This window comes from Lepeophtheirus salmonis, chromosome 3 (genome assembly GCF_016086655.4).
Source record: "Lepeophtheirus salmonis chromosome 3, UVic_Lsal_1.4, whole genome shotgun sequence".
In the NCBI taxonomy this organism is placed as follows: Eukaryota; Metazoa; Arthropoda; class Copepoda; order Siphonostomatoida; family Caligidae; genus Lepeophtheirus; species Lepeophtheirus salmonis.
Window position 1 is genome coordinate 4933095 of NC_052133.2, and position 121896 is coordinate 5054990.

A 121896-nucleotide genomic window follows, 5' to 3' on the forward strand; every position below is an offset into this window, starting at 1 on the left:
GAAGCACTTCCTTTACAAGACACTAAAGCAGAAAATATAGTGAGTGCCTTTTTCGAAGGATGGATAGCGAGATTCGGAGTCCCTCAGACAATACATCAGATCGAGGAGCTTAATTTATTGGTTACCTATGGAAACGCTTGGGGCAACTCCTCAGTTCGAGTAGTCTATTCACCACCTCGTATCACTCTGAGTCCAACGGCATTATTGAGAGGTTCCACAGAACTTTGAAGACTTATCTCGCTTCAAGAATGAAACCAAAAAGTTTAGTCTTGGGTTCTTCCATTCGTGATGTTGGCCTTTGTTTTGCCATCCCAGCAATTCCCGGAGCAACATTTTCTCAAATGCACTACGTCTTAGGTTCAGCTCTTAAGAAGTGGGATTATGTTTTGGTCAGAAATAAGCCGATTAAGCCATCCCTGGCTCCTACATATTTGGGCCCTTTTAAAGCCCTGTCTAAGTCAGATAGAACCTTTAGTCTGGATATGGGACATCGAACCGAATTCGTGTCAATCGACCGCTTGACACCGGCTTTTGGAGTAAGGGATATTCTTCCTACATACAAGGTATCAGTAATAAGAATCTGTATCTAAAATTATATACTTTTGTTTACTACATATTTCGTTTTGCCTTATTAATTTATTCGCATGTAACTCATTTAATTATTTTACACAGACATTAATGGGTCATAATTGACGCAGAATCTTGGGGGAGTATTATCGGACATTTAGGACAAGACAGGTTGAGATCCCTTTTCTATGTTATATGAGAACTTTGTTGAAATACATTCAGTTTAAGTTAGTAATTCTACGTGGTGTGTTCCTTCATTAGTGTGCTCCTTCATATATATGGACAGGGATGTAAGCTCTCTGCTATTTTGGCGTTCCGTTCCAAAAAAAAAATTGTTCAGCATTTAACCATTATTTTGTTCCGTTCCGTTCTGCGTTACAATTATAAGATAGTACCAGGCATGTACAATATACATAATACATTCACCAGAGCGCTCTTTAAATGAGCTTTACAGTTTTTGAGGTATAAAAAAGTCGGATACTCCAAATAAGATTGCTAAATTAGATTGAGCTTAGAAAAATGAGGACACTTTCATGTATGTCTGGGACACCAAAGCTTTTTTTTTTGGCTAAAATGTCTATGAGAATCATAAAAAAATTAAACTAAAGTTCTAAACATGAATAGCCTACTAAAAATAACAATATTTTATTTTCACCGAAGTAGAATAGCTATGTCGGTTGTGATTAATATCGATCTCCTTTTAATCCTATATGTAAATATAGATAAATTAAGACATAATTAATTATCAAAATCTATTATATACAACCAACTCTTAATTTTACTGAGTCATATTTATAGCACGTAAACCCAAAAAGAAGCTAGAAACATTTTTCTTAAAATTGAACATGGAATACATTTTCCAACAAATTATAGTTCATTTCAATGAACAAATGATTCTGATTAATCCTTTGGATGCAATGTAAATTGTACTTAAATAACTGAAAACTCACCGCCACATTTATAAAATTAGGAAATTAATAAATTATATTTTCAAAACAATATTGGGCCAAATTAAGTTGATTAACTTCAGAGATAAGGACGTTTATAGTTTTTATTGTTAGAAAAATTAAATATACAAATCTTCCTCAAATAATTGCAAATCTAATACTCTAAATGATGTGTTGTCAATTTTTCTTTAAATTCTTTTTGTCCATTTCGATCATACATCCAAGATGACTTGTATTTCAAGTTATCTTTCATACATCTATAACATTATTGATAAAAGTGGCATGAAAATCCACTATACTTTTTAAGCGACCACAACTCACTTTGAGTGGTCTTAATGCAATGCAGGGTAGAACTGCGTTGCGATAAAAAGACATTTTAGAGTATGTCATTTCTTCCTTCATTAGCTCCAATTTAACTCAAGAATAAATAAGAAACCATTGTAATTTTCTGAATAATTTATATTTCTATGTCTAGCACGGCGTTGCCTCACAGTTTTTAACAGGATTTTGTGGATACTTGTCTTTATTTTTCTCTTATCATCTTTGATTGGTTTAACTCGAATTAGCTATTGTTACATTGTAAATAATTATCAAAAATTCATCTATAAAGATAGAAATCTGGGGCATTTTTTTAATTCGACCTCTTTTTGGAGTCGGTAAAGTAAATATTAAGTTTTCTTTACCTTAGTTATTGCCATTATAATTTAATTCCTGAGGTGTAATTTCCTTTTTTACAACATATCATTGTTATAAAATATACCAAACTAAACGGAAAAATTTGAGTGTGCTCATAAAAGATGGAGGGTAATATGTATCAATCTTTATCCACCGCCACTGTTTTCCTGAGCATCAAGGACCCCTTTTAATATCCTATAATACACTCTAGCCCATGGGTTGTGCTTGTAAGTCGCTGGTCGAAAAGGTGGGTAATATGCCATCGCCACTTCGCTATTCACGTTATAACTCAAGAGATTTAACTTTTTTTGGTATTATACTTAGTGGTCTCTGCATAGGTATGTATAACTTTGGTTGTGGTTTATGACTAGCATACAGCTCCTCTGCAGCCAGAGGTTCAGGTGTTTTTAATACTAAAATGTAAGCCAAAAAAGTGAGCAATTTGAATGAACGTTATAAAATTTGGGCATATCAGGATGATTATAGCAGCAAATAAAGATCTACTAAAAATTTACATTAGAATTGCTGATCCAATTTAATAATATTTGAACTACTCTGTTATATATTGCATCTAAATTTTATTACTTTCTTCAAAATAGACATAAACAAAAAAACTTATTTCAATATACTTTTCAACATCAATTGTAATATTTTAAAAAAATCATCTTTTTGAACATAGCTAATATTACCTAAATACGTATTTTTATATAATATATCATAATCTTATATAACATAAAAACAATAACCAAATAATATACTTTTGCAGCATATTGTGCTATTATGCCATTTACTATTACAGAGGATTCCCTTTTTTGTAGATGAACTTATTTATTTAGGGGCATTGCAGTTGCAGCACTTAAAGCCTTGTTCATTTCCATTTAACAAAACTGATGCAGTCAGTCGCATTGTAACTTCCTTTTCTCTGGTAACTTCATCGAAACTAAGGGAATGACTCCTTTGCAAGGCTCAAACTGCTTTCTTATATTGAGCTGTTTTAACATATAATTTTTTGTGCCTAATCTATATAATCAATTCTCTGCTACATGGATCAAAACAGCTGAGACGTAGTGGGGATCTGTTTTTCCACAACCGATACTTCGAACATGGACTTTGAAGGACTGTCCGACCTCAGAATCTTAAACTGCCTTGATGAGAGTTGCATCATCATGTTTGTGTGTTCTTCTTGTTTGTGATTAGCTCCTCTCTGTTACAATTGGTCGTGAATCATCTTCATTTTCCCCATGGCAACACTGGAAGGTTCTGAAGCATGGCATTGAAAGCCGTCGACGGAACAATTTTTTTCTCTAGATACAGATTATTGACATAATACCAATTCTTGTGATCAATCAGCATTCTCAACTTTGGGCCTTCCCTGATCTATATTTCCACACATCTCTAATAGATGCTACTCCTTGGTTATATCACATTCTTTCGATACATGTTTATCGGATGGCCATACATTACTTGGTACGAAGTATGGCCAATGCCAGAGTGAAAGTGGTTATTCTTGGCATATTGTACAAGCCACTGTCCATCAGCAAACTTACTTGTCATGTTGCCAAATCATAAAAATGTCTTCAATGTCTCCATTTGCTCTGTCATATGATAACTAAGATTGTGAGTGATGGGGATTCTCATGCACAAGTTCACTTGCATAACCCGTGGGCTGATGTCCATTATAGACTGTTAGAAGGGTCCTTAATGTTCAATAAAGCAGGTGCAGTGACTAATTACCCACTTAAACTACCAGCGGTTCACTTGCACAACCCATGGTATTATAAACCATGTATTATAGGATATTGAAAGGGGTCCTTGATGCTCTGGGAAGCTGTGACATCGATAATGATCCCATTCTTGAACCTGCGGTTCTTTTGTACACCCCATGGGTGGGATCCGCCTTTTGGACTAGTGCTTCACTTGTACAACCGTAGGCTGGGGGGTATCATAGGATATTAAAAAAAAGTCCTTGATGCTCAGAATAGTGGCAGTGATAGATTTTGATCCCCTTTGTGGACACGTGGTTCACCACCGTAACTCGTGGGCCGGGGTGTATTATAAAATATTAGAAAGGTTCCTTGATATTACGGATAGTGGTGGAGATATGTTTTAATCCCCCTTAGGAACCAGCTGTTCACTTGCACAACCTGTTGATTGATATATATTTTCCTAAATAAAATGGACTGTTTTGTGAAAATTTCTTATCATACTATAGTTTGATTGTCTGAATACAATATAAATTTCCATGAAAATTCACTAGATCAGATAATTATAATCTTTTAATATAATGAGACTCATTGCCACTTGAAATATTTAAATGGGGCGCATAACCTATTAAGTTTAATTTCTTGAAAAATGACCTTATAAAACAAAACTATTAGATACAAATTTATTTCGATTTTAGAACAAACAAATATTTAAAAAAGAACGGTGAAATCTAATTTTCAAGGCCAAACTGCTTAAAAAATCTATTCTGACAACTCTTTTAGAGTCTCAGAAACTACGAGATACTGTCAAATATTTTTCACTGTTTTTGCCATTTAATGAGTTGTGTGTCATAGTTCTTGACATTTTAAGCTAAAATAGAATCATATTTTGTGGTTAGATTTTAAAAAAAAAATAATACTTACTGTTAGATGGTACAAAATTCAGAGTTCCCTTTCAAAAAAAGTAAATATTTTATACTTTTTACTGACAACTTTTATCGTAATTTGGTGTGGATGACTCAAAACATTCTAAAAATTATCTCAACTTTACAATTAAGAATGGCGGTATTTCTATAAATGACATCATTACCAACATCCTCCATTAATTTAACGATGGTTCCTCGGGAAGGGACGAGTTTACCCGTGTATTTCTCCATAAATTTTTTTGAACGTAGATGATTAGCAATGGATAAGGGTATGTAAGGTTCATCATTAACTTGATTTTATAGATGAATATCCAGGGTCTTGATATGAGATGAGGATAAAGATTGGTGTTTAATTCTAGACGGAGGATCAAATGCACATTTATATCGACAAATCCGACAAGCGATCTGTTTCTCGTCCTATTACCTAAAGGCGGTAATTGATAACGTTCTTGATAGAGAAAGATGTTTACTATTTTAGTCACTGGACAATGATACCATAAGTCTTTCTCCCTCCCCCTTCTCCTTGAACGCGTTTTTCTCTACAGGATTGTTAACTTTGCTTAATAGGATCCCCTTCTGTAATAGTTATAGTACTACTCAAAAGACAACGACAATCATAATATGATAACGAAGTAGATCTGCCTCGGATCCTAGAAAACGATGATTAACACCCCACACAACATGAAGAACTGACAACACAGAATTCTAAATGACCTGCTTATGAATTGTCCTTGATCAACCCAATTATTGATCCATTGAGAGCTAAAGAGAGAAATATAACTCATGTTCTCATGACAGTATCTCAAAAAACAAGTGCTCCTTCGAGGAAGGGCTCAAGTTATGAACATAAGTCAAATAAAAAAAGATAAAATAAAAGAAATTACATCTAGAGCGCTCTAGAGACTAAAGTACTCCGTGGCTCATCACATCATATTAAAAAAAAATATCAAACTGTTATTATTATTATTTCATTCTTGAAGAGAAAACATCTTAGTATTGAGTAACTTAGTGTGACTGTGCTCATGAAAAACAGGAGTAAGACTTATTTTTTGTGGGATAGTTATCCTCTATTTAAATAAAGAAAATCTACATTTTAAAGTAAAGTTTGTCTGTTCGTCGACACCTAATAATTCCGAGCAATGCCTCGATAATCTGCTAGTTAACAAATTAAAATACAAATTAATTTAAAAATATACAAAAAATTGACTAAACAGTTGTACCACTGAATATGCGTCAATATTATCTGGTTGATATAATTGAAGGTTTGTTAGATCCAAGATACTTAGAGTTTCTAAGCATTTTGGTTAGATCAAGATTGAATGTACTTCGTATTTTCTCATAGTCATATTTTATCCTAGGCTCGCCTATTACTCTCAGTCTCAAATACGAACATACAAAAATATTTATAATTTTGTTAAAAATGACATTTTTTGATATTGAGATATATCTTTATCCTTAATGTATAAAAAAGTATCTCGGTAGAGCCGTGTAAAGGGAAATTCATCAATAAACTATAAAATAGATTTTATAATTGAAATAAAACCAACATTTAAAAAAATACCCATTCAGTCATGGGTTTAGAACATTAGGTTCACGGTCCCATAATAGCCCGCTACTATCTATGTATTGAATTGAAGAAAAGTAAGAATATTCATCCTCTCTTTCACGGCCCCAAACGTATTTGATCAGGGATAGCACCAATAAACAAGGATTTATTGGGGTGAAGTTATAGTTTAAATAACTGTAGTTAGACAATTAATATTTTTCTATAACTAAGACTATTATAATTTATTTTTTTAATGGCAGTTTTGTCTCGTCTTCGTCAGCCAATAGCCGTCGCCCGTCATTAATCTTCGTCATCATTTCGTCAGTTTTGTCTTCGTTAGAGTTCCGACTGCGTCATAATATTGTCTACGTCAGACATCGTCATTGTTTCGTCATAGTTATCTTTTATTTCGTTTCGTCTTGTCAGAATTTTGTCTTCGTCAGAGTTTTCATCTAGAATGGAGGGGGGCGACTCAGGCCTAGAAACATTTAAGGGCCAAATAGCATTTGTTGAAGTTAAAAAGTAAAATATTCAAAATCCATTTAATTTTAGTCCAGGTTGTGAATCATTATTTAAAATTGAGTACACTATCTTTTAAGACGTAAGACGTAAAGAAATATATTTTTACTCACAGGTTCATGGAATGATTCACATGGTACTAAAATTTAACAGATTTAGAATATTTTACTTTTTAAATTCAACAAATGCTATTTTGCAATTTATAGTTATGGATCTTAAACGTTTCTATGCCTGAGCCCCACACACCCATTCTTTATGCTGACCCCCTTTGGAAACCCAGTAGGATTCAAATGGATCATATAAGTAAAAAATGTAGTTAAACTCTAGAGATTATATCAAAAAACAGTGAATTAACGTTGGGTTATTGGCCCAGTAGGTGCTCCGCTAGAAAAAGTAAATAGAGTCTCGCAAAAGGGATTAACTCGCCAATTACAACGATCTGGTAGAGGCTTATGAACCTACTCCGGGCCATATCATTATATTGCACAACTTGTGGGCTGATGAAGTACATATGCTACAGGTAATGTGGAAAATCGGGTATTTTGCAAAATACCCGTACAATCTATAAAATTTCGAATAGTGCGGTCATTTTACGTTCATCACCATTGTCAGATAAAATGATTATGGGTAATTTGATTATTAAACAATTCATTGAAAGCAATTTCATCATTAAGGATTTTATTTAGGTACAATGTCATTGCAACCAATTTGATAATCCAGCGCAGGGATGTCCAACATCTGGATTGCGGCCCGCCTAATGTTTAGTTGTGCCCCACTACTCATTCTTACTTCAAGTAGTATTTTTTTAGCAAAATTGTAACAATATCATCAAAAAGCGTAGAACTCTCTGAATACGTAAAAACATTGAAAAATATTTGACGGTATATTATATTTTCTGAAACAGGGTTGCAGATTAGCTTTTATAAGCAGTTTTGCCTTGAAGAATTAGATTTGGCCTTTTGTTACATTTGGTCTAAAATTGAAATAAATTTTATTAAAGACATTTTTCAAGAAATTTAACATAATAGGTTCTGAGGCCCATTAAAATATTTTTAATGGCAATTCAGCCCATTATATTAAAATGTTAGATATTTCTGATCTAGTGCATTTTCATTGAAATTTATATTGTATTCAGACAATGAAACTATATTATGATAAGAAATTATCACAAGAGACCCAATTTTATTTATAAAATATACCTCAACCAACAGGTATTGCAAATGGACAGCTGGTCTCTAAGGTGGATCAAAACCTATCCCCACTACTATCCTGAGTATCAATGCCCCCTTTCGGATATATTATGAATAATATACTATTAGAAGGGATTCTTAATGCTCAATGAAGCGGTGGCTAATTACCTTTTCGACCAGCGGTTCACTCGCACAACTCATGGGATGGGGTGTATAATAGGATATTGAAAGGGTTCATTGATACTCAGGGAAGCGGTGGTCGTGAGTAATGATCCACCTTTCGGACCAGTGGTTCACTTGTACAATCCAGGATGTATTATAATATATTAGAAGGGGTCCTTGATACTCAGCATAGTGGTGGTGATAGATTTTTATCCCCCTTGTGGAAAAACGGTTCCCTATCGGAACTTGTGGCCTGTGTGTATTATTATTTATGAGGATTTTTTTTACATACGTAACGAAGAAAAATGATTAAGTAGAATCATCAATCACGGCCTTACATCGCCAACACAGAAATATACAGAGCTTTTTTATTTTCAACTTTCAATATTTCTGCTTCTTTTCTCCTAATCAGTTGATTGGTTGAATTAGAACTAGCTCTTGTTAAATTGTGAACAATTCATAACAACTATTGAATAATTGAAGAATTGGTTAACTATCAACTAATTATGGATTTTTTTAAATAAAGGTTGCGTGATACAATACAGATAACGACGGCTGTCGGAAAGAAGTTTTTCGAAATTTGGGTAAAAATTCATTACGCGGACGTTGTTTCATTATTTATAAAAATGAACGCATGAACGGAATTTTTTCAGAAATTAACGGATAAAATGAAGAAGTGTGAACGGGTAGAAGACTAATTATGAGAAATTCGTAATATAACTTCTATTACTAAGAAATTCGCATCTACATACACTCCTTAATAAATAACTGGTAACTTGGAATAGGTCATAACTCATAGGAGCTTGTTGCTCGGCTTTCTTTATTATATGTTATGAAATTCCTCTGTAACTCAGACAATTTTGAAAGATTCACCTTTGATCTTTGTTTTTATTTAATTAAGTATATTCAGTAGTATTCTTATTAGAAACATTAATAATGATTATTCAATAGATTTATAGTAAAGATTTACATTTTTAATTTTAATTCAAAATATAGATTGAACAACAGGAATGAATTGAATACATTACATTTTATTTTTCCACAGCTTGAGTAGAGATATAAAACAATGATAACGAAGGAATTTGCACATAAAAAGTGAAGGATGTTCAAAGAATGTTTCACCACGAACTAAAATTACTAAAAGAATAGTTTGCATTTTTTGATTTTTTACTAGGTGGGCCTCCTGAATTGGCCTTTTAGCCTCCTTCTGTAAAGAGGGATTGATAAATTTCCCAACCCCACTCGAGTAAGCTTTTAGGGGAGCCTTTAATTTCTTCAATTTTTCTTCCTTCTTCGAGTTCTTCATTGATTCTTCAGCACGTTCAGCAGCTAGAGCTTCATCAATTTCAGTATAAGGATCGACAAACACAGTTGCTCTTTGAATTATAATATCTTCAATGGGCTTGTCCTTATTATCAGTCTCAATTTTCTCAAAAGCAGAAAGTGTATCCATTCCACCCACGACTTTTCCAAATATGGTATGTTTTTTGTCCAAATGCTTACATGATCTAAAAGTAATGAAGCTGAAAGAAGGAAGAAGGGTTCTAACTTGGCTGAATATGACCTAGATAAATTAAATGCCTTACAATTGAGATTTATTGGTATTTTCCCCAGAATTAGCCATACTTAAAACACCACGTCCAGTATGCGATAAAAAAGGTTTGAACTCATCTTTGAAAGTATCGCCCCAGTATGACTCTCCACCAGTGCCAGTTCCAGTAGGATCCCCTCCTTGAATCTGTTAAAGAAATATTGAATAAATATTAAGAATGAGTTAAAGTGTCCTTCAATTTACCATAAAATGTTTGATGGAGCGGTGAAATTTAGTCTGATTGTAATATCCTTTTTGACACAACTTGATAAAGTTTTCACAAGCTTTAGGAATATGTGTACAATTGAGCTCTAAATTAATATTCCCTAAATTTGTTATAAGTCGAACATAACCATTTTTTTTTATTCGAGAATATCGAACGATATCATCTTCGAGAATAGCAGGTTCTGACACGGTTTCCCTCTCCATGGCTGTAGAGGTAAATGAAGCAGCCACTTTTCCAGTGGAATAGTAGGCAGAGTTGACCTTATCCGCCTTTGGTTCTTTTTTAATATCCCTAATAGGTTCAACGTAGGTCTCTTCAAGTTCTTGTAGGGCATCTCTCGTCTCAGCATTGATATTTTTAATACGAGCCTTTGGATCCTTTTTTGCCCTAACAAGGTCGTCATCATCGACTTTTACTTTGTGTTTGATGTGATAGTAGTTGGCTAAATTGAATTTTTCAAAGTTTTTAGGGTCTTGAATGATGATGACGTCCGAGCGACTGAACGGTTCGTCAGAAATGAGATCCTTCCAGTTCTTAGTTTTGATGTTGAGCTCTTCGATGGCCTTAAAATAGAAATAACATAATTAATAATTCAGTCTGAGATATTAAGACGAAAATAAAATCAGGAATGATATTTTTGTCTACCTCACCTCATAAGAGAAAACATTTCCCGTGGTTTTAATCGCTGCAACGTAGGAATGATTGTTAAAGACTTTGTAGAGAACAGGGCAATGGTAGTGTCCATCCGAATTCTTTGTAAAATGTAATTTCAATAGATCCTTGGCCTCCAGTCTCTTCCCCGTTATAGGATTAAGTTTATACTTTTTGAGAAAGGGCACAATAGACGCTAAATCAAAAATATGCCCATCCATATCAGAATAAGGATTCGTGAATGGCTGAAGACTCAAGGAGCAATGGTCCAGGGGCAATCGACGATAATCCTTTTCATCCGCAGTCAATTCCCGTTTGACCTTCTTCCCTCCAAAAAAGTTGGCCCATTCTGTAGCCGTTAAGTAGAGCTTATCACTCTGATGCTGCTTCTTCCCCATTAGGACGTATCCAAGACCCTAAATCCAGAATTTCGATCAAAATAAAGTTTAGAAATATTCTTTTTAAAAAATACAATATTATCAATTGACAAATGACGTCATTACTCCTTGAATGACGCAAGAGGACACATTATTATTAGAGATATATGCTTTTTTATTGGGACAACGCTCAAACTTGCAATCCCATATGATCACACCAGCTTCCTTCTATAAAGAGAAATTGCATCATCATCTCTACATATATTTAATAAATGCCAAATATCCATGTAATTTTTTTGTGGTTTCAATCCTATGTATTTTAAAAATATCGCATGGGTTGATAATAATGTACGAAAATATATTGATTCTAATTAGTAGAGTATCTTTATTTTTTACATAATATAAAGAGATTCTCTTTATAGAAAAAGAGGGAGAGAGCGAGAAAAGGGGAAAAAAGAAGATGGAATTGGTATTTGAAGTCGACTAGAGGAGCAGCTCAAGGAACACTGAAATTAGTATGAAACGCTTTCTTTTTTTTGTGCTTGACGGTAGTGCAAAATAATGTTCTTAAAATAATTTTATGTAATAAATTAATACAATCAATTTACATCATTTACTTTATTATTACTAATAATAAAGTAATTGAAGTAAATTAAAGTTTAATAGAACATAGCAAGAGGTTTGAAGACCCCCCAAAAAAAAAAAAAAAAAAATAATAATAATAATTAAGGAATTTTTGGCTTTTAATAGAAAATATAACAAAAACTGAAATAAAACTCAATTATTCAACTTTTCTTTCAAAAAAATAAAATTTTCTGCGAATACCTATGGATTTTTGAAAATTTTCTACAAAAAAATTAATATTTTGTGAATGACTGTAGATTTTTGAAAAAAAAATTCCATAAAATTAATTTGTTTGAGAATAAGTGTATCTAGATTTTTAAAAAAAATCAAACAAATTTAAATTTCTAATTTTTTATAGCAAAAATAATAATTTTTTCTAGAAACTTTAACCATTGACAATAAGCATTTCAATAATATATATATTTAATTTAATACATTTTTATAATATATTAAGCACAATATACACTATTGCTCAATATGTATCCAAGTCGATTTTTCCAAATGAGGGGGAGCAAATCTATTTCTTATCAAAGTATCATGGGTTCAAAAATCGTCATTATCCTCAATAACCACCTATTTAGGACTTTTTTCAGTAAAATTGCATCAAAATTCTTCCATGCTAAAAAAGTTGTTGTTTCTGAATAAACGAACATCCAACTTCATACAAATAAAGAAGAAAAAAGGATTCAAAAAATTATTTAACTGCATATATTTTTTTTTTTCAAAAGTAAGTTGAATTGAATTTTGAATTAGCTCTATTTTATCTTGAGTGTTAAAGTGTATATTGTATATAATAATACGTGTTATATTATAAAATTGTGTTAAATCAAAGGTACATAATCAATAGCATTGAAATGATAATCGTTTAATGATTAAGTTTTCCATAAAAAAAATATTTATTTATTTAATGGATAAGATATAAGCTGTTTAAAGTTCAAATTACAGCATTTACTTTATAAATATAAGAAAATTATTTTGCACTCCAGTCAACATAAGCGCACGCCAAAAAAAGATATCGTTTCAAATAAATTTGAGTGTTCCCTGAGCAGATAGCTGCTAGACTAAAAAAAGACGTTCGTACATAGCTGTCGGAGTTAGTTGGTTGGTTGTTTGTTTGTTCCTTCTCCGTTCCTTAATAGAAAAAGTATAGAAATATTATATTAAGGAAGAAAGAAAGAAAGAACTTAAAGTATTATTTTATATTTATTATTAACTATTATTTTAAGAAGAGTGGGACCTAGAGCTAGAACTGATTGTCGTTGAGTAGTTCATCAGTCATTTTAGCAAGAAGTAACAAGGGATCGATTTTGAGCAACGAAAGCCTGTGCAGGACCCTTTAACGAAATTCATTATTTTTAGTAGAGATTTTCTCCAGACTTTTCCTCTTCAAAAATCAATTTAATCACTCAGGAAAAGAAAGGGGAAGTCAATTTAAAAAGCTGGACAAATTACCCGAGTACCTCCGTGAGACCGTCGACTGGTTTATTGGGTAAAGAAGCAGGCCTCAGGCCTTGTTATTCATTACATTATAAGATTAAGCGTATTTACAGTATATAATATTTTGTTCCATTCCAGAAAAACACGTCGACGGGATCGAGAATCATCTCAGGATGGAGAACAAAAGCTATATTTACAAGAACCTCTCTTGGAACGGCGAGTCCCTGAACCCGACCTCATTTTTGTTACAGATATCCCCAAGGGCTTGGACTTTAACGAATGGCTTGCCTCTCATAGTAAATACCCAATATCAATAGATTATTTTTTTAAACAACTCCTTTCTAAAGCTAAACGACGTGATTTTGACGACCTTTTTGTCCACATAATCTCACTCTAATTATACAGTTGGATTCGTCTATGTCTTTGTGTATAAAAACCTCCTTATCAAAATTTTATATAATATTTAACTTCATAATAATAATAATGAAGGCAATGTTTTCCCTTTGTAATTTCATATATTTTCCTATTATTTATCTAGCAATTGGTTTCTTTGAACACATAAACCTCATCTATGGCACCATCTCCGAATTTTGTACACACTCCTCTTGTCCAGATATGGTTGGACCTGGACCAAGGTATACTATGGATTATGTTTTTCCGTACATTTCTTCTTAATTTCGGTTTTATATATCTCCCCCCCTGTTAGAGTTTACATGTGGTGTGATGAAAAAAGTAAAAAGAGTCGTCTGTCAGCTCCTCAATATATCGACTACGTATTTACATTTGTCCAAAATACCATAGGTGATGAGTCTATATTTCCAACCAAGCATGGTAAACTATCTCTACTTTGTTTTTAGCATTTTATATTTTTCCTTTTCATAATTGTAGGTATAGACTTTCCTTCTGGCTTTGAGAATTTTATCAAGAAAATTCAACGTCTATTATTTCATGTCATGGCTCATATATACTATTCACACTTTAAAGAGATCGTTCTTCTTCGTCTTCATGCTCATTTAAATTCAGTTTTTGCACACATAATTGAATTCAATATACGGTTTCATACAGTTGAAGACAAGGAATTAGAGGTAATTTAACTCCCTTTGATCAGACAAGTTGAAAAGATAATGATTTGGTATGTAATATATTTTTTAAATAAATTAATTAACATTATTTAGGTTCTGGAAGATCTTATCCGGGCTCTAAAAATTGCTGCCCCTCCTTTGAAAACCTCAGAAGCAGTAGATGAGGAAAATAAGGAAAACATTGAAAGCAATTCTTCTACGGGTCAGGAACAACGGAGTGAGGATCGAATGGAAGAGGCTGAAAATCCTGAATCCGCCACTGTTGAAAAGTCAAACATGAATGAAACCAACTCAGTAGTGTCTTAAGTTCAACTTTCCTCTTATCAATGTTAATTTCTTGATTCAAGAAGAAATTCCCCATTTCCCCAAATTCATTCTCACACAACTGTTAATTCTATAAAACGCTACACAGTAAAGAAAAATACATATATTATTATTAGAATTATTTGCACGAGTAGAAAGTTTAATGCCAAAAATATTAAATCAATCAAAACGTTCACAACAAGTTCATCCCTCATGTACTTTTTTGTGAATCGTTCTATAAATATATTTATATATATTTCTAAAAATAAAAGCTTTAGTCAGAAATGTAGTATTAATTTAACAAAAACTTTTTTTAGTAAAAAAAAAAGGACAACTTAAATAATGACTGCTTTTTACATTTATCAAATTTTGAATAATTATGTTTATACCATTCAAAACGACTTCTTCCCCCCCTTAAAAAAAACTAAAAACGACTCAAGCAGCATGTATCATATTTTAGGTTATTTTTTTTAGTTTTCTTTAAGTGATTATTTTAACATAGAAATATATTTTTTTTTCTCCAGTGATCAGAAAAAATATTTTAGCATTTATGTGCACGCACTATTACGATTTATAAATAAAGTATAAATACAAAATATATTGAATTATTGCTTTTATTTAATATCTTATATTAAGTTCGTGAGAACTAATTAGATTATTATGACTCTGTTAGAAGGATACTCTTGAAGTTGCTAGAGTTTGCTTACACAAAACAATTGAACAAAAAGAAAAGAAAAAAAACGCTTTGTCCTCTAAAATTTAAAAGGCCAACAGTAAAATATAATGTATTTATTAGCCCCAAAGGCCATACTTAGGTAAGACTGAAAGAATAATAATAGACTGTTTATTAATTTGGTTTTTTAAAAATCCTAAGAACTTCGTTTAGGAAACTAAGATTCCAAAGAAATGAGAATGCCCGTGATTGCAGTGTTTCCTCTCTCTTTCGTCAACCATTCTGTTTCATCAACTTTAAAATGCGAATCATAGGATATTGAGGTACCAGCAGTTGGAGGGCCAACTTTATAGGATCCAGGATGAACATCGAGCTGTAAAGCCATTTTAGCTTCATAAGAGCGTTTAGTCTTTTTATCAACGTATATTGTTGACGAACATATATGAATTATATATTGCAGGGTCGGAGAAAAAAGGAATTGGGACGAACCGCCGTCATCTTCCTTTGATTTAGGTGTTTTTTTCCTTTGTTCCAAACCGAGATCATCTATTAACAAAAAGAATATACTAAGTTATACTGCCCACTGTTTATAATATATGATCATCTTACCGTATGGAATTAAATTTCCACGATCAAGTATTTTACGAATATGAGCTGCTTTAGTGGGATGATATCCTACATGCCAATCCCTAGTTGATAATAATTCTTCACTTTCTTTTCTGACTCCTCGTTTTACAGGAAATCTAACCCAGCCGGTCGGAACTCCATACTCTCTTGGGGGATTACCTTTTTTCAAGTAAAGGTCATAAACATGGATTTTACAGCATGTTTGACAAAAGCATGTTGGATGAAGTGAGCCTCCTTCTTCATCTGAGTCATTTGAAGGGAAAAAATACTTTGGAAGTCCAAGGGAGGTCTTAAATCTTTTACACATACTAAGGTACTCGCAATATTTTGTGCAGTATTCAGAAAAAGCAATGTTCTTTTCTGTGGTATGAGACTCAGAGCTCGGGTTGTCTTTGGCTATTTCATGATTCGTAGCTTCGTCATCCTCAGAGGATTCTTTAACCTTTGAACCTAAAATTCTTACCTCTTCACATTTGCCATAAAGATCCAATAAACCATAATAAAAGTTATAAGTTGGAAGACGCTTGACTACTGGGCCCTGGTCAATACCATTAATCCAAAGATGTAACGAATAATCAGAAGATATTGAAATCCCAACTGAATTATGAACTTTCAAATCGTCCAAGTTATTGGAAATTTTAGCCACTTTAACACCATCTTGAAAAACTCCATCCCCACTTATAATCCAAGCATTCTTTTTTAAGCCCAGAGCACTAACGGGAAAGTGAATTTTGTCTGGTGAAGATGAGAGAACACCGATCATAATGGACGAGCTCCATCTGGAAGCATTAACCCTTTTCAAATACACTCCAAAAATATCATCAAGGGTTAAGATTCGATTGGATACAACGATTCCTTGATTATAACTATCTGTTCGAGTTGCAATATCTCCATGACTCAATTGAATATTGCGACCATGATTATCATGATGAAATGATAAAGGGGCAGAAGGAACCTTTTCAACGTCGAGAGTAGCGATTTCTAAAGAATCTTGCAAAACATTAGAAGCATAGGGAAGTAAGGGGTGGCTTCCAAAAGGTGGAGAAGAGGCTATTTTCCCATTGGGATTTGAAATCCCACTTAAAATTCTCACACTCATTGTTGACCCAGATAATTCTAAGACAGGCCAAACCTTGCTTGGTAAATTTGAAGCAGCTACAAAGGTATGAGATTCTTCAGAATTTATAACAAATTTAAGTAGTCCATCGGAAGTCCTTCGCATAGCTATTTTATCTTTCAATAACAATCTATCAATAGATGGACAATAGTTGGTTTTAATAATCTTCCCATTTCTTATTATCTGACTTCCATCAAGATAAATTGTGTCTCCTTTTAATAAGGATAAATCTTTAACTGAGGAAATTAATCCTTCAATATCAGACGTTACTCCTAATTTTAGAGAACCAGCCCAAAATAGATCAACTTCTTCAATTCCTATTTCAAAAATTTCATCACCTTCCAGGCATTGGAATCCTGTCGCAAAAACATTCTCACATGTTCCTTTTATCCGAATCAAAGAAGTATCGTTGTTTTTTAATATCAACGACTTTCCAATACGACATGGATCAAATTTGTGTTTAGACAATACATCATCACTAATTACTAAAGGTAAACTGATATGAGATAATTCCATCTGAATACTGCTTGTAGTTGAGTTTTCTTTAGGTTGTGAGGTTTGAGGCTGTAATTGAGCTAAAGAACTGGAAGCGTTGTGTAATAGGGATACTTGAGCACATTGTCCATAGAGATCAATAACTGCATATACATTAGGAGGAACACTTTCACAGGCAATACCCTGATCTTCTCCATTAATAGTATACCTCAAACTTCCATCCAATGCTCTCATCATTCCTAGTCGTGACCCAACACTAAGAGAATCAAGATCACAGCAATAACCATTGCGTACTGTTTGACCATCTTGCATTATGGCAGATCCACTGAGCATCCATGAATCATAATTAATATCAGTCATAGTATTGGGGAAATCTAAGTCTTCAGGTCGAATTAGAGTAACCCCAACCTCAATACTTCCAGACCAACGTTCAACAACACGCTCAATAACTATTTCAAAATGTTCTCCTGTTTTTAGGGGTCGATTAGACACAACAATAGCATCATTAAACTCTCCAAGGGCATTGGGTCTAGAGGCAGTTAAACCATTATTTGATATTCGGGCATTTCTACCATGTAGGTGATGAAATCTTAAATTTTGATCCTGCTCAATATGGATAGAAGATAATTGATTTCCGTTTTCTAAGTTAATTGAATTGCTGATTCCAGTTTCATTTGATATTCCTAAATTTTTCATGTATTGATCAACAGTGAATCCATCACATGGAGAGCGATGATCTGATACATCTAAAATTGATACTTGTGCTGCTTGACCATACAGGTCAATGACTCCATATACATGCTCAGGAACATTGAGCGCTGCAGGACCTTGATCTTCACTGTTGACAAAAAAGTGAAGGGTGCCATTCTCTTTTCGTACGACAGCAACTCTATCACCGACCTTTAGCTTATCCAAGTTATGTCCATAATCGTCAATAATGGTTGTACCATTGTGCATCACTCCATTCCCTGTCATCATCCAAGTCCCACTTCGTATGTTAGTCATGGTTGAAGGAAAATCGAGTTCAGATGGTGAATGTGTAGTTACCCCTAAAAATATATGTAAGATTTTTTTTATCCTTCAATTATTTAAAATTAAAGAATCCTACCAATTTCTATGGATCCAGCCCATTTGGTCACCATTTTGTCAAGTCTAACTTCAAAGATTTCATTAACCAAGAGTGGTCTATTCGTCAGAACAACTCCAAAATTAAACTCTTCTGTTGAATTTGGACGATGCGCACTCGAACCTCCATTTATAACAGCAGCATGAGAACCACAGTTTTTATGGAACGACAATCTATTATTATTATCTTCAGTAAAATTTTCAACTCCCAAGGATAAACCTCTCTTCGTGATTAAATTTTTGTCATCTCGTTCATCTCTATCCACAATAGTTACCTTCACAGTTAAGCCATACAAATCTATTACACCCCATATTGGACTAGGAACTCTTCCAGCAGCCACTCCTTGATCCTGCCCATTAATATAAAAATGTAAATTTCCACCAATTTTTCTCATCATTCCAATCCGATCTCCTTCTTTCAACTCATCCAGATTAAAATGACCATAACCTTTTTTAGTTCCTTTCCCATTTGTCAGGATTCCACAACCACTCATCATTAATGTACCAGAACGTTGATTGGTCATTGTTGAAGGGAAATCCAAAGTATTTGGATTGTGAGCAGTCATGCCCACTTCAATACTGCCACTCCATTTATCTACGAGACGGTCTATACGAATTTCAAAAAGTTCATCATCCCTCAAAGGTCTATGAGTCATAACAACTCCATTGTTGAATTCTTCTAAAGGTCTTCGTCTTTCACATGTACGGTTATTGTTACTTAGTTTGATGAGCGATCCCTTTCTTTCATGAAATCGTATTTTATCATTATTCACACTTATGCGATGATTACTAGAATGTTTTTCATTTGCTAATATCCTGCTATTGGTTGTGTTATAGACTAAGCGATTTGTTAATAAGGAATTTAATGGATTAGAAGAAGAGGCTGTCGCTTCATTAGCTAAATCATTAAATAGCATCCGTTGATCTAAAAAAGAAGATAAAAAGATGAAGAGAGTCCGTTAAACGTTTAATATTTGCAATAAAGATACCTTGAGAGTTTTCAGATGTAAGACTGACAGAGGCACACTTTCCATAAATGTTGACAAACGCAAATAAATCTTGAGTTATTTTAACTGAAGGAACAGGTCCAAGGGATACACCTTTAGCAAAAAAAATAATCTCACCCGATAACGACTTTAAAACACCCAGTGTATCTCCTTCATCAAGTTTGTCCAAATTAGAACCATAGTTTTCCTTTAGAATGTGCCCATCTAAAATAAAACAAAGGAAATCATGAGATCCAAATCTCAAAAAGATCGCCTGAATTAAATTAACATACTTTGGATCAAGGAATTTTCCATTAATGTCCATGTCTGTGATGGTAGCTCCTTTGAACTAGGTGGAACAGAGTCCAACGAGGAAGGCTTGACAGTTGTCACACCGATTTCAAGAGAACCTGACCAAGATGGAACCTTGGAGAGGAATACAATCTCAAAAAGAGAGTTTTCAACTAGGGGTTTAGCACTAAAAACAAGACCCTGATCAAATTCCTCTGTTGGATTGCTGCGATATGCAGTCTGACCATCATCTGTGATAGAAATAAAGCGGCCTTTAATTTCCTTGTGAAACCCTTGAGAAAGGGTCCCTTCCTCAGAGTTCATAGTTGGAGTAGTCTATCAAAAGGATATCCTTGATTCGAACGATCCAGGAGGATCATTTTTTTTTATTCTTGCATTTTAGGCTTGAACAGCAGACATAAACAAACTTTCCTTTCTCTCCTGTCAGCTACTTCTTTTTTATGAGCACTTGAACTTAACTAAGAATAGTCGTCGGAAACCAACGGTTTGAGGAAAATTATCTACTGCATGCTTTACTAACAATATAATATTATGTAAAGTTCTCCGAATCACAGTTAATTATCAATATTCAATATTTATTTTAATATTCTCTAATTAACGGAGGAAATTTTTCCAATGTATCATAAGTACTGACTGCTGAACATCATAGCCCCATGAAATAAGACAAAGAATGTTTTAATTTATTATTTACACATGCTCAAAGTATAAATAAAGCCCTTGTTTTATCAGAAAAACAACATATTTTTCAAATACAATTAACACAAAATAGGTACATTGTATTGCACACAGTAATATGAATGTATTTATCAGAAGTCCAAGATTTTGATTGAGGATAACAAAATATAGTATAAATTGACTTATATACATATTCATAAAAATGTTATATACAGTAGAATCAATCGATTTTTCCGAGTTCCTCCACTACTCTCATTAAAACACTTTTCAGTGGAAGATTCAATTGATTAGGAACAATGTTTTCCTTGTTGAAATCCTTTAGTTCTTGAATTACTCGGTCTATTGTGAGTTCTTCGGGTGCAGATTTAATATTGTATGAAATGGGAACCGGATTTCTTCGAAAATTGGCGTCCGTAATAGGGTCTATTAAGTTTTTAGTATAAATTTGAACAATAAAATTGATGTGATCATCTTTAAAGTGTGATAGATCCGCATTTAAAGACTCGCTCCAACTTAAGAAAAGATTCACAATATCCATCTCATAAAGAGTCTCCAATTCTGTCTCGTCATCATGATGGCAGAGGAGTTGAGAGATAAGCTCATATCGGAGTATCAATTCTGGATCCATTCGTTGAGACTCAGCAAGATCATTGATGTATCGAACAAAGACACTTTGTACACGTCCTCGAGCAAAACATTCATGAATTATGTGATGGGCCATGGATATGTGCTCTGGGTTGATGAGTATTCCACATTCAGAGCACTCTTCCCTGGGAAATATAAAATATATTGTTGAGGAGAAAAATAAAGAGTGTGAAATGCAATGATACAAAAAATGAAATGACTAGAACTTGAATTCTTACATAGTGTCCCCAATATGGACCTCAGTGTTGCAATTATCTTCATCCACTGTGACATCCCTTTCATCTACCCCATGTAAAGCTTGAAAGTGTTCCACAATTTGTTTTTTAGATGAATATTTCATGCGTAGATCACAGCCAAGGGTACAGTGGTAGGCAAGAAAATTCTCATTACTGTTTTTTAGTTTCTCTGGAGAGCAAACATGGATGGGCGTTAAATTTTCCAAACAATTTTCGCATTTTTGAGTATAGATGATGACCATTTGATGCATGTAGCGAGTAAAAGAGTCATTGAATTTCATACTACAGAAACAACAAGAGGATGTCCCCTAAAAAAAATAGAAGGGGGAATAAGAGAACATGATTCAGCCATGATTACAATTAAATACTATCATAAATAGTCCTTCATATTTGATTTTCCTAAATAAAAGTAGTACTTACTTCATCATTATGAAATTTAATTCGGTGCAAAATAAAATCTGCAAGGTCCTTGGTTCTGAATCCACATATGTAGCAATATCGATTCGAGGATCCTCTCAAACAATAAGGAACATTAGTTTCTGATTGAGGCTTCAAGCTAGATAGAAGATTAAAAGCTTTTTCAGCTACTTCATCTACATATTCCATCATGGACTAAAGATCAAATATATTCATAACAAAGAACTGTAGTGAAATATAATAATTATGATTATTTTATGTTTTTAAATGACACCGGATCGAGAATCAATATTTATTTATTTAAGCAGCTGCACAACTACTGTGAGGAGTGAGCTCAGCTTCTGCAACTCTACGTACGTACGTCCACCAGTCACCAGCCTCAAAAAAGAAAGTGAAAGCGAAATGAAAAAAAGTAATTTCTAAGGATAAATGACGTCAAAGAATAATAATAACTTTATAACTGGCAGGGACAATGAGTTCTACTAATATTTTAGTATTAAAAATGTAATTAGTAGTAATTTAGCAGGAAACACTGAAATATCTTCTTTTGGCGTACTTTTTTTTTACTAGAGTGCAAATGGATTTATTATATTAATAAATTAAAAGCAGTAAACTGAAACTTTAACAGCTCATAAGTCTCAACTTTGAAATTTTTTTTATATTAGAAATTTTTTTCAAGCACTTGTCCCTTTATTATTTACATGAAGATGGATGTTTACTTCAGACCCAAATTTTTTGCAAACATATTTAAATTTTTGATGCAATTTGATTAAAGGAAGTGCTGCTGAGGAGATAATTATTACTGCATGAAGATTTTTCAAAACATGCTAAAATTTTATGATGTGATGAAAATCCGGCTGTAGTTTGATTAGAATTAAAAAATATTGATCCAAGTTACGTACTTAAGGCTCTGTTTAATTCTGATCAGACCAGATTCCTGGAGGTATGGGTTGTAGATTGTAAATTGCACCAAAAAATTAAAAATCCAAAAACGAATTACTGTACTAACAGGAAAAAGGGAGAACGTACATAATATATTAAGTACAAATTATAAAAGGGAATTAGGAAGAGAATAGGCGAGTTTGTCTTACTATATATTTTTGGAAAGGGATCCATAAATTTCCTGAATGATGGGGAAAATGTGTGGCTAGCGAAGGCGCATACTTTGAAAATTAAATTTAAAACCATTTTATATATATTATGGGTACATCCATTTATTTATAAAATTACAATATATAGATAATGCAGGTTAAATATATAACCTGCGTATATATAATTTATATATCCGGATTAGGGAAACTGCTATTTTTCAGATCAAAATTCGAGAATAAACGGATTTTTCTTATATCCGAAATCATTTAATTATAGACACATTGAATAATCATGCATGCAGCTTAGCTTGTTTTTCTTTATTTCCCCTCTTGAAGGAATTGAGTAAAAACTGACATTGACTCTCTTTTTAAAACCAATCCCTCCAATCATATTCCACTCATGTAGGAATAAAAATTATGCATGCTTATTCCAGGACTCCAGAATTACATGCCAAAATATATTAAAAACCACAATTTTTGAATACTTACCAGGTATGCGCCTATGAAATGAGACTTAAACAAAAAAAAATGAACGTTTATTGCGAAAAAATGGTTACAAATTTAATTTTCAAAGTATGCGCCTTCGCTAGCCACACATTTTCCCCATCATTCAGGAAATTTATGGATCCCTTTCCAAAAAAATTGTTCGTCTTTAGCTTCAAACCTGCCCTCGATCCATTTTTTGGATTGGAGACCAAAATATCGAGAAAAGAGAAGCACATTATCTTTACGAGTCTCGAATCATCTTCCACTTGTTTTCTTATGACAAAAAGAGACTCAGTAGTAATTAAGAAATCAGGTGTGATCTTGAAGTGTCCAACTTATATAATTATCCATTTAGACTGTATATGACAAAGTCCAACTTATAAATGGAATTGATATAAATGTGATTGATATGAGTGATTTAGGCTTTATATACATCAAGGAAACTGAAGGACTCTTATTAATGAAATAGTTTTCTTTGAGTAGGAAACGAGGCAGAGTTGACTTAATAACAAAAGAACTTCAGTCTGTTGCTCAATGCCCTTGAAATGCCAACAGACAAAACAGGAGTCAGAATAATCCCAAACACCACGTTATCCGAAATCTGCAGTGTTTGAAACCTCGTTATGCGAGGACACCCTATACTCCTATACAAGCAAAAAAAATGAGCTCTGCTCATATTTAGTTGAGTTGGAGTGGGAGCACACTGATTGCTTTAAAAAACGAGCGAGGGCGCACTCTTAAAATTAATAACGGAGCGGGAGCTCGCTCAAGATTTCTGGAGTGGACTAATGCTCTGGAAGTCACTATCACAGACCATAATTTGAAGAGGCAAATGTAAAATTAACGATGTTTCCATTAAAGGAGATGAGATCCACCGAGTGATGAAATTGTTCAAGGGATCTCACCTTAAGATTCTAGATCCCTTGAACAGATCAAGATATGATATTTCAAATATTAACCCAAAATTGAAGAGTTGCTTAAAATACCACGTGATGTAAATATAAAATTACAACTACGACAAATATAATAGTTTTATAAATGTACAAAGTTCATATGAGTTTACCAAGTCGAATTACTCACAAAACTGATGTTTTTTACGACAATAGGTTGCGTCATTGAAACTTGTACCCCTCCATATAGTATTAGATCTCATTGGTTCTTTGTATATTTTCTTTGCGACTGGGTTATGGAAATAAACAAAGATTCTGCTATTATCAAGGTGACTAAATTTATATAAGGAGTGTCTATAAGAAACTTGTAACGCCGTCTGGTTGACGTTAGCTGACAATTTTTTTGATGACGTCACAATGGACCCAAGTTCAGTATTACGGACTATTTTAGGGAGTGCTATTTGATACAGTGCTCCCTGACTAGTGTTAACTCATATTTTTCCCCAAGATACTTAGGGACAGTATCTTGATTATTCCAAGAATTATTGCAATTGTCTATGATTGGTTTGATTGCATGGATGCAAGTACTATTTACAACAATATAAAACATACACGTGGATTCGGTTTACATTTTGAAGAACAACTTCATGCTTTGAATGAAATGGAAAGATTATTTTTGGGAATGAATGTAATTGGTAAATCTTATCAGCTTCCATTTATATTTAAAATAACTTTTAATCTAATTTAAAAAAAATTAATTTTTGTACTGCAATCGTCGGATGTTAAAAATTTACAGTAATAGAATTGTCTGATAAGAAAATAAAATACTATTAAATGGTGTATTAATAAAATTAGTTATATAAATCTGGGATCTAATAAAGAGGGATGAAGCACGCCTCACACTCAATAATTGCTGTGGGGAAAGAAGAAATTATTTTGTTCTTTGATTTTTCCTTGTTTGAATATCCCTCTAAAGAGAAGAGGAGTTTTCAATTAAATACATTTACTATGTAGGATTTATTAATTGTTATTATAATAATACATGTATAATTTAATATACAATGGTCAATAGTTGCCGGATTTGGGAACTTGGACTTAGGACTCGAGTTGGACTTGAGTACATATTTTGAAGACGATCTCACAATCAAATACTCGAGACTTGACTAGGACTCCATAGCTAAGTCTTGCAACTCGTCTTGGATTCCAAAGCTATTGTATTGCGAACTCAGGAAAAGCGTTAACACTATGGACGCTATATTATAGTAATGGACTTGAAATGAGCTTGAATTACATCTGAGCAATCGATGAAAATATTCAAGGACATAGGCACGACATTCGAAGTGGACTTACAGTATAAGGACGTTTTCCCCTAGTAAGATTAATACTGCGTCGTAAGCAGCAGGAGTGGAACCGACACTCCTAAATCTTTGGAGGCTATGCATTAAAGATATGTGTATAAAGGATTAGACACCTACTATAATTCAATTGTGGACTAATTACATTTTAGAATAAGTACTTATATCGGATAACAAATCCTCCGTTCTACATGTCATTACGTATTAAAAAGAAGCAAACTAAAAAAGATTTAGTTCCATCAATCTTTGTACCCAAAACACACTCCGTAATCTTACGAAAGGTAAAATACAAATTTGTATATTCTGAAGAAAGATGCAGTAAATAATTGGAACTATTAAATGAAAAAATAGACGCGTTTCACGCCTCCAATCAACTCAACAGTTTCTCTGACATCCAATTAAGGTTGTTTTAAGAGCAAGAGCTTACTTTTTATCCTTATCAAAATCATAAGAAGCTTCCAATGTCAAAGTTTTTGTATTTTGTGTATTCAAATAAAGTTAAGATTGTTGATGGAATTCATAACGTTACAGCTTATTTGAAAGTTATTATTGTGTAGGAAAAAAAAAAAAAAAAGGAAACGCAAAAGACATAGTGATCTTGGAGCAAATAGAAGAGTGAATAAGCTGTCAAATGTATTTTGAATTAATTGTCCAATTTTTTTTGTATTTAATACTATAGTATTTTATAATATTGATATAAGTAAATGTGTATTTAATTTATGTATTCAGGTTGATATACTATTTTTACTGCACTTATTTTTTTTCTGTGAGTGCATTTATAAAAATTATATCCATGTTATTATTTCAACTGGAGTCTTGAATATATTATTATTGGTTTTCATTGGTTTATATAAAGCAAATAAAGTGTTTTCTACATTATAGATGTTGATTTATTGTAGTTTTATACTTGTTTTAAGAACATAACCTCCATGTTTATCAAGATATTTCACTTTGTTCTTTGGTTTGTCTCTAAATCATGCCAAATATCAAAGATTTATTTGATGAAGGTTACCCTCAGCAAAGATTTAAATATCCGTTATTTCTTCATTATATCCCAGAATAAATTTGAATTTTCTCCTCAACTTACTCCGCTGTGACGTCATTAAAATAGCCCGTACAATTGTAAACAAAAGCAAAGAAATATCTTATCGACACCCAGAATAAATATAGTCAGCTTGACTATTATTTTCCTTCCATCTGTTTTATTTAAAGTAGCTGACTCTACGTATCATGAAATCAAAACAATTCAAAAAAGATATGACATAGGATTTGAATTTTTTTATACATCTAGGACCTTCGTTTAGAATTCATGTTAGTTCGTACTCAGTCATCGATAAGATTATAAATTAAATACATACAATAGTTTACTAATTGTTATATAAATAATAAATAACAGTTAGCAATAAGATAAATACTGAAAGCCGTATGTTTTTTTTTCAAATTTTACCTTTCCTTTTTGACAGTTGAGGTTGAGCGTGGATAAAAAAGCTAGTTCTGATTGTCCGCTCTTTCTCTTGAGTCCTTTAGTAACTATTGTCTATTTGACTATTACTATTAGTTACTTCATAGTTACTTAGTCATCTCCTCCATTGACAACTTCATTCCATTGTTTTCTTCATCTTAAGTGCACGGGCTCTTCTACGAAAATGAGCAATTCGAGTCGTCGTGTAGCAAGTCACGCTGGAACTTGGTATTCAGGAGATGGAAAAGTTCTAGCTAAGGAAATGACAGGATGGTTGGATAAAGTTCAATTGGACAATGATACTTCTCCAGCTCGAGCCATAATCGGCCCTCATGCGGGATACCACTACTCTGGTTCTACGGCTGCCTATGCCTATAAGCAAATCAATCCTGAAGGAATTAAACGGGTTTTTATACTAGGTTTTGTTATTGTACTTCTACCATGTTTATTCTGAGTCTGATGTTTCCCGTTTGTATCTCATTGTTTAGGTCCAGCTCATCGAATGAAACTAAGTGGATGCCTTGTTTCAAGTTGTTCGGTATACGAAACTCCGCTTTATGATCTCACTGTTGATAAAGACGTCAACAAAGAGCTTTTGGGCTCTAAAGGATTTGATGTGGTATCACTCAAAGCTGAGGAAGATGAACATTCTATTGAGCTCCATCTACCTTACATAGCCAAAATGATGGAGCCAAAACAGGGGGAATTCACCATTGTCCCTATCCTTGTGGGATCTCTGTCACCGGACAAAGAATACAAATACGGGAAAATACTAGCCAAATATCTCATGGATCCATCCAACTTGTTTGTCATCTCAACTGACTTCTGCCATTGGGGGAATCGATTTAATTATACCTATTATGACCAAAAAGCTGGAGAAATACATGAGTCCATCAGTAATTTAGATCATAAGGTTTGTTGTTACCTTTTTCTTTCTTATGATTAGATATCGTCATATTTCTATGAGTATATGTACACACAGGGAATGAAAATAATTGAGTCCATGGACCACGATGCCTTTGCTGCCTATCTAAAGAAATATAGCAATACAATTTGTGGTAGACATCCTGTTGGCATATTCTTAGGTATGGTAAAAGCCATTCGTCAACACAGTGAAGCTTCGACCATGGAACTAAAGTTTCTCAAATATGCTCAGTCTGAAAACTGTCGTAAAACAACGGATTCCTCTGTTAGCTATGCCTCCGCCTCTTTCGTTATGTCATAAATTGTCCTTAGATTTTTTTTTTGAAAATGAAGTCAATTTTCGCATTTATGCGCTGTTTTTCCTCTTACAAAAGTTACTAATTATCTTCATCACTTGAGGAGCAATATTTTCTTCGATTTTTTATGTATATATTTGTACAATGTAAGACAATACACTTACATTCATAATAATTAACTTTAGTGTGAGAGAGGTACACGAAGCACGGAGTGTTTTAAATTCCAAAGTATTCCTGTATAGCTGATAAATCCAAACTAGTATTATATTATCCATCTAATATAATGTCTTCATTATGTATTACTTTTTGATATTAATATTATTTCCTCGTCATTTTTTCCTTTTGTAATATAGTATATACTCGCACAATCGTTTTGGATAATAAATATTTAAGATATTAAAGACATATCTAAATTCATAATAATTAATTAAATATGAAAAGATGCAAACAAGGATTTCGCTTAAACAGCATCTATATTCTAAATACTGTCTAATTTACGTAGATGTAAAAATGGACAGATAAAAAAATACAAATATTCATTGAATTCCTTTTTTCTTATCTCATTGGTCTATTCTATCATTATGTTGGTAGAAGATTCGACCTATATTCTCGTACTAGTACTTTCCAACATTGAGGAAATTAACAAATCAATAAATTTACTGGCATCAGATTTAAATTTTATTACAATTTGGGATTAATCTTAAATCAATCAGGGTTAAGCTGGGGTAAAAGGTTTCTAATACTTCGATTCATCTAGAAATTTATAATATCAAGGAAGTCTGCATTAAAAAAATATAGAGGAAAAAAAGGAACGATGCTCCAAGGTAGGAAAAAGAGGAGCGTATAACTACAATACAAAATATATACCTGTGATCCATGGAATTTGAAAGAAACATGGATGCGAAACATATTCTTCCTATTTTATTATTTATTTATCAATTTATCGGTTTTAATGTTGTACATTCATTAAGTGCCTTTGAGTTATTTCATTCAGAAAGAAACAATGAAGATCTTATGTGGTGTTGTTTGACTAATGAAGAGCTTCAGAAATGCTATGACTTTGCAAAAGTGGCGGCAGACTATCATGAAAAGGATGAAACCCTCTTTGGTTCTTATTATCGGAGTTTAAAATGTAAATTATACAATAATAAGAATGAATGCATGAGAGTCATCGATGAAAATCGCCCAACGCATCCTAATTTTATGAGGCTTGAGGCTGGCGATGTATTCAATGGAGGAAGATATCATTCTCTACTTCCAATTCTCAAAGAGGTCTATGAACAAGGAGATTTTGTCACGTCAGTGGCTGTGGTTAAATCTGACACACTTCTAAATGTCCAACATTTTGAAGACTTAAGAGGTAAAAAGGACCATAATTTAGTAAAGATGAATTAATGACTATGTCCACACAATTTTTCAGGAGTTCATGCTTGTTTTAGCGGAGTAGGAAACATGGCAGGATGGACCATTCCGATTCATAAACTAATGGAGGCAAATATCTTAAAGATAATTGATTGCAATAATCATATAAAAACTATCAGTGAATTTTTCGGGGAGAGTTGTGCTGTTGATTCTCTACAAGATAGATACAATCCACTCGGTGACAACTCACATAAGCTTTGCGAGCTATGTGGATCTAATGTTCGGGGAATAAGATGTACCGGCCGAGATCCATATGCTGGTTTTCTTGGTGCATATAAATGTTTGAAAGAAAAAGGGGAAATAGCATTTATGGACGGAAATATTTTGGAGCGATTGGACGATACTGAAGGTCTTGAACTTCTTTGCCCAGATGATAATGGACTTTTAATTCGTAGCCCCATCACTGAAGTAAAAAATTGTGCATGGGGCGTTGCACCTGGAAGTGCAATAGTTGTAAGCTCTGCTATGCCTGATCCCATGAGAGAAATTATTCAGATTTTCTTAACTAGAGCATTTGAAAAATTCGGAGAGGATCCCGATCCTGATTATTCTTTCTCTATGCTAGAATCTGCTCCTAAATATGGCAATTATAGAAATATTATGTTTGACGATAATCTAAAGGGATTGGATGTCATTCCACCAAAAGCACAATCATATAAAGCTTATTTGGATAAAATATATGGCGACTCTCTTATAACCCCAATGAACTCGGTTGAAGGAATTCGTAAATGCCCTATCAGTCAAATGACACTTTGTGTTACTTCTTTCTATGAAATGAAGAAATGCGCTCGCATGAGAGCAGCTTTAAATGCTCAGCTCTTGCAACCAAAAATGACTTGTAAAAGAGCAAGGAATTCTTATGAATGTACTCGAATGATTGCTGCCAATGAGGCTGATATCGCTGTTATGGAGGCCGGAGATATATATAGAGCAGGGTGGAGTTATGGACTAATTCCCATAATGGCGGAAATTTATAACCTTCCAGAACCTTATTACTATGCTGTGGCTGTGGTCAAACAAAGAGATAATTCTAGCGAACTAATTTATCTCAAAAATAGAAATACTTGTCATACTGGCGTTGGTCATGCTGCTGGATGGGTAATTCCACTCTCCTGGTTACTGGGCAATGAAAGAGTGAGGGACTATGATTGTGATTCTTCTCGAGCTGCAGCTGAATACTTTTCAAAGTCCTGTGCACCAGGAATTTTGTCCCCCGAGTTTCGGTATAACTATTATGGGCAAAAAGACTATTGGGAGTATTCGCATTTGTGTGACCTCTGTCATGGAACTGGACAGGACTATTGTGTAAGAAATCATATGGAAGATTATTTTGGTAATACTGGTGCATTCCGTTGTCTCGTTGAAGGTGGAGGACATGTTGCCTTCGTGAAGCACACAACAGTGTATGAAAACTGTGATGGAAAGCGAAAGGAATGGTGGGCCAGAAATCAATTAACATCTGATTATGAACTTCTATGCAGAGATGGAACAAGAGCTCCTATTAGACAGTATAAACATTGTCATCTGGGAAAAGTCAAATCCAATGCAGTCATAACAAACCCATCTTTCTCTGAAGAACGAATTAATTCCTATATTAATCTCCTTAAATATGCCCAGCAATATTATGGACAGAAAGTACTGGATGAATTTAGTTTCTCCATGTTTATATCTGACGCACCTCACGCAGATTTGATCTTTCAAGATGCAACTCAACAGTTGGTCGTTGTGCCTGAAGAAGAAAGAGACTATACTAAATATTTGGACAAGGAATTCCTCAAGGCTTATACAATGGTAGAGTGTCGATCAATATCAAATCAAGTGAAGCCTCTAGCAATAGTATATCCTTTTTCCATTATAGCAGCTTTACGTTTTTTACCTCTTTTCTAATTTATATGTTAATATTACTTGTTCCATAACGCATTGCCAGGCTGTGAATCCTAATTTCATAACACTTCAAACCTAATTTTTTTCCTTTTGTATTCACTCATAAATATGTGTATTAACGTTAGCAAAACATTATATATAGACTTTTCTATTCTACTGCATCATAATAAATAATATAATAGGATGGATATGGACAATGATTGTAGTGATAGTGATCACTACAATCTATATTGTTCAAACAAGCCCCTTATAACAGGGCTACTTTATAACCTTAAAATTGCATTTTCTCAAGGTTGGATGATCTCATATAAAATATAAGCACATATTTGATACCAATATCTTATAAAATGCAGCTGATATTAACGAAGGTCTTAATTCAGTAGTGCATTAAGTCTCGCCCAAGCCTTCTCATCACGCTCTTCTTTCCTTACAAAGATATCAACCCTACTAATTACATATTCATAATCATCGCGTCAAGTGCTACTAAAATTGAATTTGTAATTCAAAAAATTTGTCTATTGGTGACTTGTGTAGTCGGTTATTATTTATTGAAAAATATCTCAAATTTATTTTTGTTATTTTTTTGCCTTCATAAGCCTAATTAATAGCAACGGCTAGTAGTAGCGTCGCTAGGCTCTTTTTTAATCATATATACTCGTATATTTAAAAAATAAATGTATTTATAAAAATAATTAAGCACCCCTCCCTCCAGTGTTTGGATACTATTTAATGAATCAAACTTAAATGATAGTAGTTTTCATACTTTGTTGATGAAAACCACTTTTTTAAAATAATTATTTAAAAAAAGTGGTTTTCATTATAATAGATATTGCCAAACCTAAGTACATCAATGACTTTACACATCATCTGTTGCAAATATATTTGTACAACGTACACCACAGATGGTTCATATAAAATAAATCAGATAATTAATCGGTTATCAGTTTTTTCGTCGAAACAATCGGTATCAGTATTTTTACCGAAAATCCAAATCAGTTGGGCTCTAGTCCTTATACATTGTCACTTTTGAGGTGGTCGCTTGTTCTAGGTCAGGGTTATGGGAAATAGGAAGGGGCGTTTGCATATGTTATGTCCCACCGACCCCTACCAAAGTTCTAATAATTTTGTGAATAAAAAGACCCCACTCATAGAAAATCAACCATATGCTTATATCCAGGCTTGTAAGCACTCCGTTTATTATTTATTTTTTACCATTCAGCCGTTTTTTGCGTTCCGTTCAATTCCTAAATTAGAAAAAATAAAAAGTATAACAGGGCATATGTTAGACTAAATTGGTTGTTTGAGGTATACTCTCTCTCAAAACTTTTTATTTTAATAATTCTTTTCAAATCACTTAGCATTATTTATCCACGACAGAAAATTCTATACTTACTCCATACTTGTTAAATTAAATTATATTAAATAATGAGGTATCTGTGGAGCAGTGTTGACTTCGTCAAGCCACACAGGACGAAATCATTTCGTGAACGAAACTTTTTTTCATGACGAAGACACAAAATGTAACAAAAATCATGACGAAGACAAAATTAAAATAACTACAACGAAACAATGACGATGTTTGACAAAGATCATATTATGATACTGACGAAACTCTTACAAATAAGTCTTTAGTTTTTGACTCTTTGCAAAGCTTAGACTGCTTTCTTACATTGAGCTGTTTTAATACATCATTTTTTGTCCCTAATTTATAATACATGTTCCCCGCTACATGGATCACACCAGCCAAGACGTAGTGGGGATCTGTTTTTCCACGGTCAATACTTAGAAATTGGCATACTGAACGAACCACTACTCATAAGCCAACTTACTTGTCTTGTTGTCACCTTGCCACATCAAAAGAATGTCTCCATTTACTTTCTTATATGATTTCAGAGATTGTGAGAGATGGGGATTTCCATGCACAAGTTCACTTGCCCAACCCGTGGTCCTGGGGTTATAATAAACTATTAGAAGGGATTCTTAATACTCAATGAAGTGGTGGCGGTGGCTAATGACACACCTTTTCGACCAGTGGGTTACATGCACAGCCCATGGGCTGGGGTGTATTATTGGATATCGAAAGGGTTCCTTGATGCTCAGGGAAGCAGTGGTGGTGGGTAATGATCCAACTTTTGGACCAGTGGTTCACTAGTACAATCCAGGGTGTCCTTGATACTCAGCATAGTATTGGCGATAGATTTTTATCCCCGTTGTGGACAAGCGGTTCACTAGCGTAACATGTGGGCTGGCGTGTATTATAATATATTCGAAAGGGGGTCTTAATACTCCGAATAGTAGTGGCGACAGGTTTTGATGCACCTTAAGGACCAGCTGTCCATCTGCACAACCTGTTGGCTGAGGTATATTAGAAATTTTATGATTACTCGGCTATTTTGCATTAGCCCACTCTAACGGGTATTTTTCAAAATGCCGGATTTTTCACATTGGCCGTAACATATGTATTTAATCAGCCCAGAAGTTGTGCAATATATCAGTATGTCCTGGAGTAGGTTCATAACCCACCCCCCAAATAAATATGGACTTTAATTATGAGATCAATTCAAAAATGAGTTTTATCCTTGAAATATTGTTGCGGCCTTATCTCAAATTGAGCGTTTTTGGAGAGACTCTTTTTTTTTTTAAATCAAAGTTCATAGTTTCAGCTATCCAATGAAAGACTTTTTCCAAATAAACAATTTTCTCTTTCTCTTCCCGTTGGGAATTGGGGAAAAGTTTCTTATTAGAAGGGGCTGAAACTGCTCCTCCCTCTCCTGTCGGTTGTAGGCTTGTGACGCCATTTGCCTTCTTCTCCGCTGGAAAAAATGATTATTTCTTTGAACTGAGACTCTGGGGCACTAAATTTCTGATTGTGCTCTTGGATCACCTCTGATACCTCGTTCCGAAAAGGAACTACATTTCAGAGTTCCCAGTGACACCACTACTCAGGACTCGGGATTTCACTGAGTCCTTCACTCCAGCCAGTAAAATCACATATCATGAACGACCTTTTCGACTGTTCCTCCGCACTAACTTTCTTGTAGTTAACAGTCTTTAATATTTGGAGAAACTTGGAGGAGGATTTTCTCGTCGTCTCGTCCACTGACCATGCTAGTTCTTCCAGCGCTTCAATTTCATACATTACATCCTCATCAGGAACGGACAAGACATCTAAAGATTTAAACGACTCGAAGGCTGCTACCACGGGTATCATGGCCAACCTTTATGTCTTGTTGAGGTTTGACATAGCTGAACCAGTATTGAACTGCCCCAACTCCTGATTCACCTCGAGAATTTCCATTATTTTTTCCACCTCCTGAGAGATCCTATAAGACTCCTCCATAACAGACTTAAAAAATGAGCCCTGCAGTTTATTTTCATCGGAGAAAATTTCTTTTTTTATGAAAGAAAGAAGGAGATAGCTAGTTCCTTCGCTCCAATGGAATCAAACAATTCGTATACCGGATGTGAAGGTATTTTCTTCTTAGCTGGTGAAGAACGTTCCAAACTTCTTTTCGACTTTGAAAGAAAAGAGGTTACCGAGGCTTCTCAACTTCGTAGTCGTCATCTTCTCCAGGGACCTCGTTAGGATATGAATCAAACTCCTCTAAAACATGGAAACTAGAATGTTTGACAAGGTCTTTGACATTTACGCATAAAGCCTTACATTCTTGTCATGGGAAATGATCGGAAGAGATTGAGTTTGACGAAACTCTTTCATTCCCTTCAAAAGGAGTATTTCCATTATCAAAAAGATTGTCTGCTCCCTTGAAGAACATGTTGCTGACCATACAGATTAAAGCATTATCCAAAGACTCTGATACATTATCATCTGACATAACTTATATATAATTCAAAGTATGTAATTAACTCAATATAACTTTATAAAGACTAGAATATGAATATTGATATTGATAAACATAATACAAGTGTTATCATATTCAGTATTAATAAATGAATAACGTCGTAGGAAAAGCGACATCTTGCGAAAAAATATGAAAATGATTGACAATACTATTTCTTCAGGCTAACGGTCGCGTTTCGCTACTTGATTTAAAGCTTTAAGTGAACCCACCTTAAGTTTATGAATTTGTTAAGGAAAAACGGTTGTTGTATGTGCTCTTTCTTCCTTTGGTTGATTATTTAGTAGGTCGACGTGATGTTAACTTCTCTCTCTTGATTAAGGATTATCTCCTATCTTTGGTGTAAATTGTCTTAAAAATTGCATAATAAAATATAAATAGGTATATGAATTTAAATATATTAATAACATTTTCCCTGCACTAATGATATTTTATATGTAGAAGGCTCTTATTCTCATTATAGCAGTAACTAATTTGATCCCCCCTCAAATAAAAGAAAACACGTTACAGGCACTTGATATTAACAAGGGTCTTAATTCAGGTGTACCATATGTCTCGTTCTCGCGTTCTCCTTGTGCTTGTTTTTTCCTCACATAAATGTGAAATCTACCGATAAGTGATAACTAAAGATGTGAAAATTGTCGAAATTCTATTGAGCATACATTTTTATTAAAAAGCAAGCTACTCACTCAATGCTTAGACATTATCTCCTGAAGAATAAAAAATATTAATAACATAGTAATGAAAAAAATATAATAGTATTTTGATGAGTCAGGGACTACTTTAGGTCGTTGCCAAACCTCATTTAGAGTCACATTCATTTTTTAAAAGTATTTCCCCGTTTTCTTTTTTTAATATTTGTTGAACTAAATACCTGTGAGATTTCAATGATTTTATTCAGTGCTCCCTGTATATCATATTCGCTTTTTTTTCTTTATACTGTATTGGTATATGAATCTGGGAATCTGAGTTGTATCAACTCAATGAATATTCAAATTGTATCTCATGGTTGCATAATGAAGTACCCTAATTCCCTTAATGGAACATCCTTTTAGATTGAAGGAAGCAAGAGTTCATGCTATTATAGGAGTGAAACTTTGTTTTAACAATGGAGATTTAGGACTTTTAAACGAGGGAGACCATTCTGAAAATATTCGTATAAAAATAGTTGTTAAAAATATGACTTTACGATATGCAAAACGGAAAAAGACAGATTGTTGTTAATACGTTTACATAAATTAGCCCCGAGCATTAAAAAAATAGACACAAATCCCACTATGTTTCTAGCAAGGACATAGGCAGGAATTACAAAGATGTCGATCCTCATCAATTACCCTCTGAGTCCAACAAAGACTTACACATATAACTCCACAACAAACCCTGGTGTTAATCTTGGTCTTTCATGGACTAGTGATTACTTTATACTTAGATGTTCTCCCTTCAAGATTAAAGTAATAATCATAACAGCTAGTCATGTAGCAACTGCAACAGTTTCCCTGCTCGTCCAATCTCATATTTTTGTTACAGAAATTATTTGTAGAGCTATGTTTAGAAAAGTGGCTCTTTGAATATAATATTAGACATATATTGATCCACAAAAAGTCAAGAAATTGCCGACCCATGGTCTGGAAGCTAATCAAACATGGCATCTGACATTATACAAATATTTGTGAATATGTGGTTGGATCTGATGTGTCAGAAATACAGACCATCTTTACTTGGCCTTATTAAGAATGCTGTTGTGGCATGTATTTCACTTAGTTAATAATACAGCTCCTGGGTGTATGAAAGGAGTGAGTTATCATAATATTTTTTAATTAAAAAAAAGGATCCTCTTTTGATTTGAGAAGATTCATAATTAATTTCGTATATAAATTCAATTGTTTTCAAACTCCAAATATAGTTTTTTTTTATGTTGTGATATGTTATATCTAGTGATTGGCATTTTGGAGAGCAGGAGAAGAAAGCGGGAGGGATACATATAGCAACACTCAGGTTTAATAGAAATACTAAGTTAGACCATTGTGGTTTGTTGAGCTTCCTAGAACTTTCAATTTGATTGTGCGTACCGACTGGTGGGCAAGAAAGTCAGATTTTGACAAAACACGCAACCACACATTCACAATGGCGTCCCTATTAAAAGCGTGGAGGAAGTCAAACATCAGTCGTACACACGTTACGGTGTAACCTTGTATTTCTATTAACCTTGGTGACACTGAATTATGGCTAGAGTTGATATCTTTGTTTAAAAAAAAAAAAAAAAAAAAGAGCGCTAGAAGAAGATGAAAGCGATATAGGACTCCTGAATTATGACCATTGTTAATATAGTTCCCTGTTATATAACCCTGGATACCCTCAAATTCCTTGAAAATGTAACTTTTTTTGTCTAAAAATGAATATTTATTGCCAAAATTTGTTTTATGTCAAAAAGCCCAATACCCCAAGTGGTAGTATTTATTAGCCCTATTAATGGTGAATCCTCCATAATCCCTCCAACCCGCTTCCTCTCATAATAAGAAACCTTGATTACGGCACCATAGGAGGAGAACCTTCTACATTTGAAATAACATTAGTGCAGTTTGGAAAGGGGATGCGAATCTTTTATATCTCCTCAAGATTTACAACATTACGCAATGTCAGCCTTTAATGTTGAAGGTATTCAAGGGTATCCTATCTCCAGTTTAAAAATCCTAAGTGCGCCTATGATATAGGAAGAATACTATAACTATCAATATATGTAAGATGTAAGTTGCTATTTGTACAAATTATAATACAAGAAACTTAGAATTAACCATTTGAAGAATGTTTTAGAGGAGAGCAGCTTAGCTGCCATTCCGTTTTATTATATTAGCTGTGATTATCTTTGAGAGGAAGAAAAAATTCAACACAAATCCAACTCTGGATATAGCAAGGACATTGAGTAGAATTAAGGATGGAAAACGGAGTAATTTCTACCTGAGTTCCACAAGGACTTATACTTTACAACCTTAAATATGTACTCCCCTTTTCTTTTTACTGTATGTTCTTTTTTAATATAACGCGCTGAGCTTTAGCTACACTCGCTCATTGCTACATTGTTATTTCTTATATGAAGTGGGCATGTAGTTGTAAGATATTAAGTGTTAACTCACAATTAGTCATCGGCAGAAAAATAGACAAACAAGCTTTGTTTTATTTAATGAGATGATCTCATTTTATATTTCCTTAATGCCATTAAAAAAGGCATTTTTTAAAGACTTTATATTTTTTCATATCCCAGGTTCAGTCATCTAGGGTTGTAAATCTTAAAAAAAAAAAGTTGAAAAGTTGAAAAAGTCGTCCTGTTGAACAACTTTTTCTAAATGACGGGATCGAATTTATGGACCATATTAAGAAGTGATACTACTCTAACAGAATTACTCGATTCAACTTGACTTCAGTTGTTAACTTTTCGACTAAATTAAAACTATGATTAAATTAAAAAGTCTAGTATAACATTTTTGGTTAGTCGATTCGATTACGTGGTCTATCGTGGTCAAGTGGAAAGTAAAGGAACGTCATAAATATGTTAAGCCTCCACTATTGTACATCCAGTTTGGTTATCATAAAATAAATGGACATGTGACTCATTGTTTGGCGTGAATTGCAATAAATATTGCTTTTAATCCTCGAAACCACAGTATTATATATTCGAGGGCAAATATTTTGACGTCGTTGATCTTCGATGTCCTCTTTCCCATAGGACGTTGTTTTGTTTGATTTAGAGTCGACCAGGATACGTTTAATTCCTTACAAATTTTGCACAAAACTAACTTTGGAACAAATTGGTGCATTGGCACGCAGAATGTCTGAAATCAGATTGCAGATTTTGTTTGTCATTCAGAAATGTGTTGAGATATTTGGAAACTTTTTTTTTTTTTGTAAACTTAGCAATAAGAGCAAAATAATTATAATTTAGGAAACTTATGGATTGCAATTTATCATATATTTTAAAAAAATGTTTCCCAAATTAAACATAACATAAATCTACATTTATCTAAAGTGGCAGCTCAGTTGTTCACATTACATTTTTCGTGGGGTATCTAGTATCAATGTCAAGTTTACCTGTCCCATTTTTTAATTTGTTTTGATAGAGTCATTAGTTTAACAAACAATCACTTGAGGAGAAATAAAAATCATTTAAATCTTTAAATCATTTAAATTGCTAATTTAGTCCCATAAATATGTGTTGTTTTTTTTACCCTTTTACGGATTCTAATTTGTAATAAACAAAAAAGAAACAAAGTTATTACAATTCCTGAATATGATTAGTTATTTCAAATTATGCATATTTCTAATTAACTTTATTTTGTTTTTTGTATCCTAAAATTACATTTCAAAAAATATGTACTGTTTAATTATATTATGTTCGACTTATGTAATATTAACTAACATTACGATAGTATTTCTACGACAACAAGAAGGACTGTTTATTTTTTATCAGAAATTGTTATCCAACTGTAGAAATGACATTTCTGTAACGAAAAAAAAAAGAGCGCGAAAAGAAGGCGGGAGTGACAAAATATTGTACTCTTAAATTAAAATGCTTATCAGCCACCTGGAACATGATTTGGGTGTGTGTGTGGGGGGAGAGAGAAAATGAATTACTGGTATAAAGACATTTAACATAACATTAGTACAGAGAAAATATTATAATGATATTTAAACTTGTACATATTTATTATATTAAGCATTTTTAAATCAATTTACATCAAAAATAGGCGATAATTCTCCTTTTGGAGGGAGATGTTAACACACCCACGACTTATTAAAATATAACAAAAAAAAAAAGAGCAACCGTTTTTCCTTTTCTTTTTTATTATCTATTTTTTTTTCATTGCAAAAATAACGTTCTTACCTATGTTACAAGCAGGGTCGGTTTTATTGTGGGCGAGTCTGCTTATTTTTATAGCTATAAAGATCCTTTTCATGTTCCTCGAAGTAAAAGCATGACATCCATGAAGTTTTGGAGCTAAAAATTTGTCAAATTGCTCAAATCAATGATACCAAAACTAATGTATTAGATATGAAACATGAAGTGCTGTAGGGTTAATTATATTTCCTAGTAGGGTGAAAAACAGTGGTACAAGAAGAAAGTTGAAGTTTCTTCCGCTATTTCGTTAATATCTTTGATTTAGAATGGTCTTGAAATATAATCAAGAATTAAAAAGAATAGGCTCTAATCATGGTTTGACAGTCCTTGTTATTTATTATTTACATGTAGTTTGTCTGTGAATACAACAATACATAAATAAAAGGAAAATATTTGAAAAATATCGGACCAACTAATTATGAAGCGATGATCTGTCAAGAAAAATATAATTAATTAATAAAATTATTTTGTATCTTAATTTATGGTCTATGTTGTTAAAAGGGTTAAGCATTAACAAACAAACAAATCATCATTTGCAGATAACGAAATTTTCCTTTGATCTCTAATGGTTATGGAGTTTACTTGATTAACTTTGCAAAGAAAAACAATTTTCCAAGTTAATAACTCATGAAGGCGCCCTAAAAAGAATCACCTGTGTGAAGCGTTTTCACTGACATCATAAATTGTATCATAATGGAAGGAAGCGCCATTTTGGGGGCTCAAAGTTGATATATTTTTACTACATAAAATAAACAGATTTCTAATAAACATTAATATAACTACATTATATATAACATTTGCATTGAATACTTCTTGATGCCAATGATTAACAGTAATATATGAATTAAATCAAAGTACTATGTTCTGAAAATCCCTAAAAGTGTTTAGATTTGTACAATATATATATATATATTTTTTTTTTTTTGATCGTTCAGGGAGAAGAAAATTTGGATAGTTAGAGAAAAATATCTTATTCTAGCCATTAAAATAGTTAATTTATTTTAAGATTGTATAATGTTCTAATAACGGTACAAGGAAAACTGCCCTGGGGAAAATTGCCGGTGAGAAAATTGCATGTATTTTTTTCAAACTTCATGATTAATAATAACACATAGTAAATTTATAAAATATAGATATTTTTTAAACAAAATTATAATAATTATAATTTTATTCTATTTACCATTTACTAACAGGAATAGATCAATTATCAGACTCTAACCTTTCCCAAAAAAAGTATTAATTTCAAATTGAGTGTACCCATTACAAAATTAAAGAAAAAAACAATTATTGATGTGACTATAAATACAAAGAATGTTATTTACATGAACATTGTATCCATAAGGAAAAATAGTTAAATGGCGTAAAAACACAGAAAAAATGCTGTTTTTAATTTGAAAACCGAGGGTTTAAACTATTTTTTAGTATTAGAGGGGTTCTTTGGATGTATTGGATGAATTAGCGGCGGTTTTTATGGATTCGAGGGTAACCCCAAGTACCCCGTGCAACACGAGGGCTTGAAACTATTTTTTTTTTTTTTGTATTAGAGAGGTTCCTTGGATGTATTAGATGAATTGTTCCTGGTTTTTAACAATCCCACACTACCACGTGGCCAATCCGAGGGCTGAGGGTATTCAACCATATTTTAAGAGACTCCATGCTATTTATTCCCCCTCCTTACCAATCCTCTCTATCCATTTCTTAGAAAATTGAATTGAATTTTAAAAAGTACCAGGAAATTATAACGCAATGATATTACTCACACTTGAAGGTACTCCCATGGGAGATGGAACAAAAAATATTTTTAGATATTTGTCATAAATAATATTAAACGAATTTATAATGTGTTATTATTCATCATGAAGTTTGAATAAAATACAGGCAATTTTCTCCCTCGTAATTTTCTCCTGGGCAATCTTCTATGGGCAATTTTCCCCAGGGAAGTTTTTCGTGCACGGTAATTACATATTTTGAATACATTTTATGGTCTGATATATATATATTAAAGCAAGGCAACTGAGCATTACAATTTTTATAGACTGTATGGCTTAAGTCATTTTATTTGGTGGTCTTATTTTAAAATCCAATTGTATAGTATTTTCCTTAATACTAATGAAAAAGGGAGTTTTCATTGTTATACAACATGGTTGCGTAGGCCCCCAAAGTGGACAACAACAAAACTGCAACGTCATTTGAAAACGCTTTATACAAACTTAATAACAAAATGGTTATTTTGGACCAAGAGTCTTCTTTAAACCAATTCATAAAGTTTAAGATTCTGAAATTATAATCTTTGTAGTTACTAGTGTTGGGTTTCTATCTGAGCATCCTATACCGGTCTGAGACCGCAGGGGAGTGGAATGGAGGAGTTGTAGCCCCTCATCCCCTCCAAAAATATCAAAATTTCCAAAAAAATTAATATTTATAGTTAAATTTTTGAATTTTTTTGTGAACAACTTGGAATTTTTGAAATTTTTTCCAAAAAATTAATATTTTGTGAACACCTGTGGATTATTCGAATAATTTTCAAAAATTTAATATTTTTAAATTTTTTGTAAATATTTATGGATTTTTTAAATTTATTTCAAATTTCTTTTCTTCCAAAAAATTCCAAAACCTCACAGCTGTTCACAAAAACAAATTGCAAACGCCCCTGGACTTTCAGTGGAACGAACTAATTTGGTCCTAAGATGAAGTTTAGTCTGGGCTGGTCTTAAAGAAAAATTATTTATATATGGATCCCAAAGAAAAAATCAGTTTGAATAGATTTAATTTTAAATTCGGTTAAAGACAGTTCTATAAATGAATTTTTGATGACGTCAGTAGTGTTTCAAAGTTGTGAAAATCGATCTACAATAACGTCATATGTAGTTAAATGTGTTGCCCATATCATATTTGTACAACACATTAATCAGGAGATGGGAAAACATCTGTCCATGGATTGAGACCGAAAAAATCCGTTCACGATTTGAAAATGATTAAATTTAAGACCGAGGACTGCGGCCAGTCAAGTCCTGTGTCGGCCCCCACTGCTCTCCAGTCCTGTTCGTCAGTCCTGTAATAACTAATAAGGTAAAACTGATCTTTCGTGGCGTCATTGAGGGTGTTTTCCTTTTTTTAAATTATTCCATTATATAATAGGATAAATTATATTACTAAAGAAAAAATATATTATGATTGTTTTATATTGTATTAGATATAAGGGAAAAATATATATTTTTTGCAAGATATGCGCAAATTTTTAAAAAATATTTCATATGTTAAATATCTTATTTGGTTTAATAAACTATTGGCATTTTATGAAAAATGTAAATGACCAACAGTTAAGGGCCGGTCCGAAGTCCTAAGGACCTACATACCTAAGGAAAGATCGATCCTTAGACTGGACTGGACCGGATAAATAAGGTACGACACAACACTACTTACGACCAAACCGAAAATTGTAATAGAAAACGTTGAAGGTCAAATAGGATTTGTGTCATCTAATCATTGTTGGATGTAGGATATAAATACCTTTATGTTACACTTGGGTTATAACATTTTATAACTTTAATAATGTCACTAAAACTGCATATGCTGTAAATTTTAATCTCTTTTTTTAAAAACTGTTTCCTTTGTTTTATGTTATAATAGAGCGTTTTCACTGACGTAAGAGAGGGCATTATAAACCAAAAAGACGCCATCTTGGGATCTATACTTAATATATTTATTAAATAAACGTGAGACATTCCAGAGCAAAATCTTAAAAGAAACTCCATCAAATTGCTATAAAAATAAACAAACTTCATACTAATATTGAATACAGAATAAATAAGAATCTATAAATATATAATAACATACATAGTTATATTTGAATTAATACAAATTGTAGTACTCCGTACCTGATTGACCCACCGATATATAGCGTTTATTGACTTCATAAATTGCATCATAAGGGAAGGAGACACCATGTTGAGGGCTCATAGTTGGTAAGTTTACTACATCAAATGAACAAATTTCGAATAAATATTTTTGTAATTTCATCAAATGACATTAAGAATAAAAAAATACTGAACGTCTATATTGAATACAACTTTATCCCAATTATAAACCCTGATATTTAAATTAAAACAAAGTAATATGTACTAAAAATCCCTAAATATGGTTAGATTTCCAAAATTATTATTATTATTAATTTTGCATGGATTAGAGACGAGAAAAGAAAGATAATTAGAGGAAAATACCTTATTCAATTACATTGTATCTAATAGTTAATTTTGATTTAAATACAGTATGCAAATCAACAATGCTGACATAACATTAAAACGTCCTATGCATTTTAGGATTTAAAGTTTGTCTTTAGAGATATGTACATGGTATATTAGCTGTAAAGGTTTAAGTCATTTTAATTGTTTTTGTTTTTTCTATTTTGAAATCCAAATTCACAATTTTAGTGACAACTAAAGATTGGTTACTTCCATAGGTATATGAAATATGTGTACATTTTAATATTTTCTACGAATCCAATATTCCATTGGAAATCGACTTTTTACACCTAAAAAAAAACTCCAATTTTCACCGATTTTTTCCTCCATAACTTTTTTTGATTTTGAATAAATTTAGAAAACGTGTTTATTCGCATAGTTGTTTTTGAGACACACGTCACTTTTTAATTTATCCTCCTATCTAGTGTCCTTGAGCTAAAAAAAAACCAGTTTTTTTTGTGTTTTGGGTATAGAACAAGACCCAACCCTACCAAAATTGACAGCCTCTTTTTAGCCTCAGTATTCTAAAAAGAGGCACCCATGGAAATGTTCAGCCTCCTAGGCCCAACAGTGTGGGCACCCATAAGGGGCAAACATACAAACTGTATTATATATACAGATAATGTATTATAGAATACTCTAACGCTATGGGGTCTAAACATTAATAAAATTGCATTGACCATTGTCAATGTGATTTCTCACTCCCTCCTTGGCCTGAGTATAGACGGGAATCCTTTGCTAGTATCAAATAAATTTTACCTTTAAATCAATATTTATATAACTTTTCAAATTTGGTGGAGAAATTGAATTTTATATATTCAATATATTCAAAATTGGGTACAATCTACAATTGGCAATTTTAGGCCGGTCAGAAAGGATAAAAAATCATGACGTTTTGCATTATATAAATGCCTACTCTTTCCCAAGGTTATACCATAACGCATGTACGACTGATGCTTGACTTCCACAAAGTTTTATTATATTAACGTTATAGTGTATGAGCGGTTGCGTGTTTTGTCAAAATCTGTTTTTCTTGCCCAGTAGTAGGTACGATACATCAAATTCAAAAATCTAACAATAGTGACGTCATAAAATATGATTGGTTGCAGATTTTGTCAAAATCTGCCTGCTTAGCCAAGCAAACGTACGATACATCAAATTGAAAATTATAGCAAGCCCGATTACATGATGGTCTCAACCTTCTATTTCTATTAATCTTGCCCTTTCCTTAGTCTTTTATGGATGACCAAATAATCTCACAGTTTAATGTTATTTACCCCCATTGAAAACATATTATGAGCGATCATATTTTTTTAGGAAAAAGGAACACATAAGTAGGTTACATGAGCTTCAGGTTACACACTTCTGGTGTAGAGTGTTTGATAAATTATACAGTGTATATTTTTCAAAATAAATAAAATAATTTATTGTACTTTTGGGTGTAATTGCCATTGCTCCAAGTTATTAGAAATCAACAAATACTACAACTGAAAAAATTATTGGGGGCCTCTGTTGATTATGGTCCTGCATGCAATATGAGAGTAGAAAATTCCCTCCATTTTTTTAAAGTGAATTATGTATGTATATCATCAGATATCTGTATAAATAATATATCTTATAGAAATTGAATCTTTATAAGATGTACATTTATCAATTCAAAGGTTCGTCAAGAAAAGTACACAAAGGATTTATTTGTTTACTATCCACATTATGAAAAGAAATGAGAATCTTTTCCTTAATCTCATCAACACATTTTATCAGGAAAAAAAAAAACTGATATGGCAGGTTAAAAAAGTTATCTTGAGTAATCCGGGAATCTGGGTTATGAAGACACGATAATCAACAAATTATTGTTATCCTAATATTATTTGAGTGGATTAATCGAGGATTATTACATTTTCATTAATTTCAATATATTTGTTATTTGATAAAATTAATTTTTATAGAGCAGAAGTAAACAGCAATATAACATATAGAGACATGGTGGTACCTCGCTAATACAAAAATATACAGGGTGTTTTATTGTAAGCTGTCAATGTTTCTTTTCTTTTCTCTTATGAGTGTTTTGAACGTGGATTTGTTGAATTGGAGTTATCAGTTTTTTAAGCTCTGAAAGATTCCTAACAATGATTTAATCATTATTTCAAAGTTTGGAAAAATTGACTGATGAAAGGTTGAGTAACATGATAAAACCAATGATGTGGAGACTGTATTCTGTATACATACATATGGGCATAAACATAGAGGAGTAGATTTTTTTTGTGGTGGTGGTGAGAGGAGAGGATTTAACTTTTGCTCAAATATTTGTTGGAAACATTTTTTAAACAAAAGTCAAAAATTGCAAGAGTTTTTTTTAGAAAGGTAATAAATATATATATATTTTTTTCTTTTTTGGAAAAGGCTAAACTTTCTTATGACAATTTGTAATAAATTATCTCTATATTTCATTTAATGATGTTTTTTCTTGAAAAAGATATTTAGTTCTTTTGTTTTAATGTTCCTTTAATTGGTCAGATGGAGCTGCACTGATTAAGTATGAGTAAATATTATAGTATTACAATTACTCCATCTGACCTAAGAATTTTCTTTGAAGTCCATATGCATTAAATATAATTCATTCTCTTGGAACTGAGTTCAAGAGAATAATTTCTCACGAGCTAGGTGTCAATTGAGCTACGTTTTTTATATGGTATAAAAAAATTATTCATAGTTCTTATTTTTCAAAAATTATATCCAGTGCGGAGTCCCCGTCAAGAGTCCCCTGAAAATTGGCTTTGCTACTGGGGTCTAATATATCATGCCACTTGCACCAATAAACATATTATAATATTGTGATTGTAAGACCCAATTAGTTTTGTCTTAAAATCATTATAATGGGTTCAGTCTGATCTAGGACTTCTTGCCTGGAACCAATAAATTGATTACAAATAAAATCCCTATTATATATAAAATTTCTGATAATGTTAAAAAAGAAGAAACCAAAAAATCAACAGGGTCACCCTGACAATCTGAAGAATGTATAGAGGAGAACAGTTTAGCTGTCATGATGTTTCATTAGATCAGCTACAAGCAGTTGTGAGGAGGGGGAACTAGCAATGAGCAAGGAAATTGGTAGGAATTACTCTGATGTCGATTCTCAATTCTAATCTGAGTCCAACAAGGACTTACAATTATACCTCCGCAACAAAGTTTCAATGTTTCTCTCTGTCTTTTATGAGCACACACGAATGTTCAATCAGGTTTTTAATATAATTGAATGTTGTGGGAAAGGAAGTTCACTACTCAGGAGTAAAACAATATTGATAACAACTGAGAAAAAGAAAATTCATTCTTCAGATTACTAATTCCAAAAAGAGTATCAGTTAAAAAATACAGACGATTCAGCATTAGAGGTTTATTAGTATTTGAAGTTTAACTCTAATGGCCCCTATTTTTTTTGATGGACTTAATCTATTACCCTCCCCTTGAGATTTGATTGCAACATATGTGCAAATAATATTTCTCTGTTTTTTGGTTTTTACTATCGGATGACCTGTTTTACATTCTAGGGCGATACAATGATCTGGTATTCTCATCAAAATTATGACTTTAAATTTAAATAGTGAAGCAGATCTTAAAAATAATATATTAGCATATTAATTCATGGTACTTTCAAGCGATTCAGTATTGTCAGGCAAAGAAAATAAGAAGGGAATGTTATGACAACTAATGTATAATACACAGAAATATATTTTCTATTTTGTAATTCAAGCCAGGGAGGGACAACATTCTCTCACACAAATTTCACCTATGCAGAGGACCTAACAAATATTCTTTAATAACCCAGGTCAATCTCTAACTAGTATATAGTAACTACCTACATGATCAAGTAAATATTTTGTTGACTCTTAACACCGAAAATAAGGATTAGGGAAGAGAACATTTATTGACATAATTGTATTTCATATGTAGTCGTGATACCTTCTTTAACAAAATTTTTATTCATAAAGGAAGTTATCATTCAGGAGCCTCCTCAGGACTTTTGTTTGGGAAACATTATATCCCTATCATTGTTCCCTCCATTTCCCCATACTAAATTAAATATTAAAAATAATGGTATGTTATCCGCAGTCATTAATTAGTAATTTGGTAGCATGGGTAAAAAATAATTTTTGTACACGTAGTATACAGTCTGGGAGTTTTAAATCTGGAATACGTGTAGACCTCAATATATTGGCAACTCAGAGATCTATCTTTATGAAAGTCTGCATATCAGATTCAACTGACAAAACTGTATAATTAGAAATACAAAATCTTTAAGATTTTTCTGAATACGAACGTCATGCGGTCATTATTACCAAGTGCATGCCTAGAGAGATGATTGTGTTTACGAAGCTACCCAAATCAACTGTTTACGATGTTAACATATAGTTTCTAGGTGTCTGACGGGTCAGGAACGCCTGCAAGGAAGACTCATGATCATTATGAGAGCAAAATACGATCTACATACTTCCTGAAGGCAGTCACATTCCTGAATGTGGCCTCCTAGCTCGCCGGATCTGAACATCTTGGACTACTATGTGTGGTGTACTTTGGAGAGACAGTCCAATAAACTTGCCTATAACACTGTTGACTCTTTGTACGCTTCCATTATCGAGGCAATGACCAATATGGACAAGGAAATTATCATCGAGGCCTATGCTTGGTTCAGACTAGGTTGGAGACTGTCGTTGAAGCTGGAGGTGGAATGTTTGAGTGATTGACTTCACTAAGGACCAGGGTTGTACCCTTAGTCGTCTAGCAGTTCCGGTTCTTGAACCACTAGAACCGTAACCTAAAAAGTTGAACAGAGACTGCAATTATCTGTCTCGGTTCCTGTGCTTATTTTCGTTTGCTGTATTTTTTGATATATTTATAACCTTTTATTATTCCTTCTACGTAATTTTATGTAAACGAAACACGTCGTTACCTTTATTGTATCACACAACCTTTCCGCCAAAAAGGGAAAAAAAAACTCTTAGAGCACTTCTTGTTTATACCGTGAAAATATGTCTCATGGAAGGACTCTAACAAGGATTAGTTGAAGTAAGATAACTAGCTTGTGTAGACTTCTTCATTTGATAGGAGATGCTTGCAATCAAAGAGGCCCTAGCACATTTCTGCTGGGTCACTGGAGGGGTTGATTTTGCAATGTTTTCCGACCTCAAGCCCTTGAGTTCGGTATTGGAATCGAGGAACCACTCGTGGATGGCAAGACAGTTTAGATTTTCCTCCTTTATATATGAGTTCATCGTCAGATTAAACACAAGTCGGGGAAAGATAACGTCATGCCTGACACCTTGTCCAGACTGATAGCTCCAGTCAGATCTGAAATGTTTTCCCTCTTTGAAGAGGTGTCCTCATAGCCTGGATTTTAAAGTGATGTCTTTTGTTATTAGGAAATTTGGAATTGGTATTCTGGTCGGTTTTGGGACAGAAATAAATTGTAGAGCTATAGTGTAATCAAAAAAGTTACATAAACAATAATTTAATATTTTATTTAGCTCACTGTCTTTTCACACCCAGGCTTTAAAGCTACTTTACGTGTGGTCTCCAAGTCATTTGCATGGCTTAATTTGAGAGAACCCGTCAGAAAATGGACCCAGAAGAATAAAGTGGTAACTTACGTAAGGCCGTCTGGTCCTACTCCGTTTTATACACAAGATTTTGTACACTTCACAAAGATATTGTTGGGCCCTTCCCTCCGGCAAATGGTTACAGGTATCTTTTAACAGTTTTCGATGGACAGAAGTTATTACTAATATCATTTCATGGTCCCGAATTTTCTAGCGACTTTAAATGCCTGTTACCAAACTGAGTCTTAAAAAAAAAAAAGGACCGAGACCAACAATAAAACCGTTGAAATGAAAGAACCGAGACCAGGGCCCAAAGGACAGCTGAACCTGAGCCGGCTTCAACCTCACTATAGATCCCTGTAACTAAGTAAGCGCATAAAAATTGCTGAATTAATTTGGGGTAATTAATTGTAATATACCTTATCCTTAAATTTTCCAGATTTAAAATCACCACCCTGTATGTATGTACGAGCTCAATGATTTGCAGTTTTCATGTTTTATCAAAGATGATGTATCTCCTTTTTGTTCAATGGGTATTACTTCAACTAAGATTAAATTTTGCTACGTTATGTTTGATAAAACAAGGAACCTGAAAATGAATAAACACATTTTAGACCTCTTAAATGATTAAAAAACAAGATGCATTGGTTTATACTGATAAACTGAATATTAAAAAATAGAAAAATAAACATAGGTTTGGGAAGGTAAAAATGACAAACTTCGACCCAAATATCCCATTTAAAACAAAAATCCTGTGCCTTGCCAAAAATAATATGAAAAGCCTCAAACTAATCCCAAAATCAGTTTGTGATTACCACCAATAGAAAAGATATATATGTAATGAAAAAAAAAAATAGATGTTACTGGGAATATGTATAATTAGGCATCATTTAGAATACATAGGTAATACAGATAATGCCTGAAGGTGTCAGGCAAACTATATAATAAATAATGTTTTTTTTTATACTTTTCCTAGGTATTACATAGAATACCTTGTAACTGGTTAGGCAAAGTGTCGACAAAATGGGATTATAAAAATTTATACCGAATGGGGCATTTGAAATAATAAACCTTAAAAATAAAAATTATATTCAGAAAAAAATGACAGCAAAACTGAGACTGAAAATGGAACAGCTGGAATGGCACTAGTTATTATATTATTCTCGAAAAACTATTCTGAGACTCTGATGTTACACTCACATACATCTTTCGATTAAAAAATCTTGTTACATTCGGAGATACTGACTTAGGTATACATATTACTTATTGCAGCAAGAAAGACTAGAATGACATTCTCAATTGCAATTAACTTTTTTTTACAGAAAGGTACTTATTATTTTGGCATTTTGTGTTGTACATACATTTGCCAAATCCTTGCCAAAACCTTTGGCACCTTTTGTTTCTTTTGCCAGGCCTCAGATAGTCAAAGAAATAGTTCAACATCATAGCGTGTAATGTTCTTATATTTTTGAGACAGCAACTTCTTTCAACATTCTGTCTCTTACACAATGACCGATAGCCGAATGGATCGTTTACAGAATGACAAATAACTCAATGTCTGAGATATAAAACAGAATATTATTCGAATTTTCTGTCAAAGGATACATTAATTTGGTCTTATTCCCGACTATCATTACGTCTTAATGTTTAAGAAGCCTATATATGTACTTTTGTTGTCTTCTTAATGATTGCCTTCGCATTTTTCACTTCATCAATTAACATTTGGTATCTAGTTTCGGAAAGAGAAACACTATTTTTAGCAACGTTGGCTCTTACTTTAGACAATTTATTGTAGAAAAACGGGGCTGGGGGATTTGTGTTATCCGCACTCGTACCCCCAAATACTATTTCAATTATCTGGTGCATTTGTATTATTTTTAATACACCAAAACACAAGAAACCTTTACTTATACTTTATGCGTAATTTCTAGTGATGGAAAATGATACACTACTATCACAATGATACTCATCAAATATTACTTCATTTTTATGTCATCATCTAAAGTTATCCTTATAAGTAATAACTTATAAGGATATAAAGCAGATTCATGCCTGAATCACCTGGATTGCCCATATAAAAACTTCAATTTGTGAGGTAAACCTCCATTCTTGCATCTTCGAATATATTTAGATCTTAAGGTTTGGGGCAATTATTATTATATTTGAAAGTAATCCCCCTTTGCCCAATTCAAATGCTTTAGTTCATGCCAGCTCTATGACTATGTAATCAAAATATGCTGTTGATTAAAGGAAATAAGTTAAAGAGCACAATGCACAAGTACCTATGCACTATACTTGACATTGTATTTTTATTTACAGTCTGTAACGTATATGTTATATATACTTTGCCGACATGTGACCCCGGCATTATATATAATAGCTAGGTAATGTATAAAATGTCGTTTATTATATAGTTTGCCTGTGACCATCAGCCATTATATAAATTACCTAGGTATTATACATAATGCCGGATTTTCATACTTTGCCGCTAACATATATATATACACGGAAATGGGATCGTCCAATAGTATATTGTGAAATATGGATACAATTGGGAATAATACTCAGCCCATTAAGTGTTAATATCCCATTCCTATAAGTACAATTATAAAAATGAAAAATGGAACGAAGCTCATCGATCAATTTCTTTATAGATAGATACAAATTCCACCCTTGTGGTTTTTCAATTTTGAAAGAAAGAGAATGATAGTCACTAAAGTCATTTTTTGATCATTCAACTAAGGAAGGCAGGTTCTACCCCCATCAACAAATAAATAGATAAATAACAAATAAACATTCGTTTAAAAAAAAAAGATAACATCCGAGTCCACCACCCTTTTCGCAAGCCCTTTACCAGGACAATTCGAATGGAAATTAGAGAGAGAGAGAAAAAAACATTGATCTTAATTAATATCATCATTAGGGAGATTAAACCTCACTGGTCTCTCAGAGAGAAACACCCTTAAATGAAGTTCAATAACATTATTTTTCAATCGTTTTTGCCCTGAGGGAAGGAATTTTTTTTTTTCTACAAAACAATATTTAAGAATGTTTACTTGTCCCAGTCACAGATCTTATAGTTTGTATTGTACGTAGTCCTACTTCCAGAGAGGGAGTTAGAAAGAACTCCATTCACGCGCTAAAAAAAATACGATTAAAATGAGGTCATTAACATCCTCCTCTCCAGTCTCATTAATCCAATGTGATATCATTTTGAAACTATTTTCACATTTGATAACTTTGAAAATTTGGGTCGAGTAAATATTTATAACCAGGGACTTAATCACTGGTGGCTACGCCACATAATAATTTTTTCAAAAGTACGGAACTGGGACATGAGACTCGATATGGACTCGAAAGCTTGATCACACTGAATTCAAATTATCAGTAACATATGGGGGCGTCCGCAGGGGATGGACTGGAGGAGCTGTAGCCCCCCCCAAATTAAGGGTTATTTGCTTTTTATTATAATTTTTTTTTGTCAGGATAAAAAATTATGTGAAAATTGGGGAAATTTTTTTTTACCAAATTAAAAAAAAAAAAAAAAACGAAAGATTTAAAAAAAAGTTATTTGTGAAAAATTATGCGCAAAATGTAATACTTGAATTTTTTTGTAAAGCTGTGTATTTTTGAATTTTTTCTGAACAGCTCTGATTTTTGAATTTTCTTTGAATAGCTATGGATTTTGGAAATTTTTTCTGAACAATTGTGGATTTTTGAAATTTTTTCCAAGAAATTTAATAATTGAAGTTTTTGTCCGTAACATTTTTTTTAATGTTTATTGGTAGGATTTTTTGAATTTTTTTTTCCAACAAATTTAATTTTTTGTGAATACCTACGGATTTTAATTTTTTTTTCAAAAATTTTATTTTTTGTGATTTTTTTCCAAAAAAAATCAAAAAAACCACAGCTGTTCACAAAAAAAAAAATTTGGAAAAAAAATTCAAATATTAAAATTAAAAAATGTTATCCTATAACACTCCTGATAGATCTTATATTTTAATTATGGACTTGGAATGAGCTCAAATAAATTTGAAGGATAGAACTAGACTCGATGAACATATTGAAGGAGTTGACTTGACTACAAAATCAAGGTCCCGAGACTTTGAATATACATACTTTTCAAAGTATTTTATGGTTGAAAACTCATTTGCTTTCTTTTAATCAATTTAAATTGTAATGGAGAGAATCCTTTAAAACTTAAATCATAAATATATCATTATGGACTTGAGACTCGAAACCAAAGACTAGAAGTTTTCACTGTCACTTCTTACGAGTATGAATCAAGTCCAAATCTTTCTCGAGTGTCGTACCCTTAATACGAGTCAAACTTGAGTGTCTTAGCGATTGGATTCATGTAAAACCTTAAGGAAATTAGCCTATGCCATATCCTATGGTTTTTACGTGAAAAAAATACATATTTGTATCAACTCAAATTATATCCCCAAAACTAAAAAATTATTGAATCTGATAATTTACTCAGCAAGCAAAATCTTAAGCAGATTTCTTAGTTTTTTTATTATTACTATTTAAAAATGGGTTCAAAAGTATGAACAAAGGTTGTGCCTTTATCGGTCTAACGGTTCTAGCAGTTCCGGTTCTTCAGCAGCTTGAACTGGAACCGATAAAGTTAAAACGAGACTGCAATATATCGCCTATCGGTCTCGGTGCTTGTACTTTTGTTCCAATACAGAATTCATGAAGAAAATACAATATACATTATTATAATAAATAAATTGGTCTTAATCAATAAGTCAATTATCTGATTTTTTTTTTTTTTTTTTTTTTTTTTTTTTTTTTGTGCAATTGCAGTATTTTCCAATGATTTTTTTACATCGCCAAGGTTATACTGTTGTATCTGAGTTCCAAATAGCTAAGGGCTTCTTAGGCATCTGGAAAAGTGGTTTAGGTCCTAGACGGTGTAAATAAAAGAGGGAAGGGTTGGGATAGATTATGGATCCAGGTCCGCTACTATGCTTGTAGGGCCCCTATAATATTTTTTAAGCCAGGATTTCCCAAATTTTACTATACCAAGGTCCTCCTATACTAAAACATTTTTAGCCGTGGCCCCTTATATGTGAAACAAATGTACTATGTATGTATAGAATGTAAGTAATCCTCGATTTACATCTTCCTGCCCCCCCCTCCCTAGCCTCCCTTAACAGCCCCACTTTTCTAAAGCAACCTCAGTTTTCGGGGCGCCTGCTGGAACTTGGGGCATACACACAGGTTTGTATCTAATATCATTTTATGGGCTCAAATTTTATAGCGACCCACCTTGGTTTAAGTGCCTGTTACCAAACTGAGCCTGTATAAAAGAACCAATACCGATAAAGCAGTACCGAGACCAAAACCGTTGAGATTAAAGAAACAAGGCCGGGACCGATAGAACTGCTGAACCTGAACAGGGCCCACCCTTGGTATAAACTGTTGTTCGTCAGTTTCTTTTGACTACGAGTCCTGATCGAATCTGGGTTGAGTATGAATTGAAAAAAACGCCACAAATTGCATTCCAGTCCATATTGCGAGTTCAAGTTCCAAGATCTACCAAAGACTTATAACTCTAATTAAATTTGCAATATAGGGGCGTTCTTCCACCTCTGCTTATCCACCTTCAGTCCCACTTATGAATGAACCTGTGTTTAGAATAATGAACTTATTCATCAAAATAAAATTTCAATGGAATTATACAACAAACACAGCTCTTTATTTCTATCCAAAAAATAACTGCAGGGCTCTGTGAGCCTTAGGGTCATTATTTGATCAATGTGAAATAAGTTCAGGATTTGAGATGAAAACTTTTCCTTTCAAACAATTCGTTAATTTTTGGAATGAGTAATGAGGGTAGCAGTGAAATTATTATCATTATTATTTACTTATACAAATATTAATAGTTATTAAACATATGTAATTATTAGGGTTTTGACATCTGGAGATCTTGTATTTATGTAAATGACAATTTGTTGAGATTGGCTAAAAAGAGTTTTTGCATTTGACAGACTCATAATTTCTTTAATGAACTTTTTCTCATTCATAGTATTCGATTATGTATAATCCGTTTAGGTAGAAATTAAATTTTAAATTACTTTTTTCTTCATTAAGCGTATGTTAATTTAAACGTGTGCCATGAATTTAAACTTTTTAGGAGAGTTAAGGCTTTCCAAGTCCACCACCACAATGTTGACGCAAGTTTGGAGGACAAGAACTCGGCAGGAAATGATTTTTGAGTCCAAGTCATCTCTCAAGTCTTTTGATTGTGTAATCAAGTGGAGTAGGAAGTCTTCAAAATATGGATGCAAGTCCAAATCAAGTCTTAAGTATCGAACTCAAGACTCCAACTCTACAAATTATAACCATAGCAACTAAAAATTAGATGAATATTCTTTAATAAAGTAACTGTGATGAGGTTAATGCAATAATTTAATATTCCATGAATGGTCGGTATATTACGGCTGTAATGTTTTACTTTTGTGATAAACATTACTAATTAATAAACATTCCCTGGTTACTTGTAATTTTATATTAATTAAGCAAGTTTCTCTGACTGAATGTCGAAGCCTCATTTTTGAGTGAGTGTTTAATATCTTAGAACTGTGTGACTACATGATCTATAAAAATAAGAATGTAGAAATTTGTGTTAATAGCTGAAGCTCAGCACGTCATATTAAAAAAGAAAAGAAAAGTGGAGTACATATATTTATTATTAATGTAAAGATTACCTGACTTTTTGTCGACACCTAATAACTCTGAACAATGCTAGGTACTCCCACTAGTATATAATTAATTAATAAAAAAGAGATTTTAGTAGATCAAAATGAAATGATAACGTCAATGTACATATACTCGGTAATTAAAATGACCTATGATGTAACTAAAAAAAGGCGTAATATGAGACGAACAAATTATAGCTTGTGCAATCTCCTGATTGAAGTTGCAACTTGCATAATATAATGATTTATGAATATAAAGTCAGAGTAGTGTTGTGTTGATCCTTGTTTTGAACTGAAGACTGCAGTCCCGTCCAGTTCAGTCCTAAAAATTATAAAGTTCGGTCCTTGATGACGTCACTCCAGTTGATTTATTCTTGAGATTTTAATCAGATCTAGTACTGAACGTCCGAAAGACCTTATAAACCATATAAAAAAGGACTGTCACAACACTAGTCATGAGTGATTATGAAGAAAAGATAGGAGTCAACGTCCTCAAAAAAAAAAAAAAAAATGCAAATAATAAAATGACAAATCAAAACAAAAGTTAGGATATGTATTATTGTATGTAGATGTATGTACACCTCTAGAATAAAGTTGACTACTGGTGTTTGCTCAAAATTAACCACGAGTGGAGTCGAGAACAAAGATAAATGTGCGGGCCCTTTTCTAAATTTCAAGCCCTCGTTGTTTTGTTTTTCTTGTAAATAAATAAAATTCAGAACTCTTTTAATAACCTTTTTTTCAAAAAAAGAAAAAAAAAAGACGATAGTTGGTAAAAAGTACTTATTATTCCATATGTACGAGTCAAGTCTTTGATCATCAGTCCAAACAGAGGCATCTGAGTCAACTTTAAGAATTAAAGTTGACAGTTTGGCTTGAGTGTAATCTATATGATTTTGGGCCCGGATCCATGTATCTCCATCATCACCAGATCTGAATCCATTGGATTACAGCATATGGAGTATTGTGAGTGATCCAAAGGCGTCCATCATTGCAGCCTGGGACAAAATGGATTAGACCTAGATCAAAAAGACTTGTTCGGTCTTTAGGATCCGTTAGGAGGTTATTTATATGATGATGTATTAAATAAAATTTCGAGTTTCTATCTCCTATTTTTCTAGAGATATATTATCAAATATTCATGCACTAAGATTTGTACAGTTTTAGGCCACGCACACCGTATGCTTAACTAATAAGAAGTAAATTATATATTATGAAATATCTGGATGGCTGATTTTTAACTAAAACCATCTTGAATGCTTTATTTTTCCCTTGTAAACAAAGTATTTAGGTATACCTAAATATTTTCTTTTGTCAAGGGAAAAGCTTAAGAATGTGACAGAAATGGACGTATAATTATAGCACAAATATATGTATAGTATATTCAAAGCATTTCTTATCTATTTATGAGGGACTGAAGGCAGGAAAATATCAGTTACTATGTACTCAAATGGAAATATTTTGCAAAACATTGAGAGATGAGAGTAAGGAAAAAAAAAGAAAGACAGATAAATTCTTATTATTTTTCTTGCATTTTTGAGTACTTTATTGCAGGCTCTTTACATACGACAATAGAGGCGGGGGTGGGTATAAAGAAAGGTATGAATATATTGAGGTCCTTTTCTTTTCCTTCTTCTTGTTTTTACCTTAAAAATCCCCAGCGCTAGTTTTTTCAGGGTATATAAGGACCCATTCTTGACTTGAATACCATCAGTTCACCTCTTCAACCATTCCAGTTAAGAAGAATCCACAAACGTCAACCCTACTTAAAAATCATCAATATGAAGGTAGAGTTTGACTCTTTTACATATGTACTTAATGTCACATCAATGATCATTCATACTTGTTCCTCATTTCAGGTATCAACTCTTGCCGTTGTTTCTCTCCTCTCATTAGCCGCACTCCTTCAAGCCGCTCCAAGCAACCGGGAAGAACGTACTCTTGGTCTCATCACCACTGCTGGAGCTGTACTCGGCTCCTCAGTCAAGCCTCTTGCTAGTGCTGCAACCAATGTCATTGGATCTGCTGGTGCTGCAGCTACTTCTGCTCTGGCCGTGGCCTCTGCTGTCAAGCCATTGATCGTCCTTGGTCTTGGCAAATGTAAGTTCCTTTATACAACGCAACGTTGATTTGCTAATATTTATTCCTCCATTTCAGATGCTCTTTGGAATTTGATTAACCGTCCTGGGGGACTCAGCTTTACTGCTGGTGCTGGAGGAAACAACCTTGGTCTCACTGCTGGATTTAATGGGGGATTATCTGGCCCATCAGCCTCTTCTGGTTACAATACGGGTTATTCCTCTTCCAATTTTGAAGGAACTCCTGCCTTTGTATCCCATGAGCCCAGCGTTGTTCAAAGTGTTGGTGAATGGAGAGAAGAGCCTGCATGGACTCAAGATAATGTTGCCTCTGCTCCTGCCGCTGTCTGGAACGCTCCAGCTCAATGGTAAATAAGGGAGAAACGAACTTTTTCTTTTGGGTCACTCATGTTAGTAAAAAAAAATGATGCCTTAAAGTATTCCTTCGATGGGCATTAAATATTCAATGCATCATATACATATACTCTTGAGCTACACAAAAACTACATTCTATTTTTCAAATTTCTTATTCATTATCCTATTGTCAAACTATCTACCTCATATTTTTTTTAAATTACAAAACCTATTTTTACACTCCATGTATAATGTAAATATAATATTTCACATATATCATTTAGATGTAATTATGCATTGCATTTTTTACAAAGTGTATCTACATATATAGGTATTATTATGTACATATGTCAGTATAAACCATTTTCTATGGAAATCTGCTTTATAATCTGATTACATCATTCTCGTGAATAAAACATCCCTTTACTCAATATCACTTTGTCATTATTCCATTCTATGATTGAAATAGGACCTACGATTCTAAAACACAAATATATAGTGTCAAACGGACCAACCATTCTCATTTTGATCTGCTTTTCTAGGGTGTTCAACTGGTATTTTTAAAGATGATTCATAAACATCTACAGGACTAGGACAATCAAAAAATATTTAATTTTTGAAATAATATATTTATTCTGGATCCAAAAAAAAGTTAAAATGATTATCTTAGCGGGGAACATTGAGATCAGAAGATATTCATACGTCACTAAATTGATGATTTAGTGAAATAATCTGAGGTCCCGCAATATGAATATTTCACGAGATTTTTTTTTCATACCTAACTACATAAATTGGGGCAAAAATTATCCACAAGTTCCTCGTTTTCCTTTAAAAAAGTGAGCTAATGAACCGAAATAAATTAGCATACGAGATCCTGAACAGAACTTTTTCAAAAATGGACTAATGAAACGGAGAAATATTTAATCTGTTTGAGCCTCTGCAATACACTCTTTCTCAATTCCCCCCCCCTTTCCCTTTTTCTCTTTCCTCCCTAGAGTTGTTTTATGTTTCTTCCATAGGAACCCATAGACAAAAATTTCAAGGGAGACTATAATAATTTGTGACACACTCAATAAAATACATATACTAGTATATGACCGTAGTCTGAAAAGTTTCCCACCTATCAAAGATACAACTCATTTTTTCTGTATTTTTTTACTTATTTGTCAACAAAATATCCATGTAACTCTACATACTTCTCTCAGTGATGCTCCCATCTCTGTAACCCTTCCGTCCGAATAGTACTGAGGGTTTATCCATCTAAAATAATTGTACACGAGACACTTTTGTTTTTGGGTCAATTACTCCAAGTTGGATTGATTTAGACACCTCAAATTTTAACACAAACCTTTTTATGTCTGACATGGTTTGAATCTATTTAGACTTTACAATTTCATAAACAAATATTTAATGACAGCTCGATACTCGATTTGTCAATTTTGACTCAAACAACTGTTACATAACAACTGCACGTCCAAAATGGGTGAAACTTTGGTGAGTAACTGTCAAAAGATGCTAGATAGATGTGACTAGCTTATATTTACCAATGCTGTTATCTTCACGCTGAAGTCGGAAATTTTTCAGACCCCCCTCCTACTATTTTATTGTCCCATCTTCCAATTATAAAATGGGACGTTCCTTTCATATGGTGTGGCTCACCGTTTGTGAAGCCCTGTTCTAACATAATATGTAATCTGTCAACACAAAAACAATTTTTCATAATTTATTATCGTCTTTCAACAAATTGTTTTGTTTAATCATTTGGAAGTGTTGCAAATAGGATTTAAAGTTCAAAAAATCCTCATTACGACGAAATAGTAAAAAATTGATATAATTTATTCCAAAGGGCATATTAGGGTCAAATTAAGCCCTATAAATTAAATTAAAGCAATAAACTATAGTTAAATCTCTTGTGTACCTCAACTATGCTTATACATTTTAACACAAAGCCTATCATTAACTGAAATATGTCTTCGATATATTAGGCTATATGAAGTAAAAAAATATAGGTTACATTTGTGATCCATCAACATCAAAACAATCTACAACAAAAATCAAGAAAAGAAGAAAGTCTCAATTTTTTGTTTTAAATAATATATATTAATACATATAGGCCACTACTCATATACATATTTGAGTCCATTTTGCCTTTGTATTCAAATTTAGTGGGATTAATTAAGATACCCAATAATTTTAGCTATAGTTTGGAACCTTTATTTGATTTAAAAGACTTCTATTGGGCCTTTATGGCCCCTTTCAAATAAAATCTATCAATTCATCATTATTTTATTGTAACCAACAATTTTGGTTAAATCAAGTGTAATTTGCAAAAGATAATTTATTTTTAGAAATTGACGATAATTTGTCGAAGAATATAAAAGTAATCCACACTCAATTTTTAGAAAAATAATTCTACCTTGCTTGTTGACAGGCCACATTTTCAATTTTCTTAGGATTTATTCGAGATTATTTTTGAGTTACTTCACCAAATAATATATAGTTCTTTTAAAAAAACAGTAATTATTTAACAAGGGATCATGAGTAATTTTCATAGTTCAGAGGAAACGACCCCAAATATGATTTTTAAACAACGCCCCCAAGGTGTGATGAAAGATGAAGTATTTTTTTTTTTTTTTAAAAGGTTTTTCACTTGGTCACACATCACATTCCTTCCTTCATGGTATGTACGCTCTTGATAAAATTTATGAATGAGTCCACCCTCTGTTAGTGAACTGGGATAATATACAACCCGAAATTTAAAATAATATAATTAAATTTTTCTCCCTCGCAAAGGGGATTCTGCAAGAGGTGTGCTGGGGTGGCTGTAGCTTCCCCCAAATTAACGAACAGTTGTTTTTTACTAGAATTTTTTTTTCAAAAAATTTCATATATTAAATTTAATTTAATTTTTCAATTTTTTTTCTTAATTTTTTTTTTAATACCTGAAGATTTTTTTCCAAAAACAATTAATTTTTTAAGAATATCTAAGGATTTTTGAAAAAGATTTTGAAAAAATTTAATTTAAAAAAAAAAATTTAATATTGGAAATTTAATTTTTGCTATTTTTTTCTAAGAAATTTAACTTTAATTTTTTTTTCCATTTCAAGAGTTTTATTTTTATAATTTTTTTTTGCAAAAAATTATAAAAACCAAGTTTAACATTGCAGTGAGATGTTGTGTGTATTGTCGTTCCTCGGTTACGAGTACATAAATTATTTTCCGAAACTTATTAACGTATTTGCAATAGATAGATTTTAATCCATTTCCTATTTTGGTCATCCAGTTAGATATCTTATATTCCAAATATTTTGTTTATACATAGAACAATTATTTACTACATACAACTAATAACTAACTATAGACATAAATTAAATCTATATGTAAAGTATATAGACTCAAATGACTCAATAGTACTTTTATTGGGCACAAAACAAATAATAATGTGTGTTGGAGTCGGTGACATTCAAGATACTGGAGTTGGAGTCGGACATTTTATTTATCGACTCTGCAGACCTGAGACGCACATCTATTTATAGTATTAATTTTGTTAAAATTCTATCGTTAATTAATAAATTTACTATTTTTGAAGCTTAAAATTCAAAGTGTTTAGATTGTAATGGACCACTCGGTAGACTTTGTTATGAAAAATAAAACCTTAACTAACGTTTTTTGACATCTTAAAATCTAATAAGCAATTTTTAAGAAGTTTTTTTGTTGACTAAAGACAAACATTTATTTTATCATATTAATAAAAAAAAGGGCAATTTAATTTTTATGTAATGAACTGTATTTCCCCCAAGTATAAAAAGTACATACAATATTTACTGTAGGTGACATCCAGAGCTAAAAAAATGAAATAAGATAAAAGTGGCTCTACGTTGTCATAATATAAGGACCTAGTCCCAAAAATGTGTACATAATAAAACTTATTTTTACTTTTCAGAAATACTTATTTAGTTGAAATTGAGACACAGGTTCAGAAGATATGACTATTTGAGATTTGGTGTGATCCAGAACTTTTACAAAAATATAGAAATGCTCAAAAAAATTAATTTTAATGCAGCTTTTTTGTTCTTAATACACATATATCTAAATTATTAATTGAAGAATAAATCTTTATACTCAACTTTAGACCAAAAGCACCAAATAATTTCTAAAAAATAATATATTTCGATCCTAGAATGGGTTTTCTACATTTATGTATCATCACGACCCAAAGTGATCAACGATCTCATTTTCGGAACATAAAAAATTTCGGATTTTGATTTTTTTTTTCACTGAGACCAAAAATTTGAAAAAGCTTCCCCGAAAAGTTTTTTCCTACCAATTACGATCCAGCGAAAAAACATATTATCTGGACAGAAGCTTGATCCTCGATATTTTTACTTTGACCCGGCATTGCCCAGAGTAATTAGGCGACGGCTAATAGACAAATTTTGCATCAATAATGAAGGAGATAACTCCCAAAAAATAATCTGTGGTAATCTCTCTCTTTTTCATGAGCACGCTCACGCGTAGCTACTCAATGCGTATATCAATTCAAATGACGTGTTCTGTCCTCAAGAATGAAGGAATAATAATAAGAGTTTAAGAAAAAAAAAGTAATATGTTGGGATGAGTACTTTTGTCTTTACAGTGCTCACTAATAAAAACAAACAAAATTCATTTCAACCTACCAGTGAATTGTTTAATTCAAATCTTAACATGGGTATACTGAAAATGCACATGAATTATATTTATGATATACATACATAAGAGACCAATAACAGAAGCAAACAGAAACAGTGCTCTTGTTATGCATGCATACGACTACATTTGTATGGCGATAATATAAAAACAAGCTGGAATACTTTTTTTTTAATATTGCGACAGTATGATAAACGTATCCGTTGTTATAAGTACTATAATTTAAATTAATTCAAAAAAGTGATAAAGTAATCAGGAGCCACGGTTTTTAAGGTTAACTGAACCTGATAAAAATTGGTTATTTGGTAACACTGATCATAAAAGATAAAGACCTCTTGCCGTGAAAATTATTTTTAAAGAATAATGTATAAGTATTCACGCTGTGAGAATAACAAAAAAGAAAGGGATTAGTTGGTTAAGAACATGCCTCACCAACTGAAATTGATTATATTAATGATATCAAAATTATATTTAAAGTTCAAATACCGCACGATCAGTTTTTCAGAGGTTTAATATTGTATTTGACTCTATAAAAAATCATCTTCCGTTTTCATCGAAGTAATAAACTTATACTGCGTTTTTCTTTGTTTCATCAAAAAATCCCAGCTTGCTTTTATGTCATCGCCATCTAATAAATTTTATTAGATCAAAATATGTTTCAGATATGCATAGTTTTAGGCAGACAAACATTGCAGTAAATGTTTATTTAGAGTATTTAAATCATTTTTTTATGTTTTGCCAATTAGTATGTTTTGGCGCAGAGTCAAACAACTGACGAAAAAAAAAAAAAAAAAAAAACAGTGTACATTTAAATACTATTCAGATTATAGGACAAAAAAAAATGTTTTTCAGTCAATAAATCCAAAGTTTGATTACATTGGTAAACCCCATATTGATGTTAAAATGATATACTATAACTTTTATTCAATGCTATCAGGACTCACACTAATGTCCTTATATCCTAATTTAATTATACATGATGGAACTTTTTAATTATATAAAAGAGTATGTGTTTGTAAGATACGAGAATGCTAATCAAATGCATTAGAATATGTAAATTGAACTTTGTATAATGTACATACATATATCAACACAAGGGCAAGGAAAAATATGTTAGGTTTTTTTAGCAAAATATGTTTAGAAAAACGCCTAAATATGTTATAGGGTTGTATTTATCTCACATATTAAATTTTGAATTTATAAACTTTGACAATGAATCCCCTTCATTTCAGAATTAATCTTGGGAACTCAATTAAAAGAGTAAATCCATAGTTATTTATGGAGTAATTCATGGTAGCCTCCGCACCCCCTAGCGGACAAAAACAGTATTTGGACCGAAATTAATGGGGCCTAAAAAGCCAAGTTTTATTACAATGCAAACCCTCTTTTCAATAAAAGTAAAGAATAAAGTGAACTATTTGATGTCAAATTGAGACTAACAAATAGAAGGCCCTTAAATCATACTGTCTAACAAAATTTTATCACCTAGTTTTATTATATAGATGTTTTAAAAATATATTATTACATTCTTATACAATCTCATTTTTGTTTTGTAGATAAAAATTAACTATCATAATCAAAGAAAAATATCATATTTTTCTTAAATGATTCTACTTTTCCATTCCGAAATTGATAAAAAAAAAAAAAAGAACAAATCCAGCCATTTTTAGGGTATTTTAGTAAAGATTACTTTGATTTAATTTAAATATCAATGTTTATCGTTGGCATCAATTAGTATTTGATAGAGGTATTATTGATAAAACCATTTGATGTAGTTTTAATGGAAATTAGTCAATTTTTATGTACATAGTAAAAATATCAAATTTGAGACACCAAGATGGCGTCTCCTTCAATTATAATTCAATTTATGACATCATTGCAAATGCTTTATATATTCTATATGATGTGACTAAACAGATGTACATAAATATGTGACATACAAATAGTTACTATTTATATAATATGCACATGACGTAAGCACATTTATAAAAAGTAGTGTTGAGACTTGGTTTTTTTTTTTTTTTTTTGGTTTGGTCTGAAGGGATTTTTCTAGACCAATCTGGACCTATATTTTGATCCAAAATCAAACCGGAAATCGATGGCGTCTTCTAACCAGTGATGTGCAGAAGAGAAATATTATAATCCTTTTCCGATAAAATATCCCTTTTTTTCGGTCTTATAAAAATTATAACGGTCTTAAATCGGTCTGAGATTATTTCCAGGCCATAGCCCAAAACTAATCAATCTGTAAGTTTAAATGTACTTATGCATTAATTCCCTTCCTTTCAAATGATTGTGAGTAATTTTGATTGAGACTATGTAACAGGGAGAATTGCAAAAAACGCACATCAAAAAAGTTACAGTCAAAAAATAGATATACTGCTGTTATATAATGTAATAAATAATATTGTGGAAAAAATCAATAGTTTTGCTCAATTTTTCTTCGAGATATTGGATAAAGACTGATTTAAGGAGTAAAAGTAATTTTTTTGAGAACTTTTTTTTGTAATAATCAGTCAGTTTTTCATTTTTTTTGCTTTAACTTGTATCATTTAAATCAGGGATTCTCAACCTTTTTTAGTGATGTACCACTTGCAAAATATTTATCAGCACAAAGCATTTTTAGTTTCAGTTACAGGGGCGTCAGCATGATTATATTTAGGAAGGAGGCTTGGTTTTTGGAATTTTTTTTGAAAAGAAATCGAAAAATTAAAATTTTAAGGAAAAATTTTTAAAAATTAAATTGTTTCCAAAAAAAATCAAAAATCCACAGCTATTCACAAAAAATAAAAATAAATTGGAAATAATTTCAAAAATACAGATGTATTCTCAAAAAATTAGATAAAATAAAATATTTTTTTTAAAATCTAAACAATAAAATTATGATAGTTTGTGTGATTTTAAAGGTGAATAATTTACCCAGTTGTTAAACATAGAAATAAACTGGCTTTGATTAAAAACTGCAACTTCTAACTTTAAAAATTATATTCGAATAAAACTCCTGAGTCGTGACCACATTCAAATTTCCTATGCTCAACATTCTTATATTTTTAAATGTGCCTCTGAGCCTGTAACTACTACTGAGATATGTAATAATAGCATAAAGATATCTATTTATAGAGCAAAGTTTGCCTTGAGGGTTCATTTTCGAGTGTTTGCTTATTATTTTAGAACTAAGTGAATACTTGATCTAAGGAATAAAATGTAGCAACGAAGATGTGTAGCTAAAGTGCAAGCTGTAAGCAATATTCCTTTATTCTTGAAGAGAAAACATCCAAGTATAAATTAGTTACTAGTGCATGAAAGACAAGGAGTAAGACTAATGATTTGTTGGAGAGTTGTTGGAGTAAGTAATTGTTGCACTCAGAGTAGACTTGAGGATCGACATCGTAGTAGTTCCAGCCTATATCTTTGCAAGATACGAAATCCGATTCATGTTTATTTACTTCATTCCATAACTGCTTTCAGATAATACAATAAAAAGTCCTGTCAGCTGTGCTGCGCTCCTCCAAAACATTCTTCAAATTGTCCCGGTGATTTTTGGGTTTCTTTTTATATGTATTTAGGATGTAAAAAGAGGTCATGTCCTTAAAGATGATAACGGCTGTTCATCCAACATATACTCGTAGCAGCAAACAAGATCCATCATTTTATTAAACTATAGTAAAGGGGGGTTACCACATCTATCGCGCGTGTACACGTCTAAGTATATATAGGTGTATATAAGGCTAATAAAAACACAAGGTTAGGTAATCGTGTAATTGGACTAGCCAGAATTTTCTATTTGATATATCGTACCGACTGCTAGGTAAGATAGACTTTAATCATTTATATATATCTATATAATATATATACACTTAGACGTGTACTCGTACAATAGATGTGTTAACTCGCCTTTTTTGGAAACCCTCCACTTTCAAAAAGGGTAACCGGAGCCTATTCTTTGAAGAAAGGGCATGTCTAGGGCTGTAAACCCTAAGCATTTTTAGCGTGTGTGGTGTCTGTAGCTGACAATTTAAACAGTGTTTTGTTTTTTTAAAGCTGTTATCATCTTTCTTTCGCTCATTTATACTAATATGTTAGGGCGTGGGATGGTCATTTCGTAGAGTGCGAGGAGAAAGCGGAGGTTATACTAAATTAAGATGCTTGTTAACATCAGATGATAGTTATAAGATTTTAAAGGGAGAAAACGGATAGTTGAGCCTTCTAAACTAAAAATAGCATTAGTGCATGGAAAATATTCAAGTTATATTTAATTGATTTTTTTTAAATACACCAAAAGTAGGTGGGAACTCATAATTCAGACAGCAATGTTAAAAACACAGCAATATTTTGAAGAATTAACCAAAAAGAAAAAAGGGCGATAGTACACACCATTTTTCTTTTCTAATCTTTAAACAATTATTTTTATCTACGTTTTGCCTATTCCTAAGTATAAAATAACTCCTTATGTATGTGTTTGTTCGTGAATACGGAGAGCTACGCTGATGATTTATTAGGGAGTTATAAGTGAAAATCCCTGTTGGACTCAGAGTATAACTAAGGATCGACATCAGAGTAATTCCTGTCAATGACAATGCTAGATATAGAGTGGTATTTGTGTTTATTTCCATAATCTCATAGCTGATCACAGCAGCTAATCTAATGAAAAGTAATGACAGGTAAGCTGTATCCCCCAAAACATTCTATAAATTGTCTGGTTTGCCATGTTAATTTTAGGTTGTTGTTGTTTTTTGCATAGTTTATAATTCACAACCCCTAGACCTGTCTCTTTATTCCCCTCCTCCGAAATTTTCTCCCCTGATAGCTTAAGATGAATAATATGTATCTAGGTATCAAGGTTAATAGAAATAGAAGGTTGGACCATCATGTAATCGGGCTTGCTAGAACTTTCAATCTAATGTATTGTACCGACTGCTAGGCAAGGCAGGCAGATTTTGACAAAACACACAAACAAACATTTCTCTTTTATTTCTTTGTTGAACACTATTGTTTGTAACAGAACTGAAGACAAGTTCAATTGATTAGTATTCGTCCCAGGCACATTAAAAAAGACGCGGCTCCAGGCTTGAGCACTGGTTTATACATATTTCAATTCCATGGTAAGCATATATAACTCAATTAGGAACAGGAGACAGTTCAAGACCATTTGATCACATGTGGGCCGAACCAGTAAAATAATATAAAATAGCCTGTTTTTAGTGACGCAAGTATTTTTTTAAAGAGTGAGGCAGTTGAAATTAGATCAGTGGCTGAGGGGCAAAAAAGCTGTCTTTAAATATCTAAAAAGGACCTTGTGAAACTCCCTAATACCATCCAACCAGAAATTAATTGACTTCTGAGCACGGATAGTAGTTATCTTTTGTAAATTGAAATTTATTAACAACTAATTATGATTGATGAATTTATGTGTTGTTTTTTTTCTATCCGAAATTGATAAGAAGTTAAACATTAAGAAAAAAGTAACAATATTGCTATGCAATTCCTTTATACATGATAAGGAATCAGAATCTTCCATAAAGATGGTATTCGAAATGGAACCGGAATCGGGTGAAAATTTAGTATAATTACATCCCTAATAAAAATATAAAAACATAAAAAGGCGGCAAATATGTCATAAAGCAAAATTTACAAGATGCGAAATTGTATGCAGCAAAACGATCGGGCTCGTGATTGTTGATTGATGCCTATTATTGTATATTGTCCTTTTTCTCCTAAAACAGAAACAATTATTCAAAACCAGTTGTTAGTTAGCACATTCTTCCCTACAGTAGAAATATTTGATAGTAGAAAATTTTCCCATGTTATGAAACAAGTGGTTTTGCTAAAAGGTGTCCAATAAGTATCACAAGTCGTCGGATTACCTAAAAGTTCTAGAAAAGGAAGTACCTCAAGAAAATGATGAAGGTCAAAGAACCAAAAAGCAGTGACGAGAAAGTTCAAAAGATTCCTACAAATAGGGAACGATCTGCTTCAAATGAAAAGACTGAAAATCCCGAGTTACAAGAAAGTGATAATACGCATGAACCAAATAGCAGTGGCGAGAAAGCGCAAGAGATTCCTATGAATACGGAAAGATCTGGACTACAATCAATTCCCCTCTCAGAAATACACCCCCAGACTTGCTGAATTCAAAGAAAATTTATGAATCGATCGCTTAATTTCTCTCCATTCCGTGGAGGAAAATTGCGTAAAGTTAGACACGCCCTAATGAAAAGACTAACGACCTTAAATCCAAATATTATCTGTCTGCAAGACGTTAAGAGCCTAGTTACCTCTTCATGTGGAAAGAAGTGTACTTATTGCCTCCTTAGTTGTTTTAGCTATTTCAACACTGACTCTGGTGTAAAACGTAGAGTCCTTACTTTTATTTCATGATTGTTAAAATTCTTGAACACAAATTGGAACATTTAAGGAAAAAGTGAATGGTATGGGATCTTAATTACTCCAGCAACATCTTTTTAATCAATGTGTATGGTCCGATTGAGAGAGTGTCGACTTTTTTCCAAGCTATCACAAATTCTTACAAGGGAAATCCTTGCCCTTGCTATTGTTGCTGATATAAATGTGGATTTAAATAAGATTAGAAGTGCAAACTTGGAAATTTAAAGAAGTTAATGTTGGAGATGAATATGGTTGATCTATTAAGAAAAATTTCTCGGAATGAAAAGATTTAATGGAGATCAGAAAACAAGACTTCAAGAATAGATTTAGTTTTGGCTTCATCTAGTTTTATTGATAAAATAAGGAACGCAAAATTCCTCCCAGAGTCCTCATCTGACCACAAGATCTTACAATGGGATTTCAAGTATTAATATAAAATGAAACAATTCAAAATGATCCGCTGGATCTTGGAGGATGAAGATTGTCAACAAAGTTTTCAACGTAGGCTGACAGTAAATTTTGATCACGCATTATCTGCTTCTAGGATAGCTTTGCGACTTAGTAATACTATTCAAGTGACTACCAGAACTTTTCTCAAACGAAGAAGAGATGCAAGCAGAAAATTAAATGATAACTTAGATTTTATTCTGACGCGAGGATCTCCTTTTATCATGGGCCATGATTCATGGGCCATGATTCATGGCATATGCGGGAGATACAATCAATAGTTTTAGAATTCATAATCTAGTTGATAATGAGAAGAATAGGAAAATTGAACGGGACATAAATTCAGTCTTCAGCTGAAAAAGCTGGGGAGAAAATTTGGTCCTCCAACAACAGGGGTTAAGTTAATAAAGGTGGTTGGAAAAAGACTGGTAAAAAAAGAGGATATCTTGAACTATTTTCATGAGTACTTTCAAGATATTGTAGGAGGGAATGGAAAAAACTTCACCCATGCAAGGAGACACAGGGAAACAATACTCTCTCAAACCATTATTGGAAATGTTATAGACAAGAAATTTAAATTTAGTAAGGTTTGTATACATAATGGAATAATTGGAAAAGTTTATGTTTTAGCAAAAAAAGGAAATTGTGCCTTATTTAACGTGTATTGGTAAATCTATGGATAAATACGACAGTCTTTCAAAAGTGTTGACTTAGGGAAGAATTGCTCTTATCCCCCCTCCCCCCAAAAAAAAAAAAAAAGAACAGCACGGATTTCAATCATTGGAGGCCCATAACTGTGCTTAATGAAGCATATAGGATTATTGTCGGATTTTTAATCAAGCAAATTGAGCCAATTTTAAGCATGAAGTGCAGTCCAGAGTAAAATAAGTTTTTTTTAGTGGGAGGAGAATCAATGACATTTCTTGGAACATTCAGGTGGCACTAGAATCGGTAAATGGACGTAAAATGAATGGTGTGGTTATATTTATTGATTTTTCAAAAGTTTTTCACTATATCAGGCACGTTTTTATTATAGAGAATGTTAAGAAAATATTGCCTAAGAAATTTTATAATCCGATTAGGACTCTACTTTTTAATGGATCTTTAACAATATCTATAGATGAGTTGGAGGGTAAATCAAATGAATTGAAGAGAAGTTGCCAGTTCTCCTTTACTTTTCGTTACGGCAATTGAAGAACTCAGTCAAAATAATTTCATCTATCAAAAGGAAATATGGCGGATTTACTATTCAACTAGAATTGAGCAGGAAAATAATTTATCTGTATGCAGATGGTGTGACCCTTATAGTAGAGGCTAAATCGGAGAAGCAACTTATTAGAAGGGTCAAAATTCTTTGGGGTTGCTTAGAAAAGTTTGAGATAAAGTCTGGCCTTGCAGTCAATAGGTATAAAACGGCAATACTACCAATTGGTAAGTGGACTCAGATATTTTACACCGTATTTCGAGTTTACGTAATACGAGAAAGTTTTAAAGTTCTTGGGATTAAGTGGGACAGATACGGAGTAACGTTAAGAAAGTGGACTTCCCTTAATAGTTTGATATATAAAAAATTAGCATATTGAGAAATTTTAACATAAAAAAAAAGGATCCACTTATATAACACACAAGTAATTCCATGGATCTTTTATAAAGCTACTTCGTCTCCGATAATCGGAGAGTATTCAATTAAGGAGTAAAAAAGTTGGCTTGAAAAGTTATTTTATAAATTATACATTCCGTCATTAAAAAGAAGCAAAGAATAACTTGGAAGTGGACTTGCCACGATTTCTACTATCTTGCCTAAAATTTACAAAAAGATTTTTCTTAATGTAACTGTGAACCCAGATGTTTGTTGGTTAGAGGTCTTGTATTTCCTCAAGTAGAATTTTGAAGTGGATTTCGTTTCGAACAAAAAGGATAAATTCGCAGGTCGTCCAGTTTTCTTCTTTTACTGGGGCAGCTCATAAAATATTTGTGGTTGAACGATGTGGTTTTTGACTCAAATTCAACAATATGCGTAATACATAAGAACAAAGAAAAGAGGTATTTCTTTAAAAACCACGAAAATCCGATAAGCATGGAAAGGGAAACGTTGGATAATAACGTAATTTCGATTCATAATGTTGTGATGATATTTTTTCGAAAAGGAAGTTTTTTTTCCTTTGCAAAGGACAACAGCAACCAGCAGTATGTTAACTCCTTAGTTTATGAAAATGGATTCAATTAAAAAAGTATCAGCCGAAGTAATCACGGTTTGTGGAAAAAAATCTCCGTATTCTAAGTTTGAAGGACAATTAGACAAGCCATATAATGAATTCGACAAAAGGAATTGTCGATAGCAGGAAATTCACTGCCTAATTTCTACTGGCTACGGGCTGTATAACATTAAATGACCATTGGAAAGACTGTGGTAAGGTATTTAATTCTGTTGTTCATGCTTTGGCTGAGTGTCTTTTTTTGCTGTTATTGAGGAAGTTTGTTGAATGGAACTTAGTAGGTGATATACGTACGGCGCCAAACCATATCTCGGCTATAGTTCTTTTTGGGCTTTTTTGTTAATCGCATTTTTAATGTTTATTTATTGCATAGATTTTTAGTATAATTTTGTAACTAAAGACGTTGTGAACTAATATTTAAACTGTATTTTTTATATTATATATTTTTAAAATAAAGGCATAGAAAAAAAAGTAACGGAGGGATGCTTCTTAAAATAACCATTTAATATTCTATTTTATTTCATTTCAGTAAAATTTGGTTAACGTTAGGGGCGTAATTAATCAATTTTTATCATATTCGTAATTAGAAATATATTTAGTTCTTTATATATAACTAAATTAAGACTCTTAATTAAAATATATGCAAGTTAAGGTATTTGTCATATACTGCAAACGAAACTATCTTTAGTGGCACCCCTAAAAGTGCTAAAATATCTAATTATGTAATTGATTCATATGTGGAACGTGGGAATACAAAATCAAGGGTAGTCTTAACTATTGTGGGTGATATGCGAAATGGATTCCAAAGGACTCAAATTCCAATCTGAGTAGGAATAAGGATAATAATTGAGACAGGCTTGTAAAAATTGAAGATACCCATCAAACTTCTTTAATTACTGAATCAAAATATATATTATGTAACTGGTAAATATATTTCTCAAAATCTTATATAGTGCTTACCAATACAAACAGTAAAAGCATTAAACTCATTCCTATTAACTATAAATTAATTAATAATTTTAGCTTCATACCCATTGCCATTGCAAAGACAAACAAATAATAATTTTATATTTTAAATTAGGAAGTAAAACACTAAGGGATCGTAAATGTAATCCAGATGGGGTTACTAGTAATCACCTTCAAATTAAAATGCGGGATTGAAACTAAAATATTGAAACAAGTGATCCCCCATATTTTATGCAACAGCAATTTGCTCTTCATATTTACTACATTTATGGTATCATTGATACATATTATATATTTCGGAATGCCTATCCTACCTGAGCCCCTTTTATAAAGAAGACATCTGGTGCAAACATCCTTAGTACCAATTCCTATTTCTATTATTATTTTTTTTTAATTTAATAATACAATTTCAAATTTTGAGCATTATTTTATCGTCATGATATGAATTAGATTTAGAATAAATTAAATGAGTAAGCCATTGAAAGTATTTATCGTAAGGATGATTAAATGTTCCAAGTGTTCTATCCCAGTATTTTTTTTTTTTTGATCGCCAATAATGAGAGAAAATGAGAAATGAATGCGGAGAAAGGAAACCTATATAAATCATCTTCATACTCGAAGCGTAAAGACTCCCCTTACCTACCTCTAAAGGTAATGTACATATATTATCTTCATATTAAAGTTTGATTCCTTTATATCTGCTATTGTTTTTAATGGAGTAATCTGTGAGTATTTTTCTAGGGTGACTTACTCCGAGAATTGAAATGTTTTTTATCTATTACATTGCAATTATTCTTGTCAACATAAGTAATCAATTCATCTATGCACAACATAGACTTATAAATAAGCAGTCGGAATTATTTGCAAGAGTTCGTGAAACTCTTCCATCTCTGAGGAATCAGGAACCATTAAACTATAAAGAGGACTTTTTGGAGCGTTCGGTTCCTTTGGTGAGTCGATTTATAAGTAAAATAGAAAAACATATAAACTTTTTTTAAATTTAAACTAGTCACAAATGGAGGATTCGTATATACCTTATAGAGAAACAGATGATCAATTAGACTATGACGAATTTCCAGAAATCCCACCTTTTCTACAAATATATTCTAGAAAAAACCTAGGTGAGGCAAGTTATCAAAAAGAGCCTGTTTTTCAAAAGCCTCATCAAAAACGATACCGTAAGCATATATTTTTTAAATAATTAATACTTATTACTCAAATGAAACATATAAATAACTAATTAATTTTATAATTCAATCAATTAGAAATAAATAAATATTATTATAAAATCTTTTTTATTTTATATTTAACAAAAAAAAAGGTGGGTTTTAGATTCATTTTTATGAACAAATAGTTCATAACTTCAAAATTAATTAAAAAAGAACTGTGTCTATGAAGTTAAAAAACAATTGAATAGCAATATCATTTATCCATCGTGTTTTTAATTAATAGTGGGAATCGATATTCCGGATTACATATCGAATGGAGGAAAGGCGAACGCAATAAAAAACATGTCCAATAAAATGAAAGCTGTTGGTTAATTTAAATGAAGACAAATCTATGCCGGAAGAGGCATTAATTGTTTATAACATACACAATTGATTATATAATTATATGTTCATTTATTTGGTATTTTATTCAAGTTTATAGCCTTATTTTCTTTATAAAATTGGTCAATTATTCATTTTAGAATGTATACAGATTATTTGTCACCGGGGAGGTTTCAATAAAAGTTTTACCAAAGCTGAATGTGTTCAAAAATAAATTTTATTTAAACTTTTCTACGAAATTTTTCTTTAAAAAAATAGGTTTACGATAAAAATGAAATATATATTCACTGAATCAATCCAAGTTTTCAGCAAATTTATCCAACTTTAACAATTCTAAAGTTTTAGTCCAAAGAATTTTCTGATTGGAAACATCTGAAACAAAATCACTAGAGGAAATAACCTGAGAGTTTTCTGTGTATGAGCCTCCCAGTCCATCTAACTCTGGTGAAATGGAGGCATGTACTAAGGCTTCTCCTCCTTGCGCTTGACTCTTCATAAACACTTTTGAAAGACCTTTGAAGAACTAAAAAATATATAGAATAATAATTTCAATATATATATATATAGGAGGGTCATTCCATGGAAAATTTAGACTTCACAATTCATCTGATATGAATAAAATTTGATACGTCAAATAACCTATTATTGGGAAACTGAAAAAGGAAATTTCAAATATGTAACTCAATATGTTCTGTGCTCCTTCTCATGATGAATTTGATCAAAAATAGATCCTTACGTTTTGAATAGTAGTTTGTAAACAACTCATCTGATGGATGCATACAGTAGTACATCATTTCATAGATACACATCGTATCATCTGATTAATATTAGACTTTAAAAAAATTAGAATGGTAGGTCTATGAGCTTGGGAGATATGAAAGTTTTAATTTTTTTATATATGTAAAATTATCTAATATAATTTCACAAATTATGCTTTTTAGATGTGAAATACTTATAAAGTTAAACAAATCTTGTGATTTTAAGCCAACTCACGAGTAATATTCATTGCCATAAATGATTAATGTTAGAATTTATTTATCAGCCAAAAAAATCAAATGGTTTAACTAAACCATTGGTTGTATTAATGAAAAAAAATAAACAATTTAACTAAGCTACCATCTTAATAACTGACTAACTTATCAAAAATAATTTGAAGATTGAAAATGTTTGATAACTGATATGAGAGGTCCAATTTGTTAACATATATTTTTTTAAACAATATAAGTAATTCTAAAGAAGTAATGCTTATATAATATCGTCAAAATTCAAATGTACTACTTGAATTGTTTTGTTATTATCGTGATAAATAAATTCTAATAATAATCATTTATGTGAATGAATATTACATGCCAATTGGTTTAAAATCACAAGATTTTCTAAACTTTATAAGTACTCATTAAGATCAAAAAGTATGCTTTTTTATAGCGAAATAATAAAAAAATGTTTAAAGTATTTGGTTGCATAGCTCAATAGCTGTCACATGATGTATTATATACATCAATCCAATGAGTGATTTAAGAGCTCCAATCTAAACTCCAGGGTCTTCAAAGACGATTTTTTTTTATCAAATTCATTATGAATAGGAGCTCAGAACTCAAAGCTAGATCTGTAATAATTAGTTATTTGAAATACCAAATATTATTCAAATCAAATGATAAAGCAAAAGTGTAAACTTTGCATGGAATGACCTAGGTATATAAATAAAACTGACCAGTCCACAAGGCATATTAACATAAAGATCTGAATAAATGACTCCAGGATGAAGAGCAAATACAGATACTTTACCCTTGTAAACATCTGATTCATCAATTTTGCTTTGTAAATATTTAGTAAACATAATTTGAGCTGCTTTAGAGTTTGCATAAGCGCCTTCTGGAGTGTATAGTTCCTTCATTTGTAAATCATCCCAGTTCATAGATTTATTAGCTAATACATGCGCCACAGATGATACATTTACAACACGACTCTGAATTCGATCCAACAAAAGACTTGTAAGTAAAAAATGTGATAAATAATTGGTTTGAAATTGGGATTCAAATCCATCTGAGGTTTCAAAACGAGGACCTAACATAATCCCAGCATTGTTCAATAAAACATCTATTTTCGACGTTTTCTCCCGAACTTCTTCAGCAAAGGATCTTACAGAATCCAAATTTTGTAAATCTAATCGAAATACAGTGTATTTTCCTTCAGAATTGTCAATTTCTTTCAACTTGGAACACGCCTCCTCGACCTTGCGACATCCTATGAATAATGATAATATTTTTTCTGTTTCTTATTCATCTATAAATTTAACGAAATTACCCATGATGACATTGAATTCATGTTGAAGGAAGTATTTCGCAGCCTCAAATCCGATTCCACGACTTCCTCCAGTTATAACAATGACTTTTCCAGGATCCGATGGTACTACTATAATAGAAAATATGAATGATATGACAAAATGAACTACAGTATTGATGAAATAATTAAAATATACCTTGAATTGACTTATGTCGGTCAAATATTTGCTCTTTGACAGTCATGTAAGAGCCAACGGCTCCTAAATAAACCTTTTCTCCTAAACTTTTTAACATTTTTGTTTTCCCTGGTAATCTGAATCTCAAAGTGATCTTATATTTGACAGAATTTATCCGCTAATAAATATAACAAAAACTGAATACTTATGAATCCGCTAGATATCAGGTACAAAAAACGAAAGAGGGAGTGACGCAACTAGAAATTTTTACAGTTCCATAGAACATCGTAGTTTATACTAGTGACTGATAACTTTAAAAATTAAAAGTATATTTAGCTATCGAATATTAAGTATTCATGACATTCGTTATGAGGAACGTAAAAATTAATCTTTTAAAGTTTGACCTATGAATCGAATTCATGTCAATAGATAAAGAGCTTATCCTATCAATTTAAACATACGCAACAAATGTACTATTTGTTTAATAAGTGCTACTCATTATTTATCATTAATAATCAACATTATTACTCTATTAGTAGTACGATTGATATTTCACTGACTTCAGTCATTTGAATGTCTCGGTGAGTTCATCAGTTTAGGATTGCGGATGACGGACCTGCTAGCTAATTAAATAATAACACGAGAGTTATGACGTCATATGTTTGACAGCTGACTTTTATATCAAGACACAGAGTTGTGTAACGTTATGCATGATAATTTATATTATCATCTGTTTTAGTACTTTCTACTATTATAAAAAAAAAGAATTTTAAAAAAGAAATTATTTATCTAATTCCATTTCTCAACTAATCTTCCACCTTCCATTATTTTATCTAATTCTATATATTGATACTTCACTTCATCTTCTCTTTTCTTTCGTTTTTGTGTCAATGTAATGTAGAAGTATTGAAGTCTGCAAAATGTATCCTCATAAGGCTGATGATTATATAATCAATGAATTAATTGTTTTCATATAACTTTTTTAACAAATGAATTGCTGAAAGGATATTACTAGTAAGGGCTTCCCTATGTTATATTATATATGATGAAATCCTCACTATTGTTCCATTTCAGAATCAGTCATACTATTGATGAATTAATATTTTATTCCATATTAAGAGAAACATTATCACCCGGTGGTCAATTTGAATACTATGTAATGACTAATGAATAATAATGGCTCAGCATTTAAAACTTAAATGAGTCATTTTTGGTAATCACAACTATTTATTTAATATATATCCAATGCCGAATATTTATATAAAATTTAATAATTACGTTGATGATATTACCTCTCCAAATTAGAAGTATTGAAGAGATCATAAATAAACCTAGAAATTAAAGAAATGTTAGTACTATTTCTTGCATGTTTAACAAAGTTATTTAATACTATTTCTTACATTTTTAAGAAATGTATTTAATAAAATGTATAATCATAATGTAAGCAATTTCATAGACCGGATTCCTAATAAACTAGTAGTAATACTAATTCCCTTACAGTTGACGTCACATTTCTTCAAGTGAAATGAGTGTTGCTCGACTTTTCCATTGATAGATTATAATTCATAATATTAAATATATTCTTCCCTTCTCTAGTCTAGAGGAATATTTCGACATCTTATTCCAATATAAGATGTCTCCTGAGGCAGGTATTGAGGTGTCTGCTCCCTCTAAGATTATTCTTCATGGAGAACATGGAGTTGTATACGGAAAAATGGCTGTGGCTGGAAGTTTAGACCTTCGAACGCGAATGCGTATTCTCAAAATAACAGACAAATTGATAGTTCATTTCCCAGACATCGGGGTTCATCATCAAACTTGGAGTATGAAGGATCTCAAACCACTTTTCACTCAAGACCATAAATTGGAGGACATCATCCTTCAACTTCTTCCTGACCCAAAGAACCCCATTCAAGTTGCCTCTCTGACATGTTTTTTTTACCTCTACAAACGGATATTGAATGAATTTAAGGGCTTGAAGATATCTGTCAAGTCTGATATTCCTATGGGTGCTGGCCTTGGGAGTTCTGCTGCACTCTCAGTCTGCCTCGCTGCAGGTCTACTCAGTATTAATGAACACAAAAACGCAACGGATCCTGATGTTATCTCCAAGTACGCTTTGCTCTCCGAAAAAATACTTCATGGGAGTCCTTCAGGAATCGACAGTTCTGTATCTTCCTACGGTGGTCTTATTAGTTTTAAAAATGGAGTTATTCAACGTTTAAATTCGCCTTTTGATATTAAAGTCCTTCTCGTTGAATCAGGTATTCAAAGAAATACAAAAAAAATAGTTGGAAATGTCCGCGAAAGACTTCTTTCCTATCCTAAAGTTATAGAACCTCTTCTGGACGGCATAAATGATGTCTCCGAAGAGTTTCTTAAAGTCATTCAAAATATGGACGAGGATACTGAGCCTCTCAGTTCAGACTTTGAGGCATTAGAAGAGTTGATTGCTAAAAATCATTCTCTTTTAAGGACATTAGGTGTTTCCCATCCACGATTAGAAGATATTGTTCGTATTGCAAATAGCATGAAGTTCCGAGGTGTCAAATTAACTGGAGCCGGTGGAGGAGGTTTCGCCTATATATTTATTCCTCCAACAACTTCTTCTTATATGGTTGACAAATTGATTAGCCTAATAGAAAAACGAGGATTTGAACGACCAAGACTCACTTCGATAGGTGTTTCTGGAGTTCAGATAAAGGTTTTAGAAGATAATAATTAAATTAACTAAATTTTAATGAATTTACTATTCATTCAGTCATAGCTTTGGTTTTACATTGTTTTAGTTTTAATTTAGATCAATTTTAATGAAACCAATGTTAGTAATTTTTTGTAATAAATGCGTTTTATAGAGCTTTGATAAATATTTATTAAATAATAAGTCTATACTTATTCAATATTAATATTGAATTAATTAAAAGTTATAAATAGAATATCACAATTGATCACAGTTAATGATTGAGAGAGTCAAGTCTTAATGACTTGAAATAAAAAACTGTACGATAAAGTTTGCTAATCCTAGGACCATAATGATAACATGCAAACCAGTGAATGTTTTCCCGATGAAGTTGTTCTCGTTCTCTATTTTTTCTTTCGTGACTACAACATGAACCAATGATGGTAGAAAAAATATGAGGAACAGTCCGCATAAAGAGCCAGAGAAACGAATGATTGTTCCGATCTTAGGATAAAATATTGCTACTAAAACGCAAATCGTCACGGCCATAAAATTACAGATGAAATTTTGCAGATATGAGGGTTCTTCTATCTTGAATATCATTAGATAAACCTGACTCCTCATAATGTACATAATGAGTGGGAAGACTGTCGTAAGTTGAAAGAGTAAAAGCCATCTCGTAAAGACGGCAAGTCCATCATCGGAATGAAAGTTATTGAGGAAATTCTGAAAAAGAATAATGGAAATGATTGAATGAATAAGATTAAGAAACATGTAATTAAAATACATCTTCGAGACAATCCTTCTCAATAGGAAATGTAATGTAGAACAGAGTTCCAATCATGAGATATGTAAATGTAACCAGAGAAAATGCAATGCGTACATCTCTAGCCTGTAAAACAAAGGAATACAGTTAGAATTATTTAAACCCATTATTTATATGGAAATAAGAAATCTATAATTACATTATTTTCCTGATTTTTGTTGTTATCCGTTATTGTTATAACACAGTTGTGAATAAAAAATCCCAAGGATAGTGTACCAGTTAAGCAAGGAAAAGTCCATTTAAACAACGGTACAAAGAGTTTGGACGAGGGATCGAACAAATCCACATTAACACCCCAGGACGCAGCATAATAGCTAACTAGGCCCATCATAAAAAATACACTTATGGTGCCAATAGAGTTTAGTTTTGTGAAGAAACCAACTGATTTTACACTTATTAGAGGAAAGATTAGTAGAAGTAAGAATATGGGTGCAGTGCTTGGATTCCAAATCTTTTCAAACGTTGAGGTATCTTCAGATTCTAACAATTCTTGCATTTTACTTGGGCAAATGACGTTATCATGAGACGAATTGCTGAATGAATGGTAGGATTGATTCATCATGGAATGTGTGGCATAATCTATTTTATGACAATGATTAATTAAGTTTTCATAACTTCTTATAAAATAAACCCTACTGTAAATATACGAAACGCCATTGTAAGCAAAGTTCGACATAAGAACCCAGTAAACGACTCCTGCACCAGCCACAGCCAGAAGCGAGAATATGGTGGCAGTGATTTCAGCTTTTTTACCAAGCACACATCCAACTAATGGTGCAAATTCGGGAATGGGTTGAAATTTTTCTGAAATAAGTAATAATATTTATTAATTCATGGATATGGTCCATCAGTATTTGGGAGCTTCATATTCATACCGACTTCTTTACGATCTTGAACAATAGTTATTGCTGTATATCCAGCCAAACCGGCTGTAAACAATGCAATACATGGGCCCATAATGATCCCTGACTGTGAAATGGCCCATGGTGTTGCCAATAAAGATGTGCCCATCATGGTATTCCAAATTGCTAATCTAAATAAAGCATAGATTGGAGATAATGATACTGTTCAGTAATTTATTTTAAGTACTAGTGCCCTTACATTGTGACTAAACTGGATTGTTTTCCATCGGATTCAACTTGAGATGAGACGACAGGAACGTTAAGTAAAAAATATTGAGGGGGAACCAGGTGATCAGGATAAGCCTGTCAAAAAATAAAACAAAGTTTTTATTTAAGAAAGTCTAGCCGGATGAGGAATTCATCATTCAATCATTATAGTCTTACAAGAAATCTTCTCGCTTCACTCCACGAGGCGGCACCATTTTGATTTGCATCCCCGTTCTCAGATAACGGAAATGGCAATGGAGGACCAACTAACCTACTAATGAGGTTATTTCGGTGGCGATTGCCCTCCTGCACAGCGTCTGCCCGTCTCCTACGATCCTGAAATCTATAATATTCGTTTTTAGTCGGTAGTACGAGATTCATCAATGTTGATTTAGAGTTACTGGTAACTTACGGTCTATCATAAAATCTCATAATTTCAGCTCCTTCTTGTCGAGCCACTTGAGTCATAAGATCCCTATAAGGGACCTCAACTCTGACTCCAGACAAGGAATCTTCTGAATGGTTTTCTACAGAACGGAGCATCGTCGTAGAAATATTCCGAGGCAGACTAAATGGAGCTTGTGTAGTCGTTACGATGACGTCTTCGATGGGGCATCCATATTGTTCAGCTTGACGTCTTATACGACTCTGGATCTCCCGACGTCGCGACCAACTGGCGTCTCCCTCAATTACGACAACGGCCCCATTTGTCAGATTGGACAACGACGTCGAACTCCTGCAATTATTTGTTAGTAGATTATTTCCAATTATTATCATCTTTTTTAATTGTAAGTATCGCACCTAATGATATTGAGACCGCTGCTTCCTCCTAGATATTGCTGCTCAGTGCCGGATTCGGAGGCGATTAAAGGTTCCACGTCCATTTCGTTACTCATTTGGTTGCTGAAGGTAACTACAGGTATGTTATGTCAGAATTATTTATATGTTAATGTACCACTGAAGAGATCCTTCTTGGCGACGATGTTCTTTATATGAGATCCCCACTCGCCATTGTCTTTGACACTAAGGTGACAGAGGGAAACTGTCAACTCAACTAGATTTCCCTCCCTCCTTCTCTTCTCTCTCTCTCCCCCACCCCCCTTTTCACTGGCGTGCCCTGCTCGTCTACCCCACCTATTTAGATCCACCCCACACGGAGGAATTGGAGTTTTGAAGTCACTCTAGCTGTCTACAAGATGCTAGATGCTTCTTAGAGTTCGATATCAGTCAACAACTCTTAATACTAGGGATGAATGATTTGATTAAAAAACTACAAGTAGGTGCATAGAATGACCTGAAAAAATTACAAAGCAGATTGAACTTTGAAGTGGGATCCCAAGTATGGCTCAAATAATGCTAGCCTCGGCTCATGAATAAGCTCTGACGTCAGAACATGAATTTGAAAATGACGTTGTAGTTAATAAATAGTTTCTAAGTAGCAATTCCTACATAACATAACTTGATAACTATTAGTATTACATGCTTGTGGTATGTGAGCTAGGCCACCCCCTCTTTTACCCACAATTAGCATAGCTGCTTGAATGCTGATTGTCGACGATTATAATAATAATTAATTAATATGTAAGCAAACAACCCGTGAAGCATTGGGAAGAACTTGAATTAAGTAATTCTCTTTAGATTCGTTTCCTTTGGAATCCAACTCTCATGGAGGACCTGAGCAGAGCTCCTCGACAGGTGGCATCTCCTTTTGGAGCCGTGGAAAATTGGTTCACGGATACTAATGCTAAAAAGCGAGATGATGAGATCCGTGTAGCCATATACAGTGCTCTGGCTCTGGGAGCATTGTGTCTTCTTTCCATTGGTGAGATGAACTTTTATTAGGTTGATTTTCAAAAAATACATAAAAAAATCTCAATATAGTACAAATATGTAGTTGACAATTGTATTATACATACAATAATATTTCATTTTTCTTTCAGGGTCATATTATTCACTGATTGTACTTGAGCCCTTTCTTGTTCCTTTGTTCTGGGCCCTTCTGACGGGATTTGTTTTGTTTCCATACAAAGCATATTTGACGGATTCCTTGAAGAATTTCCTACGAAATAATGATGTTGATGAACCTGCCTTAGTGATTGCTTTTAAAAGTGCGCCTCGTGCATTTAATTCCCTCTGTGATTTTCTTGGTGAATATCTTTTAATTCAAAATGTCAAAGTTCTACTTCTTGCTGCTTTTGTCGTTCCTTTTGGTTATTGTGTCTACGAATACTGTTTTCAACTATCTGTGGTCCTGGAAATAATTGGTTAGACAAATATGGATTTAATTTTTAGAGAGTAAAGTTCTAATTATTTTTCTACTAATAGATTATTATATCCTCAACATATGGAGAATCCTTGGTCAAGTTGTTTCGTTGCCTATTTTATTAACTCTATTATTTGGATATCTTGGATGTTTGGTTTTACTTCCTACAAATAATGTTATTCAGAAAGTATTTCTCAAGTTCTATTGTAATGTCATTTGGGCTCTTGTTGGTTGTACACTTTTCCATACGTTACCTTTACCTCTATTTTATTTTGGATTGTTTATAATGTTGAGTATTTTCTATCTGGGCATTAGTTCTCCAGAGGATTCTGCTCAAGCACATAGACCTTGTGATCCAAGACCGAGAGAAGCTATACAAAATTATGTCTTTGATTTGCTTAAAAGTTTTAACAGAGAAGAAGAAAAGTGTCCCCTAGTTTGTGAAAATGTCGACGACGAGGGCACTCAGGATAAGGAGGAGGAAAAAATCGAAGAGGAAGAAGAGTTTGTTGATAAAAATCAGCCCATATCCTCTACTCCTTTCCCTGATATTAAGGATGTTCCTAATCCCAAACGTTCTGTCCTAGAAACTCCAGTTACTCATCCCGGAATTTCAGCTCTTCGTCGTGAAACAGATGCCTCTCAAAGACACTTTTCTTCTGGATCAATGGTATATTCAAGTTCTCACTTGCGGAGTAAACCACGTAGAGTACTCGTTTGCAGAAGGGATTCAATCCTTGGAACCATAACCACTGATGAACCTACAGCAAGTTACATATATATCAGTTGGGTTTTTTGGGCTTGTTGTATAATTCAACTTTGGGTTCATCCTATGTTACTTCATCTTTTACCTTTACCCACCGCATGTTACGTTATAAAAAGGTTATGCTTTTATCTTGAATTGGACAGTGCAATTGAATCCAAGTGGGAGGAATGCTCATCTCGATTTTGTTTCTGGATGAAGGATAATGAGTCTTTTTTGGTCCCTTATCACTTTAGATACTTCGGAAAAATGTATTTCAAAGCTGAGAAAAGGGCTTTGAAGCTTCTTCCAGAATTTGCAGATGTTTTTGTTACGGGATGTTTAATATTATCTCTTATCGTTGTCTTACTGATTACTGGAATATTTGTTACTTTCCAATTGTATCACGAATGCATGTATATTATTCAAACATCTGGGGAGGTTGTATCTGAACTATCAAATTCATCAATATTTCAAGGTTTGGGCGTATTTGAAGGAACTGAGTCCTATGTCGAGACTGCTTACACCCAGGGACGCTCTTATATTTCCAACTTTTTAAAACAGAACAATATTTCTGATAAAGATAATGGCGAATTTGAACAGGATGTTTTAACGTTATTTGACCGTATGTATCAGTACTGGCTTGATAGAAATAATATTGGAAGTGAGGCCAAGGTTGGGCCACATATTAACGAAGAAGCTATCTCATCTTCAGTTGGAGACATTGCATCAAAGATGAAGAATAATTTTTCCTTTTCTTTAATTTCTAACTTTGCACATGAGAATATGGGAATGATTACTTCTGTTCTGGAACATGCTTGGTTTCTTGTTAAAGGAAACTTTGGTATCGTTATTAGCCTTTTAATCGAGTTATTGCTAGTTTTGTTTCACAGTGGAAGTGGTTTTATCAATTTTATGATTGGATTGGTGGTTTATTTTACAGCACTTTTTTATTTGTTGAGTGCAAGCGATAGAAATTATATTCCATTAGTAGTAATGTCTGAACTTAGTGTTATGGGAGATGACTTTGCTACTGCTATGAACAAGGCAATCAAAAGTGTTTTCATAATAACTTTCAAAATGGCTTCCTTCTATGGCCTTTGGACTTACTTAACTCATACATTATTCAGCGCGAGCATTGTCATGGTTCCGGTACTTGCAGCAACTTTTTTGGCAGCTGTACCTGTTGCTGGTCAATTTCTTGTTGCAATTCCAGCAGCTCTTGAACTTTGGTTTTCCAAGGGTCGTATCGCCTCAGCAATATGCCTAGTACTTTGCCATTTTGCTCCCATGTGTTTAGTAGATGCATCCATTTATGCTGAAGTTAAAAGAGGTATTCATCCTTGGATTACTGGTCTGAGTATTGTGGGTGGTATTTATTGTTTCGGCGTTCCTGGAGCTATTTATGGACCTCTCATCGTTTGTGCGGTGTATGTGGTTCTTACAGTTTATACTGGGTTTATGGCAATAGATCATCCTGCTGAAAATATCGGATCTACGACATTTAAAACTCCAAATTTGAAACGGTCGGACACTATATTATAAAAAGGCATCTTATTTATATATAGCTTTAATGTTATTTGCTTTAATAGGTGGAGAAAGGCTGTTGCACGTATCTTAGATCATTCTCTTATTTACTAATCTTGATCAGGAGTGTTCCTGCACTACCAATTGTCAATGATATTTTTAGTATTAGTCAACCTTCTTTGATAGAATTACAGTCCTTTTCCTTTTTTTTAAAAATCATTTAATGCTTCAAATAAATTCATTCTGTAAAAGCAAATTACGACTGTATTCTTATCCAAAGATATAATTCTTATCATCACTGCATCACTTGTGCTAACCAAGCATTTAAACAAATAATTAAGGGGTCGAGAAGTTTACTACTTTTCTTTTACATAGATGGTCAGTTTCTTACGCCTTTTATAGATTACTATTATATATTTATATTATGGATTATTCTATATTTTATAATTTTGGGAAAGTTTTGGTCATGATGACTTATGTCAAGAAATTATATGTATTCCTGAAATTTTTTAACACTGAATAAATATCATTTGAACATCTGAAACATGATAGTCGTATTTCTCGGAGTTTTCTTATGTGATAATTGTTTCCTGAATCTTGAGGGGGAGGGCCATGTAAATTAATTTAGAGGTGATGTCATAAAAAATATGGTAACATTGATGAGAAAACATATCAGCTAATGCTATGACTTTTAGAAAAATGGAGGGAATAGCTAGGAAGCTGTCATATAATTTTGCTACTTTTATATCAAAGAAGAAATATAGTCATTCACCATAAAATGTTTATTTTGTTACAACTTATCATTGAATAATATATTGTTGAGGTATTTTATATGCTCGTTTGAGATGTCACAACATCCATTTTACTCCATCATAATTAAGAAAGATTATAAGATGTAGAATCTTGATGCAAGCTGACTTGGATCACGTCATGAGTCATGACTTTATTTTGAAATTCTGGAAAGATAGTTTTTTGATGATCTGATTGTAAATAATGAAGAGTACCAATTTTAATTAATAAGAGATGAACATGGGAATGAATGTATTCAGCATATGGTACCCTTGCTTACAAAATTGGCGGCTGTAAATGATGTGAATTCAATTTAAGTTTTTGTTTCTTGTTGTGGATCCGAATTACAAATTTGGGAGACTCACGGAACCTTAGGCTTTTGGAGACTAGTTTAATTATTATAATTACACAAATAATGAATGAATGAATTAATATAAAATTGTGTGTTTTGAGAATGGGTTTTCGACGAAGGAGTTCTATGGTAGCGACTCCAATGGTTCACAAAATGTTGGAAGAAGAAGACTCGTTGGATGAGGCCCTTGAGAGAAGAAGCCGTCAGAAGAAGCGTCAATCCGCAGTGGGTTTGACGCCCGTGCGAGATGAAAGTCCGAAGAAGAGTGCAGCCTTTTTGGCGGAGCACTATACGAATTGCATCAAGCTCTCAGCAGAGAACAAGATCAACGTGAAGAATGCATTTTCCCTCAAGCTGATCGACTACATGGCGGAGAAGTTCAGTTCCAAAGGAAAGAAAGGTGTGGACGAAGGGAACAACTTCCAAGCGGCTTCCTGTGCCCTTGACGCTTCCACCAAGATCTATGCTTACCGGGTGGACTCTGTGCATACAGACGCACTCAAACTGGCGGAAGGAGTGGGCTCCACTGCTGAGGAGAAGAAGGGCTCCGGTTGCGATGCTCAAGAGGAGGAAGATGAGGAGGGACTCCTTACTCAAAAGAAGAAAACTCAAAAAAGGTCCAAAAGTACCGTGGAAAAAAACATAAAGAACATCACTTTGTCTAAATTTGAAATGACTCTTGACGTGGATCCACTCTTTAAGAAAACGACTTCTCAGTACGACACAGGTGGAGGAGGAAACTACTTCATCAACACGCTCTTAGAACTAAATGATGATGCTAAACTTGTTTGGGATCCTGATGCTCTTCTCCATCAGCATAATTATATATCCACTCACTTAGAGGACTGGGAATTATCTGTTAAGATATCCAAGGAGTCTGTTGCTGACAGTGTTACCTGTCCGGCATTCGAAGGATTCAATTTTAAAGAATGGAAACTTGAAGAAGATGATTTAAATAGTTCTATTATAGGATTTTCTCAACCCATGACATCCACTCAAAAAGACGATGAACATGCTTTTGATATTAATGCACCCGTTCCTGAGGATTTCGATGACTTTACTGCTGCAGATGCTGTTATTGATAACATTCCGCCCAATAGTGCTGAAGAACCTATTATGGAATCTCATATAAATGTTCAATTGAAGTCTCATGGAATGGTGTTTACAGACAATCTGAGGGAAATTCTTACGTCAGTACCTTTAGAGTACTCCTATTTTGATAATAGTCGAATGGGGTCATTTGCTGGACCAAAACATTGGAAATTTCGTCAACAAACAATTCGTGCAGAAATTGAAGATGATAAAAAACTGAATTCGAAGAAGAAGACTCAAAAAGAGGATCAGCCCTTAGAATTTACTCAAATTGATGAAAAAAGTTCATGTTTGCAGACTGTTTTGCGTCTTATGGGTAAACCAAAGAAAACTACTCGACTGCAACAAAAGACTGTGCAAAGTTGGACTGAAGATAAGCGTATGTGCCCAGAAGAATTGCGCTACAAGGGTAGTGACTTTGTTAATCTAGACTGTATTGATATTATACCATCCAAATTATCAAAAAATTGGAAGTCTGTCCAATCTAATAGAGACCAAGATACATTAGAGGATATTGATAATTACGACTATGATAATCCAAATGATGCTGAAAATTTTTGTCCTGCGGACATGGATACGGAGAATTATGACGAACCACGGACAATGAACAATGATGATCATTCTGTAGAATATGATGGATTGGTCTCAGCACCTAATAAAGTAGAAAAAATAAATATTTCTTACGCCAAATTAGCCAAAAAAGTCGATATGAAGAGGCTGAAATATGTTGAGTGGGATATTTTGCGTTCGGAAGAGGAAGAGAAGGAAAATTTGAATGACAATGAATCCGAAGAAACAACAAGAAAAATGAAAGGGATTAAAAAATTCAGTCAATTATTCAAAAGTTTGGAAACCTCCACACAAATGCCTGTTAAAATGGTTGAAAATCTGAGTGTTCCTCTTGCTTTTGCAGCACTATTGCATCTTTGTAACGAGCACTCGTTGAAGCTGGAAGGCAGTCAGGATTTAAGAGACTTTATAATTTCCCAGGGTTGATGAATATCTACTTTACTCATATGTATTTATATATCTACATACTTATATTTTCCATTTTACTTCATTTGAAATCTTTTTTAAATTAAAATATACTGCATTTAGCTATATGCAATTTTAAAAAGAAATTATCTTTTTATCTTTCTACAGAAACATGGATGAGTTAGAATCCCTAGATGAAAGGAAAAAACCACCAATTCAAAATAAGTCCCTTCAGCGCCGACGATCACTTATTACTTCATCAAATATACCCTTCGAAGATCAATTATCCTTAATAACTTTGGATCTCACGCCTGAAGAACGTTTGAAGAAAATGTTTCGCCTCTGTGTAAGAGCCACTGCTCATTCTCTAAATAAAGATGGAGATGGCGGAGAATTGTTTTATAAACTTTTGTCTTATGAACCTGACAGAATCATAGGACCAAAAATTGAGTCTGTCTTCAATATTTTAAATGAAAAGATAAAAAGTATTCAAAATCACTCCCAGCGATTACAATCTGAGTTAAACGAATGGGACAAGGAGCTTGAGAGTCGACGAAAAAAATATTATTATGCAAAGTTAGAGTGTAAGAGTCACATGGGGAATCCTTCATCCTACTCGTCTACTCTACATGAAGGTGATTTCAACGATGAAATGAAAAAGTTCTTGAATGATACATCCAAAGTAATTTCAATGGCAAGATCTGGTCTTCAGCAGCACCGTCTCCGTTTCAAATGTTATCGTATCCAAGAAAAGAGGCAGCAATTACAATTAAAAAGACAAATTGATTCTGCTGGGAATACCTTAAAACACATTTGTAAAATGATTAAAAATAATACTAACGCCCATTACACAGCAGAGGAAGAAAATATCTATACTCAACATCAAGTCTTTAAGGAATCTATTAAAAAGATTCAATCCTTGGATTAGCATTAGTTTAAAAAATATTGTTCGTTCCTTGTTATTTCTTATGCATTACTATTAAGTTATCACCTATTAAACATACCTATGTTTAAGTATATATATATACATATATAAAAATAATTCAATAAAAAAAATATTGTTTTTATAAGGGTATATATTTACCTGCTTTTCTATTCCTCATAATACTATTATCTTTTTATATTATCTAGAGCCTTTGAGAAAGAGCTATCTAAATTTAAAAATGAATGGTTTTTGGTCGGAAAATGAACTCGCAGAACTTCAACCGAGAAAAAATCCCCCTCCTTCATATGCTACACTTCATGATGCTGTAAGAAATTTTCTTAATTAAGAATCTCAATTGTGTTTTTATGCATAGTATTTTCCTCACCTGACTCTTAGATTCCCAAAGTTCAGCCCTTAGTTCCCGAAATATCACTATTTGTTCCGTCTATAAAAGAATCTGCCTCAGCTGAACCTTCAATTTCTAATGAGTGTCGTGTTCCTACAATTTCTTCTGAAGCTTTCTCGAAGAATTTAGAGCCTCCCGGTTTATCACCACTGAACAAGTCGTCCGAAAATAAATTGGACACATCTTGTAAGTCTGAAGATGTATTGAATATCCTTCGACTTCAAAGTGATCAATTGGTCAAACTTCAAAGTCAGGTCCAAAGACTTTTGTCCATACAGGCCGAAAATAATAAGAAAACTAATTCTTCTTCCGAGAATTTAATTCCTCCTACTTCAGGTATGAATAAAGGAATTCATCCTACTCCAGATGCGAATAAAGGAATTCATCCCCTGGTTCCTAGTGAGGAAACTACAAATGACGTTTATATCTCAATAAGGTCTTATTTTGCAAATGAAACATGAAATATTTTTATCAATATCTATTGAAAACATTACTTTAGGTCGAACACCATCAATGATGATTGCAATGAAGACTCTAATGATATACATATGTGGTAAATATACAATTTTATCTTATTGGTTTGGTTAATCAGCAAATTTATTTATCGCTATTATTTTTTCATTTAGTTTAACACGAAATATTTCTGACAATTTCACTCAAACTTCAGCCCCTTCTACGCCCAATAAAAAACAAGCTGGAACAAATACATCCATGAATTTATCTCGCAGGTTTCACGATGTCCAAAATAGTCAAATAATGAGACTTATCGATGATATAGCAACTAATAAAACTTCCTTATCATTATGCTCTAATCTTGAAATTCTCCAGGATTCAAGAACACAAAGTATACTTTTAGGGGAGAGCGCCAGTAATTATGGAAAAGTTGAAACTTCAAGTGAGAGCAGTTATTCTGAAGAGCAGTTTGAAAAAATTTTGGTATGATTGTTGATTAATGATAATATGTATTAAACTAAGTTTTATTTTTAAACTATATAGAAGTCAAGTACAGCGTCTCTTGAGCCCTTCTCAATGCTCCAATGTATCACCTCTTAATCAGGAAAACCTTTCTAAATCATCATGTACGAATGTAACACTGATTGAGACCGTAGATCGAGTTAAACAAATGGGCGCTAGTTTCTTGAAGCCGTCAGATTTCCTTTCAGACGTGAAGGAGCGCAATCCTGTAGACACTTTTTATGAACCTAAAGCCCGAGAATCTTCATGTTTGGATTCTGTCCTTCCAAATGCTTCCTCTGATGCTAGTCTCATAATAAATACGGCAGCGTTGAAGTATCTAACAGACGATCAATTATCCCATGTTGCTCAAACACGATCGCCTAGAACAGCGGTGGAAGGACTGAATAGGCCCTTTGGACTCTCTGAGCACCATTTATCTTTGTCTACACGTAAATTCCTTCGACAGCATCAACTATTTGATGAGCCTTCCTCTTCAGCTCCCGACTCTTCTCATGAAGAGACATAGTCAACATTAACAATTGATTAAAACAACCCAAGTTAACTTAAAACATTCTCTGCATGAATTTTATTAAAGACACAAATATTAAGTTACAATCGAGCCGATTATCATAGGTCCGCGATTTAACTATTTTAATTCCCTGATTTAAATAGAGAAACTCTCTCCACATCCACAAGTTCCTTTAATATTCGGATTGTTAAATACAAATTCAGCTGATAAATTTGAATCTACATAATCCATTTCAGTTCCTAAAATACTAAGCTGAGCTTTCTTATCTATGAAAATTTTGACTCCGTCTTGGATGACTTCCTCATCGTGCTTTTCTTTTTGTATGGCATAGTCGAGAACGTAGCTCATTCCATTACATCCTCTTTGTTTCACCCCAATTCGGAGCCCGATCTGAATTCATAAAGCTTAAAGAATATTCTATATAATTTTGAAATTCACTCACGCATTCATGGCGCTCCTCAACCAATTCTTTAATCCGACGAACAGCGGATGGGGTCTACAAAAGGATAACATCAATAACCGTCAGTCAATTTAAATATAAAAATGTTCAAAAAGAATTACCATGACTAAAGCTGCTCGGGATGGGATGATCGGCCGTTTCTTCACGGATCGTACCGTCGCTGAAGCCGCAGTACGGATAAAATGGGCACTACTCAACATAATAAATTACGAATTTGATATATTTATTTACTATTTAGTATTTCTACTTGACATTTTATAAAACATTGATTTTTATGTAATTCTATATGATCTGGCATTACGTCATATGAATCACGTGACAGTTTTCCCCTCAACGATAGATGTGGGCAGACGCTGGCTTTAGTAGGTTAACCTTGCTGTAATTAGAAATATATTTTCCATTTTTTTGTAATTTTATGTATTGTTTATTAGTCCTTCTTTTATGATGTCGTCATCAAATAATATCAGCTGAAAAACAAACTGAACTAAATTTGTTTGCTAGCTAGTTGACGGTTACGTTAATAATAAAAAGTGAATTTCCTGGCTATTTGCTATAATTTACTTTATATCTTGGTAGTTTCATGCTATTTAATAAATAATCATTATATGTTTGTACATATATATTGTTTTTTATTTAATGAGTTATTTAGAAATAATAATAATCAAGGAGTCTAGGCCTCTCTAATTTGATGTAATGTACAAATTATAATCAATTACGAATATATATCAATAAAAATTGAAGAATACGATTTTTAAATAGAATTAATACTATAGTACAAATTTACTGGTTACATTGTATTCCATGATGTACAAAATTGCACTTAATTAATGAATAATATATAATTCTGTAGAGTAAAAAAAGATAAATAAATCCTGGCGTTACAATGATTACTAAATTATTTTCACAAAATGTATTATGTATCAATTTCAATTATGATAGTACTATTTTTACAAAATACAAGTAATGATTGTTTGTGATTTAAGGAATTCCTGAGTTCTATTTATTTTATTGCGTTCATTTAGTCAAACTGGACGATTTTTTCGCATATGAATTTGCTAGGTAACATACATTCCTAGCATTTATTGATAGCTAAAATCAATACTTTAAAATTTAATAGATGTAAATGAACGTTTTGTATTTCTCCTAAGTTCAAAGTAAGTAAATATTATTAATGAATATCCCTAAATTAACAACATCCAAAGCGTCATCGTCAAAAAAGCTGCCAACATTCCGACATATAATTGTATTGATCGTGTTTATGTTGTCAATCATTTATGTAGTATGTCGTTGATGGTTTTATTACACATCTGACATGAAGCTAGTAGTACTAATATCAAATAATCTATTACTTATTAGTATTTATAAAAATAATTAAATTTTCTCGCGCCACTTTTTAAAATTTTCTTATTCCTTTTATCAGCTTTGTAGCAGCAGCGAGAAGAATGCGTGCACGCTTCCATCGTTTAGGCAAGCGTTTATGACGTCATGAGAACATATCTAAGCGCATGTTCTCAATTAAGTCAGTCCCAAATTTGCCTTCGTAGCGAACAGGTCGCGTCGCAGGCAAAGAAAGAAAAATTGAGAAATTTCGATTTACTGTAAAAATTCGCGACTCTGCACGTGGGCTCCACTTTTTTTTGAAATATATACAATTTTTATAAACTAAATATAAGATATTCATGCAGCAACCGATCTTGCAAATAAGAGATAAATTATTTACGGGGCTCGATCAGGAATATAATGTAAGGCGCTTTTTTATTTCGATTTATCTGGTCTCTTACTAGTAAAAGGGGAAATCACGATGAGTCACTTGATCACGGAGAAATAAAATATCCGAAGACAAAACACGAAGGAGAAAAGAAAGGGAAAAAGAAGGCTTCTATGGTGTTTTTTAAGTCTGAAAATGTGTGGTGCTTTAGTCAAAAAAAAAGAGTGGAAAAAAGCTGGTAATGAACGAACGATGTGCGGTGAAGGAGACGCAACTCTACTTCCAGAGAAATAACAATAAATAAGAAGAAGCGCTCGGCCTGCGAAGAAAGAACTTATTGGAACTAACTGCCTTGACTCATAGTCTCTCAACAAATGAAAATCCAAGGATTACGCTCGCCGATTCTTCCTTTCCTCCCTTTTCATTGTCCTCCTTCTCGAGCCCTAACAACTGAGCTTTATCAATTCGTACAGTCACGACTTTTTAATTATTTCTTTCTTTCTTTTTTCTCTTTTCTTCTTTCCTCTCTCTCTTAATGTCCCACTCTCCCCCCTCCTCAATCGCACGCACGCACAAAACGACTAACACCACAACTCGTCTTGCCTCTCTTTCCTCTCATATCGTTCTTTCTCACTCTCTCCTTTTATGACTACTTGTCTCTCCTCTTGTTTTATTTCTTGTATACTGATTCCCTAGAATGTCTATTTTCACCTTAAAATTATACAATAGACCTTAGATTATCTTTATTTCTATATCGTTGCCTGCCTTATTGCGGCTGAGGAGATGAACTCCTCAAGGTCACTACTACAGTAATCATAATATGTTGAAAAACTTGATCGCTAGGAATTGCGGGCGGGATGAGGGCCTCTCATTGCATGTATGTAGGTACCCTATTACTGGCTAATACCACTACTACTAGTGAGAGACCATTTGCTTTGAATTCTCTAGACTCGTCTACTTAATAAAATAATGCATCAATTAATGACTGTTTTTATATATCCTCCTTAGGTCGTGGACATGGGCGTCGTCGTGGATGTGCTATCTCAACTCGAAAATTATGCGATTACTAAAGAGGCGTTGGAGGTACAAATATTATATAGAATCTTGTACATACTGTATATATATATCAATGTTAAATGTACTACATTCTCAAATGCGTTAGTTTTGCAACGAAAATATCTGAGATACTGTATACACCAATACATTTTAATGTATATTTAGACGCAACTGTGCTGACTGTATGGAGAGAGAGAGGGAGGGAGGGAGATCATTGGCTGCAGCGGGGTCTATCATACAAAAAAAAAATAAAGGGGGGAGTGACATCTGCGAAAGGAGAGAAACAAACGTGTGCGAGTAATACAGACACGCAATTCACTTGGCAGTGCTGTTCCTTATATTTTATCAAGTTTAATATTAGTGTGTTAGTATTAAATGAATAACAAATATATTTGTAAGTTGGATGAGGTAGGAAGGAGGAAGAAGGGAGGGGTGGGGGGAGGACTAGAAAGACAAGGGGGATATTACTTCATAAAAATAATACATGTACATAACAATATTATGTTTTTAAGTATATGTTATCTCGAGACCTTCGAATCTGTGTTTCCTTCTCTCTGTAATGTAGTAGTGGTAGTAGTAGGATTTCCGCTTGAGGTGTAGAATAGAGTGCTATGTGGCTGACTGATGTTGGACACATACTCTTTTAATGAAGAAAGAGAAGGCAAATGCTAAGTTGATTCTTCTGTATAATACAAATGATCAAACTATTATACTTGATTTGCTGCGTAGATTTGGGTTATGAATTTTTGATGTATGTTGGCAATGCAGGGTTACTTATAACTTGAATAAATTATTTATACCTAAGCAATCATACTAAAATAGTATAATAAACGTATAATTAATTATCCTTCTTGTTTATAACATGTTCCTACCTAGGGCGGCATAGTATTCTTATTATATCAAGTACATAAATATTAAATAGTAAGCAGAAAGTAACAAATGAATCCTCTTTTTAGGCCACCCGACTTGGTAAACACATAAATGAGCTTCGCCGAAAGGCCCAAGACAAACTTCTTGCAAATCGAGCTAAATCCCTTGTAAAGAAATGGCGTCAGTTACTCGTGGTACCCAATTCGACGACAGAGACTCCCCCACCAGGGGGTGGTGGTGCTGGTTCACTTATTGTTCAGAATCATACTACTGCGACTACTGAGAAGCCAACATTGAATGGGGGGTCTTACAACCCATCTTTTTCATCTGTGAAAAATAGACATCTGAGTCCAGCAATTCGACCTCTATCGAATGGAGTACGAAATACGAGTCCTGGGATAATCAACAACAACCATTCACTTCCCTCAAGCGCCTCTACTAGTCCTGGTCTATCTCGGCCTACTACACCTACGACTGCCACCACTCGATTAAATAATAGTAATGGCCGCCCAGTCAGTCCTGTTGTCATTGATTCTGTTTCAAAAACTAACCCTGCAAATAAACGCTTACGGAAGGATTGCTCTCCCAATCTTGTAGTTCCTCCCGGAAAACGGGTACGTGCCAATGGAGACCAGGATTTTCTCCTTGATACGGATACCAAGGACTCATTTGTGAGCGTGGCTGATAGTGATAATGCTGCTAAGCAATCTGTGCCTGATTCTAACAAGAATAGTTTTCTATCTCCTGAGGATGACAATAATGAGTCGAATTCTTCCTTTAGTAAGCAACAGCTACAACGGAAGACTCGAATGCCCAAAAAACTGGCAGAACAAAAACCAGATACCTTGCAAAGACAAATGCAGTCTGTCAGGAAAGCTTCTGGTAAAGTTTTAACCACCCAAGATCTGGTCCAACAGCTTGCTCTTCGATCTCAAAGTCCAGTTCTCGTTAGTAATAATTTAAACGAGAACAATCATCATCATCATGCTCTTCATAATGATAATAACACTGAATTACCTTCCTCGCAACAAGAAACGAATTCCCAACTCATGAGTCGATTCTTTGACTCTCAGGATCGTTTATCTCCACCTGTTAGCTCTTCTGCCACTTCACCAGATCCTATTGATTCTACTTCAAGTACCCGATGCTCATCAGCTGCAGCCTTGCATCCACCATCTAACAACGAAGAGAAGGGGGATGCAGTGGACGCTATACTAAGTCAATTACCTCCTATCAATCGTGAAGAAATTCTAGCCGAAATTCAAAGGGAAATAGCGAAAGAAGAGGATGAAGAGGAGATAGACGGCCTCATACCCATTAAAAAAGAACCCAAAGCGGAAATCACGGATGAGTTAGTTGAAAAATTACATACAGACCAAGTAGAGAGCTTGACCGGAAATTTTGATGCTGAAGGTGCATTCCACGAGTGGCATGAAGTTGTTGGAAAGACGAGCAAAGAAGGAGACTTACTCTATATACTTCCTTATTGCATTATTGATTGAGAATTAGTTGCAGTGCTATAAATAATAATTATGATATAATAATTAGGAGGAGGAGGGAGATTGATTAATTGAAATTATCACTTAATCATCATTAGAATTTCCGTCACAGTTTTTGTCGTCCCCAAGGTTCATAATTTTTTTAGTTAAATTTAATACATTTCTTATTAAATTCTTTTTGCGAAAAAACCACACACACAATGAAATGTTGTTGATTTTCATAGCATTGTCTTATTAGTAGTTTAATTTATATAATTTATTATTGCTTTTTTTTCTTGTTGGAGTTGTTGAAATGATCGTTAATTAAGTATCATAATCATCAAGGAAAATAATTAAAGAAAAAAAACTAAAAGTCTTAAAAACATATTAAAAAACAAAATACAAACTCAAATTTATTTTTCTATTTAAAGGCCCTCTCCCTTACATAATTTTGTCCTTGTTTTGAGGGGTAATAAGTGCTGTGAAAAATGTTTGAAAAATTTAAATTTATTTCAAAATATATTTATATATTAAAATATTATGTAATATTGATGTTTAGCGAGCTATAATTTATGGGAGATTGTGATTTAAAATATGAAGAAGAAAAAAAAAATACGATAAAAGTTTGATATGATTTTGAATTTTTATATGATCGAATAATAAATATTATTTACTAAAAGGCATTCCTATAGTAATCAACCCTTAAAAAAAAATAAGTTTCTTTCATTAAAATAATATGCTGAAGCTTAACTACTGCACATGATGTTAATAATTATCATTATAAAGAGATACCCTTATTTTGTCGAAGGAAAATGTTTCTCTGCAAAAAAAATATATACATGAACCATAATAAACAAGACATATTGGTATTTCCAGCCAGGGACATCAAACTTAAGAGAATAAACCTCTATTCTTGTAACAGGGTGAACTTATCGCAAAACATAATACTATTGATATAGTAATATTAATTATTACTATAATTCAAATGGAATTCGTTTTTCCGAATAGGTATTGGACACGATATGTCTACTCGTTCATGACAGAACGAGAGAAGGGGAACTGAGAAAGAGATAATAAATTAATAATGAAAATTATCCCATTTCATAATTTATTACTACTAGTTAGTGTGGATGGCCGGAGCTCTTCTATCGATCATTCTTGCCGTAAAGCAGTAATGAATTATTAGTAATAATATAATTATTAATTATAGATATATATTCGAAGAGAAGCGGAGACCTATTAAAGATGAAATTAAAAGGTTGCTACCTATGCGTTAATTTGGGTGACGTCATCCTATTAATAGCCAATAGGAGAGCACCTCGTGTATATAAAGTTAACAAATTTTGTTTTGACAGTTCCATTATTTATTAATCATCTCTCATCTGTTCTAAGAAGTAAGTACGGAGAAGTCATGGAAATGAAGCAAATGGTCCAATTTGTGTTATTGTGTTTGTCTACTTGTCAAGCATTGTCAGACTTCTACAAGGTTCTTGGAGTGGATAAAAAAGCATCAGAAAGAGATATCAAAAAGGCCTTCCGTAAACTCGCTCTCAAGTATCATCCCGACAAAAATGAATCACCTGATGCGGAAAAACAGTTTAGAGAAATTGCTGAAGGTAATTTTGAATGACTCTGACCCTCCATATTAGTAGTTACTTATGACCTAAAATCCTGTATTTAATTACAGTTTTCCTTTGAATAATATTATATTAATTTTATTATCATAACCTTGAAATTAGAAATTTAGAAAAGTTTGGACATTGATTCATACATTATTTTTAAATAATATAAGTTCCAACCCAATGTATTAATATTATAAATATTACTTATTATAACAATATGTAAGTGAATCTTGGAAAATAAATCCAAGAAACAGAATACGTGAATAACAAATGATTTCATATCAATGAAATATGATCTTCACTGTTGTTATTATATCCATATCAATTTTCATCTTTTTCAGCATATGAAGTACTGAGTGACGAACAAAAGCGCAGGGAGTATGATATGAATGGAAGTCAACATTTCCATGGACACGGAAGTCGAGCAGGAAATTTCCATTTCAATTTTGAGGAATTCTTCAATCAGTTTGAAGATGACATTTTTGGTGATATTAACATGAGATCTCATTTCTCCTCTCATTTTGACACTCACTTTCGAAGTCACGCTGAGGCTACCGGAGATCAAGGCTTTGCCTTCCCAGATTTTTTCAATGTAAGGCGATATATTTCAATTGTACATCTGATATGACCTTTTTTTATGCAGGACGACTCGGATATTTTTAGTCTCAATGAGGATTCCATGTTTCAAGGTGTTAATAGCAGAACCATGAAAAAAAATGGAGGTAGTTCTAGTAGTTGTCATACAGTTACGCAACAGGTTGGAAATACTGTAACGAGCTACACGACCTGCTCTTAATTTAAAAGTAGGTCTCTATTCTTAAATTTTCGATTCATTCTGTTTTTACCTCTACTAAGATCGGCGGCTACACAAACCGAATCTCTTTCTGTGATTATTGATAAACTTTGCATCTATTTCGTAATAAACAAATATATATTGAAAAAAAAATGTTAGTTATTCGTAGAATGTATTTATCTATAGTGTTATTTTTTTATTAAATTGAATTACATAAATTATATTATTATCTAGAAAATAAATTTCTTATGTTTTTTCCTTCTCTTGCCGATGCTTTTGTTTATGTCTAAGTATGCCAGTGGACGTCAAGTGTAAGAGTTTAGAACAATCATCACAAAAGTATCCATTTTTATTATTTGATGATGACTCCCCTCCTTCGACATTGCTCCTATTTATACCTTCTTTTCTTTTTGATGCGTTATTTTTCCAACAAACTCTATAATGTTCCATTCTTTCAAGTGTGTGTGAAAAAGAAGTTTCATCACAATACACACAGCTAGGGTTGGAAGTTAGTTCTGCAATATTATCATTAAGGGATTCAATGCAGTCGTATGTAAGAACATCATTCAACTGAATACCACCTTTTTGGCTATTTATTTTAGGTTCACCCACGAAGGGGTTGACCAAAGATTCTGGCACTTTCTCATAATTATTAGGTCGATATAGTACCTTGATGTCTCCAGGTAAAAGTCTTCTGATTGAGAAATTCATTTCACTATGATGAATGAAGTCAACTAAATCATCACCAAGAATGAAGCCATCACTTTTCAGATCATCCTGGAAATGTTTGTCATTTCTATCAGATTCTAATTTAGACTTGAGTAATTTGTTCCATGAGTCTCTCAGTATAAATGAAATGACAACTTGGTTTTGAGACATCAATGGATTTGGAAATCGTAGTTCAATCCATGAATCAAAAACTATTCTAGAAATGTATTTATCTGTATCCATGGTCTTTGAAAACAAAAGTAGAGTGGGAAGAGCTGGCATACGCAATGGATTCATAATGTAGGACTTAGTGGTTTCGAGAAGAGACATATAGATTAGGATTTGGTGTTTGGCACTAACTGAATATTTAGATGGAAAGCCAGGGACGGACACGATGTCCAGGCCATCAACGGAAATGAATTCAGGATTATTGGAAAAGTAGGAGTTAGGATGTAGGACATTGAAGGGCTTCACCTATTTATACAAACATTTGATATAGTTGATTAATTAAATGATTAACCTACCTTAGTATGAAACAGCTGGTCTGCTCCCGAGCCTTTCATATTATTAAATTCATCGCTTATCGCTAATTGAGGATACAACCCAGAGGTCAGTATCAACTTTAGAATAGTCAAATCTTTATAAGAGTAAGCTTTTGATCCTTCCATTAGTTCTCTAACTTTTTTGTCATCATGCCTCAGACGAAACTCAATATCTTTTATATCGAAGGATTCGTCTAACTCATTATCCTCCTCAATACCATAGTTTTGTATTTTTAATATCCTCTTGGTTTTATTCGAATTCTCGGACTTGTGCCATTCCCTTTTTAGTGCCCTTAAATGTTTTAGTTCGCCATGACGAGCAGCTCTTTGTATGCTGGATTGACCAGTTGAAGAATTGTCTTCATCACATACAAGCCCGGCATCTTTCAAAATATCTTTAAATTGATTCCTCAATTTAGTCAATTCATAGAACCTTTGTTCTTCAAGTCCTCGAGTTTTGCACCATCTACGACTATTCTCAGTATTTCTAGATTTGACCGTTAGCCATTCCCTATATGAATTCAATAAAGTAATAGGATCTCCATGATCGGAATCGAGATTCTTTCTAGCAGCTACACACTCTTGATTTTGATAAGCATCATTTGTAAAAGGACTTTGGATTGAAAGAGCTCCAGCTAGCGAAAGCACAGATTCAACTTGGTAAAACAATGTACCCATTATTAACATTTTACCAATAGTTACATCAACGGGAAGGTTTGACAACATAGACCCCAATACTGTCAATGTTTCATCCTCATTCATGGCATCTTGCTCTTTTAATGTAATAATAGCATTTTCAAGACTCTCAGGATGGGGAGGTTCAATGAATGGAAATTTTCTCGCGTTTGGTAATCCCATGGATATCATTTGAAGAACAAGACTATCTAAATGGACTCTTTGAATTTCAGGAACCGAAAACTTTGCAAGAGCTTCTTTTTCTTTTTCGGAATATAGTCTAAAACAAACTCCTGGGCCAGTTCTTCCAGCTCGACCTTTACGTTGCTCAGCAGATGCATTACAAATCCAAAACTCCTTGAGACGTCTCATTTTACAATAAGGATCATAGTGCATTTCCTTAACTTTTCCCGAATCTACTACGAATCTTACACCATCAATTGTAATTGAAGTTTCAGCTATATTTGTTGATATAATACATTTTCTAGCTCCTTGAGGAGCATAATTAAATACTTTGTCTTGATCAGCAAGAGACAATGATGAATGGAGAGGTAGTACAATCCATTTACCCCCACTTTTTTCTGAATAGCTTTTGGTTGCATCGGTTATAATTCTAATTTCTTTATGACCACTGAGAAATATTAAGACATCCCCACGATCATCTTTAGAGTACTTTTGATCTATCAATCTTAAAATACGAATATAAGGTGCAGGATTAAGCCCATCTCCTTGTTCAACATCTGGTATAGGAAAATAACGAAGTTCAATAGGATATAAACGTCCTGGAACTTGAATGATGGGTGCTTCTTCAAGCGCAAAATATTTATGAAACAAATCTATATTAATAGTTGCACTCATTAGAATCACTTTTAAATCATCTCTTGCTCGAAGAAGACACTTGACAATACCAAGAAGAAAATCTCCACTCAAATGCCTCTCATGCACTTCGTCCAAAATCACAACATTGTAGGAACCAAGTTTTGGATCTGTTAATACTTGTCTAAGTAATAACCCTTCAGTTATAAAGAGGATTCGCGTTTTATCAGTCCGTTTCTTTTCAAAACGTATTTGATAGCCCACTTCAGTACCAAATTGGTGAAGGGTTTCATACGCGACTCGATTCGCTAGTGCAATACATGCTAATCTTCTGGGCTGCGTGCAAGCAATTTTTTCATATCCAGCTTCCAATAAGAATTGTGGTACTTGAGTGGATTTTCCGCATCCCGTATCGCCAGCAATAATGACGACTTGCTTTTGCACTAAAGATTGAATAATTTCATTTCTATAACCAGAGATAGGAAGGTTAGATTGACTCTCCTTTAGTTTTTTGAGCTTTTTTAGCTTTTCTCTTTGTAAAAAGTCCACATAGAGGGATACAATGTATTGGAACTCTTTAATCATGGACTCTGTTAGGATATTGTAGTCATCCGGATCCTGTAATAAGTAATGATAAATCAACCCAAATAGGATTGATTGCATTAGAGTAACTCCTTAATCATTATTAATGAGATGAATCAAACATCCTACTTGGTATGGAATTCGATTCAGAAGATCTTTAGGATCGCTTGGCTGCAAATCAAAACTGATTCCACTGCGAGGATCAGCGTCTTCCATCCCTTTCCCTTCCCGCCTTTTCTTCTCTTGGAAACATTGATAGGAGCGAAGGAACTTCCAAAAGTCATCATAGTCTTGTGAACCCCGACTTATCAAATCCCTCTCTGTAAAAAAGATTTTGCAAAGTTTGGAGCGACATTTCTCGAAATCAAAAATCCGGCTCGAGCCCCGTTCCCTCCTAATGTCAGAACTTTTTCTTCTCTTGTAAGTCATGTCAGGTTGACGTTTACAAGGGGGGGGGAGGAAAAGGAGGAGCTGGGTTCTAAGTGAGGGGCCAGCGGTTCCGTACGGCTAGACGTCGGTGCATTGCAGCATTTATGTGATGTGATGTGATGGAGTAGCTAGAGAATTTGAAATGGATTAGAAGAGGGAGAGCTGAGAGTTGTGGAACCAATGGGAAGCCTTCCTGAGAAGAACCCCTGGACCAATGAGAAGAGTGTTAATCGGCAAAGAAGAAAAAAGGGGAAAGAAAGAAAGAAAAGAAGAAGTTGTCTGCTGATAAAAAAGCTACTCATCATCGTCCCTTCTCAGACTCTTGCATTTCCACTGGATACTACTAGTTGACATCGCTCCCTTCATTCCCAATTGATCCGTCTCTTCCCTTCGAACAAACTTATTTCTCAATGGCTTCTGCTGGAGGGTAAGATCTCTTTTCCCTCATCCCACACAGTCCTGACTCTAATCCTTTCCTCCTTAACAGAAAAGATGATTTGGCGACGGCCATTTTGAAACCCAAGGAGCGTCCCAATCGCTTGATTGTGGAAGAAGCTGTGACGGATGATAACAGCGTGGTGGCTCTGAAACAAAGCAAGGTGGACGAGCTGGGGCTCTTCCGAGGTGACACCGTTCTGCTCAAAGGCAAGAAGCGCAAAGAGACGATCTGTATTCTCATGTCAGATAACACTGTGGACGACGGAAAAATCCGTATGAATCGTGTTGTCCGTAACAATTTGCGAGTTCGTCTTGGGGATATTGTCTCCATACAGGTGAGTTTCTTTGTCTTTGAATATGCTTTATAATGATACTATGTAGCTGAACTCCCTTTAACTGCAGGCTTGTCCGGATGCAAAGTATGGGAAAAGAATTCATGTCCTACCCATTGATGATACAGTTGATGGCTTGACTGGTAATTGGTTTGACGTCTTCCTCAAACCGTATTTTCTTGAAGCTTACCGTCCTGTACATAAAGGTGATACTTTTATCGTAAGAGGAGGAATGAGAGCTGTTGAATTCAAAGTCGTGGAAACGGATCCTGCCCCCTTTTGTATTGTGGCCCCGGAAACGATCATTCATTGCGAGGGTAACTTGATGTTATGATTAATAACTCATTTCCTAGTGTTCTTCTTTGGTAGGTGAGCCTATTAAGCGAGAAGAGGAAGAAGAAAGCTTAAATTCCATCGGTTATGATGACATTGGAGGTTGTCGAAAGCAATTGGCTCAAATTAAGGAAATGGTTGAACTTCCACTTAGACATCCAAGTTTATTCAAAGCTATTGGAGTAAAACCACCTCGCGGAATCCTCATGTTCGGACCACCTGGTACTGGAAAGACCCTTCTTGCTAGAGCAGTTGCAAATGAAACTGGTGCTTTTTTTTTCTTGATCAATGGCTCCGAAATCATGTCCAAATTGGCTGGAGAGTCTGAATCAAATCTGAGAAAAGCTTTTGAAGAAGCTGATAAAAATGCTCCAGCTATCATTTTTATCGACGAATTAGACGCTATTGCTCCCAAAAGAGAAAAAACCCATGGTATTATTATTATAAAATAACTTAAAACGATTAATTATACAATGGTTTTATCTAAGGTGAGGTTGAGAGGCGTATTGTTTCACAATTGTTGACCCTTATGGATGGTTTGAAGCAACGTTCAAATACAATTGTAATGGCTGCAACTAACAGGCCTAATTCAATTGACCCTGCATTGAGGAGATTCGGTCGATTCGATAGGGAGGTCGACATTGGTATTCCTGACGCTGTTGGAAGACTTGAAATTTTAAGAATTCATACCAAAAATATGCGATTAGCGGATGATTTGGATCTTGAAACTGTAAGTATTGTCTTGTTTTTAACACAATATTAATGATGTGCATGTATAGTGGTAAAAATAATTATTTAATTTTTATCTCATTTCTAACAACTTAGATTGCGGCTGAAAGTCACGGACATGTTGGAGCAGATTTAGCGTCTTTATGTTCCGAAGCTGCTTTACAACAAATTCGAGAAAAAATGGATCTAATTGATCTTGAAGATGACAGTATTGATGCTGAAGTTCTTAACTCTTTAGCAGTAACAATGGAAAATTTCCGTTTTGCTATGGCCAAATCGACTCCATCTGCTATTCGTGAAACAGTAGTCGAGATACCTAATGTTTCTTGGGAAGATGTTGGTGGTTTGGAGAAGGTAAAACTGGAATTACAAGAACTTGTTCAATATCCCGTTGAACATCCTGAGAAATTTTTGAAATTTGGTATGCAACCATCCAGAGGAGTTCTTTTCTATGGTCCACCTGGTTGTGGTAAAACTTTGTTAGCTAAAGCTATAGCTAATGAATGCCAAGCTAATTTTATTTCTATAAAGGGCCCAGAACTTTTGACCATGTGGTTTGGTGAGTCTGAGGCTAATGTACGAGATATTTTTGATAAGGTATGATAATTAATGTATTCCTTTTCATGTTCAGTAATTCACCATTTTTAATCTAAGGCCCGTTCTGCTGCTCCATGTGTCTTATTTTTTGACGAACTCGACTCCATTGCTAAGTCTCGTGGTGGTAGCTCAGGTGATGCAGGGGGTGCTGCCGATCGTGTAATCAATCAAATTTTGACTGAAATGGATGGAATGGGAAGTAAGAAAAATGTATTCATTATTGGAGCAACAAACAGGCCAGACATTATTGATTCTGCTATTTTGCGTCCTGGTCGATTGGATCAGCTTATTTATATTCCTTTGCCTGACGAAGCCTCTCGTGTCTCCATTTTAAGATCAAATCTCAGGAAATCTCCCGTCGCCAAAGAAGTAGACTTAAGCTACTTAGCTAAAATGACCAGAGGTTTCTCTGGAGCTGATTTGACAGAAATTTGCCAAAGAGCGTGCAAACTTGCAATCAGAGATAGCATAGATGCTGATATTAAACGCGAGAGGGATAGACAAAGCACTGTAGGTTCATTTTTATATCCATTTGTCGGAACGATAATAATTGGTTTATGCTTTTTTTTTAACATTCAGGAGGGAGCACCTTCAATGGATACAGATGAAGAAGATCCTGTCCCAGAAGTGACAAAAAAACATTTTGAGGAGGCTATGAAGTTTGCTCGTAGATCAGTGACTGATCAAGAAATAAACAAATATGAAATGTTTTCACAAACTCTTCAACAGTCAAGAGGCTTAGGAGGCTCAAACTTTAGGTAATTACTTTTTAGCAATATATTGCCATTTGATTAAAATATGCTATTCTTTTAAGATTCCCCAATGAATCTGGAGTTTCTAATACTGGGGGACAAGTGAACTTCGAAGAAAACGATGATGAGGATTTGTATAGTTAATATTGGAAATTGAGACCGATAATTTTTTGAATATATTTAATTTTAGTACAGAAAATGCTGTTTTAACTTTTGTTAAAAGAAGACTTTAATATAAATCCATGAATAAAAGTTCTGTATTGTGGTGTTTGAAATCTTTAATTTTTGATTGCAAATAAAATGTATGAATATTACTAAAGTAATATATAGGATTTAACTTTTCTCTTTAAAAATATTTTGTACTTCGAAATATATACACCTTAATTGTAATCTATTTGTTGAAGGCTCATATTATCGTAATTATAAACAATACATCACCTGTTTTTGAAAAGGAAAAACCCACAATTATCATTTTTTTAATGATCCATTTTGCTTCAGCTATGAGTGCTAACAAATGCACATATATGGAACTCACAAAATATAATCTTTCAATTCCTTAATATTAATAACAATATACTTCTATAATTACAATTGATCTCTTTCATTTCATAGATTGCTTAGGAACAATCTAACTGAACATAATATGATGTTTCTGTAGTTAAATACTGGAAATAATCGATTTCGAAGTTCAAGTAAATTACTTTTTTCCCTTTATTAAGTATGAAAAAGTGTAAATTTCCTCCTCTTCTGTAGCAAATCGTCACTTGTTTGTATGTTTCTTTTTATCAACATTTTAAAACATAGTTCCTGTTGCACACATAGGATTTAAATTTAAACTATGAACATTCAAATCGACTTTGTGCAATCTGGACCTGTATGTTTATTTTAATTTAACTACATAATCATATGGATTCAATAGAGCTACTTCGGGACCAAATACTGGAGTCTTGTGTCTAGTAAATCTACTCTAAAACGACTCAGACAATTAAGTAAAAAATAAAACATTTCTCGGTTTCGCGTACTCGACTTAAATTTAAGCCGAGCTTGTAATTAAGACAGCTTAAATATAGTGACGTCATAATTTCCTAGCATAAATCAATGTTGAGTTTGTGCAACCAGGCTTAAGTGTGATCTTAATTAGAAAAAAGTAGATACAATTGGTAGCAGATTACATACACAATGTCGTAACTACAAGAGGGGGGATGGTGGTGGTGGACAAATTTAAAGTTTATTCTAAATTCTGGTGCTTACCAAGTTTATTTTTAAATATACTCTCCATCTAGAGGGTTGTAATAATACCATAAATGTTAAATAATTTGTCTTTTCAGTTAAAAAAGTTTTAGGCTTTTATTAAAGGAAGGAATTTATAGTTTTTATGCAAAAAATTAAATATTTGAAATTTTTTTTTCAAAGAATTTAATTTTTCAAATTTGTTTCCAAAATATTTTAATTTTTGGATTTTTTTTTGCAAAAAAATTCCAAAAAACAAGCCCCTCTAAAAATATAATCCTGCGGACGCCCCCGTCATATAAAGTTAGAGGTGCACGAATAATGATAATGGATATTTTTATACCTAAAAACAAGATTACTTTATTAAAAAAAAAAAAAAATAACATAAAACGACATTCAAAGTATCCTTGAAAACCCAAACTTAGCAGGAGTAAATTTTGTTTCAAAAGTTCTTTTACTTTTCTAAAACTAAATTAATCTCATAATATAACTTATAAGACATGTGACATCTCTTTAACTGCAATGATATTTATTGTCCAAAGAATTGTAAAAAATCTCAGGCATGGCACTTCTCGTCTATCAACATATTAACGTATAAATCTTTTCTTATAATATATTTAAATTAAAATTTCACGGGATACACTGTATATAGTGGCCTGATGTATATCATAAACATATTTTGATTTAAGGAATAACAATGTAGTCATATTAATGAACTATTGCAGGCATAGCATCTACCATGTATACAGGTAGTCTAGGAGCCTGCCACGGAAGATTTCACCCTATAAGGTACAGAGCGTTTGACCACCCGACGTTACTTATGTCACCTCGAACATTTTTTTTTTTTTTTTTTTTTTGTCAGCCTGACCGCCCCTGCTGGGGTTGGCCTCCAGACCACCCTGAAAATAGCCTCTGGGTGGAATTTTTTTAACCATAAGGTACAACATGGACAAAACTTGAACCAATGTATAGTAAGTGCTATGTCAGGACATAATAAAAAACCAAGACTGACAAAAAAATTCGGAGGTCAGACCCCCCAAGGTACAATAAAAAACCGTGAAATTTACATTTTTTTCATCCCAAAAAAGGTACATGGACAAAACTTCCATCAATATATAGTACTATATCAGGACATCATAAAAAAACTGACAAAAAAATACTATCGTAAAAGTGGGGTTTCAACCCATAAAGTACATAGACAAAACTTGCATCAGTGTATAGGACTATTTCAGGGCATTATAAAAAACATAACCGTTAACCAATTTCTCTCTAGAAAAATTAAGTCAGACCACCCTAAAAGTCCCCCACCTTCTAAATTTAAACAATATGTTGATAATGCTTTATCAGGACATTATAACTTTGCTATGGATAGTGTTAATTTAAAATCTCATCTCCACTGTCTTCTCTTTCCTCACTAGTATCGTCATATTCGTCAACATGCACTTAAAGAAAAAACACAAAATAAATAGAATTTCATCAAGATCATTTTCTAAACAATGTTATCCATTTACCAGTTTAAAATTGAGATAAAATGTAATTTTGATTTATGTGATATTATTAAGGATTTTAGTTGAACAATATTCAGGCATGATCATTACCAGTTTTTAAACTGAATTCACCCTTTTTATCCAATATATAAACAGTTTATTTTTTATTTTACCCATTAATGGGGGGGCCTCCCATTAATGGGTAAGAGATTTGCATCTGTTCAAACAACATCTAATGATTTTGGAGAAGAATCGCCCTCAAAGCACACCAACTGGTAGCAACCATTTATATTCTTCCATCCATACTCTTGGGGGAGGTAATTCGGCTTGGGTCGATCTAGTTGCAGTAAGCCTGTACATATGTGATTTGTTCCTCAGTTTTCTTTGGTTTGAACTTGTCCAAAAAAAACTGGAACCGCTCTTCATTTACAGATGTTATTTTCTTTTTGGTGTAATTCTCGCACACAAACTTTTCAACAGCGGCAATAGTGGATATGTTGATTTCAGATACAAGTCCAAGCTGGCTAAAAGCTGACTGTGCTTCTTTGTTTTTCTGGAGGTACTTTAGTGGTATTATTTCCCCCTTTCCATTAAATGACGATGTATAGTCTCATGATAGGCAGGTATTGATTTGTATAATGTATCGTCAAGTGCTGCATGCATCTGAGTTATGCTTATATCACTGAGTGTTGCTATTTTGTAATCCGGCTTCTATCCATATCTTCAATGAGGAACAGCAGCCCATGCCAATTATAAGACGATCGATGTCGGATGTGCGGATAACAACGTTGTTTGGAGACGGCATGTTTACAAGATGTAAAACATACGACTATCAGCTTCTTCATGATCGCTGCACAGTCCAGCTTTTACACTTCTTCCATCGACAACTTTGTAGCTGTAGCATGTATCTCCTGAATTAGAAAAGAGTGTTTTCTGTTGTAACACACAAGCCAAACTATAATTTTCTCAACTGTCGACTAGGAACTTGATCAATGACTCTTTAAAACTGGTATTTCCGAGGGATTGAATCCAGTTACTTGGGTGTTTCTGCGATGGTCCAGAAATATAGTATGCAACAAAAGATGAAGCTCTTGAATCTCTATCGCAGTCCTTGATTGATGGATAATAACGTCTCAACAAAAATCTTCTAAATAAATAAATTAGAAACAAAATTATAAGAAAATTCCCTTTCCATTCATTTCGAACCTCTCCAGAACTTCGTGGCATTTTAAGAGGAGTCTGTCCAGACCAGTTGGTATGCAAGAGGTCACAAAATTCATTATGTAAATTATGTCTTATATTTATTTTACCATTTATAACATCTTGATTTAAATCATCCCACCCTGCTATAAAGGTACTCCTAAATCTCTAGACTTTCTTAATCCATTAGAACTGAAAGTTGAAAAAGGAGGTTAAGTTATCACATTTCTCCGATGTTATAAGTATGATTTAATAAACTCACGGTAAAAATGAAATCCAATTTGTATTGGTAACAGGTTAGATATTGGCACGTCTAAGAATCTACGAACAGGCACTAGAGTTAATTTTTTTTTACTTAAATAATTGAAATATCTATATAGATACAAGTCATTTTTACTTATTTTAATGATTTTAACAACAATAATTTTTTATTCTAATATCATAAAAATATTTATATGATTAGTTCACACTCTTGTTGTCAAGATACTAATATTTTGGTATCGATTTCGTTCCAAAGTATGTATCGGTAATTCAGTACATTTCTATACTTTTATGATTAATAAAAAGCAGAATTAAATACTGTTTTCAAAATTGCAATTTGGAATGGCTTTTAATGTATCTTTTATTTATGAAGAAAACCTTCTATATTTAACAATAGAAAGGTTGTAGTAAATATGTCATTTTAAAGGAGGTTACCCAACGAAGAATTTGTGTAATAACAGTTGAGAAGGAGGATAAATTGAGGGCTGAATTAGAATATAATGGAGAAATAGAAGGGCTTCTTCACCTCATCTGATAAAAATATGTTACTTATGAGTTATGACTCATAACTAATGCTTTGGTATTAGTACCTCATAACTTATGAGGTACTAATACCAAAGCATTAGTGAGCGGGAGCGCCCACATTGCTTTGAATTAAACTATTTTAGAAGAATGATAAAATCGCTCGAATTTTCACTCATTTATATAAATTTGTATTACTTTTGCCGTTTCCACCTCTTATGATATAACACCCAAAATTTGAGGGTTAAAGAATAGTTTTAAAAATTGCAAGAAAAGACGGTTGAAGAAGTTATGCCTCAATATAAACAAGAATATTTTTTCTATGCTGTATCTGCGGCTCTCTTCAGTTGACGAGTTTGCTTCTAACGAAGATGGTCACTTTAAGAAGACTCAGATATCAGTTCCCTCAGGGACACCTCCAGCTCCTACGTGTGTAAAGATTATGTTGGAAGATAATTTTTTTTTTTTCTAAACAAATTTTCTCTATGGAAAGACGATTATCTTATATTTTTATGAAGTAAATAAGGGGTTCCCAAACTTTTTCAGACTGGCACCACCTTGGCTTTAATATAAAATTCTAGCGCCACCCCCTTAAAAATACATATAAGTTTTTTTTTACAAAATAAAAATAATGGAAATGGGTGTATTTGGTGTAGGGACAGTAAGATCCTCCATATTAGGTCTAAACTTGCTAAAAAGAAAATGTAGATCCCCACGTTCTGTAATTCTAATCTTGTTCATTTGATTGAAAAATAGCAAGGCAATTACAGTGAAGGGCTTGTTTACCAAATATGCTGTTGGAAAAGTAATTAAGTATATTTTGACCAAAGCATTAGTATCGCCGCTCTTTAGAACACCGCTCAAAATTCTTGAGCGATTGTTTTGAATAACGAGCGAGAGCGGGATCGCCATTTTAGAAGAGCAAAAAATCGCTCCAATTTTCGCTGATTTATATAAATTTGTATTACTTTTTCTTCAGTTTTCTGCATTTTATGAGATAACATCGAAAAATTTGAGAGTTAAAGAATAATTTTAAAGATTACAAGAAAAGAGGGTTATTTTATGTCTCAAGAAAAGCTACAATATTTTTTTTTATGCTGTGTCTATGGCTCTCTGCTGTCTTCGGTTGATGAGTTTGCCTCTCATGGAGCTGGTCACTCTATGAACACTCAGACATTAGTTCCCTCAGAGACACTGCCATCTCTTTCCTGTCTGGAAGTTGGAAGATAAATCTTTCTTTTTTGTAAATCGAACTTACTGGAATACGATTTTCTGATACTTTTATGGTGTCCATTGACATAAGATCTCAAACAAACCTAAGTTAAAAAACTTGAGAACCCTGTGTTTAATCTCAAACTAATTATACGGAAATTGCACGATACCTCGTAATTACATGTCCCCTAAGACAGTGGTTCCCAAACTTTGTGTGCCCAATACACACCAAAAGACATATACATTTCTTGATACTCCTATTTTAGTTAAACCAATCATTTTGATTATTATAAGCTATTGCAAATAATGTATGGTTTTCATAAATCATATAGTCATTTCAAGGTAGCTTTCAAAACTACAAATAAAGTAAAATGGATCAAATAAAAGTTATAATGGATTAAAAAAAAATTATTTTTCTAGTAAAGTGATCAAAAAATCAAGTTATGCAACGTACATCAATTTTAACCCGACATTAGCACTTTCAATCTTTATTACTGCGCAATATGAAAGTACTTTGTCTTAATTTTTAACCTTTTTTTTTTTAATAACTATCATTAATTGTATTGAGAGCGTGGTATGCATATACTCGAATTTCATACTATACAAATCAATTGCAGGTATTTAAAAATATCATCCTTTGCACAGTCATCTGTCACACATATACTGTTTCATGCTTCTGAATATGAAGACAAACATATATATATTTTTTTTTTCATTGAAATTAGTACTTGGACTTTCTTTTTCTTTTGGCGTAATCTGGATTTGGTTTATCCATTCAAGAGTGTTTTAAAGTACTTGAGAAGTTATTTGTTCTATCCCTTGTTTTCCTAATTTATTTTTCTTGTAGGGTAACTGTTGCTTTCTTGTCTAGGACACTTATATTTCTTTGATCAAACAGGGAGGTTTGTTTCTTTAACAGGAATTTTCTTAGTTAATGGATATTTACATGATAAAAATTTCTATATTTACGAGATGAAATATCAAATAAAGAATGTGAATCATCCATAAATGAATCAATAAGTTCTTGGTAGCCTCGTAACTTATTGGTAAAAAATTTCATCAAATGTCTATATTTGTCATGATGTAGTACTATCTGATTTGTCAACTCTTTTTTGTACAGACAGTAGGGATTAAAGCTGTTTTGAAGGATTCTATGACTTTGATAGCTAAAATTTTACTTATTTCTTTAACAGTAAGTTCTTTATTAGTTAAGGATTTAGATTCCACCTTATACCGTAAAACGCACTTGATCATATCTTGGCAGTTGAGTTTCTCCAAAAATCCTCAACACTTACAAAGAGAAGAAAATTGTATTTTGCACGAATTGTTCAAGCCATTCCATACTAATACAAATCTTAACATAAATTATCACTTGATAGTTAATTTTTTAATAGTAACTGGTTTGTAAAATGTGCTATTGAATAACAAGATGATACATTATATCATCTTGTTATTCAATAGTATGTTCATCGTTCAATATTCAAACCATATTCTCTTGTAAACCAAGGATACACGCTGTTTTTATTACTTTATTATAAGGATTTGTTGAATACATATGCGAAGGAATTAAAATAATTAGGTAATTATTATTCATATATGATTGTGCATATTCTTCTGAACCGTTGAGCTGTAGCCTCATAGTTTAGCAAAAAAAAAAAAAAAATACCGTCAAAATGACACACCAAACACATAAGATGGCATATCTGGCTTTCAAAATCTGTTGAGAATAAAATATTCTAGGCAAGGAATCTTCGTTGTCAACTTTGCAATTCATAAATGTGATCAAAAACATTATTTTAAACCACCTACAAAAGGTTTTTTTTCCAATATGTTGAAGCTTCTGGTAGCCATATAGTTAATTATTTTTTTTGCATATTATGATCTCATCTTGTAGATATCCCTCTCAGCCCTCAGAATTGGTATAAAATCTCACATGTGGGTTTTTATACCAATTCAAAACAAAACATAACAAAGGATACTAAATGTCTAGAAGTGGCCTCTGGAAGTGAAAGAACATTTTAAATTTTAAATGCGTAAATAAGGGTAGGGGAGAGTGAGGATACTTGTTACGGAGAAGACACTACCAATCACTTTAAAATATAAAGTTATCTAACCACCCTGTTCTTTTACAATTGAATGGCTTCCTTTGTTTATCAAATTAACATAAAATTCGGGTTTCCAAATGCTCACAGTTATTGAATATTTCGACATTGAATTTTTTGATACAAAAAGTAAAGATTTTAGGTATGTGTTTGTTTAGATATTTTTCTTTTATTAAACATGAGATTTTAATTTTATTTTATTAAATGTCATTGTCTAGCATGCTGTTCAATTAATTAGCATGCTTGTAATATATTATTAGTTTCAATATATATTAATAACAAAACATGTTCATTCACATGAACTCATCCGATGATTCGGGTTGCTACAATGCTCCCACCAGACTCTGTGTCTAATAAAATAATAAATTAAAGTAAAATTTAACATAAAATAAAAGGACACAGAGTCTAAAATAATGTTTAAAATTAAAGTATCATGTCACCTCCTGGTGTATCAAGTAGTTTCAAAAACACCAATAAATAGTTATTAATTATTGCACTAGATCAAAAATACTTTGGAATTACTTGCCTTAGGTAACTACGTATGTCATGTTGACCGGGTGTTGAATTAAATTGAATTTAAATTGTGAAACTTATGACAGTTTAAAAAAAAAATGAATTTTTGTAATATGTATCCTCACTTCTCCTTTATTACACGCCATATTTTTTGATTCTTTTTGGGGAATGTAATAGGAATTAACAATAAGATACCTTCAAGAAGAGATCACAAGGGAGATTATGCCAAGGTGTGTGCGGCATGTTGGAGAAAACCTAGCTTGAGGCCTCTCCCAGAGGAGCAAAGCTAAAGGTCAATGATTTCGTTTCCAGTGGGTACATGGACTATCAGGACTGTCTTTCATCTTCGATCTGCAATTCCTGCCGATCTTCCCGAGGAACTGAGCTAAGCAGGGATGTTCTACCTCAAAGCCACAATCAATTCAAGGGGCTTTTAAGTTCTTGGAAGTTATAAATTACTTCAACAACATTTCCATCCTTACAAGGGTCAACCCTAATCCCAAAGTTGACTGTTATTGATACATTTTGTGAGGCCTGCAAGTCAAACAAAAAGTATCCTGACTCCCCTGTTCCTCTTGGCAGACCGCCTGAAATCTCCCAAAGGTTCTCCAGATATGTTCTAAATGTAAACAGGAGGTCAGAAAAGGGATCAGACATACCTGTCATAAGATAGCAAGGTCTTCTAACATTCTCACAAAAATATCACCGCAAGAAAAAGGCCAACTTTTAAATGCTGCACTGAGTGACCTGAGCCATTCTTGTTCTGGTGATGTTGTCCTGCCAAAGTTCTACAAACATCCATTTCACGTTCAGATGGGTGGAAGTTTAGTTCAAGCTAACTCAAGCTAGATCTCTGCTCAAACTTTCCACTCTACTTAGCATTCTGCCAATCTGTCAGGTTGCCAGACTCTCCAGGTTACCAAATCTTTGAGGGCAGATCTCGGCTGGCTTTTCGTTGAACAAAACCTTCATAGGATCTTGACAGAGGGAGGAGTTAAATTCCATGAGTTTTTTTCACTTGAGAGAGCTGGAGTTCAGGAAAGAAAAGAAGTATGGTTGAGAAAAGGCTTGTCTCAATCTGCAAGGATGTCAAGAGCTTGATTCACATCATTGTCAGTAGTAGGAACATTACTGGAGACTATGAAATCAAGCTGGGATAAAATGGAAGGGAGGTTTCTTCAAGGTTTGCCTCAATGTAATACGGAAAGACAATTCTCCAGCAAGCCCGTCCAGGGGATTCAAAGACTCGGGAGTGAAACTCTTGTTTTTCCTTGCGGTGCTCCCCAATTCCCTAGAAACTTACAAAAACGTCTGTACCCTCATTTCTGCCATAACGATCCTTCCTTTTGACTTCATTGCTTCAATGGACTGGAATATAGATGTGCAACATCGTCCTTGAACTTCCGTGTTGCAGTTCTAAACATCTATGTCTGTGAGGCTTCCTAGCCTAACAAAAATACCGAGCTTCCAAGGACTCTTGGTCGTACGAAGGAGCTGGCAAGGAAGTTCTGGAGGGAGGTTTTGTCCTCTCTAAAGTCAGGGCATCAATTACTGCGCCCATAAGCCTCTCTGTAATTATACCTCCGGTACTCTAACAAAGGATGTCAGAGAAAGCCAGATGTCATAGCTTTTAAGTTTGGGGTTTCATTTTGATGGTATATTTTTGGCGAGACTGTGCTGACACTTTTAATATATCTTTACACGTATTTGCCCTAATGCGGGTATACTTTGAGAGGTTGAAAGTAAAGTCCGAATTGTCTCATTTCCACTGTACTATTTTTTATTTATTTATTCTTGGGGTTATATAAATAGGTAACCCCAATTTTAATTATTGATAGGCCAGTGATTCTCGAATAGGAATGCGTAGAAAATTTCCAGGAGGTAGCTGAGATTTACACAAACAGAAAAAAAAATACTACATAAAAAAAGTTTGTGCTGGTTAGGGAAAATGTGGCTGAAAACATATTTCGAAGTTGATAAGTCAATTAAAAAACTTTTAGAACCACAAATTTATACTTTTGAAATTCTTTCAAATAAGATACCAATGAATGATATAATAATTTATTCACTATTAAATTTGAATTTTTCGAATTACCATGTCAAAAAATGAGGTGTTATAAAATAATATGACATTGATAATTCAATCTCGTTTGTGCAGCTAAAATCGTTTTCCTGCCCATCTGAAATTTGGTAATATATGCTTATTTTTTTGAATAACATTGAAATATAATTAGCCATATTCGATTTTCTAACCTTTTGGTTTTCGGCCCGCCCAATTGTATAAGTTTGCCCGCACGTCATCTTTCTTTGAAAAAAATTTATCTTTCTGTTTTTCAATTTGGTGTTCACATCTCACTTTGCCGAATGTGGACTGAAGGCCGCCATTATGAAGTAGTGGAACAACTTGTCCGTGAAGTTCATCATCAACTCCTGCAAGGCTTTGCACCGCCGCGTGGAGGCTGTGATTCTGCTGAGGGCGACCATATTGAGTGAACATGTTCACAAAGATCGTGTCTCAAAGTTTTGTTAAAAAATTTCAAAATTATTCATCAAAAAATAAAATTATTGACATTTCTCTAAAATCAGTTATTTAGTCCACGTTTTACTTCCGAACCTTGTATATTGAAAATTTATTAATCTAATTTTGTGTTTATAATTATTTCAAAAAACAAAATATTCCTTTAAAAGTTTGACTACGGCGTAATTATTTGTCTCGTATATTGAGTATCGGAGAGTATTCTATACTTTAGCTATTTTTCCGATTAAGATAGGAAGGATTTTTAGAGAACACTCAAGCTCTTCCTTACAGTTTAATTTATTACCCTACTCTCCAGCTATTTAAGAAAAGGGTCAAATGTTGGAGTTTGACTGTATTTTGTATGATCTGAGGTACTCAGTAAATTTAATCGAAGATGTATTGACAATGCAGGTCTTGGAACTGGTCCATAAGTCACAAAAGTTAAATTATATCGGTCAAAGGCCATTTTGTTTATGATCTCATTTGAATTTTCGGTTTCGCCTGAAAAATCGACTTCACTCGTCCGGACCTTCACATAATAGAAATGACGTCTGGTAGGAAATTTCCAACTAAAGAACTTCTCAAAACAGCAGAAAATGTCAACGGCCCCCCTTAATAGTCTTTGCATCCTTTCCGTGTAAGTTTTTCACTTTTCTAGAGCCCTTCTAATATCTCTTTGGTTTCATTTTCGTATCTTTTCTCTAAAAACATTGTGAGATGAGCACTTCAGAAATGTACTTCCGTCCAAAGTTGCCCTAAACAGCTCATAAACAGATATATATATATATATTTTATTTAATATATACGTCATCTCTATCATGAAAATTTATGTGGTAATTTCTTCATAATAAGGAGTTACTCGTAACAAAGGAATCATTTCCAATACTTAATTTTGTTCCAGATGTTGAGATTGAAAGTTGAAAAACAGCCAAAGTCACGCCCAATCTTTTTGGTTATTTTTTCCAGATTTTTTAAATACAACTGGTCCCAATCCAAGACCCTTATAACTTGATTTTTTCTGTCGTGTTAAAGTTTGGCCATGTATCTTCAATGATTCCATAGATAGTAGCTAAGTATTTCAGTTTTCTCAGGGTTTATTTTTAGTCCAGAACATATATGAAACAACATATAGCATAAAAACATAAAAATCTAAAAAAATCTAGTTAAAAGGGCTTAGTCTCAATAGATGGCAGTATCGTGGCAACTCTACCAAGTACAACACCCGTCCAGTACATAAGTCTCAGGTAACATTCGAAGAGAGCCTTAGTTTTGATAAGCAGATGTGCCCTACAAAAGGTAATTATTTCTTCAAACAGTATATTCCAGTAAAACCTCATAAATGGGGCATAAAACTTTTTCTATTATGTGGTGCCTAAGTATAGTCGTATAATTTCGAGGTATGTACTGAGAAAGAAAAAAAATACGTCGGGAAGAAAAGACGGATTTAGGAGCATCCTCAAATATTGTGGTACGGTTGTGCCGAAAGATTCCAAGAAATGTTTGATAGAAATTGTACTTAGACAATTATTTTACTTAATTGAATTTTATAGTGTGGCTTGACCAAACAAGTTATATTTTCACTTGGCAGGGTTAGGCGTAATAGGTTTGCAAACTGCATATTAAAAACTGAGAAAGATATGAAATTACATGGAAGAGGTTTTTACCCAGATGGTTATCGGCTCCAATATATCTTGAGTAAAATGGTATGATAGTAAAGTTGTATTGCTCTCATCACTGACTGGTGAAACTCATGTTTCGACAGTTCAAAGATTTGATAAGTCAAATCATTTTATGACTCAAATGTACATTGCAGTAAATGTGACGTAGCACTTTGCTTTCATAAAGATTACATATTTGATTGATACATATTAAATTTAATATTAATAGTTTTTTTCAAGCCTAGGTAATATTTTTCTTGATCTGCAAAATTTTGATCATAACTTTTTAGTTTCAAATGATTTTTTTTTCAAATGAATTACTACTATAAAGAGGAGAACCTTCTACATTTAAATTAATATATTATTTTATTATGCAATTGAAAAACAATTTACAGCATAGATAGGGGAGAATTCTTCTTTTATAGGGAGATGTTAAATAATGCAAAAAAAAAAAAAAAAATAGAGGATATAATTAACCGTTTTTCCTTTTCTAATTGCTATACTTAGTAAAAAAAAAAGTGATTACACTACGTCAAAAATTTCATGCGTACCATTTTTTAACTTGCTCTTATGAATATGTATATTTGTAAATACTCCATATCTGAAAAATATAATAATAAGCTATTGATCGTTTTGAGGAACTTTAGCCAAAACAAACATTCAAATAAGTTCAATATTTACGTATATATTTGAGATTTAAAATGGATTAAAAAGCTATATAGAAAAATCTAAATTTCGGTATAAAATGGGTTAAAGGCAAATCATTTTTATTTTATATATATTGACTCCATCAAGAAATCATTAATTTTACCATAATAAAAATATCAAGTATGCTTTAAATTAAATTTAGAAGTACAAGAAATCTTTTAAGAGTTGATATTTTAGACTTTGTATATCAGATTTGTGGTATGTTTTAAATTTATAATCCATTAATTTAAAAAAATTAATAATGTAATGTAAGAAATTTTTTTGGTATTGTATAATTAAGAAAATATAAAGAAGAATAAAGTTGTATAAAGGTC

The 121896-nt window shown here is 33.0% G+C and overlaps 19 protein-coding genes and 2 long non-coding RNA genes across 27 annotated transcripts; 12 read left to right on the plus strand and 9 right to left on the minus strand.

Moving 5' to 3' along the window:
• Window positions 1–9116: 9116 nt before the first annotated feature.
• LOC121114360 (RING-type E3 ubiquitin-protein ligase PPIL2) lies at window positions 9117–11223 on the minus strand. The gene is given in 5 exon segments (XM_040708309.2): window positions 9117–9427; window positions 9430–9758; window positions 9822–9973; window positions 10031–10615; window positions 10703–11223. Coding segments are annotated over 5 exon segments (1539 nt in total). The 5' UTR covers window positions 11102–11223; the 3' UTR covers window positions 9117–9353.
• A 1524-nt stretch (window positions 11224–12747) lies between these two features.
• Window positions 12748–15124, plus strand: LOC121114359 (MOB kinase activator-like 2). 2 transcript variants are annotated; one of them, XR_011779151.1, is made up of 7 exons: window positions 12763–13193; window positions 13280–13437; window positions 13680–13776; window positions 13848–13972; window positions 14030–14226; window positions 14317–14741; window positions 15051–15124. XR_011779151.1 is itself a non-coding variant. In XM_040708307.2 (6 exons), exons 3-6 carry the CDS (start codon window positions 13757–13759, stop codon window positions 14527–14529), a joined length of 555 nt encoding a protein of 184 aa, XP_040564241.1. In that variant the 5' UTR covers window positions 12748–13193; window positions 13280–13437; window positions 13680–13756; the 3' UTR covers window positions 14530–15124. The 2 variants fall into 2 exon arrangements, 1 of the variants encoding a protein (XP_040564241.1); XM_040708307.2 differs by having other exon boundaries at window positions 12748–13193; window positions 14317–15124.
• A 2-nt stretch (window positions 15125–15126) lies between these two features.
• Neurl4 (neuralized E3 ubiquitin protein ligase 4) lies at window positions 15127–20303 on the minus strand. Its single transcript, XM_040708306.2, has 5 exons — window positions 19843–20303; window positions 19553–19774; window positions 18547–19488; window positions 15809–18487; window positions 15127–15745 (listed from the first exon to the last, which is right to left on the minus strand). Exons 1-5 carry the CDS (start codon window positions 20162–20164, stop codon window positions 15417–15419), a joined length of 4494 nt encoding a protein of 1497 aa, XP_040564240.1. The 5' UTR covers window positions 20165–20303; the 3' UTR covers window positions 15127–15416.
• Window positions 20304–20631: 328 nt separating this feature from the next.
• On the minus strand, window positions 20632–24369 carry LOC121114357 (uncharacterized). 2 transcript variants are annotated; one of them, XM_071886901.1, is made up of 5 exons: window positions 23590–24369; window positions 22737–22838; window positions 21838–22029; window positions 21400–21725; window positions 20632–21306 (listed from the first exon to the last, which is right to left on the minus strand). In XM_071886901.1, the coding sequence occupies exons 3-5, from the start codon at window positions 22024–22026 to the stop codon at window positions 20757–20759; spliced, it is 1065 nt and encodes a 354-aa protein (XP_071743002.1). In that variant the 5' UTR covers window positions 22027–22029; window positions 22737–22838; window positions 23590–24369; the 3' UTR covers window positions 20632–20756. The 2 variants fall into 2 exon arrangements, with proteins under 2 accessions (XP_071743002.1, XP_040564239.1); XM_040708305.2 differs by having other exon boundaries at window positions 21838–22059; window positions 23590–24368.
• A 930-nt stretch (window positions 24370–25299) lies between these two features.
• Window positions 25300–27209, minus strand: LOC139904892 (uncharacterized). The gene is made up of 2 exons (XR_011779152.1): window positions 27104–27209; window positions 25300–25735 (listed from the first exon to the last, which is right to left on the minus strand). It is a non-coding gene; the product is annotated as an uncharacterized lncRNA (long non-coding RNA).
• On the plus strand, window positions 26960–28743 carry LOC121114356 (protein MEMO1). Its single transcript, XM_040708303.2, has 3 exons — window positions 26960–27537; window positions 27607–28031; window positions 28101–28743. The coding sequence occupies exons 1-3, from the start codon at window positions 27303–27305 to the stop codon at window positions 28341–28343; spliced, it is 903 nt and encodes a 300-aa protein (XP_040564237.1). The 5' UTR covers window positions 26960–27302; the 3' UTR covers window positions 28344–28743.
• A 127-nt stretch (window positions 28744–28870) lies between these two features.
• Window positions 28871–31828, plus strand: LOC121114355 (transferrin 2). The gene is made up of 2 exons (XM_040708301.2): window positions 28871–29698; window positions 29759–31828. Exons 1-2 carry the CDS (start codon window positions 29215–29217, stop codon window positions 31645–31647), a joined length of 2373 nt encoding a protein of 790 aa, XP_040564235.1. The 5' UTR covers window positions 28871–29214; the 3' UTR covers window positions 31648–31828.
• Window positions 31829–56076: 24248 nt separating this feature from the next.
• Window positions 56077–57049, minus strand: LOC139904893 (uncharacterized). Its single transcript, XR_011779153.1, has 2 exons — window positions 56950–57049; window positions 56077–56592 (listed from the first exon to the last, which is right to left on the minus strand). It is a non-coding gene; the product is annotated as an uncharacterized lncRNA (long non-coding RNA).
• A 192-nt stretch (window positions 57050–57241) lies between these two features.
• Window positions 57242–59803, plus strand: LOC121115439 (uncharacterized). The gene is made up of 3 exons (XM_040709633.2): window positions 57242–58727; window positions 58800–59040; window positions 59098–59803. The coding sequence occupies exons 1-3, from the start codon at window positions 58722–58724 to the stop codon at window positions 59388–59390; spliced, it is 540 nt and encodes a 179-aa protein (XP_040565567.1). The 5' UTR covers window positions 57242–58721; the 3' UTR covers window positions 59391–59803.
• A 14781-nt stretch (window positions 59804–74584) lies between these two features.
• LOC121114351 (uncharacterized) lies at window positions 74585–75851 on the plus strand. Its single transcript, XM_040708298.2, has 4 exons — window positions 74585–74722; window positions 74813–75021; window positions 75081–75249; window positions 75524–75851. The coding sequence occupies exons 2-4, from the start codon at window positions 74836–74838 to the stop codon at window positions 75610–75612; spliced, it is 444 nt and encodes a 147-aa protein (XP_040564232.1). The 5' UTR covers window positions 74585–74722; window positions 74813–74835; the 3' UTR covers window positions 75613–75851.
• On the minus strand, window positions 75821–78425 carry LOC121114349 (retinol dehydrogenase 12). The gene is made up of 5 exons (XM_040708296.2): window positions 78285–78425; window positions 78101–78216; window positions 77926–78033; window positions 77333–77865; window positions 75821–76144 (listed from the first exon to the last, which is right to left on the minus strand). The coding sequence occupies exons 2-5, from the start codon at window positions 78195–78197 to the stop codon at window positions 75914–75916; spliced, it is 969 nt and encodes a 322-aa protein (XP_040564230.1). The 5' UTR covers window positions 78198–78216; window positions 78285–78425; the 3' UTR covers window positions 75821–75913.
• On the plus strand, window positions 78355–80935 carry LOC121114348 (mevalonate kinase-like). Its single transcript, XM_040708294.2, has one exon. It carries the CDS (start codon window positions 79713–79715, stop codon window positions 80802–80804), a length of 1092 nt encoding a protein of 363 aa, XP_040564228.1. The 5' UTR covers window positions 78355–79712; the 3' UTR covers window positions 80805–80935.
• Window positions 80927–84281, minus strand: LOC121114344 (neutral amino acid transporter 9). Of its 2 annotated transcripts, XM_071886902.1 has the most exons (10): window positions 83650–84281; window positions 83496–83597; window positions 83107–83430; window positions 82872–83037; window positions 82687–82790; window positions 82461–82618; window positions 82222–82389; window positions 81725–82164; window positions 81547–81651; window positions 80927–81485 (listed from the first exon to the last, which is right to left on the minus strand). In XM_071886902.1, the coding sequence occupies exons 2-10, from the start codon at window positions 83588–83590 to the stop codon at window positions 81057–81059; spliced, it is 1989 nt and encodes a 662-aa protein (XP_071743003.1). In that variant the 5' UTR covers window positions 83591–83597; window positions 83650–84281; the 3' UTR covers window positions 80927–81056. The 2 variants fall into 2 exon arrangements, with proteins under 2 accessions (XP_071743003.1, XP_040564220.1); XM_040708286.2 differs by lacking the exon at window positions 83650–84281 and having other exon boundaries at window positions 83496–83637.
• A 78-nt stretch (window positions 84282–84359) lies between these two features.
• On the plus strand, window positions 84360–87770 carry LOC121114341 (transmembrane protein 245). Its single transcript, XM_071886843.1, has 4 exons — window positions 84360–84516; window positions 84635–84961; window positions 84996–87225; window positions 87292–87770. The coding sequence occupies exons 1-4, from the start codon at window positions 84360–84362 to the stop codon at window positions 87338–87340; spliced, it is 2763 nt and encodes a 920-aa protein (XP_071742944.1). The 3' UTR covers window positions 87341–87770.
• Window positions 87771–88062: 292 nt separating this feature from the next.
• On the plus strand, window positions 88063–90605 carry barr (non-SMC condensin I complex subunit H). The gene has a single exon (XM_040708287.2). The coding sequence runs from the start codon at window positions 88470–88472 to the stop codon at window positions 90453–90455; it is 1986 nt and encodes a 661-aa protein (XP_040564221.1). The 5' UTR covers window positions 88063–88469; the 3' UTR covers window positions 90456–90605.
• Window positions 90606–91528: 923 nt separating this feature from the next.
• On the plus strand, window positions 91529–92809 carry LOC121114347 (uncharacterized). Its single transcript, XM_071886904.1, has 4 exons — window positions 91529–91684; window positions 91756–92201; window positions 92265–92318; window positions 92392–92809. The coding sequence occupies exons 1-4, from the start codon at window positions 91598–91600 to the stop codon at window positions 92705–92707; spliced, it is 903 nt and encodes a 300-aa protein (XP_071743005.1). The 5' UTR covers window positions 91529–91597; the 3' UTR covers window positions 92708–92809.
• Window positions 92810–93280: 471 nt separating this feature from the next.
• MagR (Iron-sulfur cluster assembly 1 homolog MagR) lies at window positions 93281–95630 on the minus strand. 2 transcript variants are annotated; one of them, XM_071886905.1, is made up of 4 exons: window positions 95493–95630; window positions 93813–94178; window positions 93694–93747; window positions 93281–93641 (listed from the first exon to the last, which is right to left on the minus strand). In XM_071886905.1, the coding sequence occupies exons 2-4, from the start codon at window positions 93909–93911 to the stop codon at window positions 93387–93389; spliced, it is 408 nt and encodes a 135-aa protein (XP_071743006.1). In that variant the 5' UTR covers window positions 93912–94178; window positions 95493–95630; the 3' UTR covers window positions 93281–93386. The 2 variants fall into 2 exon arrangements, with proteins under 2 accessions (XP_071743006.1, XP_040564233.1); XM_040708299.2 differs by lacking the exon at window positions 95493–95630 and having other exon boundaries at window positions 93813–95240.
• Window positions 95234–99364, plus strand: LOC121114346 (uncharacterized). 3 transcript variants are annotated; one of them, XM_040708288.2, is made up of 3 exons: window positions 95234–95453; window positions 96428–96502; window positions 97432–99364. In XM_040708288.2, exons 1-3 carry the CDS (start codon window positions 95391–95393, stop codon window positions 98845–98847), a joined length of 1554 nt encoding a protein of 517 aa, XP_040564222.1. In that variant the 5' UTR covers window positions 95234–95390; the 3' UTR covers window positions 98848–99364. The 3 variants fall into 3 exon arrangements, with proteins under 3 accessions (XP_040564222.1, XP_040564226.1, XP_040564225.1); XM_040708292.2 differs by lacking the exon at window positions 95234–95453 and adding an exon at window positions 96092–96300; XM_040708291.2 differs by lacking the exon at window positions 95234–95453 and adding an exon at window positions 96092–96296.
• A 762-nt stretch (window positions 99365–100126) lies between these two features.
• On the plus strand, window positions 100127–101496 carry LOC121114350 (dnaJ homolog subfamily B member 9). Its single transcript, XM_040708297.2, has 3 exons — window positions 100127–100439; window positions 100787–101037; window positions 101089–101496. Exons 1-3 carry the CDS (start codon window positions 100235–100237, stop codon window positions 101239–101241), a joined length of 609 nt encoding a protein of 202 aa, XP_040564231.1. The 5' UTR covers window positions 100127–100234; the 3' UTR covers window positions 101242–101496.
• LOC121114340 (probable ATP-dependent RNA helicase DHX34) lies at window positions 101394–104990 on the minus strand. Its single transcript, XM_040708279.2, has 3 exons — window positions 104691–104990; window positions 102471–104597; window positions 101394–102420 (listed from the first exon to the last, which is right to left on the minus strand). Exons 1-3 carry the CDS (start codon window positions 104988–104990, stop codon window positions 101485–101487), a joined length of 3363 nt encoding a protein of 1120 aa, XP_040564213.1. The 3' UTR covers window positions 101394–101484.
• A 216-nt stretch (window positions 104991–105206) lies between these two features.
• On the plus strand, window positions 105207–108561 carry TER94 (Transitional endoplasmic reticulum ATPase TER94). Its single transcript, XM_040708285.2, has 9 exons — window positions 105207–105417; window positions 105478–105763; window positions 105831–106077; window positions 106130–106525; window positions 106582–106823; window positions 106919–107419; window positions 107477–107929; window positions 107999–108177; window positions 108234–108561. The coding sequence occupies exons 1-9, from the start codon at window positions 105401–105403 to the stop codon at window positions 108313–108315; spliced, it is 2403 nt and encodes an 800-aa protein (XP_040564219.1). The 5' UTR covers window positions 105207–105400; the 3' UTR covers window positions 108316–108561.
• Window positions 108562–121896: the final 13335 nt, after the last annotated feature.

Coding starts and splice junctions, on each gene's coding strand:
- MagR (XM_071886905.1), bottom strand. CDS start 93,911: ATGTTGAGTAGTGCCCATTTTATCCGTACTGCGGCTTCAGCGACGGTA. Junction 93,748..93,812: donor CCCGAGCAGCTTTAGTCATG/GTAATTCTTTTT, acceptor ATCCTTTTGTAG/ACCCCATCCGCTGTTCGTCG. Junction 93,642..93,693: donor TTGAGGAGCGCCATGAATGC/GTGAGTGAATTT, acceptor TTATGAATTCAG/ATCGGGCTCCGAATTGGGGT.
- LOC121114359 (XM_040708307.2), top strand. CDS start 13,757: ATGGTTGGACCTGGACCAAG. Junction 13,777..13,847: donor ATGGTTGGACCTGGACCAAG/GTATACTATGGA, acceptor CCCCCCTGTTAG/AGTTTACATGTGGTGTGATG. Junction 14,227..14,316: donor TTGAAGACAAGGAATTAGAG/GTAATTTAACTC, acceptor AACATTATTTAG/GTTCTGGAAGATCTTATCCG.
- LOC121114355 (XM_040708301.2), top strand. CDS start 29,215: ATGGAATTTGAAAGAAACATGGATGCGAAACATATTCTTCCTATTTTA. Junction 29,699..29,758: donor ACATTTTGAAGACTTAAGAG/GTAAAAAGGACC, acceptor ACAATTTTTCAG/GAGTTCATGCTTGTTTTAGC.
- LOC121114357 (XM_071886901.1), bottom strand. CDS start 22,026: ATGATGGAATATGTAGATGAAGTAGCTGAAAAAGCTTTTAATCTTCTA. Junction 21,726..21,837: donor TTAAATTTCATAATGATGAA/GTAAGTACTACT, acceptor TATTTTTTTTAG/GGGACATCCTCTTGTTGTTT. Junction 21,307..21,399: donor GTCCATATTGGGGACACTAT/GTAAGAATTCAA, acceptor TATATTTCCCAG/GGAAGAGTGCTCTGAATGTG.
- LOC121114350 (XM_040708297.2), top strand. CDS start 100,235: ATGGAAATGAAGCAAATGGTCCAATTTGTGTTATTGTGTTTGTCTACT. Junction 100,440..100,786: donor GTTTAGAGAAATTGCTGAAG/GTAATTTTGAAT, acceptor CATCTTTTTCAG/CATATGAAGTACTGAGTGAC. Junction 101,038..101,088: donor CCTTCCCAGATTTTTTCAAT/GTAAGGCGATAT, acceptor TTTTTTATGCAG/GACGACTCGGATATTTTTAG.
- LOC121115439 (XM_040709633.2), top strand. Junction 59,041..59,097: donor CGTCCTTGGTCTTGGCAAAT/GTAAGTTCCTTT, acceptor CCTCCATTTCAG/ATGCTCTTTGGAATTTGATT.
- LOC121114347 (XM_071886904.1), top strand. CDS start 91,598: ATGAATGGTTTTTGGTCGGAAAATGAACTCGCAGAACTTCAACCGAGA. Junction 92,202..92,264: donor GACGTTTATATCTCAATAAG/GTCTTATTTTGC, acceptor ACATTACTTTAG/GTCGAACACCATCAATGATG. Junction 92,319..92,391: donor TCTAATGATATACATATGTG/GTAAATATACAA, acceptor TTTTTCATTTAG/TTTAACACGAAATATTTCTG.
- LOC121114341 (XM_071886843.1), top strand. CDS start 84,360: ATGGAGGACCTGAGCAGAGCTCCTCGACAGGTGGCATCTCCTTTTGGA. Junction 84,962..84,995: donor GGTCCTGGAAATAATTGGTT/AGACAAATATGG, acceptor TAGAGAGTAAAG/TTCTAATTATTTTTCTACTA. Junction 87,226..87,291: donor AAAACTCCAAATTTGAAACG/GTCGGACACTAT, acceptor TTGCTTTAATAG/GTGGAGAAAGGCTGTTGCAC.
- LOC121114344 (XM_071886902.1), bottom strand. CDS start 83,590: ATGAGTAACGAAATGGACGTGGAACCTTTAATCGCCTCCGAATCCGGC. Junction 83,431..83,495: donor AGCGGTCTCAATATCATTAG/GTGCGATACTTA, acceptor AAATAATTGCAG/GAGTTCGACGTCGTTGTCCA. Junction 81,652..81,724: donor ACAAAAATCAGGAAAATAAT/GTAATTATAGAT, acceptor TTTGTTTTACAG/GCTAGAGATGTACGCATTGC.
- LOC121114349 (XM_040708296.2), bottom strand. CDS start 78,197: ATGTTAAAAAGTTTAGGAGAAAAGGTTTATTTAGGAGCCGTTGGCTCT. Junction 78,034..78,100: donor CCGACATAAGTCAATTCAAG/GTATATTTTAAT, acceptor TTTCTATTATAG/TAGTACCATCGGATCCTGGA. Junction 76,145..77,332: donor TTAATATGCCTTGTGGACTG/GTCAGTTTTATT, acceptor TATATTTTTTAG/TTCTTCAAAGGTCTTTCAAA.
- LOC121114348 (XM_040708294.2), top strand. CDS start 79,713: ATGTCTCCTGAGGCAGGTATTGAGGTGTCTGCTCCCTCTAAGATTATT.
- barr (XM_040708287.2), top strand. CDS start 88,470: ATGGGTTTTCGACGAAGGAGTTCTATGGTAGCGACTCCAATGGTTCAC.
- LOC121114356 (XM_040708303.2), top strand. CDS start 27,303: ATGAGCAATTCGAGTCGTCGTGTAGCAAGTCACGCTGGAACTTGGTAT. Junction 27,538..27,606: donor TAAACGGGTTTTTATACTAG/GTTTTGTTATTG, acceptor CTCATTGTTTAG/GTCCAGCTCATCGAATGAAA. Junction 28,032..28,100: donor TCAGTAATTTAGATCATAAG/GTTTGTTGTTAC, acceptor ATGTACACACAG/GGAATGAAAATAATTGAGTC.
- LOC121114351 (XM_040708298.2), top strand. CDS start 74,836: ATGTTTTTTATCTATTACATTGCAATTATTCTTGTCAACATAAGTAAT. Junction 75,022..75,080: donor TGGAGCGTTCGGTTCCTTTG/GTGAGTCGATTT, acceptor AATTTAAACTAG/TCACAAATGGAGGATTCGTA. Junction 75,250..75,523: donor GCCTCATCAAAAACGATACC/GTAAGCATATAT, acceptor TTTAATTAATAG/TGGGAATCGATATTCCGGAT.
- LOC121114340 (XM_040708279.2), bottom strand. CDS start 104,990: ATGACTTACAAGAGAAGAAAAAGTTCTGACATTAGGAGGGAACGGGGC. Junction 104,598..104,690: donor TGAATCGAATTCCATACCAA/GTAGGATGTTTG, acceptor TACTTATTACAG/GATCCGGATGACTACAATAT. Junction 102,421..102,470: donor ACCAGCTGTTTCATACTAAG/GTAGGTTAATCA, acceptor TTGTATAAATAG/GTGAAGCCCTTCAATGTCCT.
- LOC121114346 (XM_040708288.2), top strand. CDS start 95,391: ATGCAGCAACCGATCTTGCAAATAAGAGATAAATTATTTACGGGGCTC. Junction 95,454..96,427: donor GGCTCGATCAGGAATATAAT/GTAAGGCGCTTT, acceptor TATCCTCCTTAG/GTCGTGGACATGGGCGTCGT. Junction 96,503..97,431: donor TTACTAAAGAGGCGTTGGAG/GTACAAATATTA, acceptor TCCTCTTTTTAG/GCCACCCGACTTGGTAAACA.
- Neurl4 (XM_040708306.2), bottom strand. CDS start 20,164: ATGAACTCTGAGGAAGGGACCCTTTCTCAAGGGTTTCACAAGGAAATT. Junction 19,775..19,842: donor GGAAAATTCCTTGATCCAAA/GTATGTTAATTT, acceptor GTTTTATTTTAG/ATGGGCACATTCTAAAGGAA. Junction 18,488..18,546: donor GGCTGGATCCATAGAAATTG/GTAGGATTCTTT, acceptor ATATATTTTTAG/GGGTAACTACACATTCACCA.
- TER94 (XM_040708285.2), top strand. Junction 105,764..105,830: donor GGGATATTGTCTCCATACAG/GTGAGTTTCTTT, acceptor CTTTAACTGCAG/GCTTGTCCGGATGCAAAGTA. Junction 106,078..106,129: donor AACGATCATTCATTGCGAGG/GTAACTTGATGT, acceptor CTTCTTTGGTAG/GTGAGCCTATTAAGCGAGAA.